Raw genomic sequence first — 144,179 nt, 5'->3', positions numbered from 1 at the left:
AGTTTGGTTTTAGTTAGTTATTTGATGCTATAAAGATGTTATGATTGACAGCTTGACAGCTTATCTGAGCAAAGTAGTCACTAAAGCACCAACTGAATTTTTTCTGGATTTTCGGCAGGAGATTGGAGCTTTAACTTTAATTTCTACATTTCCATAACTGTTTATTTCACACTGACATAATGAGTTGTTCTGCAGTAATCTGTACTAACTGATTCTGCAGGAGTGTGGGCGGGGCCTATCGCAGCTCCACTTCATGCTCACTACTGTGCAAACTCAGGTCCCGAATCAGCGCAAGATGTCAGTGCCATATTGGGACATTGGCGGCTTCACTTTTGTACAGTGCATCTTTTTTTACAATCTATGCGCGGAATGTGGAAAATGATATAGTATACCCAGGCCTAAAGGTCTATATTTCGGCCGTCCACATTCCACGACGGTCGTTCCGCGACATAATTTTGTCATCAGGTGTGTCCGCACACACCGTCCACGTCCAGCCCAATTTTTGTGTACATTTTTCGGCTGTGCACATTCATACAATTCTGCATGCGTAAGAATGTCGAGACAAAATTATTGATGTTGTAGTTTAGAATGTATTAAATTTTTTCAAGACCGTTACTCCCATTCTTCTAAATCAGTAGATCTGACTTAATTAAGTGGCATGATGATAATCTCTCTAGTCGAGTGTCATAAACACACGATACAGCAGCTCTTTAGGTTTCACACAGTCATTTAAGGCTGGAAAATTATCAGTGCATCCCAGTCTTTAATAACAGACCACATATTGTATGTTCTTATCAGTCCACACTGCATGCTCCCTAATTACACAGATAAAACATTAGGCTGTCAATCATTAAGGGTCATGTCAAACACCTTATCAACTAATAATTAATAAATTAGAAGAATCTGTCTTGGAATCCTTATCACTTTGATTAAAACACCCTATGTGCGTAAGCAGCGAGTAAGTGTAAACAGTGTAAATGCAACAGCAGGTCTGAACTGTGCTTTCACACCACCAGCGCTTCTGCTGTATAAAAGAGCTGCGGCTCTAGAAAATAGTGATTTTTGAGTTACTAGTACATTGAGTATTTCCTTTAAAAATTTGACAGAAATGATAGTTAATAGAAAGCAGCCTATGAGAATTACAAACATGATCAGCAATAAACTGAATTTACATGAGTGGCATGTATGATCCTATCACTGGAACTTGCATCAAGACTGACAGGTGTCATTTTTTATACAATGGGTGAGTAGCAGCTCTCTGCATTAATCTATTACTTCATAAAATCCTATATTGCAATAGATAATGCTATTAAAAAGGCTTACAGTTTGAGTATGAATGCTACAACCTGTTAACATGCAACCATTTAATGGTGCTAATGAGGACTATATCAAAAATTCAAAAGCATTTGCAGCCTGCATGGTCGCTTTGCAGTTGCAATAATTACAAAAATATCTATTTCAACATGGCTCTTTTGTTGTTTTCTGGATTGTGTGGCACTATGAGTTCACACTTCACAAACTTCAGCTTCTCTGTTACGCATCAGATGCACACAAACCCCAGCAACGATCACTTTATTAACCCTCCTGATAAATATTTCCTATAAATATGTTTGAAGATCAACAAGATCAAGAAAAAGTAGACAGAAATTCTGTATTTATCCATGTTTGTCCCAAAGTCTAATATCTGTCCAAAACAGTAGCATGTTGTAGGCTACCGTGAGAAAAAGAGAACTAAGTGAGCATGTACAGTGATAAGATAACAATGTTTATTTCATAGCAGATTATAAATACTAAGAGTGATAGAGGGAGTGGTCGACACAAGGAGGGAAAATAGAGGTGTGAAACTTTGGAATAAGAGCACAGAAGCACTGAAAGACACACAAACGCAAACAGACCGGCATTATCTCGCTGTTACAGTGATGTGAACACCAGCTCATGCAGGAACCTTCTTCCACTTTGTAACCGTGATACACCTGCAGAATGTGAGTTACATCCTTTCACTGCCTTTTTGAAAGAATGTTAAGCTTGGAGTGAAAATAGTTTCATCTATTCATTATATACTAAACTGCAGGACATGGAAATCAAATTCAACGTTTAATTTATTGAGAAGAGAAGATATCTTTTGGTTTACGTATTAAGAATTGTAGTTTTTTATTATTTTTTTCCTGTGATGGTAAATCTGAATTTTCAGCATCACTACTCCAGTCTTCAGTGTCACATGATCCTTCAGAAATCATTCTGATATGCTGATATGCTGCTCAAAAACATTTCATTTTATTAGCAATGTTGAAAACAGTTGCTGCTTAATATTTTAATGGAAACCCTGATACAATCTTTTTTTTTTTTTTTTTTTTTTTTTTTTTTTGATATAGAGCATTCTAAAGAACAACATTTATTATAGGCTATATATATATATATATATATATATATATATATATATATATATATATATATATATAGATATATATACCTCTTGGAATATACAAGTGTTTAATGTCACTTTTGTTGAATTTAATGCATCCTTGCTGAGTAAAAATTTCAAAACAAAATCTTACTGACCCAAAACTTAAAGCTTGATTAAGTTTAAAGATTTGCCTTTGTGAAAAGCATTCTAAATCACATAAGCAACCCGCTTAAGTAGTTATGTTTAACATAAGCAAGTGATAAAATATAGATGCTATTGTTTGTCCTACATTTTGGAAAACCTGCAGACTGCCGCCTGGTTATTTATTTTTGGATTCCAAGCAAAGAAACTAAACATTGACGAAGGTAGCCAGATGGTTTATTGAAAGAATTATTGCTTTTCATCATTGTTTAAAGATGGATGAGTTAGAATCATCTTCTGTTCAGGCAACACTTCTGCGAACTGTTTGTTTGACGTGAGACCACACACATAGAAACTGTCCATTGTTATCATGGCTATAATTCTTGATCACGCTTCAGCCAATAAGTTTTCTGTTTGTTTACATTTTTATTGATTTGTATAAGATATTTGTTTAGTAGGCCGTTTGTTCATTATTTCGGTCTAGATTGACAGCCCAAGGAGGCTCTCTACTATTACCACTCCAACTGTTTCATTCACTGTTAATTGAAGGAACAATATTGTCATCAACCTCATACTTGCACACTTAAACCATTCATTTATTTCAGCATGATTCACTGAGCATGATTCATCTAGTGCATGAACACACATAAAGGGCCAGAGCATTATATATATCCATCTGAGTTAAAGTTCATGCTGTTTTAAAAAAGGTCTGTTAATAGGTCTAATAGAACACCGGGCAAATGTTGTATAACTTGGTGAGCTAGGAATTTTGTCATGGAAACATATTTAAGCTCATGTTTCTACACTGCAGAGAATGCTGAATGAAAGTGCTTTAATTGAGTCGTTGCTATCGGCCATCTCTCACCTGCATTTATGTTTGAGCATTCCTTGCAATCTAACATTTATTTAACCTCTGCCATAAAAGTGCAAAATGAAAATGCTTGGTCTTGTGTAAATATGTTTCTGTGGTAACAAATGAATGGTTAAAAGGGGGAAAGATATGAAGATACCAAATCAAATATACACACAATAAATTGCACAATGCAAATCGACATAGTCTTTAGTCACACTTTTATTCAATTTGTTTACCGTTAAATTTGTCTACCGTTTGACTGAAAGAGACTAATCTTTTACAATTTTCCCTTCCCCTACAACCAAATTTTACATTTGCATGCTCATGCATGCATTTTTATGTATTTCTTACTTTCATTCCAGCCACGTTATGCTGTGACATTTCCCTTTAAAAGATAGACTTGATGGAAATGAAAATATCAAGTGTTTTTGATCAGATGCTTCTAACAGAGGTTTCTCATACAGTTTTTATCAGTATTTCATCATGTTTACACTCAAGGGCTTTTCACACAGCCCTTTCACACAACTCTGTGTTATCATCACTCTGAACACCGCTTTTAACCCCGGGTAAAGGAACATCTCACACTTGTAATTTAGAAAAGCGGGGTTATGAAACCGAGCAGCTAGCAAAGCTTTTGTGCTGCTTTCAACACAATTTCAACTCTTAAAAGACTAGTTAGGCTAAATAAAAAAAATATGTCATCATTTACTCACTAAGTTGTTTCAAACCTGTATGAATTTCGAACACAAAAGAAGATATTTTGAAGAATGTCGAGACAATAACCAGACAGTTGATGGACATTGACTTCCATAGGAAAAAAAATACTATGGAACTCAATGGGGTCCATCAACTGTTTGGTTATACCGACATTCTTTAAAATATCATCTTTTGTGTTCAGCAGAAGAAAGAAATTCATACAGGTTTGAACAACTTAAGAGTAAGCAAATGATGACAGAATTTTCATTTTGAAGTGAACTATTCCTTTATATAATGTAGTTGTCCACTCCATCACACTTTACACTAACTTTCAATAATCAAAGACTAATAAAGGCCATAATCCAATCTTTATTCCATGTAAGTTTTAACAAATCCAAAGTTTACAAATTTTCAAGTCAAAAATTTCCCTCAACACTGAAAAAAATTATTCGTTGAATTTAATAAAAAAATTGTATCGTAAGTGGTTGCACACAATTGATTTTACCTACCTTTAAACAAATGCATTAAGTTGAACCAAAATTGATTAAGTGCAACTTAATGCATTTGTTTAGGTAAAATCAATTGTGTGCAACCACTTACGATACATTTTTTTATTAAATTCAAAGCTCATTCATAATTAAAGAACATGCATGTTTATAAACCTTTATGACCTATAAATAATATTGAATGTGTTGTTTATCAAAATAGATAATCCATTTGTTTCAATGATCATTTTTGGGCATCATCCACGTACACAGTGACAAATGGTCAAAGAACAAATGATGATTTGGATGTTACAGGCAGTGATGTATTCAACAAATTATATTTACTAATAATAAAAGACACTGTTTTAAAGCCTCACAAGGTGCAAAGGAAGAGCATAACACTCTGAAAAAGTACTAATAAAAACATAAACTGCTAATAAAAGGTAAACACTGGTTTGATTCCAGGGTTGGAAACAGGGCTGGTTCAGAAATGGTCGTTGCGTAGACTTGTCAATGGAGGAACAAAAATGAATTTGTGTTCTTCTCCCACTGAAACTGAAAATCGTGTAACACTGTCTGCTTGTGATTAATAACTATTGCTACGTTGCAAGGCTGTAACCAGAATTTATTAGTAGTTTAAAGCTGCAAAGTGTAATTTTGCACTAGCAGCAAATCAGAACTGCAAAGGCTTGAGGGAAAATCAAGCTATGAATGTCTTATTTATAGACGTAGCTGCACATTAGGCTGGGTAAAAAAAAAGATTCTGAATTTTGGTGGAACAAATCTTCCTGCTAGCCCCTCAATGTCTAGTTGTTATGACCCTGTTAAATTTGGCTAAATTTGATTTCCAGTTACCTTTTTAAAATAAATTTTTCATGATCAGAAAATGACCTGATCTGAGCAGATCATTTTTAGTTTCAACAGTGTAGGGACAAACGACACTCTGTTGTCCTTTTTTGCAAGTGCAGGAAGTCTGGCCATCATATATTGTATGGTGGCAAACAATTTCATTTATTTTATGAGGGTGTATAAAATAATCCAAATTGACAAACATCCCAGAGTGTTTATATGGATGTCAAAGGAATAAATGAGATTGCCCAGCAATTATGGTGTCTCGATTGTATATTTCTCACTTGTGCAAACATGTCTGGTGCTGTAAAATCCACGGATACCGATGACATTGTGATTGTGTGCTTTCCTTTCCCTTTACAAGTATATGTTTAACCGGTTGTCATGTCCTACTGTGATTTTATCACAACAGTGTTCATCGTCGGCAACTAATGTTGAATGCAAAATAAAGGAAAAATAAATCAACATCCAAGCACCACTGTGATTTAAATCCAAAATTAATATTAAAAACAAACAAGAGAAAAAGAGATAAGCTACAATTGAGAGAGATATCTGATTCTCTAAGATCTTGTATAACTCAGGCCTTTTGTCCTTGCAGTAAACAGGGGCCGAAGTTTGGAATTAAATTTGCATTCAATTTAGATTCAGATTTGCATACATTTTATTTTTGGGTGACCTTCCAGAAGACATAATACCACACCATATCAGACAAGCGCATTCATTAACATTTCTTTGTGCCAACACATACGTTTCAAAATATGAATGGCAGAGAATAGGCCAACCCAGGCTCATTGGAAAAACATGCATTTGGTGACATTTCTGCAAAATGACAATATGTTGCTCCTTGCACTTTTAGTGACAATATAAAAGTGAAATGTCCAGTGACTGACAGTAAAATCATGTTCAGTTTTATTCCAAATAGATGAATCTTGCAACGCTTTATTTTGTCAGTTGTACGTAACACCCCAGATAGCATGTAACCATTGAAAAAATGTTGAGTCAGTGTTGATGCGTCAACGCTGATTACATTGAAATAACGTTAGAAAGTGATGTTGTTTTACCATCACTCTTGCACCCTCAGTTAATATTGAAATAATGTTCAGATTTCAACCACAAATCAATAGTGTTAATATTGCTTCAACATTAAAAAGTGATGTTGTTTCAACATAACTTTTGCACCCTCGGTTAATATTGAAATAATGTTCAGATTTCAATCACAAATCAATGGTGTTAATATTGCTTCAACATTACAAAGTGATGTTGTTTCAATGTCACTTTTGCACCCTCGGTTAATATTGAAATAATGTTCAGATTTCAATCACAATTCAATGGTGTTAATATTGCTTCAACATTACAAAGTGATGTTGTTTCAATGTCACTTTTGCACCCTCAGTTAATGCTGAAGCAATGTTGAGATTTCAACCAAAAATCAACGGTAATAGTATTGATTCAACATTACAAAGTGATGTTTTATCAACATCACTTTTGCACCCTCAGTTAATGTTGAATCAACATTACACTATGATTGATTCTACATCACCAATGCTGAATCAATACTGAAATTAACACAAATAATCAATGGTAATATTGAATCAACGTTACACTAAGATGTTGAATCTACATCACTGCTATTGAATCAACACTGAAATTAACTAAAATAAATCGATGGTAATATTGTTGAATCAACGTTACACTATGATGTTGAATCTACATCACTGCTGTTGAATCAACACTGAAATTAACTAAAATAAATCGATGGTAATATTGTTGAATCAACGTTACACTATGATGTTGAATCTACATCACTGCTGTTGAATCAACACTGAAATTAACTAAAATAAATCGATGGTAATATTGTTGAATCAACGTTACACTATGATGTTGAATCTACATCACTGCTGTTGAATCAACACTGAAATTAACAGAAATAAATCAATGGTAATATTGTTGAATCAACGTTACACTATGATGTTGAATCTACATCACTGCTGTTGAATCAACACTGAAATTAACTAAAATAAATCGATGGTAATATTGTTGAATCAACGTTACACTATGATGTTGAATCTACATCACTGCTGTTGAATCAACACTGAAATTAACAGAAATAATCTTGGATAATATGGTTTGATCAATGTTACAATGTGATGTTGATTCTAAATACATTTTGTTGAAACACTGAAAATACAACTGAAAAGGAATGTCAACCAATGTTGCCATCTGATGTACTAAGTTAATGTTGAAACAACATTAATATTTCAACTACACTTCAATGATGCGTCAACAAATTCCTGACCAAAAATTTGGCAAAAACCTTTTAAAATATAAATGACACATTTCCAGCAGTTGAGTTAATTTATTTTATTCAATCAATCAATGACAAAAATATATTAAACGATCATTCTTTAAAAAAGAAAGGGGGAGAAATAGGACAAAAGCATTTCAACCTTTAAAAATAAAATTGGCTTCAGAAGTCTGATGTCATAACTACAGGTGGTCCAACGGTTCAGGTTTTTAAAAATCTGTCATACATCAGACTACTGCCTCTTTTCCTCTGGGTTCTCTGAAATCTGAAAAAGAAAGCATGATGTTACTCGAGAACAAGTCAATTCAGTTGCCACATTCAAGAATGTTAATATACTAAACACAATACGATTCGCTTTTTAAAAAAAGTTGCTGAACACAAAATATTCTAACTATGATTAAAGTATCGTTAAATTCTGATTATTTCATTTATTTTTTTTAAATCTATTAATGCTTCAATTAAAAAAAAATGTCCGATTTTATCTCCAGCCCTAATTAAACACACCTGAAGCAGCTAATCAAGCTAATCAAGGTCATTGGGATCAATGGAAACTTCCAGGCAGGTGTTGGAGCTAAACTCATGACTTCATGAAGAGGAACAAACACCTATGGGCTATAGCCATTAACAACATCTCAGTTCAATTTCTGTGAAACTACATAGCATTCAAGTAACACGTTTATCTTGTAGAATAAAATAACTTTGGTTTTAACAATGAAAATTTCTTTAAAGGGATGGTTCAGCCCTAAAATGAAAATTCTGTCATCATTTACTCACCCTCAAGTTGTTCCAAACCTGTATGAGTTTCTTTCTTCTGTTGAACACAAAAGAAGATATTTTAAAGAATGTTGGTAACCAGAAAGTTGACGATGGCCATTGATTTCCATAGTAGAAAATAAATACCATGGAAGTCAATGGCTACCCTCAACTGTCTGGTTACCAACATTCTTCACTCTCTTCTTTTGTGTGCAGCAGAAGAAAGAAATTCATACAGGTTTGGAACAACTTGAGGATGAGTAAATAATGACAGAATTTTCATTTCGGGATGAACTATCCCTTTGAAGCTGCAGATTCACCTTATGTAGAACTTAATCTCTTCAAATATCACAAAATAAAATAGCCATGTCAGTCACTTTCTTAATAAACACAAGATGTTTTTTGTTATTGTGTTTCAGTGGAAATTTCTCAAATTTAATACAGATTCAGGAATATGAATGATTACCTGATTAAGCAGTGATAAGGCACAGGATATTATCAAGTCCCAGGTCAGGTGATTATGCTGTCGACAACAACTCAGTGTATAATCAATGTCAGCATTATCAGGAGGGGGGTGCTTTCTATTTATTTATTGTTCATCTTCGTCGGCCTTCATTCCTACTAAAGGAGCAATGTGCTCTGCATGCAAGCACTGATGGATGCAAGACATGGGCTATGTTTGCAGTGTAACTTTCTTGCTCATGTTCATGTCTTCTGCACTTCAAGAAATGTGTTAAATGATATTAGAACTTTATTCAGGAAATTCGTAATAAACTTTACTAAAGTAATGTGCATTTTTTAAGTATGTAGAGCACCATTGTTTGAAACTGTGCTAGAGAAGTCATGTAAGTATGTCAGGTGCTTCAACAAACCAGACTTCTGTATAGGATGCACCTGTGTTTTCTCTCTAATGAGGAAGCATTACACTACTGAGAAGTGCACATGAGAAGTGCACATGCAAAACCAAAATGGGCGTTTACCAATCAGTGGCCAATTTCAAACTGCAATAAATGTTTTTCAACCATTTTTCAACAGACTTGCTAAACCACCCCACCCCTAAACCAAGCCCCCACTGGATTAGAGCAAATCAGGTAAAGCGGTTGAAAATGCCCATTGTGGTTTGAAAACGCCCCACTGATAGACAAACACCCACTAGTGTTCTGCAGAGATACCTGCCTGTATGATCTTGTGCTCATCAACTACAAATCACTGTTAGTTCAATGTCACTGTCTCCACCCATGTGTGCTGTTGGCTTTCATCAAAATTTCAATGCTGATCCAACACACTTTAAACACTGAAATGTCAATCTCAACCAAAATTATGGTTTGGATCAAAACTCAACATTGTATTAATGTTCCCATGCTATCTGTGCGATTTATTTCAACACTTTACTTACTTGGAAAATTAATGTATGTTAGTAGATTTAGTAACAATAAATAAAATGCAAGTAAAAAGCATGCTAAAAACAGAAATACATTATATGCACCATTGTTTGAAACTCGGAGAGTTCATGCATGTCAAACACACAAGACTTCCGTATAGGATGCACCTTGTGTTCCCTTTCATCAACATTTCAATGCTGATCCAACACACTTTAAACATTGAAATGTTGATGTCAACCAAAATGATGGTTTGGATCAAAACTCAATATTGAATCAATGTTACCATGCTGTCTGGGACGGCAAGTCAGAAATTAAATATCTGTTGAGTGGTGTTAAAAGGTTAATGCTATATTGCATTTGAAACAAGTAATATAACACCTACACTAATCCATACCCTAAACCATACCTAACTAATGTTATCAAAAGAAAACATGAAATAAAAAAGCATTTTCTGAAGGAACCATGTCATTTTAGTCCTTTGTCTCTTTTACTGTGACTGAGCTTCCAAGCAAGTTTACAGAAAAGCCACATATTTGGAGCTGATTATGTGATGCAAATGTCAAAATGTATTACTTTTTAAATGCATACATTATGCATCATGCATTGTGCTAAAAGTGTTTGAGGTCATATTGGACAGGATACCGCATGAAAATAAGACTTAATTGATAATATGCCTCTGTAATCATAATATTTGTGAAAGGGAGTAAATGTTGTTAACACTGAAAGTTGTCACTAGCGGGTAATTTGAGCTGGAAACTGCAGTGAACTGAATATTTACAAGTTTTTCAAAACATGGACATTGGATTCAATGGAGAAAAGTGAAGTCAATTAGAAGCACTCACTTCCTGATGGCTGAGCGTACTGCGCAGACTCAAACTGAGCTTGACGACGTAGATGTGACGTGAGCAACCCGTCTGTCTTCTAGTAGCAGTGCCAAGAGAAATTTGAATCATTCCCTTCCGAAACTTGTAGAGACGGAGAGTGTGAGTAGGAGCTGTCCATGAGCTTGGAGCAGGAGAAACTTTTGCTAAGTATTCTGATTAATTACTTTGTCATTTTGCCTCCACGTCCCCCCGATTGCCCGCGAGCTTCTCCTCCTGTCCATACGGTAATCTCTTAACGTAAGATACAAGGTAATGGAGCCTTTTATACATTTCCGTGTTTGTTTAGAAATAAATAATGGACAAATGGAGTCTTTAAACGCCTCAGATGTAAAGTTATTCGCTGTCAAAGTGACGCCAAAATGAATGAGAGTCAATGGAATGCTAACAGCAGGTGGGGGTCCGCTAATCAATGGCGGCGCCCGGGGAAGCTTCAATGTTTTCCGAAACACTGCCCCCCTGGTTTTATGGAGAGCTTGGTAAATCAGGCCAAGATACTTTTAACAACCACTCTTCCTTTTTATTGTACTAATGTTTAATTAAAATGTCTAAATATTTATAAAACCAAGATTAGGTAAAAAATAAAAATCATGTTCATTGGATCACAGAAATCGTTCCCTATATTAGTGACCAATTGAAATTTCAAAATGTTTTGAAATAGTTATGAAACAAAGCTCATGAACTGAAATCACATGACTTTGGCAGTTTGATACACTTTTTATTTTTTCAAACCAGTTCAGCACAAACTCTGCCTCGACAGTGGGCTCTAAAGATTTCACCGGTCATGTCAATCACAGCTGATTGCTGATTCCATATACCTAAGATGTGTTCGAGTTGAACTATACTAGGCATCCACTAATAGGTGAGATCAGTTGCAGTCAGGGAGGATTTGAATATTGAAACTTGAAGTTGGACACTTTCTGCTTCCTGTAGTGATGCTTGTGAGATGTTTGCATCCTTTATTATTACAGTATATTACCATATTTTACTATATGATGTGGATTAGATGCAATATTTGTCAAATGCACAGACCTCTCAGACGATTTCATGAAGGAACAGGGACACTTTTCATTCAATACTTTATGTACTGCTTAATACAGAGGCAATTTGTACTAGAGTAAAGTTCAACATAAGCCACAAAAACATAATAGTGGGTCTATTTTTTATTCGTGTTCTTTTGATAAGCATGACACAACATTAAGGTTACATGAAAAGTGAATTTGTGAGCATCAGCTGAGCTGAATGTGTTAGAATAAACCACGAAACACATGTGATCATTGTCTTCGGTGAATCCAGCCAATCGTGAAACAGCTGTGTCCTGTGTTCAACCGATTTGGGACAAGTGCAGTCCCTGACCCAGGTGGCTGGAATCATTGCTCTTGCATTACTTTAATAGCACATGACCAAAGCTGGACAGACTTTCTAACCAAAATGCATTGCGTTTGTTTGGTGCCTGCACAACGCCACATTGTCAAACTCTCCTAAAGCTACAACAAATACTAAGTCCTACCCCATACCCTAACCTGGAATAACATGCTAATGACTGGTTCGAAACAAATGATTTTCAGAATTTTCAAAGCTTCACAAAGCATTTTTAAAATACCCATCTCTAGAGACATGTTTTTCCAATAAGCCTATAATAGTTAATAACATGATGAAGGTCTGGTTTCACATACAGGGCTTAGATTAAGCCATGATTAGGCCTTAGTTCAATTAGGACATTTAAGTAGCTTTTATAAACATGCATTTGAAAAAAAAAAAAAAAAAAAAAAAAAAACAGGTGTGCATCTTGAGACAAAACACCGGCACTGAAATGTTTTGAGATATGTCAGTGCAAGTTGCTTTCAATTAAAACAGCTCAAACGTGTAATTTAGTCTGGGACTATAGGCTTAAGCCTTGTCTGTGAAACCAGGGAGAAAATGTCTACCATCTATTTAGTCAAAAATAAATATTGGTTTCAAATAATGTTTCTAAACATGCTCCCACCTACTATTGGTTGATCAATCGGATGGATTCCTTGATTCACCCTTTCCCAAATTCACACCATTGGTAGAGTAAATGCAGCGAAGGTCGGGAATGTGAAGCAAATGTTTTGATAGCGCCACCGAGTTAAACTTTTCAAATTAACCTACAGCACTTTAAACTGGGATGGGATTAAGTACTGTAACATTTGAAGTATTACACATTACTAAAGGTTCTAAATGAATTACCAAAATGGCTGCTTTTTCTGTAACCATGTTCTTTTTTCCTTGTAGGAATGAGCCTGGGCTGATATCTGAGCCGTGGCCATAGATGGTAATGTTATGGCAGTTTTATAGCACCCAATGTAAATGTTTGAGAAAAACAGATGACACGTGGAGTCCTGACTAAACTAGTTTGGATATCACTTTGACATTTAAGGACAAAAATCTCCAAGCTTTCCTGCTTCAGCAGCTAACAATGACGTTCACTACCCTGCGCTGGGTGGTATTGGTGGGCTTCATTGCTCTGACCATTTGTGGAAACGTACTGGTTTGTCTGGCTGTGGCCACCAGTCGGCGTCTGCACCAGATTAGTAGCTGTTTTATACTATCACTGGCTGTGACAGACTTGCTGCTGGGTTTGCTGGTCCTTCCGCTCTCTGCCATGCTGGAATTACGCAATGGGAGATGGCCTCTCGGAGGTGTTTTTTGCAACATCTACATCTCTTTGGATGTGATGCTCTGCAGTGCTTCAATCCTCACTCTACTAGCCATTAGTGTTGATCGTTATCTTGCCATTTCCAGCCCGCTCTGCTATCCCAGGAGGGTCACACCTAGACGGGTGGCGATCACACTGACTGGAATCTGGATGTGCTCTCTGGCTGTGTCCTTTGTGTCTATTAACCTAGGCTGGAACACACCTAACTTCAGAGTGCAAAACCTGGACTGGGTCATGTGGGATGAAGGAGAGGAAGGCAGGACCTGCCGCTATGAATGGAATAATAAGTATGTGCTTCTCAAAGCATTTGGAATCTTCTACCTCCCTCTGCTGGTCATGTGTGGAATGTACCATCGGATATTTTGTGTTGCACGAGAGCAGGTACGTTTCTTCACTTGGGTAAATGACGTGACAATTATGTCCCGATCTATGTATATTATTCAATTCAAACATGCAATGATTTGAATACACATCTTCTATGATGGACATGTTTTTAATTTCTGAATTAAAATTCATTTTGTATTTGTGTGGGGGTATAAGAATAAAGTAAAAGAAAAATGTCAGCTATTGGTTGCCAAAACGACCATTGTTAATGCAGGGCATGTCGGGAATCTGAAGCAAATGTTTTGATAGCTCCACAGAGTTATTTTATACAAATTATTCTATAATAATTCAGGATAAAACAACTGCCCTGATATCATAATGAAGAAAGATGTAGAATGTAGAAAGTTAAAATATTGAAAAGAAAACCTTATTAAGCAGTCTGGCATAATCTTCATATAAATTAAATATTTCAACAACCAAAAAGTCGCACTGCTTAATATTTAGAATAAGTGAAGCAGACTACAAGCATGCATGAAACAGGAAATTACATCATAGAGAGATCAAAATCAAGATCATAATCTTTCTTAAAATATTATATAATTTGACATTTTTGTGTTGTAAAATAAGTATATTTAATTGAGTAAATAATGAAATTTGCATTAAAAAAAGTTTTTAGCTTTAGTTTTTACACTAAGTGACAGAATTCACTAATTTTAACATGTTGATGGTATTAAATGTTTTAACAATATGACACAAATATGACTAAAAAGAGTACATTCCAAAAAAAAAAAAAAAGGCACATTCCAACACTATTTTTTTTTTTTTTTTTTTTTTTTTTGTGGACACTTATTTGTCATTGACCCACCTCATAACTATTGCATTCCCCCAGAAAAGGCGAAACAAAACAAAAAAAAACACAATTTCTCTGTTCCCTGTCTCACTCTCTCTTCATGTCTCACTTTTAGGTGCGTCGTATACGGGCAACCACTCCATCCTTTGCTCAGGCTGCCAATGCAGTTGCCACTGCGCGGGAACACAAAGCCACAGTGACCCTGGCAGCTGTGCTTGGTGCTTTTGTCATCTGCTGGTTCCCCTATTTTACCTACTTCACATACATGGGAATGTGGGCAGAGACCCATCCGAACAAATTGACTCACTCTATCGTTCTTTGGTTGGGATACCTCAACTCTGCACTGAACCCCATTCTCTACCCAGCCTTGAACCGGGATTTCCGTCGGGCATGCGCACAGCTGCTCTGCTGTAGACGCAGCAATCAGGATTTGCCTTTTGTCTGAACAATGAATGCCCTTCTAAATGAAACATACTCATAGCTATTCAACGAAACATGCAGTGGATACTGTAACGCAAAGTTGAGATGTTGCCCAGAGAGAAAAAAACAATAGGTGTCGGAGGAAAAGATGCACGAGAGACGGCGTATTTTCCCTGTGTTTAATAAAATTACTCAAACGTCACACTCATCCGCATACATGGGGATTGAGTGAGAAAAAGTATACAAACAAACATCCAACTCTGGTCACAAATATAAAAGGTAATAAAAGAAAGAGTACAAAGGTCGGTAGAGCGGTTATCTCTTCTCCTCACCTGTCAAATGATTACTGACACTCAACGCACATGCACAGTTCTCATTTTACCTCAGATTAACATAAAAGCACAAAGTGGCCGTTACAATACCAGGACTCATTTCAGACTTTGAGAAAATAACTGCATGAATGCATAATACATTAAGTATGCTAGAATCCCAAAATGAAGATAATGGCCTGCAATGACTCTTGAATTATAAAACCAGATTCAACAATATACAAATGCTACCTAGACATTCCAAATGCACTAATATTTAATTATTAGATTGACATAGTTGGCAATAACATCAGAAGGAATAGGAAGTCTTCATCTACAGAAAATAGATACTTCCACATGGATAAAATGTGTGCATTGCATGGAAATATTTATGCTTGTTATCGCTCGTGACTGACAGCCTCTGCTTTTCTACAACACCGAGGCCATTTCATTAGTGACTTTCAACCACTGTGGCAAAATTCCTTAAACTTCTCAACACATAGCTTTTGCTTTTGACAATGCACAAAAAAAAATAAAAAATAAAAAGATTAATGCTTTCTTTGCCTAAGTTGTGACTGAGTGGCCAAGACAAGTGTTTAGGGGGGGCTCATCCCACCCCTGTCGACTTTAGCAGTTAACTGTAACGTTATACAGAGATGTATCCAGTGACGTACTGTAAAATGAGACTAATTTGAAATGTTTCAAATAATGTTTTATTTGCTAATGGTATTTCAGTCAAAACTTTTGTTACATTTACATAATTTAATTTGAAATCAATGTGGTCTTTCATCCACTGTAAAACAGAAATGCTCAGCACAAACCATTTTCCTTTTTGGCTTTTATTTATTATATGCTAAATTAGCAGGATAAAAACAAATCTTTTGCGGATTAGCCCGAAGATTAAAAGAGAACCATGAGATTAAACCAAAATCAAAGGTTTGGACAAAGCCTTTCTAAGGATAACATTACTGTCCTCTCATTTTTTCCCTCATTCTCATTTGCCACAGTAAAGATTATTGCAATCATTTATGTAATTCCTGCTAGTACATATTTTACACGTTATATACTGTACCACTCAGTTCAACCTAATAAAAATAGCAACAACAACAAATTACTACTGGAAGGTGATTAAGTATTCTGGGTAAGCCTGTACATCATTGAAGATCACAAACATGGTTGGGTTGCTTTTGTTGTCTGTCACACTGTTATAAAGATCAGCACTATTGGTGCTCTTCGCAGGGGGAACAGGAAGGCCTCGTTTTCCCTGAGTGAAATCACCAACAAGCACCCTGGCGAGGTACATGCGTTTATGTCCGTTGACATCAGGATTTGAGTAGCCTTGGGCTGAGTAACTCGGGTCCACAGCAAAATATGAACCATTCCCATACATGGCTCCTAAAAATAGAACAAGAGAAATATAATGTTGGTTTAAAAGAAAAATTGATACAAGTGCAAATAAAGTTTATGCTGGATTTAACAGTGTCGAGAGCAGGGCGGGGCCAAAAGCCACGGGAGCAGAGTGAGGACAGTGAAGGGTGAAAGAGGACAAGGCCTGGGACATTTTAAGTTGTTATTTGATTGTTTATATGAGCTGTATTCTTGCTAACTGCCACTCTTTTCACTTTGTTATTTATGTTTATTTTAGTATTAAAGTTTACATTTAATGTTTGCCGGTTCTGCTTCCCTAAACTGAACTTTGTAACAAACTAATACCATGTGCCCCAGCGTAGCTGCGATTGAAGCCATGGTGGTTGATCTGATCTGTCTTATCAGGGCCAGTGCCGTGGAAGAGACGCTGTTCATTGTTTTTGTGGTTGTTTTTGTCTTCCAGTTCCTCCTTTTTGATCATGTAGTTTCTCCAAAGTGTGCTGTTCTGAACTCTTTCAATCTAAAGACAAGAATAAACATTCAGCTTAATAAAACATTACTATTACACTATTACTATAGTGCTAAATTATAAAACCAAAACCTTTCCAAACTAATAAATACACATTCCTCCTTCTCCTTAGTTTAGTCTTACTTCAATGATGTTAGAACGTAGTCGGGTTCTTCTGAACTCTTTCTCCACTTCGTCATATTCAGTCGAGCCTGCTGTGAGTTTTACAAGAACAACCGAATTTCCTTTCATGTCCTCCCAGTGTGAAGGCAAAGAACTTCGAGCTGCAGCTGCATCTATGGACAAGAACAAAAACATGAATAACTAATCTTTGTACATGATGGCCTTTGGATCATTGTCTAAATGATAAAATATTCATACCTTGCAGATCTACTCTATTTAGTTCAATCCTCATTCTCCCTCTTCTGGCTTCTTTGCGTACTAAATCGGCATCATAATCATCATTATTAATCTTGATTCTCACTGAAGGTTGCTGGTTCTGAAAGGCCTTTTCCAGGTCATAATTAGTCAGCATATCAAAGTCTATGATGCTGCGTCCATTCTCCTGATATTGCCACTTGACTACACTGCTGATCATAAATGCCTCACGTCTTCGGGTTTCATTCCTTTCCACCTTGCGGATCATGTCCCGAATACGACTCTCTACACAGTGAACGTCTCTTGTCAGTCCCTCCAATGTGACGACAGAGTCTGGGCCTTTCTTCTCAAGTTGGACACTGACTGTGAACTCCCTCTGCATGCCGTTCAGTATTTCTACATCCTCCTTTGTGAAATGAGCAATGGCTGGATCACGGATTGGGGCGGTCAAATGCTCCCGTACTATCAAGCCGTTGATCATGTCTTTGGCTTCCTTCAGGTCCTCTGGTGTCTCTCCACACAGCTGGAACACAGCTGGCTCAATTTCCTCACCCACCATCACAAACTCTTCATTTGTGGGAGATTCTGAATTTCCCCCCAAAAAAAAGTCTGCAGGTTTGATAGAAAGAAATAAAGATCAATTATTTTTAATTTAATAACAAATTCAGATTAATAGAAAAATCATTATTTTTATTGTTTACTGACCTTTAATTTTGGTAAACAGACCTTTATCCTCCTCTACTTTCTCACCAGATCTTCTGACCATGCTTTGGTGGAAGTCTCCCAACATGTTCGTCTGGAATATTAGAAACTTCACAAACTTTACATGCACTGGTTTCTTTTTCTTCACAAAGTCAACAACTGCATCAACCATTGCATCTGCAACATCAGCTGGTTTTGCACCTCCCTGACCTAAAGGGTTACAGACAAATTTACCAAAAAAAAGAAAATAATCAGCAATGTACTGCAACTACTGTATAAACATAAGACCAGACAAAGAGTCTTACCAGTGCCAAGAGCTGGGAAGGCAACAGAAGTAATTTGGCTTGTCTCACACAACTTCAGAACAGACAAAACGACATCCTTAATGTCAGATGGACTATTGCGACCAATAATATGGATGATGTTTCCACATGGCAGGCGCCCGCCTGAGGTCACAATCTCTGTTTGCTGCGTGTTTGATGATCCCACTATTGGAAAAAAATGGGTTTACCAATAGTATATAAAGTCCATTAGATCACTGTTGACGTATAAATCTAAAAGATAAAATATCAAATTTGAATGACTACAAACCAATCTGTGAACATTCATCTTCCACTTGTAATCCAGCGGCGTCTAAAATGGCCTTTGATACTCCTGGATTACAAAGAGAAATTGGCAGTTACATTGTAATTCTCTTTGTTTGTGAAATTAATTCGAAATGAAACTGAAATGAAGTTTGATTAACCTGCTTTCAGAGAAAAAGTCTGATTTGAGGAGTTGACAATTGCATCCATTTTCTCTTTAGTTATATCTCCTGATGAAACCTCCAGAGTCACTCGACCCAGCTGCATAGTGTGCACCCCAAGAGAGGGAGTGGAAACTTTGCCAACAAACCCTAATTATAAGAAAATAATACAACGCAGAGATGTATGGAAAAAATCACAAAATGTTAACCTGATTACACAATTTAACTGCTCTATATAATTCAATATATTAATTAACTTTTGCTAACAAATTGAAAATATTCTTATAATAAACTTTATATCATACAAACGAAACTGTTTGTCATGTATGTTAAAACTTTTACTATTGACCACTAATCAACATCTGGTTTTATAATTTGGTTGAATAATAAATTAGCTATAATGTATCAGAATAAATATTTTAATTACAAATCTTTGCATTCAGTGAGAACAGCATAAAAATAAGTGGGATGGACATCAGATAAGAAAGTTACCAGAGGTCTGAGCTGACTTGCCAGAATTTTTTATTATAGGCACTGAATATTGATGTGCTCCTTTTGTGATGGGACCTTGGATCCTTTGTCTAAAGATGCTGGTAAAGCACTAATAGATAAAGAACAGAAATATACAAGACAACATTAACATGAGCAACTATGGTAGATTATCAAAATGTAAACAAAAAAAGTGGTTTAAAGGGGGGGTGAAATGCTCATTTTCAGTCAATCTCCTGTTAATCCTGAGTACCTATAGAGTAGTATCTCCAAAAAGTCTTTAGTTTTATTATATTTATAAAAGACAGATAGGCTGTACCGAGTTTTTCCGGAAAAAACCGAGCGTCTGGAGGCGGGCCGTGTGGGCGGAGCTAAAGCTGTGCTAACCAACCTAACAACAACACAGAGGGGCTGTTTACACTTGGCCACTTCATGCGTTTTCTCAGATCGGATAGCTATCTGATTTATCAAAACGATTCCATTTACACCTGGTCACATAAATGTGTTTTTGCGAAACGGATTTAAATCCGATCTTCAATTCCCGCGCTATATGCAGATTTAATGAAGTGCACGTCACGAAAGCAACAGATATGAGCTGCATTTTATTGTTCATCAGCTAAAATTTCAAAATCAAACACCACAATAAGAGAGAGCGGCAACAGCCCTGGTAAGATCACTTCGTTTCTTTACTTTTAATGATGATGATTGTGTGTTAAGCGTCTGCGACTTAGTTTCACTTTGATTTGCGATAGTTTGCACGTTGGATTAATGAATAGATGCTAAGCTGCTCATCTGCAGTGACGCGCGTGTTCCAGTAGCGTCGTCATACCTGGCTATAACATGACATATAGCCTATAACACGCTCTCACACGTTTATATTTTAGCATTTTTGGGAGGAGTACAATTTACATATGTGGTTTCAACAACCAGATGCATTTACACTTGTCCAGTTTCGTCTGGAATGCGGCCCAGACCACCTCCTGAAGTGGTTTGAGCGATCGGATTCAAATCTGTCTCGAATGCGTTTCGGAGGGCATTTACACCTGGTCTTTTCACGATTGGATAGCTATCCGATCTGAGAAAACGCATGAAGTGGCCAGGTGTAAACAGCCCCAGAGAGACATTTTAAGCAGTTTACTCACCGCCTGCAATCGCAAACCTTTATCATTGTGATTGCTCGATCCTTAAGCAAATCCGTCGATCTGGGCTTTGTTTATAAAACAATCAACGTCGAAATGCAGGGAACAAACAGTCTCGCACAACTCCGTTTTTGCCCCGGAAAAACAATCTGCATCCACTGTTCCTAACGCTGGGTTCTTTGGGAATCTGTGCAGGGGTGTCTTGCCCTGGCTGGCAACCAAAAACACACTTCTTTGGTGAGCTGAGCAGAGCGCTTTGATGAGGTAACGTACTGCTTTCGCTCTCTCTCTCTCTCTCTGGTGTACGGGCGCGCGCGCGTCTTTCCGGGGGAAGTGCCCTTAGGACCCATATAAGGAAATTCCGCCCCATCTTACGTAAGACAGAGCCATACTCGAAAAAAACTTTCCGAAACTTGTGACAAACCGGAAGGAGTATTTTTGGAACAAAAATACTCCTTCAAACGTACAACTTAACTTTTGAAACTTTGTCCATGTTTAGCATGGGAATCCAACTCTTTAACAGTGTAAAAAACTCAGTATGCATGAAACAGCAATTCACCCCCCCCCCTTTAACAACAACAACAACAACAATATATTTTGAGATTTTAAAAAATGTGTGCTTTATGGTCCTTGAATCTACTTTTCCTTCACTCACCTGAATGCTCTCTTTGTCAGAAGGGTGCACGATCACAGTTACCTCTTGAAGATTTGTACAGTTAAATTCCTGGAATTCTGTCAGCATGATTCTGGCCACCAGATCTTTAGGAAAGCCAAGATTCCCAGTGCCGATAGCTGGGAAGACGACTGAAGCCATTCTGCAGGAATCTGCTTTTTTCAGGCAATCTCTAATGATCTGAACGAGTACCTTTTAAAATTTGAATAAACACATCTGTTATGATCTTTAAAAAAGGTACAATTGAAGTAAATAAATAAAGCCTACATATGAGGCACATTTGCATTATTCATTTAACAATTTACAATATGCCAGCAATTACTGTTAATAAATAATGTTAATTTATATTCAACATAAAAATGATTAACTGAAAAACAAAAATAAATATAACTTGAGGTAAATTATGTCTCACCCTATCTGCCGAGTCTTGTCCACCGTTCCAAACTGGGCAAACTACATGGAAGACTTTGGAACAATTCAGCTTATAACCATCTGTGATGACCATTTCACCATAATTCAGATTGTCTGAGTGAGCAGCTCTGTTGATTTCTGACTGGAGCTGATGACCTGCAGTCTGAAGGAGTGCTCTGGAGACGGCACCTTTATTGAGGTCCAAGTCCTCCGATATAGTGTTTACAATGATATCAGCCTGCAGGAGAAACTAATAAGTCATTTCTGAAGAGGGAGAATATTAAAAAATAATATATTTGCAGTGTAATATCTTCTCAGGTCATTTTTTTAAATGATTTTTAGATATTTGGCATCCAGTCAAAAAAGACTAATCAGGGCCCAAGCACAGATCATGCGAGGACCTTCTTGGAATTGCTCTGTTTATTAAAAGCTATTTTTCTGGTTTTATAAGTAACAAATAATCTAGAATTCACTTACACGTGCATCCTGGATGTTCCCTGAGCTCAGATTGATTTTTAGTTCCTCTTTTGTAGTTTTGGTCGTAAGAACACTCAACCTTTCAGATTTATCAGATCTGCCACCCGAGCCTGAGTGCGCTTTTTCTTCAAAGTCTTTATTACCCCGGTCTTTGGGACCTTCAAACACTTGGTTTCTTTGGCCATAGTTTCCACGGCCACTTTCAGGATAGCCCTGTCCATAGTTACTATACCCATGAGGTTTGTTTTGCTGAGGGACAGTCATTTTGGGGTTATAAGCAGCAAACTCCTTTCTGACAGCTTCAGCCATGGCTTTTACATTGCTACCATTGTTGTCAACCAAGTGAATCTCAGTTAATGTGCTACTGGAGCCTCTACGGTTATTATCTTCAATGTACTCACACACTTCCTTGGTGATTGATTCAGTGCAAAGTTCAAGAGGACAACCAAATATCCCTGAACTAATAACTGGAATTGCAATGGAGGAGCAGTTTTTGCTCGACGCCTGGTTCAAGCTTTCCCTCACAGCACGTCTCAGGCGTTGCACTGTGGTATGTCGGTCTGAATCGCTGAAGCGAGGTCCAACAGCGTGTACCACATATTTACAGGGAAGACGACCAGCGTCAGTGATGATGGCATCTCCAGGCTTCAGACGCCCATTTACTTTTATGTAATGGTCAGAGTATTGCTGTAGACATGGTCCGGCAGCTTGTAGAAGTGCGGAAGCTACACCACCGCTGTGCATCAGATCTTCATTAGCAGCATTGACCACAGCATCAACACTGAGCTTGCAAATGTCTGCCATCCTGACAGTAACAGTTATTCCACCTGGTGTTCGAACTTCACAAGAGACCTGGCCAAAATCTTCAAAACTGCTTACAGAAAATTCACCCTCCTCTTCCAGCATGTTATCTTCCTGGAGCACCACCACAATTTTTTTTTCCTTCAACAGCATTGAGAGCATCATTTTACCCTGTTCCTTGAAGTACTTCTTTGCTCCTGCCTTTTTAATGATGTGTGTGTCTGTGTAGAGAGCATCTGCCAACCTTTTAAAGACAGTCATAGCTGGCTGGACAAATATACGCTGTCCAGACAGTTTGATCCAGGGTCTCTTTGAATCAAAATTCACTTTCACCTCCTCAGACTTCATTGAATGTTGCCAGTCTTGTGATTTTCTGTCTTTTATGAATTCAACTGCTGCATGTGATTTGACACGAACAGTTTCTTCAATTCTACTGTGTTCTACAATGAAACGTCCTAAGTTCTCACTGACCTCCATCACTGGTTCTCTGAATCCAGTCACTATTATTTTGTCTCTCTGTTTAGAAAAGTTTATAATCACAGATGTCTTTTTGGAAGTATTGAACAATTCTTGCAATTGTTTTTTGAGATCCTGCCACTCTGACATTTGAAGGACACCCTGATCTTCTATAATGAGGTCTTTGGATGTAAGAACCATATTCACCCTCTTCTCTGCCTCAACAAGTGCTTTTTCTGTGCTCCCAATCACAACAACATCTTCATTTTCGATTGTGTAGACAGCAGTTATTCCATGAGATATAAAGAGATCTGTGGACATTTCATCACAGTTCACTGTTCTCAGGAACTCCAAAACTGAACGGTCAATCTTTAAGAGCTTCTGTTTCATGTTTATTTTCTTCTCAAGGACCCAATTCTTGAAGGCAAGAATTTCTGTATGAAGACCTGCAAAAACTAAGCTGTTTATTTTTTTGTTGTAGTCAATGAGCAGGTGTGGAGGAACAGCACTTTTCAGGCCATCTTGTAAAAATAGAGAGTACATGGCAGGAGAAATCTCCATATGGTCTGTCACACTGTTCTTCTCTCTCTCTATTTGATTTGTTGCTCTCTCTATAATTTTCTCCATGATGGGCTTCAGTCCAGTTATCTCATGGGTCATTCCCGCCAGTGTCAGGACACCTTTAGTGTCATCCATATCTGTGAAAACCTTATCTTTCACCAATTCCTTTACATCACTCTCCACTTTAGACCACAAGGGGTGTGACACCGGCCACTCAGACGTTGTGTAGTTTGAGATTATTTTCTTGAAGGCATCACAGGCATTCTTACTCCAGCCATCAATGTGTCTTCTGGTAACTCCTTTCTGTTTCAGTAATGCTGGATCAGGACTGAGCAAAGCTTCAGGTTTGTCCATGTTTATTTGGCAGAAATGTGAGCTCATCTGGTCTTTAATAGAGGAAATCTCCCCTTTTTTGAAGAGGAACTCCCTGATGGCAGGATGTACACTGACTGTAATGGGTTCAGGCAGCTTCAAATGTGGTCTGTTGCCACCATACAAGACTGTATCCAGTGATTTAAAGTAGGGATATATCTTGACTGGAACTCCACAGATGTTATTCTCTTGCTTCAAAACTCTCTCTATGGCTATAAAGAATGAAAGTTGCAGGTACAATGAATAAATGCACTGATATTGTCTAAATTAGGTAAATAAATGAAACCAAATCCATAACTGTAACAGCAAAGACTACCAGCAATTTCACATGTATTTATACCTTCTTCCTCCTGAAAGGTAATAATGGCTGCTTGCTCTGATGGAATTGTGATAACTTCCTCTACTGGACCACCCCATTTCTCAAAATACAGCTCCAGCAGCATCTTGTTGTTGTTGGCCTCAGCTGGAAGATTCTCCACCCGCACACATGTGCTTCTCTCCAGTGCACGGGCCCTCAGATCATTCTTCTTGAACTTATTATGCGTTCTGCTGTCCTCAAGGAACTTTACTGCATCTGTCAGAAATGATAGATAACAGAATGCATTTGATCAGGGGCGCGGGAAGTACGGGTGCTGCAGCACTCCATTTTCACAGGATTGCAAATTTTTGCTAAATTACATTTATTCATTTTTAGCATTTGATAATTTATTTGTGATAAACACTTTATTTAAAAAAAAGTGTTATTTACACATCAAGGAAAACATCTTGGAGCGCTGCTTGCTGGAAGGACCCAGAAGCTGCTCTTTGGTTGGGTTTCAAACTTGCATTTATAGAAAAAAAGATTCAAGGCACTTCTGGTTCAAAAAAGTTAAAAAGCCTTCCTTTAAACCATGGCTCACTCAAGAAACGTTAAAAATAACTAAAACACTGCACATTTTATTTTTTATTTTTATGTCCCATATATCGGTCCGTTGCATTACGATTGCAAGCAGTGTCAATAATGTCAAAAAAGTGATGTGCAGTCAAATATGTGTATGCTGTTTAAACGATTGTTCTCACCGATACGCTTTTTGTGCTTTGTGGAGTTTTGCATGTTTTATAGACTCGATAATATTTCTTATTTAAATGTTGTGAACCAAAACAAACCCCACAGCAACCCCAACCTCAACCTTCTTCCCATGCCCCTGTCAAGTCATAATAGCATACAACAATATATACCAGCAAAATATCAAAGGTGTTAATTTTATAAAAATCTAATTTTTAGATCTACAATTTTCTTCAGTTTTCAAATTTCCTCCAGGCCAAAAAGACCATCACATAAAGCTTAAGCAATCAAGATTAAGTTTTTGGTGCAAAAGAGTTTGACTAACTGAAATATGCTTACATTATGATAAAAAAAAGTATGTATATGTTATATGATAACTCACCACTGGGATTTTTAAAGGTCACAACTGCTTTTCTTAATTCTGGTATTAATTCCATGGTAAAGTCATTTTCAGAAAGACTTGTAATGTTCTCCACCAAAAGAGTCAAAACATCTTGTTTAATCTCATCTGGAAGGTTCTCCAAGACCACAGCACTTGACTCTTGAGGCTTCTTCACATCCAAATCAGTTTGAGGGGCACTTTGATCTTCAGGCAAAATAAAAGTGAAATATATTTATAAAATATTATTGCAGGATGTAAAAAAGGATGATTAAAAGCATTAAAGGATGATTTTTTTGTAAAGTCAGTTAACAGTATCAACTACTGTTAACCAACAAAATAATGTTTTATATCATTTAGTAATAAATATCTTTGACATTGAAAACAAATGTGTTAAAAAGTACATCAGCAATAACAGCACGATAACCTAACTAATAAAAGATCACATGCATGTATGCAGTCAGAGACCAAAGTCCAGATGATTTACTCACTTGGTTCCTGATATCCACATGCCTGGTCCACCTGAAAGCACAGCATTTACAATCAGTGTTGGGAAAGTAACTTTTAAAAGTAATGTATAACAATATTGCATTACTCCCTGAAAAGTAACTAATAGTGTTACTTTTTATGTAAGTTTTCTCATCTAGGCTGAGCTTGTTTGTTTTTAATAAACATCAACAAAAATGTATATTTTTGCAGATGTAAAGGCCCTTTTAACAATGAATAAGCCTCAGGCTGAAGGAAAGGAAAATTCACATCTGACTGAACAGTAGAGGATGCAGCTCAAACAAACCTTTCAGCTGTGCTGCCATTCTGGATTGCAGAAGAACAGAACACAGGAGAAGAAATGTGATGTTTAACTAAAGTCATTTTTGCTTATTAATATGACTGAATTGGATAATTGAAGGTCAGCAGAAAAGACATTAAATTCAAAGCATATTTTTTTGTTTGTTTATCTGTTTATTTTTGTTTATTATAATTGTCTATGTATATAACTAATTTGTTTATGACCCATTTCTTTATTTTTTTGTGGATGAATTATTTTATTCATTCTAACTGTGTTTAATTGATGTTTGTTGTTCCCTATGTGTGTGTAATGGACTAGTCCTTGGTGTATATAAGTTTCCCCATGTGTGGCATTTGAAAGCCATGTTTTCTTTGTTTAGTTTGTTTGTTTGATTTCTGTTTTAGTTTGATTTTCTTTCGTTTACTATTGTTATGGGCCCAGACCTGACTTTATTTTCAGTCAGTTTTTCAAGTTATTTAATTTGTAACTTTGTTTTTTGCATTTAATAAATAATTTTTGGTTGGAAATCCTGTGTCCTTTGCCCTTGACTGCTTGGTCCCTCACACAAACCAAACTCCCGATTTCGATTTCTCTCAACATGGGGACAGGAGAACTGTCAGTCAATAAATGTGTAATCAAAGTAACTTACGTTATTTATTTTAAAAGGTCCCTCATATTTTGTTGTAAATTTAAGAGTAATGCGTTACTTTACAAGTGAAAAAGTAATCTGATCATGAAACTCATGTTACTTGTAATGCATTACTCCCAACACTGTTTACAATTATGTAAATGATGAACACTATTAAACAAGTTATTTGTTCTCTCTACTCTAGAATTTTTCAACAATATAGAGAAATGACAACCATCTTTATATAAACTCTAAAATGCATCTACATCTCAACCATAACTGAATTAATATTTTGTGATAGACCATTTTGCTAATTTTGTTTGACCTGCAAAGGATTTGATTTTTTTAAGCCACTAAGCTCAGGTTTTATTGTAAAAGCATTGTGGTCTTAAATCTGCATTCTGCAATGTCTACTCACCTTTTGTCCAGTGCTGTCTGCCTGTTCCTCTACATCGCTGGGTTTGTACACTTTCAGCTTGATTTTCTGACTGTCAATAGTAATAAAGTGTTCTTCCTGGGAGAGTACGGCATCTCGGACTTAAACACAAACAACCAGACTTAGTCAGATACATCATCACAACACTTTAAGACAAAGAACATACCACAATAAACAACAACAACACAGAGTTGTCGTTACGTGATAGGCTGTAAGCTCACAATTCTTACATGTGTCCCAAAATTCAGTCAGGATTTTGCTATTATTCTTATTCATTACTTGCAACAAGGTATGCAAATGTCAGGTTTAGCCTTGTAAGTATTCATAACTTTTTACTTTTCTTTAAAAGGATAACAACGGTGGCTATAAGAGTTATCAGAAGATTCACAGATTAGCCTATAGGCTAATTCGTGAAAGTTTATCGCACTTTGTGTTTGAACCTGAAATTACATTACATGTCTCGACAGCTTTATTACATTACTAAACAACACAAAACGTGTTATTTTGTTAACATATGTTATGCCTTTGTGTTTAGCACTTACTGTCAGATGATTTGAACAGAATCGTAGCAGAGTTGCTCTCGCCATTATATTGCACGACGCAGTCTCCTCCCTGAGATTTCTTCTTACTCTGAAAGTGAATATGAAGTTTATTTTTCACACTTTTAGCGTGTTCAGTTCCCCAGTCTCCCTCGACAGTGAGGGGATATTCGTCCATCGTGATCGTTCTGGTCAACGAGGAAATGACTTGCGTGTCAGTGTTTATAATCACGCCCGCCTGCTTATTTTCACTTTCGTTTCTCCGTCAGTTTGTCATGAAACCGAGAGTGTGGCCTGTTTACAACCATAGACTGTAAAAAATAGTTTACAACACATGAACGCTAGTGCGATTGTTTATATAAACTTTGATCCGAGAACAGTTAATAAACGCAGTGGTATGCGTATTATATTAACATTTAACTGTAGCATTGGGAGCCGTCTGGTGTTCCAGCAAACTTTTACTTATGTTTTATTATTAAAAGACAAACCAGCATAAACACATCGCTAGACAGAGTGAACATCTTACCATTTATAATTAATATTCTGCTTAAATGATACTTTGGGAGCACTGTCTACAGCAGCAGGATTTGAAAAACCTCTGCAACTCTGAAACAATTAATTATGTTAAACAAATAATTGATTATATTCGTTTACCTTATATATATATATATATATATATATATATATATATATATATATATATATATATATATATATTCTTTATTTTGTTTTATATATATATATATATATATATGTGTGTGTGTGTGTGTGTGTGTGTGTGTGTGTGTGTGTGTGTGTGTGTGTGTAATGTGGGACAGGATTAGTTAAGTGATTGACAGTTGTGGTGTCCTATCAGGGGGGAGTATGGTCTATTTTTTAATGCGGGTTGGCTGTATCCTGAGATGCGTCACGTCTTTGCTCCGCCCCCTCGTGCGTCCATTCACTGGAAATTCAGGTATGTGATTGTAGCGGCTGGTTTAAATCCTGTGTTTAGAACTCTACTGATGTTGTCATCTCTTCAAATTGTAACTTTCCCTTAGCACTTTTCCGACGGTGCGCTTGAGTGTGTGTCTCAGAGTGAGTGTCTGCTCACCCTTCAGGTATGTGCTGCTGTCTCTGTATGCAGTGATTGGGTGCGGTATAGCAATAGAGTCTTACCCCAGCTAATCGGCGGTTTTGATGAATGCTGTAAACAGTAGCGTTAGCCTGTGGGAATTATATGTGAGGGATATCCTCTTGTGGTAAGTGTTATGTAAGATGGCTGGAAAATTGTAGTAAAATGAGCATTAGTAACATCTCGCTTCCTTTAAGGCTTTCGTGAGGCGTGGGTCTTTTCTCTCGTCCTTCGGACCGTTCTTCTCTATCTCCCTCTCGTTTCTGCAGTGATTGCGCTTGGTATAACCTGAGTCCATTTTGGAGAACCACGGTGTTTGCGCTGTGATCGCGCCGTGGGCCAGCAAACACGTCAACAGGATTTGTATCGTCTACTTCCTCTTTTTAGAGTGACAAAGTTATAACGTTAATCTGACTATTAGTGTATGAGAATCAGTGTGTGTGCGTTGCACCAGCTCTATTTTTTTGTTGTTTTTTTTTTTAGTTCAGCCTTGTGTATTTTGTTTAGATTTTTATCTAAGTGTGTGTCATTGTGGACCTTGATTATTGTATGTGTAATTTGGCTGTGATATTTTCTTTGTTTATTATTTGGGGGTTTTATTAACTCAATTGTTTATTTATTTTGATTCCTCCAGGAACTGAGGTGACCAGGCGGAAGGACCTTCTCTTGCAGTGTTGTGGTGGTGTTGCCGTGGGTGACACTTTTGAAGTGCCTGCGTGTGTGATCCAAGTGCACGGTGACGTGTGTGTGTGTGTGTGTGTGTGTGTGTGAATAGGATTGCGCTTTTGGAAAAGCCATTAAGTGGTCCTTCCGCCGGTAGACTCAGCCTGGTGGTTTTGTACATATTCTTTCTTGGTCTGACCTGTGAGTTATATTTGCATACCTTTTTTTTAGACTCCTCCTACCCTTGTGGGTAGAGGACTGTGTTTGTGCTGCCATTTCATACTGCCCTCTGTGATTTCTCTTGCTAAATGTTATTTTTAGTAAATGTAGCGCTGGGCGCCTTTTTAAAGCAGAACATATTTTAACTTTTTGTACATTAATAAAGTGTTTATTCAATTATTTTGTACTTGTGTCTCTGACCTCCCTGGCACACACGAACCTGTGTGACCTAGTGTTCATTACTGGGTTATTTAGATATTCCCTGATTGATTTAGGGTGGCGTAGTCGACAATTATCACCATAAGATAGATTATGTATTAAAAAGCCTATACCGCTCTGTCACATATGTAACCAGAGCGGTATGTTTTAGTATAACCAAATCCAGATAGCATGGACTACGCCACCTTGGGAATTGCGCCCAAGGAAATATTAAAGGAACCCAGGTTCGGTGGTGCAGAGAAAAGGCAAGAGTCGTGTCATCCAATAAACAAAATAAATTTTATTTTGTGCGTAAAATATTCTACTGGCATTTATTCATAGGGTAAATCACTAACAAGTTTATTATAAGAATAGGATAGGTCAATTGTTAAAAGAACATTCCTCCCCACATGGCTGATTCAAACACTGAAAAACCTCACAAAAGAAATTAATATAGCATCCCCACAAAATAAAACAAGAAAATAATAAATACAAAGAATATACACTACAAGGCTATACACTACAAGGCTAAAGTTTACTTTAGGGGTGGCAAGCTAGCTGTAAACAATTGTGCTCTCAACCATTTATGTGTGCACGGCAAACCAAAGAGGAAGAGGTGCTTGAACCCTGGTGCTCCAACCTCACAGCAAATGTGTTCACCCAGGTGCCTAGCCTCCCCCTCGGTACACTCCGCCTTGACTCAAACCAAAAAAAGAAAAGATTAGTGGGTGCGATATAAATACAAAAATCACATCAGACACAAATATGATAGACCAGATCAGTTGGTGCACGGATAATGATCCGTCCTACCTCGTCGAGGACCCCGACATACTCAAGTGTTAGACACTACACGCTGATATACAATTACACCACACGGCCACTATATGGCCCAAATCACCCTGGTCAAACCAACGTCATTAAAGAAATAAAATAACCCAAACCATAAAAATGAAAGCAAACCAAAACACAGAAACTGATATCTAGTCACAAAAAACAAAGGAAATAACCTAATCATGAAAAACAGCAGCACGACCCGAGTTAATCACGTGGTATGCGGGAGACTGCAAAACAAAACGTAACACTCAGATCAAGGTCTAACATTACTTCAATCAAGGGATATAAAACATTTACTAAATCATACGTACCACACGAGAATCACACACACATCACGAACCACCCATATCACAATGTCAGGATGCACTCGCGAATGTTCAGCTAAAACATACAATAAACCCCATTAAACTTGACTAACCCCATATAGCCCTCATCACATTGCGATAGTCAACATACCTTAAAGCCTTCAATGAGCGCTTGACCTGTTATTAGGAACACCATACTATACTGTGTTTGACCCCCTTTCGCCTTCAGAACTGCCTTAATTCTACGTGGCATTGATTCAACAAGGTGCTGAAAGCATTCTTTAGAAATGTTGGCCCATATTGATAGGATAGCATCTTGCAGTTGATGGAGATTTGTGGGATGCACATCCAGGGCACGAAGCTCCCATTCAACCACATCCCAAAGATGCTCTATTGGGTTGAGATCTGGTGACTGTGGGGGCCATTTTAGTACAGTGAACTCATTGTCATGTTCAAGAAACCAATTTGAAATGATTCGAGCTTTGTGACATGGTGCATTATCCTGCTGGAAGTAGCCATCAGAGGATGGGTACATGGTAGTCATAAAGGGATGGACATGGTCAGAAACAATGCTCAGGTAGGCCGTGGCATTTAAACGATGCCCAATTGGCACTAAGGGGCCTAAAGTGTGCCAAGAAAACATCCCCCACACCATTACACCACCACCACCAGCCTGCACAGTGGTAACAAGACATGATGGATCCATGTTCTCATTCTGTTTACGCCAAATTCTGACTCTACCATCTTAATGTCTCAACAGAAATCAAGACTCATCAGACCAGGCAACATTTTTCCAGTCTTCAACTGTCCAATTTTGGTGAGCTCGTGCAAATTGTAGCCTCTTTTTACTATTTGTAGTGGAGATGAGTGGTACCCGGTGGGGTCTTCTGCTGTTGTAGCCCATCCGCCTCAAGGTTGTGCGTGTTGTGGCTTCACAAATGCTTTGCTGCATACCTCGGTTGTAACGAGTGGTTATTTCAGTCAAAGTTGCTCTTCTATCAGCTTGAATCAGTCGGCCCATTCTCCTCTGACCTCTAGCATCAACAAGGCATTTTCGCCCACAGGACTGCCGCATACTGGATGTTTTTCCCTTTTCACACCATTCTTTGTAAACCCTAGAAATGGTTTTGCGTGAAAATCCCAGTAACTGAGCAGATTGTGAAATACTCAGACCGGCCCGTCTGGCACCAACAACCATGCCACGCTCAAAATTGCTTAAATCACCTTTCTTTCCCATTCTGACATTCAGTTTGGAGTTCAGGAGATTGTCTTGACCAGGACCACACCCCTAAATGCATTGAAGCAACTGCCATGTGATTGGTTGATTAGATAATTGCATTAATGAGAAATTGAACAGGTGTTCCTAATAATCCTTTAGGTGAGTGTATATATTATATATATATATATATATATATATATATATATATATAGATATAGATATATAATCTTTATTTTGCTCTGCAAGACAGAGGGAAAATATGTATTTTTTGTTTATAAATATTTAGAGTTCATTCTTTGAGTGACGTCATTGGTAAATGTGCGTCAGGTTTCTCGACAAGAAAGATTTCCGCTTAGGATAGCCGACACCTGTGCATCCTTGCTCATAACTCTGGGTGCTTCTCAATTCTGATTTTTGCATCCTCGTTTCCTTTCCTCGCTTCCTTTCTTCGCGTCTCAGCTCCACCCCCTAGGATGCGAGGGAAGGACGCAAGGAAAGAAAATGAGGACGGGGAAATCGGATGAAAGCTTTTTTATACATTGGAATACTTGATCACTCGAGCGTCACTTCATAGCGTCATCAGCTGCGCTCAAAGGATCTGCCCTTATGTTGTATTAGTTTGGTTATTTAAGAAATTCATAATAAATAATAATAAAGCAAGATACCCTGTTGAAATATGTGAGATGTGTGGTTTATATAAACTGCAAAGGTAGAGTATAAATTAAAATTATTGTGACCGATGTAAAGAGGCAGGAGAATTTATATGGAGGACCAAACCTGCAGAAATTAAAAATGAATAAATATGTTGACCAATAATATACAAACTCTAAACTCTAAACTCAAAAGCTCATACACTTATAAACTCATCAATTTATACACTTATAAATTCTAAATTCATAAACTCTGAGTGTGTGTGTGTGTGTGTATCTATCTATCTAACTTATTCGTCTATCTATCTATCATAAACTTCAAACTACTTTAAACTACTTTAAACTTCAAACCACTTTAAACTTCTTAAGTTTAAAGCTTCCAGCTCCCAAGCAACTCCATAGCAACCAAACTTGAGTACCCTAGCAACCGTTTTGTAAGACCTATATCTCTGTGTCAGAACATCGTATAGAGATGAGGTTTGGCTCTTTTGTCTCATGCTAGCAAACAGCACTTCCAACATGCTACACATGCTAGCAGTGAATAGCTACATGGTAATAGCGATTAGTTAAGTGCTAAATCATGCCAATATCATGCTAAGAACTCTATAAAAACTTCATAGTAACCATCTGTGACAACTACCAACCACCTACTAACACCATAGCAACCGCCCTGAACACCCTAGCAACCCCCTATAAACGCACTAGCAACCACCCAAAATACCCTAGCAACCACCCAGAACACCCTAGCAACTGCCTAGCAACCACCTAGCAACACCCTAGCAACCACCTAGCAAACACCCAGAACACCCTAGCAACCACCCAAAATACCTTAGCAACCGCCTTACAACACCTTAGCAACCACCCAGAACATCCTAGCAACACCCTAGCAACCACCCATAATACCATAGCAACCATCTAGCAACACCCTAGCAACCACCCAGAACAGCCTAGCAACCGCCTAGCAACACCATAGCAACCACCAAGAACACCTTAGCAACTGCCTAGCAACCACCCAGAATACCCTAGCAACCACCCAGGACACTTTAGCAACCCACTAGAAACACCCTAGCAACTTTTTAACTTTAAACTACTTCAAACTTTAAACTACTTTAAACTACTTTAAACTTCACACTAATTTAAACTTCAAACTACTTTAAACTTTAAACTAATTTAAACTTCAAACTAATTGAAACTTTAAACTACTTTAAACTTCAAACTACTTTAAACTTCTTCAAACTTTCTGGTCCAAACTTTCTCAAGCCAACTTAAAGTTTGTCTCGACAAACTTTTTAATCTAGTTTTAACATGTTGTTGGTATTAAATGTTTTAACAATATGACACAAATATGACTAGAAAGAGTACATTCCCAAAAAAAAAAAAAAAAAAAAAAAAAAAAATTGCATGCCCCCAGAAAACAAAACAAAAAACACAATTTCTCTGTTCCCTGTCTCACTCTCTCTTCATGTCTCACTTTTAGGTGCGTCGTATACAGGCAACCACTCCATCCTTTGCTCAGGCTGTCAATGCAGTTGCCACTGCGCGGGAACACAAAGCCACAGTGACCCCTGGCAGCTGTAGTGTTAAGGGGTTTTATAGGACACATGATGTGACGTTGCCCCCGGGTGGTTAGGCAGGGGAGCGTGTAAACCAGGCACTGTAATAAAGTCATGCTTTGAGAGCACTCGTTGGAAATCTCTCTCCGCGTTTATTTGTTAAAGGAGTCATAACCTAGTATTACCTTGGATACCCACGCTCTATTATAGTCTTTCAGGCCCTTCTAAAAAAGAAAAGTGGAAAAAAAATAAACACAGAGCTCCTCTGACCCTCATTTCTGAAGGCATTATTGTCTCGCGAGATCTGATGCGATATTTTGGCTGTCGTGGACGCGTTGATTGGTGGCAGGAAGGAGGGGGGTTGACACCGCAGGTAACGCTTCAGCATATCATTCCAAAATGACATCATGGCGCAAGTTTTTTCTGATTTCTCATTACTATGACTGCCATGCTCAGTTAGCGTAACTTTAAATGTAACTGCAATCTCAGTCATTTGTTGTTTGCAAAGTAGCAGCCATTTCCCATGTTTACCTCGAAGCTAATATAATAGCATACAATAGCATACAATAGCCGCATTAGCAGTTAGCTGCTGTTTGTTACACACAGTAGAGCAATAAAAACACAGTCTTACCGTTTCAATTGCAGGCAAGTCTCTGATTGTTGGAATGGCCCCTTTTTCCAAACGGAGCTTCGATGCCAACTTCGCCTGATATTGCCCCAAATTTGTGAACGATTCCGGCGTAAAATGATTAGCACAGACACCTAACGTTAAGCCAGTGGGAAGGGTTGTAGGAACCGCGTCATTAAAAATGAATTTAATCCACTGGTCCCTGACAGCTTGGTCCGTTCTTGGGAGAGAAAACACATTTACATGTTGATTCTGGCAGTCAACAACAGAGCAACTCACGTGTGCACTACGTTTCTGCATCTTTCGCGACTGAATATGAGGGGGAGAGGGGCAGGGCTTCCTGCAGCATAGGTCTGCGGTGTCCATATATGGTATATCCTGCCCCGTCTTGACGTCAAGTCGGGGCAGAAATTAAAATCTCATATTTGAGTGCGCGTGCACGTGGGCTGTTTTACGAACCCAGGGGTAAACAAACGCTTCACTTTTAAATATCGGCTTCCCGGCCAGTGTATAATCGTTAGGCAATCATAACATACATTGATTCTCGTGGAAAAGTGAAAATTACAGGTTATGACTCCTTTAAGTTAGAACCACTTAACTCAACAGCAGCAGTGCTTTGTGCTTTTGTCATCTGCTGGTTCCCCTATTTTACCTACTTCACATACATGGGAATGTGGGCAGAGACCCATCCAAACAAATTGACTCACTCTATCGTTCTTTGGTTGGGATACCTCAACTCTGCACTGAACCCCATTCTCTACCCAGCCTTGAACCGGGATTTCCGTCGGGTTTTCGCACAGCTGCTCTGCTGTAGACAGGGCAATCAGGGGGTTTTGCCTTTTGTCTGAACAATGAGTGCCCTTCTAAAAGAAACAGACTCATAGCTATTCAACGAAACATTCAGTGAATACCAGGGCTCATTTCACAGTTTGAGAAAATAACTGCATGAATGCATAATACATTAAGAATGATCTGCAATGACTATTTAATTATAAAACCAGAAATCAACAATACAAATGGTATATATATATATATGCTACCTAGATGGTATACAGTATACAGGTGCTGGTCATAAAATTAGAATATCATCAAAAAGTTGATTTATATCAGTAATTCCGTTAAAAAAGTGAAACTTGTATATTATATAGACTCATTACATGCAAAGTGAGATATCTCAAACCTTTATTTGTTATAATTTTGATGACTATGGCTTACAACTTATGAAAACCACAAAATCAAAATCTCAGAAAATTAGAATATTACATGAAATCACATAGTAATTACACAGTAATCCCATGGTCATTGAACCAGGTTTTGGTTATTTTGGCAGTGTGGGCTGGTGCAAATCCTGCTGGAGAATGAAGTCAGCATCTCCATAAAGCTTGTCTGCTGAAGGAAGCATGAAGTGCTCTGGAAACGTCCTGGTAGACGGCTGCGTTGAGTGGACAGCACAGTGGACCAACACCAGCCGATGACATGGCTCCACAAACCAACACAGACTGTGGAAACTTCACACTGGACTTCAAGCATATTGGATTGTGTGCCTCTCCATTCTTCCTCCAGACTCTGGGACCTTGGTTTACAAATGAGATGCAAAATTTGCTCTCATCAGAAAAGAGGACTTTGGTCCACTGTGCTTTATTAAATCCAGAGTCAACGCAGACGTCTACCAGGACATTTTCAGAGCACTTCATGCTTCCTTCATTTTCCAGCAGGATTTGCACCTGCCCACACTGCCAAAAGAACCAAAACCTGGTTCAATGACCATGGTATCACTGTGTAATTACTGTGTGATTTCATGTAATATTCTAATTTTCTGAGATTTTGATTTTGTGGTTTTCATAAGCTGTAAGCCATAATCATCAAAATTATAACAAATAAAGGTTTGAGATACCTCACTTTGCATGTAATGAGTCTATATAATATACAAGTTTCACTTTTTTAACGGAATTACTGAAATAAATCAACTTTTTGATGATATTCTAATTTTATGACCAGCACCTGTATATGCTACCTAGACAATCCAAATGCACTAATATTTAATTATTATATTGACATAGTTGGCAATAACATCAGAAGGAATCGGAAGTCTTGCTCATCTACAGAAAATAGATACTTCCACATGGATAAAATGTGTGCATTGCATGGAAATATTTATGCTTGTTATCGCTCTTGTGACTGACAGCCTCTGCTTTTCGCAACACCAAAGCATTTCATTAGTGACTTTCAACCACTGTGGCAAAATTCCTTAAACTTCTCAACACACAGCTTTTGCTTTTGACAATGCACAAAAACAAAACAAAACAAAAAAACATTAATGATTAATGAGATAAGATGCTTTCTTTGCCTAAGTTGTGACTGAGTGGCCAAGACAGGTGTTTAGGGGGGGCTCATCCCACCCCTGCCCATGCCTAGATCCGGCCCTGGGTGAGTCGACTTTAGCAGTTAACTGTAACATTATACAGAGATTGTGACGTACTGTAAAATGAGACTTATTTGAAATGATTCAAATAAATGTTTTATTTAATGGTATTTCAGTCAACACTTGTTACATTTACAAAATATAATTTGAATCAATGTGCTCTTTCATCCACTGTAAAACAGAAATGCTCATCACAAATAATTTTCCTTATTGGTTTTTATTTATTATGTTAAATTAACAGGCTAAAAACAAATATGTTGCTGATTAATCCGAAGATTAAAAGAGAACCACAAGATTAAACCAAAATCAGAAATATCTGAATGTGCTTAGGTTTGGACAAAGCAAAGCCAAATCTAAGGATTATATTACTGTCCTCTGCAATAATTTCTGTAATTCCTGCTAGTAGATATTTTACAGGTAGGTTGCAGGTCTCAGTTCAACCTAATATAAATAGCAACAAAAACAACAAATCACTGGAAGGTGATTAGGTATTCTGGGTAAGCCTGTACATCATTGAAGATCACAAACATGGTTGGGTTGCTTATGTTGTCTGTCACACTGTTATAAAGATCAGCACTATTGGAGCTCTTCGCAGGGGGAACAGGAAGGCCTTGTTTTCCTTGAGTGAAATCACCAACAAGCACCCTGGCGAGGTACATGCGTTCATGTCCGTTGACATCAGGTTTAGAATAGCCTTGAGCTGAGTAACTCGGGTCCACAGCAAAATATGTACCATTCCCATACATGGCTCCTAAAAATAGAACAAGAGAAATATAATGTTGGTTTAAAAGACAAACTGATACAAGTGCAAACAAAGTTTATGCTGGATTTAACAGTGTCGAGAGCAGGGCGGGGCCAAAAGCCATGGGAAATAGAGTGACGACAGTGAAGGGTGAAAGAGGACCAGGCCTGGGACATTTTAAGTTGTTATTTGATTGTTTATATGAGCTGTATTCTTGCCAACTGCTACTCTTTTCATTTTGTTATTTATGTTTATCTTAGTATTAAAATTTATGTTTAATGTTTGCCGGTTCTGCTTCCCTAAACTGAACTTTGTAACAAACTAATACCATGTGCCCCAGCGTAGCTGCGATTGAAGCCGTGGTGATTGATCTGATCTGTCTTATCAGGGCCAGTGCCGTGGAAGAGACGCTGTTCATTGTTTTTGTGGTTGTTTTTGTCTTCCAGTTCCTCCTTTTTGATCATGTAGTTTCTCCAAAGTGTGCTGTTCTGAACTCTTTCAATCTAAAGACAAGAATAAACATTCAGCTTAATAAAACATTACTATTACACTATTACTATAGTGCTAAATTATAAAACCAAAACCTTTCAAAACTAATAAATATACATTCCTCCTTCTCCTTAGTCTAGTCTTACTTGAATGATGTTAGAACGTAGTCGGGTTCTTCTGAACTCTTTCTCCACTTCGTCATATTCAGTCGAGCCTGCTGTGAGTTTTACAAGAACAACCGAATTTCCTTTCATGTCCTCCCAGTGTGAAGGCAAAGAACTTCGAGCTGCAGCTGCATCTATGGACAAGAACAAAAACATGAATAACTAATCTTTGTACATGATGGCCTTTGGATCATTGTCTAAATGATAAAATATTCACACCTTGCAGATCTACTCTATTCAGTTCAATCCTCATTCTCCCTCTTCTGGCTTCTTTGCGAACTAAATCGGCATCATAATCATCATTATTAATCTTGATTCTCACTGAAGGTTGCTGGTTCTGAAAGGCCTTTTCCAGGTCATAATTAGTCAGCATATCAAAGTCTATGATGCTGCGTCCATTTTCCTGATATTGCCACTTGACTACACTGCTGATCATAAATGCCTCACGTCTTCGGGTTTCATTCCTTTCCACCTTGCGGATCATGTCCCGAATACGACTCTCTACACAGTGAACATCTCTTGTCAGTCCCTCCAATGTGACGACAGAGTCTTGGCCTTTCTTCTCAAGTTGGACACTGACTGTGAACTCCCTCTGCATGCTGTTCAGCATTTCTACATCCTCCTTTGTGAAATGAGCAATGGCTGGATCACAGATTGGGACGGTCAAATGCTCCCGTACTATGAAGCCGTTGATCATGTCCCTGGCTTCCTTCAGGTCCTCTGGTGTCTCTCCACACAGCTGGAACACAGCTGGCTCAATTTCCTCACCCACCATCACAAACTCTTCATTTGAGGGAGATTCAGAATTTCCCCCCCAAAAAAAGTCTGCAGGTTTGATAGAAAAAAATAGAGATCAATTATTTTTAATTTAAAAACAAATTCAGATTAATAGAAAAAGCATTATTTTTATTGTTTACTGACCTTTAATTTTGGTAAGCAGACTTTTATCCTCCTCTACTTTCTCACCAGATCTCCTGACCATGCTTTGGTGGAAGTCTCCCAACATGTTCGTCTGGAATATGAGAAACTTCACAAACTTTACATGCTCTGGTTTCTTTTTCTTCACAAAGTCAACAACTGCATCAACCATTGCATCTGCAACATCAGCTGGTTTTGCACCACCCAGACCTAAAGGTTAGAGACAAAAATCGAAAAGAATAATAAATAATTCACACAAAATTTCAGTATAAAAAGTTTTAAATAAATTTACAAAAAGTAATATATACAGGTGCTGGTCATAAAATTAGAATATCATCAAAAAGTTGATTTATTTCGGTAATTCCGTTAAAAAAGTGAAACTTGTATATTATATAGACTCATTACATGCAAAGTGAGATATTTCAAGCCTTTATTTGTTATAATTTGGATGATTATGGCTTACAGCTTATGAAACCCACAAAATCAAAATCCCAGAAAATTAGAATATTACATGAAATCACACAGTAATTACACAGTGATACCATGGTCATTGAACCAGGTTTTAGTTCTTTTGGCAGTGTGGGCTGGTGCAAATCCTGCTGGAGAATGAAGGAAGCATCTCCATAAAGCTTGTCTGCTGAAGGAAGCATGAAGTGCTCTGGAAATGTCCTGGTTGAGTGGACAGCACAGTGGACCAACACCAGCCGATGACATGGCTCCCCAAACCAACACAGACTGTGGAAACTTCACACTGGACTTCAAGCATATTGGATTGTGTGCCTCTCCATTCTTCCTCCAGACTCTGGGACCTTGGTTTCCAAATGAGATGCAAGATTTGCTCTCATCAGAAAAGAGGACTTTGGTCCACTGTGCTTTATTAAATCCAGAGTCAACGCAGACGTCTACCAGGACATTTTCAGAGCACTTCATGCTTCCTTCATTTTCCAGCAGGATTTGCACCTGCCCACACTGCCAAAAGAACCAAAACCTGGTTCAATGACCATGGTATCACTGTGTAATTACTGTGTGATTTCATGTAATATTCTAATTTTCTGGGATTTTGATTTTGTGGGTTTCATAAGCTGTAAGCTATAATCATCAAAATTATAACAAATAAAGGCTTGAAATATCTCACTTTGCATGTAATGAGTCTATATAATATACTAGTTTCACCTGTTAAGATGAATTCTTGAAATAAATCAACTTTTTGATGATATTCTAATTTTATGACCAGCACCTGTATATATATATATATATATATAAAAGACAAACACAAAGCATCTTACCAGTGGCAAGGACTGGGAAGGCAACAGAAGTAATTTGTTGTGATTCGCACAACTTCAGAACGGACAAAACAATGTCCTTAATTTCAGATGGACCACTGCGTCCAATAATATGGATGATGTTTCCACATGGCAGGCGCCCGGCTGAGGTCACAATCTCTGTTTGCTGCGTGTTTGATGATCTCACTATTGGAAAAAAAAAAACAGGTTTACCAATTGTCTCTTAAAGTTCATTAGATCACTTTTGAAGTATTCAAAAAGGTAATGTCCATCAACAAGAAATGATAATAGATAAAAAAGAACACAAACCAATCTGTAAACATTCTTGTTCCACTTGTGATCCAGCAGCGTCTAAAATGGCCTTGGATACTCCTGGATAACAAAAAATAAATAAAAATAAATGACAGTTACATTATAATTCTCTTCAAATGTGAAATAAATTATAAATGAAACAGATTCATTCAAATAAGCAAGACAGTGTGTGAAGTTGGATTAACCTGTTTTCAGAGAAAATGTCGGATTTGAGGAGTTGACAATTGCATGAGTTTTTTCTTTAGTTATATCTCCTGATGAAACCTCCAGAGTCACTCGACCCAGCTGCATAGTGTGCACCCCAAGAGAGGGAGAGGAGACTTTGCCAACAAGCTCTAAAAAAAAACAAAGATGTACAGTGTATATGGAAAATCTCTTTTGCCACTATCCTAAATATATTCTGTGGCATTTGGATATATTTTTTATCAGAATAAATCTTTTAATAAAATGTACTCAAAAAATAAGTGGGATGGACATCAGATAAGAAAGTTACCAGAGGTCTGAGCTGACTTTCCAGAAGTATTTATTTTAGGCACTGAATCTTGATGTGCTCCTTTTGTGATGGGACCCTGGATCCAATTTCTAAAGATGCTGGTAAAGCACTAATAGATAAAACACAGAAATATACAAGACAACATTAACATGAGCAACTATGGAAAATTATTTAAATAATTTATAGTTTAAAATAAATAAAAAGCACATATTGATCATACTTTATGTGATGCGAAAAACCTTGACTTTGTGTTTTTACGGTTCTTGAATCTATTTTTCCTTCACTCACCTGAATGCTCTCTTTGTCAGAAGGGTGCACGATCACAGTTACCTCTCGGAGATTTGTACAGTTAAATTCCTGGAATTCTGTCAGCATGATTCTGGCCACCAGATCTTTAGGAAAGCCAAGATTCCCAGTGCCGATAGCTGGGAAGACGACTGAAGCCATTCTCCTGGAATCTGCTTTTTTCAGGCAATCTCTAATGATCTGAACGAGTACCTTTTAAAATGTAAATAAATATATCTATTATTATATTTAAATAAGAACCATCATCATTGAGAAGAGATCCCCTGACATGACTTTAAAGCACTTTGGGTGTACAATAGTTCATTAGGAAGTGTGCTATATAAATACCTCATTCATTCATTCATTCATCTAAATAAAGAAATGGAACCTGCATATTGTCACAGTTCTGTTCTGTTTGAGTGTTTTTGTCACTGATCACATGTCTGTCTTTGTTCTATTTCCCGCCATTTCTTGATTTCCATGGTAACTGTCATTTAGTTCATTTGTCACACCTGTTTCCTCGTTAGTCTTGTCAGCTGTGTCTTGTTTCCCTGATCTGTTCTCCCCTGTATTTAAGCCCTGAGTGTTTCAGTCTTCACTTGGCGGTCAATGTTTAATGTTAGGTTTATCCTTGTTCTGAGCGCACGCTCCCTTTTTGTTTGTATTTGTTTATATTTAGAATTAAAATCTTGGAATTCATCATCTTCGTGTTCGTCTCCTACTTCATCCACCCAGAAGCCTGACACATATGAGGCACATCATTTAATCATCCAGCAGTAACACAGTTAATGACAATTTTGATTAGAAAATTGTTATTCTCACCATATCTGTTGAGCCTTGTTTCCAAAATGGACAAACTACATGGAAGACTTTTTGACATTTTAGTTTATAACCATCTGTGACGACCATATCACCATAACTGATTTTGCTTGAGCGAGCAGCTCTGTTGATTTCTGACTGGATCTGATGGCCAGCAGTCTGAAGGAGTGCATTGGAGACGGCACCTTTACTGAGGTCCGAGTCCTCCGACATAGTGTTTACAATGATATCAGCCTGCAGGAGAAAAAAAAAGGAGATGCTACTTTTGGAGGAAATGGTCACCATTATCATAAAACAATATAAAATACCTAACTCTGATCTCACCTGTATGCTGGTAAAAAACTAAAAAACACTGCATAACATGTTCAGGCTTTTTTTTCTTTCAGAGAATGTATCATTAAAGGGATAGTTCAGTCTAAAATGTAAATTCTGTTATGGAGCAGAAGGTTTGGAATGACATTTGGGTGAGTAAAATGATGACAGACTTTTGATTTTGGGTGAACTATCCTTTTAATTATATTTTATTTTACTGCATTTCACAAGTATAATTCTAAAAGTATATCCTTATGCAGTGGGGTTTTTTTTTTTACTTTCTTTGTTTTAAGGATTTTTAGATATTTTTGCTGGAAAACAAGTGAAAAAAACCCCTCAACCTTTACACTTACATGTGCATCCTGGATGTTTCCTTTGCTCAGAAAGATTTTTAGGCCCTCTTTTGTAGTTTTGGTCTCAAGAACACTCAACCTTTCAAAATGATCAGATCTGCCACCAGAGCCTGAGTGTGCCTGTCCTTCAAAGTATCTATTCCCCCGGCCTTTGGGACCTTCAAACACTTGGTTTCTTTGGCCATAATTTCTGTGGCCACTTTCAGGATAGCCCTGTTCATAGTTACTATACCCATGAGGTTTGTTTTGCTGAGGGAAAGTCATTTGGGGGTTATAAGCAGCAAACTCCTTTCTGACAGCTTCAGCCATGGCTTTTACATTGCTGCCATTGTTGTCAACCAAGTGAATCTCAGTTAATGTGCTACTGGAGCCTCTGCGGTTATGATCTTCAATGTACTCACACACTTCCTTGGCGATTGATTCAGTGCAAAGTTCAAGAGGACAACCAAATATCCCTGAACTAATAACTGGAGTTGCAATGGAGGAGCAGTTTTTGCTCGACGCCTGGTTCAAGCTTTCCCTCACAGCACGTCTCAGGCGTTGCACTGCGGTACGTCGGTCTGAATCGCTGAAGCGAGGTCCAACAGCGTGTACCACATATTTACAGGGAAGACGACCAGCGTCAGTGATGATGGCATCTCCAGGCTTCAGACGCCCATTTACTTTTATGTAATGGTCAGAGTATTGCTGTAGACATGGTCCGGCAGCTTGTAGAAGTGCGAAAGCTACACCATCACTGTGCATCAGATCTTCATTAGCAGCATTGACCACAGCATCAACACTGAGCTTGCAAATGTCTGCCATCCTGACAGTAACAGTTATTCCACCTGGTGTTCGAACTTCACAAGAGACCTGGCCAAAATCTTCAAAACTGCTTACAGAAAATTCCTCCTTCTCTTCCAGCATGTTATCTTCCTGGAGCACCACCACAAACCTTTTATCCTTCAACAGCATTGAGAGCATCATTTTACCCTTTTCCTTGAAGTACTTCTTTGCTCCTGCCTTTTTAATGATGAGTGTGTCTGTGTAGAGAGCATCTGCCAACCGTTTAAAGAAAGTCAAAGCTGGCTGGACAAATATACGCTGTCCAGACAGTTTGATCCAGGGTCTCTTTGAATCAAAATTCACTTTCACCTCCTCAGACTTCATTAAATGTTGCCAGTCTTGTGATTTTCTGTCTTTGATGAATTCAACTGCTGCATGTGATTTGACACGAACAGTTTCTTCAATTCTACTGTGTTCTACAATGAAACGTCCTAAGTTCTCACTGACCTCCATCACCGGCTCTCTGAATCCAGTCACTATTATTTTGTCTCTCTGTTTAGAAAAGTTTATAATCACAGATGTCTTTTTGGAAATATTGAACAATTCTTGCCATTGTTTTTTGAGATTCTGCCACTCTGACATTCCAAGGACACCCTGATCTTCTATAATGAGGTCTTTGGATGTAAGAACCATATTCACCCTCTTCTCTGCCTCAATAAGTGCTTTTTCTGTGCTCCCAATCACAACAACATCTTCATTTTCGATTGTGTATACAGCAGTTATTCCATGAGATATAAAGAGATCTGTGGACATTTCCTCACAGTTCACTGATCTCAGGAACTCCAGGACTGAACGGTCAATCTTTAAGGGCTTCTGTTTCATGTTTATTTTCTTCTCAAGGACCCAATTCTTGAAGGCAAGAATTTCTGTATGAAGACCTGCAAAAACTAAGCTGTTTATTTTTTTGTTGTAGTCAATGAGCAGGTGTGGAGGAACAGCACTTTTCAGGCCATCTTGTAAAAGCAGAGAGTACATGGCAGGAGAAATCTCCATATGGTCTGTCACACTGTTCTTCTCTCTCTCTATTTGATTTGTTGCTCTCTCTATAATTTTATCCATGATGGGCTTCAGTCCAGTTATCTCATGGGTCATTCCCGCCAGTGTCAGGACACCTTTAGTGCCATCCATATCTGTGAAAACCTTATCTTTCACCAATTCCTTTACATCACTCTCCACTTTAGACCACAAGGGGTGTGACACCGGCCACTCAGATGTTGTGTAGTTTGAGATTATTTTCTTGAAGGCATCACAGGCATTCTTACTCCAGCCATCAATGTGTCTGGTAACTCCTTTCTGTTTCAGTAATGCTGGATCAGGACTGAGCAAAGCTTCAGGTTTGTCCATGTTCATTTTGCAGAAATGTGAGCTCATCTGGTCTTTAATAGAGGAAATCTCCCCTTTCTTGATGAGGAACTCCCTGATGGCAGAATGTACACTGACAGTAATGGGTTCAGGCAGCTTCAATTGTGGTCTGTTGCCACCATACAAGACTGTATCCAGTGATTTAAAGTAGGGATATATCTTGACTGGAACTCCACAGATGTTATTCTCTTGCTTCAAAACTCTCTCTATGGCTATAAAGAATGAAAGTTGCAGGTACAATGAATAAATGTAACGATATTGTTAAAATTAGGTAAATAAATGTAATCAATTCTAGAATTATAACAGCAAAGACTACCACCAATTGCACATGTATTCATACCTTCTTCCTCCTGAAAGGTAATAATGGCTGCTTGCTCTGATGGAATTGTGATAACTTCCTCTACTGGACCACCCCATTTCTCAAAATACAGCTCCAGCAGCATCTTGTTGTTGGCCTCAGCTGGAAGATTCTCCACCCGCACACATGTGCTTCTCTCCAGTGCACGGGCCCTCAGATCATTCTTCTTGAACTTATTATGCGTTCTGCTGTCCTCAAGGAACTTTACTGCATCTGTCAGAAATGATAGTTTACAGAATGTGCCGGATGCATTTGATCAGGGGCGCGGGAAGTACGGGTGCTGCAGCACCCCGTTTTCACAGGATTGTAAATTCAATGCAAATTTTTGTTAATTTACATTTATTCGTTTTTAGCATTTGATAATTTATTTGTGATAAACACTTTTTAAGTAGGCTATTTTTTAAAAAAGTGTTATTTACACATCAAGGAAAACATCTTGGAGCGCTGCTTGCTGGAAGGACCCAGAAGCTGCTCTTTGGTTGGGTTTCAAACTTGTATTTAGAGAAAAAAAGATTCAAGATACTTCTGGTTCAAAAAAGTTAAAAAGCCTTCATTTAAACCATGGCTCACTCAAGAAACGTTAAAAATAACTAAAACACTGCACATTTTATTTTATTTTATTTTTATGTCCCATATACCAGTCTGTTGCATTACGATTGCAAGCCGTATCAATAATGTCAAAAAAGTGATGTGCAGTCAAATATGTGTATGCTGTTTAAACGATTGTTCTCAGCGATACGCTTGTTGTGCTTCGTGGAGTTTTGCATGTTTATAGACTCGATAATATTTCTTATTTAAATGTTGTGAAAAAAAAAAAAAAAAAACAGCAACCCCAACCTAAACCTTCTTCCCAGGCCCCTGTCAAGTCATAATAGCATACAACAATATATACCAGCAAAATATCAAAGGTGTTCATTTTTATAAAAATCAAATTTTTAGATCTACAATTTTCTTCAGTTTTCTAATTTCCTCCAGGCCAAAATACCATCATGTAAAGCTCAATCATTATGTTGTCAAGTTTAAGCTTTTGGTGCAAAAGAGTTTGACTAAGTGAATTATGCTTACATTATGATTAAAAAAAAATATGTATATGTTATATGATAACTTACCACTGGGATTTTTAAAGGTCACAACTGCTTTTCTTAATTCTGGTATTAATTCTATTGTAAAGTCATTTTCAGAAAGACTTGTAATGTTCTCCACCAAAAGAGTCAAAACATCTTGTTTAATCTCATCTGGAAGGTTCTCCAGGACCACAGCACTTGACTCTCTCTCTATTTGATTTGTTGCTCTCTCTATAATTTTATCCATGATGGGCTTCAGTCCAGTTATCTCATGGGTCATTCCCGCCAGTGTCAGGACACCTTTAGTGCCATCCATATCTGTGAAAACCTTATCTTTCACCAATTCCTTTACATCACTCTCCACTTTAGACCACAAGGGGTGTGACACCGGCCACTCAGATGTTGTGTAGTTTGAGATTATTTTCTTGAAGGCATCACAGGCATTCTTATTCCAGCCATCAATGCGTCTTCTGGTAACTCCTTTCTGTTTCAGTAATGCTGGATCAGGACTGAGCAAAGCTTCAGGTTTGTCCATGTTCATTTTGCAGAAATGTGAGCTCATCTGGTCTTTAATAGAGGAAATCTCCCCTTTCTTGAGTAGGAACTTCTTGATGGCAGGATGTACACTGACTGTAATGGGTTCAGGCAGCTTCAAATGTGGTCTGTTGCCACCATACAAGACTGTATCCAGTGATTTAAAGTAGGGATATATCTTGACTGGAACTCCACAGATGTTATTCTCTTGCTTCAAAACTCTCTCTATGGCTATAAAGAATGAAAATTGCAGGTACAATGAATAAATATAACGATATCGTTAAAATGAGGTAAATAAATGTAACCAATTCTAGAATTATAACAGCAAAGACTACCAGCAATTGCATATGTATTTATACCTTCTTCCTCCTGAAAGGTAATAATGGCTGCTTGCTCTGATGGAATTGTGATAACTTCCTCTACTGGACCACCCCATTTCTCAAAATACAGCTCCAGCAGCATCTTGTTGTTGGCCTCAGCTGGAAGATTCTCCACCCGCACACATGTGCTTCTCTCCAGTGCACAGGCCCTCAGATCATTCTTCTTGAACTTATTATGCGTTCTGCTGTCCTCAAGGAACTTTACTGCATCTGTCAGAAATTATAGTTTACAGAATGTGCCGGATGCATTTGATCAGGGGCGCGGGAAGTACGGGTGCTGCAGCACCCTGTTTTCACAGGATTGTAAATTCAATGCAAATTTTTTTTAATTTATATTTATTCGGTTTTAGCATTTGATAATTTATTTGTGATAAACACTTTTTAAGTGGGCTATTTTTTTAAAAAAAGTGTTATTTACACATCAAGGAAAACATCTTTGAGCGCTGCTTGCTGGAAGGACCCAGAAGCTGCTCTTTGGTTGGGTTTCAAACTTGTATTTATAGAAAAAAGATTCAAGGGACTTCTGGTTCAAAAAAAGTTAAAAAGCCTTCATTTAAACCATGGCTCACTCAAGAAACGTTAAAAATAACTAAAACACTGCACATTTTATTTTATTTTTATTTTTATGTCCCATATACCAGTCTGTTGCATTACGATTGCAAGCCGTATCAATAATGTCACAAAAGTGATGTGCAGCCAAATATGTGTATGCTGTTTAAAGGGGGGGTGAAATGCTCATTTTCACTCAATCTCCTGTTAATCTTGAGTACCTATAGAGTAGTATTGCATCCTTCATATCTCCAAAAAGTCTTTAGTTTTATTATATTTATAAAAGAAAGATAGGCTGTACCGAGTCTTTCCGGAAAAAAACGAGCGGCTGGAGGGGTGCCGTGTGGGCGAAGCTAAAGCTGTGCTAACGCGCTGAGCTAACAACACACAGAGACATTTGTTCAACAGTTTTGCTCACCGTCCGGTTCCAACGCACGACCGCGAACCTTTATCATTGTGACTGCTCGATCCTTAAGCATGAGACGATCTGCAAATCCGTCGATCTGGGCTTTGTTTATAAAACAATCATCGTCGAAATGCAGGGAACAAACAGTCTTACACAACTCCGTTTATGCTCAGGAAAACAAACTCCATCCACGGGTCCCTTAACGCCGGGTTCTTTGGGAATCTGTGCAGGGTTGTCTTGCCCTGGCAACCAAAAACACACTTCTTTGGTGACATTGACTTCCCAAAAGCCGGGCAGGGCGCTTTGATGGCGAACTGCTTTCACTCTCTTGCTCTGGTCTACGAGTGCGCGCGCGCCCGCGATCTTACCGGAGAAGTGCCCTTAGAACCCATATAAGGAAATTCCGCACCATCTTACGTAACATAGACCCACACTCGAAAAAAACTTTCCGAAACTTGTGACAAACCGGAAAGAGTATTTTTGTTCCAAAAATACTCCTTCAAACGTACAACTTAGTTTTTGAAACTTTGTCCATGTTTAGCATGGGAATCCAACTCTTTAACAGTGTAAAAAACTCAGTATGCATGAAATAGCATTTCACCCCCCCTTTAAACGATTGTTCTCACCAATACGCTTGTTGTGCTTTGTGGAGTTTTGCATGTTTATAGACTTGATAATATTTCTTATTTAAATGTTGAGACCAAAAAAAACAACAAAAAAAAAAAAACACAGCAACCCCAAAATAAACCTTCTTCCCACGCCCCTGTCAAGTCATAATAGCATAAAACTATATATACCAGCAAAATATCAAAGGTGTTCATTTTATAAAAATCTAATTTTTAGATCTACAATTTTCTTCAGTTTTCTAATTTCCTCCAGGCCAAAAAGACCATCATGTAAAGCTCAAGCATTATGTAGTCAAGTTTAAGCTTTTGGTACAAAAGAGTTTGACTAAGTGAAATGTCCTTACATTATGATTTAAAAAAATTATGTATATGTTATATGATAACTTACCACTAGGATTTTTAAAGGTCACAACTGCTTTTCTTAATTCTGGTATTAATTCCATGGTAAAGTCATTTTCAGAAAGACTTGTAATGTTCTCCACCAAAAGAGTCAAAACATCTTGTTTAATCTCATCTGGAAGGTTCTCCAGGACCACAGCACTTGACTCTCTCTCTATTTGATTTGTTGCTCTCTCTATAATTTTATCCATGATGGGCTTCAGTCCAGTTATCTCATGGGTCATTCCCACCAGTGTAAGAACACCTTTAGAGGCATCCATATCTGTGAAAACCTTATCTTTCACCAATTCCTTTACATCACTCTCCACTTTAGACCACAAGGGGTGTGACACCGGCCACTCAGATGTTGTGTAGTTTGAGATTATTTTCTTGAAGGCATCACAGGCATTCTTACTCCAGCCATCAATGCGTCTTCTGGTAACTCCTTTCTGTTTCAGTAATGCTGGATCAGGACTGAGCAAAGCTTCAGGTTTGTCCATGTTCATTTTGCAGAAATGTGAGCTCATCTGGTCTTTAATAGAGGAAATCTCCCCTTTCTTGAGTAGGAACTCCCTGATGGCAGGATGTACACTGACAGTAATGGGTTCAGGCAGCTTCAATTGTGGTCTGTTGCCACCATACAAGACTGTATCCAGTGATTTAAAGTAGGGATATATCTTGACTGGAACTCCACAGATGTTATTCTCTTGCTTCAAAACTCTCTCTATGGCTATAAAGAATGAAAGTTGCAGGTACAATGAATAAATGTAACGATATTGTTAAAATGAGGTAAATAAATGTAACCAATTATAGAATTATAACAGCAAAGACTACCAGCAATTGCACATGTATTTATACCTTCTTCCTCCTGAAAGGTAATAATGGCTGTGTGTTCTGATGGAATTGTGATAACTTCCTCTACTGGACCACCCCATTTCTCAAAATACAGCTCCAGCAGCATCTTGTTGTTGGCCTCAGCTGGAAGATTCTCCACCCGCACACATGTGCTTCTCTCCAGTGCACAGGCCCTCAGATCATTCTTCTTGAACTTATTATGCGTTCTGCTGTCCTCAAGGAACTTTACTGCATCTGTCAGAAATGATAGTTTACAGAATGTGCCGGATGCATTTGATCAGGGGCGCGGGAAGTACGGGTGCTGCAGCACCCCGTTTTCACAGGATTGTAAATTCAATGCAAATTTTTGTTAATTTACATTTATTCGTTTTTAGCATTTGATAATTTATTTGAGATAAACACTTTTTAAGTGGGCTATTTTTTTTAAAAAAAAGTGTTATTTACACATCAAGGAAAACATCTTTGAGCGCTGCTTGCTGGAAGGACCCAGAAGCTGCTCTTTGGTTGGGTTTCAAACTTGTATTTATAGAAAAAAAGATTCAAGGCACTTCTGGTTCAAAAAAGTTAAAAAGCCTTCCTTTAAACCATGGCTCACTCAAGAAACTTTAAAAATAACTAAAACACTGCACATTTTATTTTATTTTTATTTTTATGTCCCATATACCGGTCTGTTGCATTACGATTGCAAGCCGTATCAATAATGTCAAAAAAGTGATGTGCAGTCAAATATGTGTATGCTGTTTAAACGATTGTTCTCACCGATATGCTTGTTGTGCTTCGTGGAGTTTTGCATGTTTATAGACTCAAAAAAAAAAACAGCAACCCCAAAATAAACCTTCTTCCCACGCCCCTGTCAAGTCATAATAGCATACAACAATATATACCAGCAAAATATCAAAGGTGTTCATTTTTATAAAAATAAAATTTTTAGATCTACAATTTTCTTCAGTTTTCTAATTTCCTCCAGGCCAAAAGACCATCATGTAAAGCTCAAGCATTATGTAGTCAAGTTTAAGCTTTTGGTGCAAAAGAGTTTGACTAAGTGAAATATCCTTACATTATGATTGAAAAAAATTATGTATATGTTATATGATAACTTACCACTGGGATTTTTAAAGGTCACAACTGCTTTTCTTAATTCTGGTATTAATTCTATGGTAAAGTCATTTTCAGAAAGACTTGTAATGTTCTCCACCAAAAGAGTCAAAACATCTTGTTTAATCTCATCTGGAAGGTTCTCCAAGACCACAGCACTTGACTCTTGAGGCTTCTTCACATCCAAATCAGTTTGAGGGGCACTTTGATCTTCAGGCAAAATAAAAGTGACACATATTTATAAAATATTATTGCAGGATGTAAAAAAGGATGATTAAAAGCATTAAAGGATGATTTTTTTGTAAAGTCAGTTAACAGTATCAACTACTGTTAACCAACAAAATAATGTTTTGTATAATTTATTAAAAAATATATTTTACATTGAAGACAAATGTGTTAAAAAGTACATAAGCAATAATAGTATGATAACCTAACTAATAAAAGATCACATGCATGTATGCAGTCAGAGACCAAAGTCCAGATGATTTACTCACTTGGTTCCTGATATCCACATGCCTGGTCCACCTGAAAGCACAGCATTTACAGTCAGTGTTGGGAAAGTAACTTTTAAAAGTAATGCATAACAATATTGCATTACTCCCTGAAAAGTAACTAATAGTGTTACTTTTTATGTTTTAGTTTTCTCATCTAGGCTGGGCTTGTTTTTTTGTTTTTTGTTTTTTTTTAATAAACATTAATAAACATCAACAAAAATTTATATTTTTGCAGATGTAAATGCCCTTTTAAGAATGAATAAGCCTCAGGCTGAAGGAAAGGAAAATTCACATCTGACTGCACAGTAGAGGATGCAGCTCAAACAAAACTTTCAGCTGTGCTGCCATTCTGGATTGCAGAAGAACAGGACACAGGAGAAGAAATGTGATGTTTAACTAAAGTCATTTTTGCTTATTAATATGATTGAATTGGATCATCGAAGGTCAGCAGAAAAGACATTGATTAATAAAATGAGATTAAATACAAAATATATTTGTGTAATTTAATTATTGCAGGTTTGCGTAATATTCTGAGTTTGTATTCATTTACTGAATCTGTTTTTGTGCAAGTGAGATGAGTAAGTTCATGCTCACATTTAGTCTAAAACTACAATAACCGTCATGTTCACAGCGCACACAACGCCTCTGCGTTATTATTATTCCAGTAGGTCCCAAAATAGCCTACATGTTCTAAAATGCATGGCAATGAGTGACAACAGGGATTTTACTTTTATTCTTATTCATTACTTGCAAAGTATGCAATTGTCAGGTTTTTGTCACATTTAGTCTAAAATACAATAATCGTCATGTTCACAGCGCACACAACGCCTCTGCACCTCGGTCCCGATTTCTCTCAACATGGAGAGGTGTCAGTTAATAAATGTGAAATCAAAGTAACTTACGTTATTTATTTTAAAAGGTACCTCATATTTTGTTGTAAATTTAAGAGTAATGCGTTACTTTACTAGTAAAAAAGTAATCTGATTATGAAACTCATGTTACTTGTAATGCATTACTCCCAACACTGTTTACAATTATGTAAATGACGAGCACTACTTAACAAGTTATTTGTTTTCAATTTGTTTCAAACAATATAGAGAAATGACAACCATCTTTATATAAACTCCAAAAGGCATGTACGTCTCAACCATAACTGAATTAATATTTTATGATAGACCATTTTGTTAATTTTGTTTGACCTGCAATCTAAATTATTTGATTTTAAAAGCCACTAAGCTAAGGTTTTATTGTAAAAACATTGTGGTCTTAAATCTGCATTTTGTAATATGTCTACTCACTCTTTGTCCAGTGCTGTCTGCCTGTTCCTCTACATCGCTGGGTTTGTACACTTTCAGCTTGATTTTCTGACTGTCAATAGTAATAAAGTGTTCTTCCTGGGAGAGTACGGCATCTCGGACTTAAACACAAACAACCAGACTTAGTCAGATACATCACAACACTTTAAAGCTGTAGTCTACGATGTTGAAAATCGGTCGAGAAAGCATGAGACGGTTGGGAAGTTTTAAAAAACTCATCCCGCCCCTCCACACACACCCCCCTCCCCTCTGTGCTACCTGATCCCTCCCACCGGGAAACGACCTGAACAACGTCACTCAGTCAAGCTGTGATCACCGGTAGTAAACATCGGCGCATCTTGTTCAAATTCCGATCGGCTCGAACAGAAACCCGCTAGGCCTACTGAAATATATTCAAGCACTTCAAGAAATATAATTACTTTGACCCGTGATAGGCGACGCTGAACGGCTAACATTCCAATGCCGACCGGCAGCATAAGCATGTTGTCAGACTGATAAAAAGCTATTTATGTAACATCTCACACCATAAAAGTATAAATAAATGCTTACCTGCTCAACAAAAAGTCAGCCGTGTCAGCGTCGGTTTTTTCGGTTTGTTTTTTCTCCATTGCTGAGCTGATGCTACTTTGCTAGCTACCATAGACTGTCAGCTGCTTGCCCGCGAAATTTCATGTCGCAGGAGGGGGGCGGGGTGGGGTGCGTTGGGGCGGAGACGCGAGCGTCAAGTGGAGCGGGGGATTGGATGAGAGCAGTTGACCAATGTAAGCTGTCCGGCCGGACAGCTTACATTTGTCAACTTCTCTGCAGCTGTACACCCAATAGAGTGAATGGATTTTTTTCATTCTTTTTTCTCTTCATATTGTTAGGATTGTACTGTAGAACCATAACCAGCATCTAAACGAGGTTATTAATAATGAACAATCTTTGAAATCGTAGACCATAGCTTTAAGACAAAGAACATACCACAATAAACAACAACAACACAGAGTTTTATGTTGTTACGTGATATAGGCTATAAGCTCACAATTCTTCCAGTAGGTCCCAAAATAGCCTACATGTTCTAAAATGCATGGCAATGAGTGACAACAGGGATTTTACTTTTATTCTTATTCATTACTTGCAAAGTATGCAATTGTCAGGTTTAGCCTGCTAAGTATTCATAACTTTTTACTTTTCTTTAAAAGGATGACAACAGTGGCTATAAGAGTAGTAATCGGAAGATTCACAGATTAGCCTAGGCTAATTCGTTAGAGTTTAATCGCACTTAATTTGTATTTGAACCTGAAATTACCTTACGTGTCTCGACAGCTTTATTACATTCCCAGATAGCAACAATGTTTCTGCCCAGATCTGGTCCACATCTGGCCCACGTGGAAAGATGATCTGGCCCACATGCAGCGTGGAATGATGGCACTTGGGCGGACTGCTCCTGTTTGCCAGATCTGGGCCACAAGCAGGCCATAGCAATGCCACATGTCAGCCAAGAGCAAAGAAATAAACCAGAACTGGACCTTATCGGAGCCACAAAGTCTGTGTATGTTAAATATGGAGTCATTTCAGCCTTAATAAGCCTGTTAACAAGCAGAATCACTGAAGGAAAGAAGAGAGCAGAAAAAAAGATGAGCAGAAACACAAGAACTACAACTGACTTCCAGACACAGTCTTAGATGAAATCAACTGAAGATAAAAGAAGACATTAAATCTCTCAAGATCTCAGCAGAGGAGGATTAAACAACTGCACAAACAGCATTACCAGCTTCACTTATTACTAACCAGACTGAATTAATTCTGTCAGACGTCTACAGAAGTTCTTATTGAGAATTAACAGAGGTTTAACTCTAATGTGTTACATGTGAAGTCACCATAATGGCGATTAGTGTTTCCATTAGTTGGGCTCTTAACTCTTATTTATTCTTTTGTCTTTTTTGGCTGCTGTGACAGTGTGTTTGTAAAACACATTTGCAGCAGCAAAGCTAAAGGGAAATGAGATGAGATGAGATGAGATGAGATGAGATGAGGTGATGGTTACCTGTTAATGGATTTATAATCATCATGAAATAACCTGATTTACTCATGTCATTGGAATCTAACCAAACCTAACCATTTTATTTAACCATTAATACATTTATGATACAATCCCTGTATTCCAGCAGTACTGCAGCAATCAGATTCTTCTAACAACCATGAACACAACAAATTAGTCTAGAGTGAAACACACAGACATCAACAATCAGCGTATGAATCTCAACAATGGTGACAATCAAAAGTGCCATGCTGCAATGCATGCTGGGTACCAGCATAGTACAAAACTCCCAGCATGCACTGCAGGCATGAATAAATTATGCAGCTGAATTGTCCTATTGTTTTGTTTAACCCTAAATATTTGGTTTTATTTTTTGCTGTTGTTTTTGTAGTGACATTTAGTAGCTTTTTTGTGATGTTCAGAGTTGATCCGATTATCTGAATATTTTGTTGACTGTCACCATTGTTGAGATTCATACGCTGATTTCTGATCTCTCTGTGTGTCAGATAAGATTACATTTTTATGCTTGTGTTCGTTAAAATCTAAATGATTGCTGCAGTACTGGTGGATCTAATGCAGCAAGACATAATTTGTAATGTAGACTAAATGTGACAATGGCACAACAGAATTGTTAAATTCAATTGACATTGATTCAGGCTACTTCATGATCATTATAAAACCATCAACAGGTAACCATCATCACCTGATATCATTTCACTTTAGCTTCCTTTGCTACTGCAAATTTGTTTGACACACACTAACTTCTAAAGAACTTCTAAAAGAGTTTCCAACTAATGGAAACACTAATCACTGTTATGGTGACTTCAAATGAAACATATTAGAGTTAAACCTCTGTTAATTCTCAATAAGAACTTTTTTGATGTCTGACAGAAATAAAGTAAATCTGGTTAAAGTCAGCCTGGTTAGTAATAAGTGAAGCTGGTAATGCTGTTTGTCTGATAGTTCTCACCCCCTGCATGCAGAATTTACGATGCTGTCTTCTGGTTCCCGCTTTAGTCAGCAATCCGCCAAAACAAATAGATATAAATTCTCCTTTGTACCCTCTGCTATCTCTCTGCTTAACTCTGTAAAAAAGAGGTAACATCTGTACATAAGGTATACTGAACTTAAATTTTAAATGTTTGTGGTATTCATTTATCCACTTGTCTGATCTTGTATTTTATTTTCAATTATGTTGTTGCCTTGTTGTCATGTACTGTATGTTAACTTCTTTGCTACTGCAGCAAAACTAATCGCCCCTCTGGGACAAATAAAGGTCTTGAACTTAAACTTGAAAATGCTGTTTGTGCAGTTCTTTAATCCTCCTCTGCTGAGATATTGAGAGATGTAATGTCTTCTTACATCTTCAGTTGATTTCATCTTAGACTGAAGTCAGGTGTAGTTTTTGTGTTTCTGCTCATCTCTTTTTCTGCTCTCTTCTTTCCTTCAGTGATTCTGCTTGTGAACAGGCTTAAAGGATTAGTTCACTTTTAAAAAAAACTTTTACTGATAATTTACTCACCCCCATGTCATCCAAGATGTCCATGTCTTTCTTTCTTCAGTCGAAAAGAAATTAAGGTTTTTGATGAAAACATTCCAGGATTTTTTTCCATATAATGGACTGCAATGGGCCCCAAACGGTTCACGGTCCAAATGACAGTTTCAGTGCAGCTTCAAAGGGCTTTAAACGATACCAGACGATGAATAAGGGTCTTATCTAGCGAAACGATCGGTCATTTAAAAAATAAATCAAAAAGTTTAAGTTTTATAAGCACAAATGCTCGCCTTGCTCTGTTCTGTGATGCGCGTTCGTTTTTTTACTTTTATAAAAAATAAACTTTTTGATTTATTTTTTAAATGACCGATCGTTTCGCTAGATAAGACCCTTATTCATCGTCTGGTATCGTTTAAAGCCCTTTGAAGCTGCACTGAAACTGTCATTTGGACCTTGAACCGTTTGGAGCCCATTGCAGTCCATTATATGGAGAAATGTTTTCATCAAAAACCTTAATTTCTTTTCGACTGAAGAAAGAAAGACTTGGACATCTTGGATGACATGGGGGTGAGTAAATTATCAGCAAAAGTTTTTTTAAAAGTGAACTAATCCTTTAAGGCTGAAATGACTCCATATTTAATATACACAGACTTTGTGGCTCCGATAAGGTCCAGTTCTGGTTTATTTCTTTGCTCTTGGCTGACATGTGGCATTGCTATGGCCTGCTTGTGGCCCAGATCTGGCAAACAGGAGCGAGATGCAAATTACGGGGCAAATAAAGAACCTGCTCCTTCTTACCTGACTGAAACCGTTAATATGCGGCTGCGTCTCACATATGCCCCAGGAGCCTCTGAAGTTTATTCAGTGGGACCCTTTCTCACCTCTAAGCACCGACCGGACACATTCCAGTTGAGAAACGTGTAAACCAAGTCCACCTCCGTACTGGAAAAAAGCTCCTCAGTCCGTAGACGAGTTACTCTTCTCCAGTTGACCCGAAAAACCCAACTGGCTATGTAGCACTCGAAGGGAGGGAATTGTACTGAGACTTCGACCCCTCAATGCAAGACACAGGATGGCCCATGTTTGCGGAGGAGTGGATATCTGAAGTACGCGTCCTTCAGATCCCATGCTGCAGACCATTCATAGGGATGGGCATTAGTAATGCGTACTATGTAGTAACTTGAACGGAGGCTTAAAAAAGGGTCCGAATCAAACACACAGATCCCTGATGGTCTAACTCACTATAGTCTGAGTACAATGAAGAACAGGCCTCACTTAGAAGCCTATTTTCATATCAGCTGGAGGAACGGCTCGATCGCAACCTTCGCCAGTAAGAAGTGAGGACCACACACACAGCAGCACCATTCGGAACACAGAAGTGTAACAAACAGCGCTGCACATGGGCGGGTGCCGGACGAACTGAATCGTCTAGTCTAGTCTGATGATACAAGAACCGGCTGAGTCAGTCGGGAGCACCTTTCAGTGCTGCAACGGACCAACACAGGGGGCTCAAGTATCAGAGACGTACTCAAGTGAGGCAGCAGGTTAGAGACAGGGACCCAGCTCGGAAGGCCCGAAGGCGGCCCGAAGCAAGGTCTGAGTTGTAAAACACCTGTCTCTAGGTAGCGGCAGAATACGTGAGAAGGCGTGACTGGGTCCTCGAACGCACTCAATGCCAGCTAGTGGTGCAACGGATCATCATTGATCCGTGATCCGTCCGGATCAATATCTTCGGTTCGGCACACACGTGATCCGCGGATTGATTTATGAAAAAAAAAGAAAGTTGTGCGCATGTTCAGTCCACACACAGCGTGGTCATGGAGAGCGGAGGAACAGAGGAGCTTGAATGCCCCGCGTCATTTAAATCCCCTGTATGGGAGCATTTTGGCTTCCCTGTCAAATATGATGATGAAGGAAAGAGGTTAGTGGATAAAACCGTGACGGTGTGTAGGTACTGTGGCACAAGAAAGCCATATGACAGTAGGGCTGTCAATGAATATTCTAAATTCGAATATATATTCGAATAGTTTTAAAAAACAGAATATCGAAGGTGAAAATTAATATTCGAATGTGGAAAACACGCCCGCGGTAACAGAGACGCGGCTGTCTGCTTTGCGAGTGGGCGCGCTGCCTGAGGGGTCAGGGACAGGTAATTTTATTTAACGTTAAACAGAAACATTACTAAAGTGTACGCTACTGTACTGACTGAATAGATATTGCATGAATAAGGTAGGTTAGATACAGCATTTTTATGCACTGTCTGCAGGCTTCCACTGGTTTGATTATTTGCCGTTTCATGTCAAGGAAAAGTTCCATGTTTACCACAGCACAGCTCGCTCGGAGCGTTCAATGTCAGTTCTATATACTGTAAAACTTCAATTAATGTTAATAATATTTGTTTCAATCACTGAATGAAGCCTGCTATATTTGGGACAAGAGTCGTGACCTTAAATTGCTTGCACAAAACTCTTGATCAGCACTCAACATTTGCTTATATTTGTTGTTCATTTAAACCGTTATGAACCGCAGAGAGCGTGACGCCTCATTCGCGCCGCAAAACCTCCAGACGCGTGTAAACGCGTCTTTACATTGACTTAACATTGAAATCACTCGCGCCAGACGCTCTATTCACGTTTGGTGTGAACGCAGCATGGGTGAGGACGAGAGAGAGAAAGAGTGCCTGCGAGTGCGAGCAAGCGAGCGAGAGTGAGGTCTGCGGTCTTGGCCATTAGTTGATTTACTTGTTTTTGTGTAGGTAATACGTTGTCAAATATGTTTAAACTTAAATAAACTACCTATACAAGTAGTTATGTCTCTTTGTATTAATTTGTCCTGTTATTGAAGTAATGCATTGACAAAATGCGCAACCAGATGTTTGAATAGTTTGAATGTGTTTTTTTAGAGGGAATATTCGAACGTTATTTTTGAGCAATTTTGACAGCCCTATATGACAGTGGAAACACATCAAGCATTGGTCCATGTTTAAAGGAAGGAGATATGCCTTTTTATGTTGCACTTTAAGTTGCTTTTCATTAATTATGTTAAAAAGAAGATATTATGCCTTGTGCACTTTAAGTTGATTTTATACATTTTAATTTAATCATTTAAAAGTATTAATAAACAAAAAAAATTTTTAGTGTGTACAGTAGTGCTACAACTAAGAGAGGCAGCGGAACCACAGATACCACAGACTTCAGGCAACAAACAGGGACCCAGCTCGAAAGGCCCGAAGGCAGCCTGAGACAGGGTCTGAGTGTGTAGTGTAATTAGGGTTGGGTACCGAAACCCGGTTCCAATAGGGAACCGGTTCCGACGTAAACGGAAGTAACCAGACCGAATAAGAACGAAACTTTCGGTGCCTGATTTCGGTGCCTGACGTTTTTTACCGCCCCCTATAAAACATCTCGCGGCACGAATGATCCAATAATAAAACATCTCCAGTTAACCAGCAGAGCATTCATTTAGTTCGTTTGTTAAATAAGAGACGATCAAGCGCTGAAATGTGTTTTTTTAAATCAAGTGATCAAAGTGCTCGTTGCCGCTGCGATCAGTGGCGCGGATACAGTGTTTTCTCTTGGCTCGCGCACACCGCACTGTCTTCACTCGGACGCGCGCTTCAATACGTTGCGGAGATCGATCTATTTATGAGGCGCCGTCTATATGATTATGTGCGCGGAGAGTTTGTGTGTGCGTGCTCGCGTCTCAGATGAGTATGTGCGCGGAAAGTTTGTGTGTGTGTGTTTGTGTGTGTGTGCTCGCGTCTCAGATGAGTATGTGCGCGGAGAGTTCCGCGCGTCTCGTGTGTGTAGAGTTTGCGTGTGTGTGCGTGAGAATTGTGCATTTCATTAGTTTGAGCATTCAGCAGTATACATGTATGTGTGACTACCTAGTAGCCTATAGGTGTATGCAAGGTTTTCATATGTGCGTGAATGAAGTTTGATTTAAGCCCTAGACGGCGCCTCATATCTATTCGTTCTGGTGAAATCTCAAAATATAATGGACACAAAGTGTCCCTGCTTGATATACAACTGTCACAGGTCGGGGTGGGCCAAGCCAGACTGCACCCACCCCTGGAAACCGGGTACCACCTCGAGGAACGTGTCAAGGACCAGACAGACAAGGGAATAAAGGAATAACAGTTTTCTTTATTAAGTTAAAAGCAGTAATTTGAAGAATCCTAATTAAAATCTTCTTTCTTGTCACCAGAGGGAATTCGATGGCCCCCTGGACCGTAGAGGGGAGAACGATTGTGGCGGCCCTGCAGCTCGTTGGAGGGCGATCAGGAGGAAACTCACACCGTCTAGGTAGGTCACTGGGTAAGTACTCTTTACAGGACTCAAGAGGAAGTCGTGGTTATACGGACCCCATTCGGACTGGAACCAGGTAAGTACTCATGGGCGGGAGTGGAACAAGTCCCGGATGCTGCCCCAGAGGTAAGTACCCAGGGAGCGGTTGCCTCAGACTCGGACAAAGCACAGGGACACAGGTGGCGAGCGGACCGGGCCAGGAGGGGAACCAGGTAAGTATATCCCGGTAAGTGTCCTTTGCCAAACCAGTTAGAACGGGGGCCTTTAGCCGAGACGTGAGGGAACCTTGGACAACAGGAAGACACTTCGATCGAGGCACGTGCCGCAGCTATTCCTTTTCCTTCTCAACAGGGGCAGCGGCTTGCAACATAGGCATGGAGGGCCACCAGGCAGAAGAACACTTTGAGCGAGACGCTCCCCTTCAGCTGTGTACTGCAACAATACACCAGAATTCAACGGTTCAGCGGTACACAAGCGCTCAACAGTGATACCTTCTCTCTTTCTGAACAGGGCGGAGGCCTTCAATGGGGCATGTGGAGACCACCAGGCGGGGAGGACACTTTGAGCGAGACACTCCACTTCGGCTGTGCGCTGTAACCAGGTAGCAGGGTTTAACTATTCAACAGCACAATAAACATTCAGTTGAAATACCTTCTCTCTTTCTGAACAGGGCAGAAGCTTTCGATGGGGCGTATGAAGACCACCAGGCGGGGCGGACACTTTGAGCGAGACACTCCACCTCGGCTGTGCGCTATAACCAGGTAGCAGGGTTTAACTATTAAACAGCATATGAAACATTCAGCTGCAATACCTTCTCTCGTTCTGAACAGGGCAGTGGCTTTCGTTAGGAGCGTGTGGAGACCACCAGGCGGGGAGGATGCTTTAAGCGAGACGCTCCGCTTCAGCTGTACACTGTAACAATGCAACAGGATTTAACCATTCAACAGTAGATGAAACATTCAGCTGCAATACCTTCTCTCATTCTGAACAGGGCAGCGACTTTCGATAGGAGCGTGTGGAGACCACCAGGCGGGGAGGATGCTTTAAGCGAGACGCTCCGCTTCAGCTGTACACTGTAACAGTGTAGCAGGGTTTAACAGTTCAACCGTAGATGAAACATTCAGCTGCAATACCTTCTCTCGTTCTGAACAGGGCAGCGGCTTTCGTCAGGAGCGTGTGGAGACCACCAGGCGGGGAGGATGCTTTAAGCGAGACACTCCACTTCAGCTGTACACTGTAACAATGTAGCAGGGTTTAACAGTTCAACAGCATATAAAACATCCAGCATTAACAGAGCCGGGCTATCTCAAAATGGTAAGTTGGGCGCTTGATATATCAAAACCTTCCTTGGAGATGGCGAGTGAAAGACTGTAAGGAGAGAGTGCACAGCAGACTACTATTACTTCTCCACACGATGAACTTCACTCCATAACACAAACCGTGTGAATCGTCACTTCAGGCACTGCATTCCACTCGCACACCGTGCATTCGGGCCAGCACTCACCCACCGGTCTTTCTCCCACCAGATCGACTCTAGTCTCTCGCAAGGGCTCAACTTCTCTCCAGAGACAGCAGAAAACGGGTGCAGCGATCGTCACATTCAGCGAGGAGCAGACAAAAGTTGGAGACAGATCAACAATTCACTCGGTGTACTAGTTCACTTGTGCCACACACTTTCCAAACTCTCAACACCACTTCAGTGTTAGTGCATATAAACAACGAATCCGATACTCATCACTTTACGTCTTCCCCACTGCTGACGATATTCCTTGGGTTTTCGTTGATAAATACTTCACTCTCTTCTTTCCACTTCTCAGCTTCAATCTTCAAAAATAAAAAAACATAAAAAACTACGAATGCGGATTAGAACCCAAAACCTCTGACACGCTTGACTAAAGTTCAAGTTCAGCTGCCAGTGTTCCTCTTCGGGTAAGTCTAGTATTTTAATGCCAACTGCAAATCTTGCATATCAAGTATGAAGTATATCAATATCAAGTATATTTATATGAGGCTATACTGTGTGTGTTAAATATTTCTGCTCAGTGTCAGATATTTCTCTGTTTTGTAAAAGTCATAATATGAGAAGACAAAATTTTGATCTTAACTCAAGTGTTTTGTGCTACATCAGTAGCATTTTAAAGGGCACAATTTTTCATTTAATCAGAAATCAGAAAATCTTTTTTCAGAAAATCACACACACACACACACACACACACACACACAGAGGTATTATTTTTTTGATAAAGTGTGTGCGGTTTAGTTTTCTTAAGTACCGTTTCAAGAACCGTTTAAGCACCGGAACCGTTTGAAAAATACCGAGTAGGTACTGGTATCGGATAAAACCCAACCCTAAGTGTAATCCTCACCGTAATCCTCAGATCACCCAAACCATGCGGCACTCCAGACTTCCCCTGGGAAGTTGACCCAGAGGGAGCTCTAGAGTGGGGCATAGGAGTGGGGACTCCACCTTCGCGTTTAACGAAGGCGAGTGTCGATCTTAACACCGAGATGTTCCCGCAGTGAGAACATGAATCATCCTCGAGAGCTGCTTCAGCGTGCTGTAAGCCCAAACACGTGATGCATCTATCATGACCATCTGAGGGGGACAGAGCACCCAGAAATGCATGGATGGAATGGCATCTTGAAAAAGACGCAAACACACCTCTTTTAGGAATGGGACCCGTCACCAGTGCCGGAGCACACAGGGGAACAACCGCGGCAACACTTTACAGTGAAGCACTCACTATTTCTGCCCTCAACCTGCCGTCAACAAACACTCTTTTATAAAAATGCTGTTAAAACAGCAGTTGAGAGCTTCCGTAGTTCGCGATCACCGTTTCACGCACACCAATGTCCATTGGCTCGTTTTTACAATACTCGAAGATGACAGGCTCCCTAGCATGATCCCAATCAGTCGACACGTCGACTATGTCGAACGTGCCCGACTGAAAGGGAACCCGTTGATAAAACCAGTCTGACTGAATCATTCATGAATAGAGCTGATTTAGTTCTCGAGTTCAAATCACTGATTCAAAAATCCTGTCGCTGTTTTAGCTAATTTCCATGTTTATTTCTGGAGCTGCTGGTGTGTTAAACTTATTATTCACTCAGTGAATAATTAATAATAATAATAATAATAAATTATGAGCTTTTGAATCAAATCTACAAGATGCAGCTCCAGATTTTTGGTGAAGTGTGCATTACCTTGCACATAAGTGGAGAGAGAGCCTGCAATAAAGCCTTCATCAAGTAAAGATCTATCTCAGATCAACAGTGTCTTAGGAAAGACTAAATGGTCTGCCAATGCTGTCTATTGAACACGATTTAGAAAGACAGCTTGATTTCAAAGATCTGATCAATAATTTTGCTATGAGAAAAATATGGCACTTGGCACTTGGGGAATAAGAAACTGCAAGTTGACAGCTTATTTTATATGACAGCTTATAAGACATACAGAAGTCTGTGTATGAGACGGTACAGTTGTGTTGTGTTGTACTTATGCAGTATGCAATTATTTGTTTATAGTTATAAATGCATAATTTCAAACTTTCAAATTTAGTTATTTATTGTCTCTTATTGAATATGCAACAATTGCTATGCTTATAGATAATGATTGTTGTTACATGTGTACATGGGTTTGGGAATTGGGGTAAATTAGCCAGGGGGCCCAGAAACCCTAGAAGCGCCCCTGTACTCATGCATCATTTACTCAATCAAACAGTTGACAGTATGGCTACTGTCAACTGTTTCATTACCAACATTCTTAAAATGTCTTATTTTGTGTTATCATACAGGTTTGGAACATTTAATTAATTTTCAATTAAATGCTCAAATTCTTATTTTACAGTGTTACAATATTACGATATATTTCTTATTTTATGTAATGTTAAAAATTACAATTAAAAAAACGTATTATTTTATACCCTGGGGAATGTGCCCTATGCATAGTGTGATGAATGCTGGGGATTTATCTTTTTGTTTGGCTTTGGTTCCGCCCATCTAAACCTTTCTGCAGCACGTTTTCGTTGTATGGACTGAAGGCAGGGATAATTGATCTCACCTGGAGTGGAAGACATTTAAGAGAGGAGAGGTGAGAGAATGGGGGCTCGACAGTGGTAACGTGACTGGCTTTCTGCGCTCGGGAAAGAAATGGGGACGCTTGGTGTTGCTCGAGACCGCTAGGGTTTGTCCGGCAACGAAGATAGCTAGCTAGCTAGATAGATTGTATCTGTGTAGTTAGATAATAATGGGACTGGGTGTGTAGGAGCGCAGGCCACATGTTCCAGGACTGGTTTTAAGAGCTGTGTTGCCCAAAGAGACATTGTGATTCAAAAAGAGAAGCGTGCTGCGCAAAGACGATTAATTAATGCCAGTGCCATTGTGATTAATTGCTGTGACTGCGGGGACGGGAATAACGCATAGACAGTATAAGAAATGGACACAGCGACCCCATTGGATTCAAAGGAGAAAAGTGAAGTCAATTAGAAGCACTCACTTCCTGATGGCTGACCGTACTGCACAGACTCAAACTGAGCTTGACGACATAGATGTGACGTGAGCAACCCATCTGTCTTCTAGTAGCTGTGCCAAGAGAAATCTAAATCATTCCCTTCCGAAATTTGCAGAGACGGAGAGCGTGAGTAGGAGGTGTCCATGAGCTAGGAGCAGGAGCAACTTTTGCTAAGTATTCTGATTAATTACTTTGTCATTTTGCCTCCACGTCCCCCCGATTGCCCGCGAGCTTCTCCTCCTGTCCATATGGTCATTTCTCTACTGTGCGACAGAGAGTCACGTGGTTATGACGCAATCGTTAGCCTATTTTTACAAAAACTGCTTCTACGGGGCCATAACGTAAGATACAAGGTAATGGAGCCTTTTATACATTTTCGTGTTTCTTTAGAAATAAATAATGGACAAATGGAGTCTTTAAACGCCTCAGATGTAAAGTTATTCGCTGTCAAAGTGACGCCAAAATGAATGGGAGTCAATGGAATGCTAACAGCAGGTGGGCGTCTGCTAATCAATGGCGGCGCCCGGAAAAGCTTCAATGTTTTATGAAACATTGGCCCCCTGGAATAACGCAAAGAAGAGTGCATGCTTTCTCTGTGGACAATTCGGCACGGCTGATTCCTTTCCCTAGACCCCGGGATGGGGTCTTGTTTCCTGGAAATGGGGAAGTGTTTTATATTTTAATTCTTTCATGTGTGGTGTGAGTGTGTATGTTGTAGTTTTGAGTTTTAGAAGTTGTATGGACTTACTTCGTGTACACTGGACAGGGGACGTGCTGATTTTTCCACTAGATAAACTGATTGCTGTTTGATCACGATTTCTATTGTGGTGTGTGGGGCAGAGGATAACTGGAGTGCAGTGTAGTGACATTTTGGAGTTTCACTTGTGTATCGCCATTTGTCCTAGTGGAAGCGTACTGAGTAAATGTTTGTTGAACTTGTTTAAATGCTGCTTTACATAATGGGTATATTAATTTGTCAATAAAGTGATATTTTTCCATAAAGTCCTGTGTGATGTACCCTCTGTCCTCCATAAAATCTGGTTAAACCTCTTTAAAGAAATTGAAAGGTTTACTACAATATTAGGCTATTTTAAATATAGATATTTTTTTAAACTCTAACTTTGTGCTTACTCAAAGAGTAACAAAATCATCCCACTTATTCTAGAACGGTTAATTCGTTTAATGTGAACATTTCTGTATTTCTTCTTATCGCAATATTTATCGCAGAAAAGAAAATATCGCAATGCTATTGGTGTCAAATCATTCACTTACAGTTGGGGCGTTCAAACGGTGGGCTGCGTCTGCCTTCTGCAAAACAAAACACAAACAAGGACTGTTAGTAAATCTGAAGTACACAAATGCTAGTCTGGTCTACGCTGGTCTAGATACAAATGCTAGATCTAGTCTGAATTTCAGACTAGATCTAGCATTTGCATCTGATTACACAGTAATATTTCATTAGCACGTCAACTTGCTTGACTTATAACCGTATCAACAAAGAAAACAAAAACATGCCTAGAATCAAAACAAAAAATATATAAACAAGTTAACTTTTTTTCTAATTTAGCCTAGGCTACTCTCTTTTTCTCTCGCTTTCGAACAGATAGATTTGTGTAACGCCAAATAACACACACACAACTGCGCAGTTACACAAGTCAGAAAAGCAACACTGAAACGCACATTAAGTATATCTAATGAATGAAAAACGGCCTACAGTTAGTCTAAATGATCGAGACAGATGATCATTTGACTCAATATTTAATTCTGATGAAAAAATAAAGATACAAGAAGGCTGACACATCTGGTTTGCAAAGTAAATTCTTACCAGAACTACGCGCCATCGACCAACGACTTGGAAGTAAAAACGAAAGTATTTGACTGAAGGTGAAATGAGCACGAATAACTTAACTGCGTCCTCCTGTGGACACTTTAAGGAACGAAAAATAATTTCATGTTCAATAACTGTGATTGTCATCATCCATCTTATTTTGCTGACTTCAGCGTTTCTTTCTGTCAGCAAAATATAACACGCATATAATACTATGATATAATCAATGAAAACACCAAGCCGGTTAAAACTGTACAACAAAACGATCAAATCCTACAAAATTGATTACTACTTTATTTGCTGGGGGGAAAATGCACCCAAAATGTTCATAGGCATAAAGATTTTATAATAATTATTCAGCAAATAAACATCATAGCTTAAAACAGAGATTTTAAACACAATCACAGTGAAATACATCTGCAAAACTAGTTGTTATATTTATTTCTTAAATGACTAAGTGTTTGTTCTACAAGAGGTGAATCTTGTCTCATTTACAAGGTTTTGAATTAGAAATTAATGTAGCCTACTTGAGATGATGGTAAATGCATCAACTTTAATTGAAATTCTTCCTTCTTCATGACTGATCGCTACTCCCTGTCCTGAATTACAACAAACAAGACTTAACACACACTCATCATACTTTGATTAATAGTTTTCACAAAAAAAAAAAATTCAGCTGGATTTTTTAGTTGTGATTAATAATCATCCTTGCAGAAAATTGGACTGGAAAGGAAATATTTTAAATGAATTAAAGAGAAAAATGAATGAAAATGAAAAAATGAAAAATGAGACACATGAATTAAAGAGAAAAATTATTAGAGAAAGACCAAACTATAAATTAATATCACAAAGCACACAAATAAATAAAAGCACACAAATATCTCTGAGGTTTAATCTGTATCTCAATCATATTTACGTCAATTTGTGGAAAAGTTTTAGTCTCATTTAGTCAGAGAAAGAAAAAAATATATATATATATTTAGGGGTTAACAGTTTAGGACCCAAGGACCAGATGTTTGAAAGAAGACCCGGAGTCAGAATTATAAAAAATTGAAGAAAAGTTTTACTGAAGATAGTTTGCAGTTTCATCAGCAGAAGTCAGCTTCAAGACTCACACAGGAGTTTGTAGGCCGTCCTGCTTACAGTTACAAAGATCACAGCAGTTATACCATTTCCAAGGTCTAAGCTACGTCATTGCTTACAGGTTGAATGATTCTCATTGGCTAAGAAATAGATAAACATTACAAACATTGGAGTCAGTCATTTTCCACACATATACAGATAGACTGAAGCATATCTCCATAGATTATGCGGCTGAAGTTCGGCACGTCGTGACCTTCCAGGTCGCAGATTTGGGTTGCTGGGTGCCAGCATATCCCGAACAACAACTCAGTCAATCTCCAATAATGCCAGTGGTTCCTTAACCTGTAACCAAGAAGACTAACACACACACCGACACACAGCTTTTCCAAGGTTGGATTTGGCCAGGCTCTAACTATAAACAGGAGTCTCGTCTCAAAACATCAAGATAATACGTTCTTTCTCAAGGAGAGCTACACTTTAGTCTAAGTAAGGCTTTAACAAAGAAATGGTCCCTTAAACTATAGACTTCAATGACCCCTATTTGTTTTAACACCTTGAAGACCTTCTCAAACACAAAACCAGTCCCCATTTCATTTCTGGAAGCCGGGATAAATAGGCAAGCACTGTTACTGCATTCAGATATCAGATACTGACATTAAAGAATACATGAAAAGAACATTTCAGTAATCACACTGGCAACTTCTATAACAAAGTAAAATCTCCAGAGAAGTCATTCAACTCATTTGATATTTAGAAGGAAAAATATTGATTAATACCTTGATTATAATCACTTATTACATATCCATTGAAGCAGCAGTGGATTCCAATCCACACCCTTCAGTAAGTAAGTATGTATATATATATATACTGTATATCACGTAAAGTGGTTCCCTATGATTACAAGCCAATTAACCACTTTTAGTGCTATTTACCACCATTTTTGTTTGAGGTCCGTTGTGCTGAAGCTTCGGTCTAGGATGAGCAGAGAAACACTGATGATATGCTGGATGTTGCTTTAATTAACAGACAGTAACTGTGTAGTTGCAGATGCAGTGATAGTTAGAGTTTAACAGAGAGAGTTTCACAAAATTAATCCAGGAAATTCTTGTAAAGTAACGTTTTTTTTAAAGTTTTTTGTAAAACATTGTTAAAAAATGATGATATAAATGATTATATGTTACCTTAATTTTTAGTTTTTGTTTGGCAGACGCTTCTGCCAGTCATTGACTGGTTTTTTTTTTAACCCTTTAACTGTCACCCCCCCCCCCCCTTTTTTTCCGCATAGACAAAAAAATCACTATACAAACTTAAATGGTTGTAATTCAAGAATACTTTGGAATATAGACATATGGTTGGTCTTGTTTTTAAGAAGACATTTGCCAGATTATTGTAGAAGTGAAATAAATTATGAAAGTGAAACAGAAAAAACGTTATATAAGTTTGAGTTTATGAAAATCTAGAATGTAAAAATTATTTATATTTTATATAAAATATATATATTACAAAATATATTTTACTCTAAAACTGCTAGAAAATTAAAGCCAAAAATCTAAACAAGTTGTGTTCCAAATTTTAGGTTGATATCTCAAAAAATGAGCTTTCAGTAAGATTTTATTTGGGCGCAGTACCAAACTTTTTCACTAGATAGACAGCCAGCTTCCTTACTGACCATAAAGGCGCCTCCATTTTCATATATGTTTTGAGTGATCTGAACCATGTATTTCCATAATTTCATACAATTTATGAAGTATACATCCTATTCAGAAAAAGTAGTAGTAGTAGTAGTAGTAGCCTTTATTGTCACTTAGTCACAAGTACCAGCGAAATTTGCCATCAACCTGTCCATACAAACATACATACAATATGACAAGGGGGTAGACAGAACAGGAAGACAGAGCATTGAGGAAAAAAATACAGCATAACATGAGGAAAGGTGAGGAGAAAAAAAGGCAACCCCCAGACTATGCTCCTGTAAGGAGGACAGTTTGGGAACAGTAAAAAACATTAGCACATAATCAGTACACAACATGAACACACAAGACTTGGGGAGGGTAGTCAGGGGTGGAGGTAACCCAGCCAAGGCATGCAGCCATCCGGTCCTGCAGCCATTTTTGGCGCTGGTCACAGACCCGCCTGTCAGACTGGTGGTACAAAGCGTCGAAGGCGAGGGATTGGGGGTGGGAAGGGTGATTGCATATCTGTATATATGTAAGAGTTTGTGTATGTGTAGGCCTGGAGAGTCGCTACGCCTGGCATCCTAATCTAGGTGCCTCAGTCCGCAGGATGTCATAGCGATACACAGCAGTTGCCATGGAGTCAACCTTGATCAGGTCCCAGACAGAGTCAACAATCAGCAGGTGTCTGTGGGGAGTGGGGGAAGGAACGCAAGAGCGTCTCGCTGCAGTGCTCTTCCGGGGGAGTTGCTGTTGTTCCAGCAGCAGCCTCGGGCCAAGGCCAGTGCTGGTTAAGGGGGGCCGAAAGCAGATAAGATTGGGGTTGTTTGGTCTTGGGACGAGTAGCCACATTCCAATTTACACAGCTTCTGGTCCATTTTGGTCTCCGAAACGATCCATTTGCCTTTGCAAAGCTTTGAGCTTCTCCATGATGTTATCCATATTGTGGTTCATAGTCACAGTCTGAGTGCTGACAGCTCTGCCCACTGCTTCAATCATGACGGGCAGCCTTGTGGGGTTTTGGACAGCTGTCACCGTCTTCTTAATTCATCGATAAACCAGGGCAATGCCTAATCCAAACAGCAGAAAACCTGTTATCATGGTTCCGAATAGGTAGATATCTTCAATGTCCTCCACGGAAAGAGCCGCCAGACACAAGACCCGCCACCTCTCCCATCGTGTAGCCAGCTGCGAACGTTCCGGCAGGGCAGTCAGGTTCCCCCGAACCCAAGCTTCTCGTCGAGAAGATGGTGTCAATTGCGTTGAGAGACCAGTTGATCAAATCCATAATTTCTTAGTTTGGAGAGCAGTGCGGAGAGAGTCTGTTGTGTTTGCAAAGGACTCAATAATCACACCGTGTAGCTTTGTTTATGTTGCCGTTTATCAACTGACGTGAAACTTACAGTATACGACCATTGCCGTAAATCAATGCCATAAGCTTTAAAGGCACAGTAACCTGTCACTCGCAGTGCATAACAAAACATAGTCCAACGGGACTCAATGCTGAACTTTTTCAGACATAACATTTTCCCCCCACCCCCCTGGAAACTGTAACATAACTTTTAGCCCACATTCCCCAGTGTCACTATCACCCTGTCACATAGTCCCCATGCCAGACAGGCGGGACCCTCATTCTCTGAGGGCGTGCTGGCCGTGAAACGGCGTCAGGCAATGCTGGTGGATTACCCCCCAACCGGTTGGCTCTTGGCCTAGGCTGCCAACCCAGAGCCGCTGCTGTCGACAGAGGTGATGCAGGTGCTGAGGGAGCTGCGACTCTGTGCAGGCGGTTTGAGTGCCAACGAGTCCCATTCTCCAGTCTGTAAGTGGCCGGCCCCAACTGCTTAGTCACCCGCAGGGGCTCTGACCAGTATGACTGCAGCTTATTTTGGCGGTGGAGGTGTTTGATCCTGACCCAAACCCCTGGAGAAAGTGAGGGGATCTGCACTCTGTGCGTGGCATCAAACCTCTCTTTCATCCGAGCCTGCAAACCTTTTACCTGAGCTCTGGCTCCCTGGAGCCCTGGGCTCCCACGTGCAGGAGCTGGCTCAGCTCTCAAGCAGTCCAGTGGTCGCTTTAGTTCACGCCCAATCATGAGCAATGCAGGTGACACTCCCGTGGTGGAATGCTTGGATGCCCGGATGGTCAGGAGAGTTTGGTTGAGTGCGTCGCTGAAGGTCTTTCCTTCCTCCAGACAGGCTCGGATTCCATTTTTGAGAGTTTTATTCAGTCTTTCCACCCCCCCATTACTCTCTGGGTGATACACTGCCGTCCTGATGTGCTTGATGGACCGTACCGTGAGGAACTCCGTAAACTCTCCAGACACAAATTGGGGCCCGTTATCCGTTGTGATGACACTGGGGAGGCCCCAGCGCCCAAACAGGTTGTCCAGGCGGTCGATGATGGAGTGAGCAGTGATGGAGCTCAGCTGAAAAACCTCTGGCCACTTCGAATGAAGGTCGTGCACAACCAGCAGGTAGCGAGCGTGAGCCGGTGCCCCGTGGAGTTCTCCACAGAGGTCGACCTGAATATGTTCCCAGGGTGAGGACGGCCAAGAGGTTGGGGTGAGAGGGGCTGTGGCAGGCTGACCAATTTTCCCACTCAGGAGGCAGCAAGCGCAGTTACGTACCAGCTCCTCAACATCAGAGTCTATGTGGGGCCACCACACTGTGTCACGGCAGCGCTGCTTCACCTTGACCACCCCCAGGTGCCCCTCATGCGCCATGTGTAGCACTCTTGACCTGAGAATTTCCGGAACAACCGCACGGTGGCCACGGGCCAGGCACACCGCTCCCCAGCAGGAGAGCTCGTTGCGGAAGCGGTAATAGGGGAGCAGCCTGTCATCCACTTTGGCAGGCCAGCCGTCCTGGACGTAGGTACGGAGAGTTGTGAGGGCCTCGTCAGCAGCTGAGGCCTGCTGCAGCTCCGCCAGAGTGACTACTGAACTGAGAGGCCCATGCAGGATGTGGACCCAGTCTTCGTCGCTCTCTGTGTCTGATGTCACCCCGCCTGTATCTTTCGTCACCGACACAGCTCTAGACAGGAGGTCGGCCACCGTGTTGGCCCGCCCAGGCATAAACTCCAGACTGAAGTTATACTGGTTCAGCCTGTCAGCCCACCTTAGCAGTCTCATGGGCCTGTGCCCCGAGCCTTGAGTCGCCAGCAGTGCCGTCAGTGCTTGGTGGTCTGTGCGGATGGTAAAAGGCCTCCCATATAGGTAAACATGCCAGCGTTCGCATGCCCACAGGCAGGCCAGGGCCTCCCTCTCCCCCACCGAATACTTCTGCTCAGCTGTAGTAAGTGCCCGGGAGGCGAAAGCCACCGGGCGTTCCACCCCCTCTTGAGTCTGGGAGAGCACAGCGCCTAGCGCCACCCCGGAGGCGTCGCAGGTGACCATGGTGGGCGCGGTCAAGCTGAAATGGGTCAGTGTGGGTGGGGACGTGAGCTGCCGTTTGATGATGCGCACAGCTTCGTGGCAGGCCGGGGTCCAGTCCCACGTAACATCCTTCCTGAGCAGCCGGCGCAGGGGGGCCGTTGAGTCAGAGTAGTGTGGCATGAATCTGAGGTAGTAGGCGGCCATCCCCAGGAAGGAAGACAGCTGGGATGGCGACTGCGGGTCTGGTAGGGACAGAATGGCCTCAGTGTGTGACATAATTGGGGCGATGCCCTCCTTTGAGAGCCTGAAGCCCAGGAACTCGACCTCCTCAACACCGAACATGCATTTCTCAGAGTTCAGTGTGACCCCATGCTGTTCGAAACGCTGAAAGACCTGCTCCAGGCGATCATCATGCAGTGTGGTCGAGGGAGCATGCAACACCACGTCATCTAGGTAGATGGAGACACCCTGGATACCAGCCAATATGAGTGACATTATCTTCTGAAAACAGCTCGGGGCTGATGACAGTCCAAATGCCATGCGTTTAAATCTGAAAACCCCCACGTGCGTGACAAACGCTGTAAGGTCCATGCTGGCCGGTGCTAGGGGAACCTGCAGGTAGCCGTTACGTAAGTCCATCTTACTGAAAACAATGGAGCCGTGGAAATGGCTAGTGAGCTCCTCAGCCGTAGGTAGGGGGTACTTATCAGGAATGATGGCTTTGTTAACGTCTGTGAGGTCGACACAGAGTCGCAGTCCGCCCCCTCTTCTCTTGGCTATCACCAGGTTAGACACCCACGGCGAGGCATCGACGGGCTCTATGACGTCCGCCTCCACCAGGCGATGCAGCTCGGCCTCCACCGCGTCACGGAGAGCCAGGGGAATGCGCCGTAGGGGCTGGATAACAGGGCAGACTGCCAGGTCAACAGTGGGCTGGTGTACAAATCCAGTCATGTGGCCCAGCCCATTGAATAGTTGTGGGTAGCGGTCAGACCAGGAGGCGGCGACCTGCAGGACATGCAGGCCCCTAGCATCACTCACAGTAAAACCCAGGGCAAGGAACAAGTCTAGGCCCATAATGTTAGCTCCCTTCCGGGTAATACAGAACTTGGTGGCAGGCGCACATTGTTGATCATATCTGACGGGAAGGCAGGCCACACCCAGAGTGGAGATGGGAAAATGGCCGTAGCCTAACAGGGGTTTAGCCGCTGCTTCCAGAGGCACGTGACTGAAGAAGCGGTCATATGTGCATTTGTTCAGGATTGACACTTTAGCCCCTGTGTCCACGAGGAGTGGAATGAGAGCTGTGCCTACATGGCATGTGCAGAGCTTGAACGAAGGCTGTGAGGTCTGTACAGTGTTTATGGGAACAGCAGCAGTATCATGGCAAGCTGGAGAGGAGCGACAGCAGCGTGCAAAATGGTTCAACTTGTTGCAGTTACGACAACGTTTTCCCTGGGCAGGGCATGACTGATCTCTGGTTGCATGTTTAGGGGAGCCACAGTTGCTACAGCTTTTGTGCCCACTCTCCCTGGGCCCCCTGTCCACTCTCTGTACGTCCAAACTGTCACTCACCCTGTCAGCCGCTGCTGCAGTCCCTGTGTGCTGAACTGACGGTGGTGATGACGTCACAGGCTCGTGCACAGCGCGGCCGAACTTGCGCGCCTCCATTAGAGCCGTTTCCAACTGCTTCCCAATTACTAATGCGTCCGCTAGTGTCGTGGAGTCTGGCTCTAGTAAAAGTCTCTCCCTCAGTTGGTTACATGACGTTTTCTCTATTAACTGGTCAACTATAAGTCCATCCTCCAAAGCCCCAAACTCACAAAGTCTAGCCAGCTCACGTAATGCTGATACATAGTGGGCAACGGTCTCACCCGGCTTTTGTGTCCTCTGACGAAACTCAAAACGGTGCATCCGCCGGCTTCTTCCGGAGCTGAAGTGAGCCTTCAAGGCGGCCGTGGCTGTGACGTACTTATCATCCGATAAGGTGAGCGTGGCGAAGATTCGCTGTCCTTCCTGCCCGAGGCAATGGCGCAGAAGCGCGCACTTCCTCGCCTCCGCTAGATCCGAGTGTCCCAAAGCCAGCAAATAATCCTCAAACGACGTCAGCCAGCGATCCCAGGGAACAGCTGGATCACCGGGAACAGGTAGGAAAGGTGGCGGAGGTGGTAAGACAAGTTCAGACATCCTCGTTCGCCAATTGTTGTGTTTGTGAAGGACTCAATAATCACACCGTGTAGCTTTGTTTATGTTGCCGTTTATCAACTGACGTGAAACTTACAGTATACGACCATTGCCGTAAATCAATGCCATAAGCTTTAAAGGTACAGTAACCTGTCACTCGCAGTGCATAACAAAACATAGTCCAACGGGACTCAATGCTGAACTTTTTCAGACATAACAGAGTCTCTCAAAGTACAAGACAGTAGACTAGACGAGACGAGAGGAGCAAAGCAGGGGAGATAAGGGAGAAGAAATGCGACCGCCTTCGTTGAGAGCCAAAGAGAAGAGAATTTTCTATGGAAATAGTATGGGTGTTTTGGCAGTATTAGATTCGATTTCAACCTCTAATAATCATAAAAAGAGCACATATGTGCGTTATAGCTCGCTGCCGCTGCATGCCGCATCACAAATCGAGAATCCATAATATTTTTCTTTATATTCAAAACATTTTCAGACCACTTTTTCTCATAAAATTTAATTGGTGTTATCTTTTGAACTCTTGGCATGAAAACAATCTGAGGTTTCTACCAATTTTTCATGATTTTTCATGTTTATTTCTATTTCAAAATAAAGACCTAAACACGCCTAATGAATATGAAATATTCTTGTTGCAAATTGATAAATTACTGCTCCTCTGTAATTTATTTTAAAAAACACCAAATATGAAAACTAGAGATTGTAAGCTTTCAAATGATATATAGTTTGTCAATATTACTTTAGGTTTTTACTAAGATATTATTGTTCTAAATATATAGACCTTATGTAGCCCCGCCCCTTTTCAGCGCTGCGCTCATTGTCTTTTGACTTCCGTTTTTTTTATTTCACAGCGATCTTGCGTATTTATGAATGAACGGCTAGTTTTAAAATCTTCCCGGTCTACTGACATTTGTTAAGACATCTGGTTTAAACATTACAATCCTCATGATAACTTTCGTTAACTTTCGTTAACTTAATATTAAGTAAATCCACTTCAAAAGCTAATTACTCCTGGACAGCAATGCCATAGGAATATACAGAGCGACTGCAAAAACAGAAGTTCAAAGACAATATTCTAAAGATGGAGGCGCCCTTGTTTCTCTGGCGCATAAGGTCTATATGGGCAGGTGGGACGGTGACACTTAAGGGGTTAAACTATCTTTAACTGTTATTTCATTAATGGTAATTGATGGGCACTATGTGCTGCCATGTAATTCACAGCTTTTTTTTTTTTTTTTTTTTTGTGTATTTTAATGTAATTTTTTTAATCATTTCCCCAACTACACTAAGAGACTAATAAAGAGTTAGAGAAACTTTAAAGAATTATACAGGGGCTTAATGGGTTCATATAGCACCTCAACCCCCCCAAAGAACCGCTGAAGAACCGCTGAAGAACCATACTGGGCTTAAAGGAAAACGCTGACTTTTTGGGACTTTCACTTATTCACCGTATCCCCAGAGTTAGATAAGTCCATACATACCCTTTTCATCTCTATGCGTGCCGCCCACCGCTAGCCTAGCTTAGCACAAAGACTGGAGGTAAACGGCTCCATCTAGCCTACTTCTCCCAATAATTGACAAAATAACGGCAACATCACAGCGTGTACAGATAACAAGGTCACACAGCCATCTTCTAATCGTATACATACTGGGAACTATATTCTCAGAAGGCGAAGCACTGCTACTTGGGCGGAGTGACGTCTGGACGGATAATAATCCGTTAACATACATCTTGACTAAGCCTAGGTTAGATGCATGTGAACAGAGATGGGTTTCCCCCCCCCCCCCCCCCCCCCCCCCCCCCCCCATCAGGGGTCCCCGTCTAGAGGCGCACGACTCTGGAGGTGTTAGCCGAGTGAAAGGCATGGGACCAGCTATTCCCCAGCTTGTCAGTGTTGACCAGAATGCCTCCCTACCAAGGAGTGAACTGGTTCATCTTCAAGAACAGGATGACGTCTTGGGCAGGGTTCTCTTTTACATCCAACGTCACAGGAGGCCCACTAGACGTGAATGTGCCAGTGAGTCTCGTGGAGTGATGAAAATGTTGAGACACTGGGCCAAGCTCTCCATCAAAAACGGTTTGTTGTACAAGGTAAAGAAAGACAGGCAAATGAACATGGCAATCCACCAGTTTGTTGTTCCAGACTCCCTCAGGCTCGCACACTCTCTCTCTCGCCAGGCAGAGGTTCTTTTGGATAGGGATGGAACATGACATCATCAGTCATGTGAGGAACTGCTTTCGCTGTGTGGTTGGGAAGACCCCAGAGCCCAATGACCGTGCTCCTCTTGGAAGCATTTGTACCTCTGAATCGATGGAACTTGTGTGTATCGACTTTTGGACAGTTGGACAAGAAGTGTGTGGATGTTTTGGTTGTTACGGATCACTTTTCGAAGCTGTCACATGCATTCCCCTGAAAGAATCAGTCAGCAAAGCAGGTTGCCCATCGTCTGTGGAATGACTTCTTTTGCATATATGGTTTCCCAAAACGCATCCATTCGGACCAGGGAGCCAATTTTGAGAGTCGACTCATTAAAGACCATCCTATGGGAAATGGAGTTGTCGAGCGATACAACAGGACTCTTGGGAACATGATAAGGGCCCTGCCTCCCCATTCCAAAGCCAGGTGGCCAGGATTCCACGTCTGCCTGTTGATGTTTTGTTCCAGCACACCCTCCCCAGCGTTAGCCACTGTGAGTTTGTCTCTAACTTGAAACGTGACCTGTCTGAAGATGCACGCATTGCCTGTGAAAACAGTCGGACAGAGCAGGCTCGACAGGCAAAGAATTACAACCGCAAAGCAAAAGGGTCTCCCCTCACTGTTGGTGACAGAGTCTTGCTTGCAAATCGTGGTGAGAGAGGGAAGAGGAAAATTCCAGACAAGTGGGAATCCACAGTTTATAAAGTTAAGTCTGTGAAACCTGGAATCAATGTGTACTGTATCAATGACCCAGTGACATCCAGAGAAAAAGTTGTTCACAGAAACCTCTTACTCCCGGTGAATTTCCTCCCAGCAGGAGGTCACGACATTTTGGAGTCAAGCTGCTCATCAGATAATGAAAGTGGACGAAGTGACCCCGTGGTTCCTGTTGATGTGCAGGACAGTGAGACAAAGACACTTGAGTGGTTACTGCAAATGGATGAGGCTAATGATGAGGATGCTACAGCCAGCCATCCCAATTGCTCACCTGTTGTAGCTGTGAGTGCCTCTCTCTCAGAGACTGAAGTGAATGTGGTCCCACATGCTGTGAGTGAGATTTTGCAAACCCCTGTTTCATCAATGTAAGCTCGTGCTAAATCGGCCCAAAGTCCGGCGTCCAACCAGCGCGGAAGGTCTTAACGTGTTACTGTCCTTTTCTCGAGGCAAAGTATTTTTGATTAAATGCAATACATTTGAATATGTATTCTCTCGTTATTTCATCTGACTCCATAAATGAAAAGGTTTTAATGATATCTGTGGATCATTAATTATGAGCGAATGTTTGACTATTCCTTTTAACTCTTTAATGAAATAATGTCAAAGTCAGTTAGAATAATCAAATGTAACAGTTTATTATTTCAGATATCAGAGATCAATTCCACAATCAATTCAAATATCTAGAACATGGTTATACATTGGTTACACCAAATAATCTTACCCAGCTTGTCTCTGAGAGAGAGAGAGAGAGAGAGAGAGAGAGAGAGAGAGAGAGAGAGAGAGAGAGAGAGAGAGAGAGAGACCACCTATTCAATTCGTGTCCAGCAAAGAAGAGACCAGAGAGAGGGCGCACACCTTCCTTTATCCTCTTTGACCAGGTGACATTGGGGATGGGGGAGACCACCCTCAAATGGCTTCTATCCAACAAAAGGGGGGTGGCCTTATCTGGCCTTATCTCTGAACCAGTTTTCTCTAAACTTCTATAAACCTTATTACCTTTTATTTGATCTATCTGGATATGAGATATCTGTACCACTCACTTTGAGACATTTCAAATGACACCAAAAACATAACAGTAAATGATAAACATTCACATTAAACCATGTTCTTGTGTGAGTTCTTAGTTGTTTCTGAGAGGAAGTGAGGTTGTATGGGGGAGGTCGAATGTTAATTAGCCAGCAGGGCCCTTTTGTCTCAGACCAGGCCTCAACCAGTATTTTCAGTCTTACAATCAATATCTGCTGAGCAATCACTTTCCCCTGGACCTTCTGCAGAATGTGTGGTGTCTGAGGTAGGACCCTCCCCGCCCTCAGTGGAAAGAGCTCATTGTGTCTCCTCCCCTGAACATGCTAGTGACGCACAGCCAGGTGCATTCGCACAGGACCACGTAGTTTGCAAACAGCCACCTCCACTCTGCACTAAGGCAGGTAGACCTGTTAAGCCCCCAGCTCGACTCATTTGTGAAATGAATGAACAGGTTGTAGATTAGTGATGCGCGGGTCGTCTCATAACCCGCGGGCCCCGCGGGTAGCCCGCGGGTCGGGTTGGGGCGGGTAAAGAAATTGTCACTTTATTTGCGGGGCGGGTCATTAAAAATAAAATAAAATAAAAATTCATATATGTTGCATGCAATGTCCAGCCTATATTAAATATTTGGGAATATCAATCTAATCATATTTTAGTAGGTTCTTTGAAAAGGCCGTAGCAATGCAACTTGCGTGATTTCCCCAAACCTTTGGCGTCACGTGACACAGCTCGCGCCAAGCAGCTCCCGCCGCCAGCCACAACAACAAAGACGGAGAAATAAAAGTGAAGATGGAAGATGAGGTGCGGGAGAAATTGAGGTCGGGATTTTACATAATTAAAAGAAAAAAATGTGAATGATGAATTAGATGAATAGCCTACAAACGCTGCTTTGTAAATATTGAAAATGTTTAAATCATTATCTTATATGACCTGATTCATGGTTCATATTCAGAATCGTCTGTTATTGCCAGTTTACAATACATGGCGATGTTTCCAAGCACTTTCAGGCTGAAATAAAGACTGTTTTCATTTACATTACAATGCCTAGTATGTCTATTTAATGGTCGCGGGTGCGGGGCGGGGCGGGGCGGGTTGTAAACATAGATACAGTGGTGCGGGGCGGGCTGGTGCGGGGCGGGCTGGGGCGGGCCAAATAATTTCATAAAAGCGGGACCCGCGGGTTGGAAAAAAAGCCGACCCGCGCATCACTATTGTAGATGACTCAGCTTCAACAGTTGATTCTTTGTTTTCTTTTGTGAGGAACATGGTGTGTTTTAATTATTTAGTTTATATGAGTTTAAATCCACTATACAATCAATGTGTCAAACTTTACTTTACTTTTGTGTAGAGCTTTAAGAGTAGCCTAGTACATACAGTAATCCAAAAAGCAACGGAGAATTTTCCATGAGACAGAGCATGCGCTGTTTGTCCACATTGTCATGAATGCAGATGTGGAATAAACCTGCTGTTACCACAAACCTGACGGGATCTGAGAGATTATTTCAGGCAGAAGACATTACACAGAGGTTACATGTGTACAAAGAGAATCGCAATGCTGACAAAACTTTTTTTTAAATAAAAGTTGCTGATAACTTCTGGATTTGAAATTAAAATGTGTTTGTGGTACTGCCGCGGATCAGTTACGCACTGCAAACGCAGCATATGTGAAAGCACCATAGCGCATGCTGCTCCTGCACAGCATACGCACCGCAACACGCACCGCACACGCACTGCAAATGGAGTATGTGTGAAACAGGTGCTATTGACCTTCAATCAGTTAATCATATTCATATCAGGTTCATATGGAAATCATATCGAAAACAAACTCAGCCACTGCGTCTTCAGCGGTTCGGATTTAGGAACATCAAAATGATGCTGTGTTCCTTATTGCACCCAAGAACAGAACACCACAATCACTTAGACGCCATTCTGCTCATAGACAGTGCTCCAGCGTATCAACAATGACGCGCGGACTATGATTGACAGCTCACTCACGAGCGAGGGCGGGTCTGTGTTGAAACGCTGCTGTCAATCAACAATCGTGGGAGGGGCGTCTGGCCGTGTGACGTCACACAGTCGAACGGCTTGATTTGAGAGAGGGGAAAACATAAGATTAAAAAATTTTATCATTTTATGATGGTTGTGTACAGGCACTGCCAACACAGATTTCAGTACAATCAACTTGTAAAAGTGCATGTACCATTATATGACCCCTTTAAACCTTTTCTTACAAAACCCATAGCCCAATCAGTACATACCATAGCCCAATTAAGTTGTCAAATTTGTACGATACTTGTACATATTTGTATACTCGTACATAATCCTGCAGAATATCCTGCGATATTTGTAAATCAGTTGCACCCCTTCTTGGAAAGTAGTCGGATGTCCCACACACTGTCAGAAAGTTTATATTAATTGCATTGTATTCTTCAAAATTATCACAAATTGGACCCTGTCTGTTCATGTTCCAATGATAGATTATGTCTCTCCACACCTCATAATCTACCTCTGTTTGCAAGAGTGGAAAAGCAAAACTTGTTACATGACATCGGATATTTGATTATTTTATCATAATCAGATCAGTTACACTACTGATAACTGTCCCGTTTGCATGTAAATCATGTTTATTTGTTCATTTTTTTACGAATTCATATGAATATTGCTTGCTATTAAAGACATACTTTTATCATGGAAATATCCGCATATCAGTGAACTTGTAACGGTGGCAGCCCCAAATCAAATTTGACTCAATAAATTTAAATTGTTCGGGCGCCAGACAAGTAAAACTTGTCAAGAAAAAAAAAAATAATGAAGTTCAATTTCCCCGAAGATAACTCAAACCACTGTTACACAAAAAACGAAAATAAATTCCTTCAAATACCCACAATAATGTAGAATAGGGCTTAAATGACACACAGTCAGAAATTGAAGGGTTTGGTCAAAAATATGTATATTTTAAGAAAACATTTTTGCAAAAAAATAAAATAAACTACACAAAGTTAAATTTTCACAGAGTTTGTATTTTTTTTCTTTACCTCACATGACAAATAACAAAAGATTGTAAGGCAAACAGACAGTAAGTAGGTTGCTGTTCAAGTTCAGTTCAAGATTTCACAAACAACAACAAAATCACGAGTCTCCTTGATTCACCATAATATCTTAAAGTTCGTTCTTTTTTTTCAAACTCAGTTTTTCGTGTTCAGTTTTCCAACAAAAAGAAAAAATATGAAAAAAAACAAAGAAAAATAAATAATCCAAACGAGTGTTTGGGTATGGGTGTGTGCGTGTGCAATGAGCGTGTATGTGTGTGTGGTGGTGGCTGCGTGAAGCAGTCTGTGTAGCGGCCGCAAATCCCGGGCCGGAGAAAGAGTTTGGAGACTTGGCGTGAGTTTGGAAACTTGGCGTGAGGTTAAAAGATGATGGACATCATCACTAGTACCTGAGGCAGGCGAGCGAACCAGGCTGGATTTGTGTTGCACCAGGCAGGCGAACGAACCATGCAGACGCAGTAGAGCAATTTCTCCGTCACTTTGGCGATCGCACCCAGTCAGCGCATGCACAGAGATTCCAGCAAAGAATATCGACGACCTTCAGGTAGCGTGTGTCCCACTCCGATAACAACCTACACGTTTGTTTTGTTTTTACTCGCTCCTCCTCTTCCGTTTCTAGCTCTCTTTTATATTAAATTTCCTCATTGGTTTCCGCCCATTAGAAAAAATGAAAAGCTGATATGGATTTCTTCCATATCGCCACACTCTCCCTCCCTGGAGAAGACAACCCATGGTTGTGGAAATGTGAATCATATTTAAAATCCAATGAATTCCTCTTCATCAGAAGATTCATTGAATATCTGGCGGAGCCTTTTCTTCTCTTGGCATTCCAGCTCTTCAGCCGTGGGAAAGCATGGTTTTAGGTTGCACACATGCACTATGCGAACATCTTCGCCAGTGGACTCTAGCGCTATTCGATAGTTCAATGGACCCACCTGCTTTACGACACGGTAAGGGCCTTTCCATTTTTGAGCCAATTTTGCAGTGAAGTGGTGTTGTGCACTAGACTGGGGAAAGGTTCTCATCCACACACGATCCTTTTCCTTGTATGTGACATCTCGTCTTCTTTTATTATAATTCCGAAGCTGTCTCTTTTGTGCTTTTTTACAGCATTCCATGGCCTTGGTCTGAAGCTCAGCTAGGTGGTGGACTGTATCGTAGGATGTGCAGTCTGGAGTTAGATTCTTGCCATGTAACACCTTGTCCATGGGACTTTGCAGTTTCCTCCCCAAATGAAGCTCTGCAGGGGTCATCCCAATCGTTTCCTGGACAGCTGAATTAATAGCGAAACGGAGTTCCGGTAAGTATTGGTCCCATTTTCTGTGATTGTTGTCCACATAGGCAGAAATCATGCATTTGAGCGTACGATTAACCCTCTCTGTCATATTTGTTTGTGGATGGTATGATGTTGTCAATTTAGGTTTGACACTCCACTTTTGACAGAGTTCTCTGAACAGTGATGACACAAATTGTGTACCTCTATCCGACAGAATGAAGTCTGGCACCCCCCAACGGGTTAGAATTTCCTTCCGAAGAAGTAATGCAACAGTCTCAGCTTTAGCGTTGCGCATGGGGAAAAATTCCACCCACCGGGAGTAGTAATCTACGAAGACTAAGAGGTACTCATTTTGCTGTGTGCTGCGTGGCATTGGCCCCATAATGTCCACTCCAAGCATCTCGTTGGGACGGGTGGTGGTGACTTGTTGTAGTTTGCCCACAGGTTTCTGATTTTCTCCCTTAAGAGTCTGGCATTTGACACATTTTTTAACATGGTGTTTTATGTCAGTCCACATTCCAGGCCAGAATGCAACATCATGGATACGCTTGTAGGTCTTATAAATACCTACATGACCGCTCCAGGGATTAGAGTGGTAGTGGTGTAGAATGGACGACACAAGGCTGGTAGGAATGTAGACTCTGTAATGAACTTGATTGTTCGGCAGGTGAGTTTTGTGATAGAGTTTATCTTCCACTATCTCATACTGATCTTTAAAAGAGGAATCATTTTCTGCAAGTGCTTGAAGTGTGTTGGTGATGAGAGGGTCTTTGTGCTGTTCCTCCCAGATCATGGCTGGAGATATCGGAAACTCAGCATTCTCCTGTTGGTGTTGGCGTTGGCTGGTGTACAGAGGTTACAACTGGTGTGAATCCGAGACAGAGCATCAGGTGCCATGTTTAGTTTTCCTTTGCGATATTCAATAATAAAATCAAATCTCTGAAGTCGCAAGGCCCACCGGATGAGGCGACTCGTGGTTTTTGTGGAAGACATTACCCATTGTAACGCTGAGTGGTCTGTGATGACAGTGAACAGTTTGTGCTCTAGGTAGTGCTGCCATTTTTCCAGGGCCCAAATTACAGCCAAACACTCTTTTTCGGTGGCTGTGTAATTGGTCTCTGCTTTGTTCAGGGTTCTGCTGGCATAAGCAATAACTTGCTCCAATCCCTGTTCCTTGCGCTGGGTCAGCACAGCACCCAAACCAGTGTTACTGGCATCCGTGTAGACAGTAAAAGGTAGTTGAAGGTCAGGATGGCCAAGAATGGGTGGAGAGGTAAGACAGCATTTTAAATGTTCAAAGGCTTGCTGACATTGTTGTGACCAGAGGAATGAACGCCCCTTTTTTTTTCAGTGCATTGATGGGTTCAGCGATCCTGGAGAAGTTTGGTACAAACCGGTGGTACCACCCGGCTAACCCCAGGAAGCGCTGGACCTCCTTGATGTTGGTGGGCACAGGGTATTCCCGTATAGCCTCCACTTTACTTGGGTCTGCAGCTATGCCTTGGACGCTGACAACATGTCCCAGAAAAGTTATTTTCTGAAGACAGAACTTGCTTTTTTTTTAAGTTAATGGTGAGGCCAGCCATTTGCAGCTTGTGAAGAACAGCCTGGAGGTCAGAGAAGTGCTGGGCTACAGATGGTGAGTAAATAATTATGTCGTCAATGTAGACAAAGCAGATGTTTCCACGCAATTCTCCTAGAACATTCTCCATTAGTCTTTGGAAGGTTGCTGGGGCATTTAACCCAAACGGCATAACGTTAAACTGAAACAGTCCTGATGAAGTTGTGAAAGCAGTCTTTGGTTTACTTTCTTTGTCCATGTTCACTTGCCAGTAGCCACTGTTAAGGTCAATGGTGGAAAAGATGGCCGCTCCAGATAGTGACTCCAAGATCTCAGTGATGTTGGGTAATGGGTAAGCATCATTCTCTGTAATGGCATTAACTTTTCTGTAGTCCACACAAAACCTAAGGCTTCCGTCTTTTTTAGGGACCAAGACGACAGGTGAGGCCCATCCAGAGTGTGATGGTTCTACGATGCCGGCAGTCAACATCTCTTCCAGTTGCTCTGTAATGACAGCTTGTTTGGCAGGTGTTGTGCGGTACGGTCTTTGTTTTATAGGTACTTGGTGGGTAGTATATATGTGATGCTGTGTAACTTCAGTACGTCCCGGACGAAGGGTACAAACTTGAGGGTTTGACTCGAGGATCTGCCGTAGCTGTTGCTTGCCTTCCGGAGGTAAGTGGGCATCCTGTACAGCAGTGTCAATTAGTGTCTTTTCATCCAGGTAGGCTGGTTGAAACACGTTAAGTTGAGGAGGAGGAACAGAAGATAGTAAGGAGAGGCTGTTGGGATTTTTATTTCCCATCTTTCCCCTTGGATGTTGGGAGCTGATAACTGGTACACTGGCATTTGTTGGCTGGAAAGGATAATACTCTTTAGGATTGGACTGAAATGAATACTTTTGATCTGCCACATTGATCTGCAGCCCACTGGAGAAGATGAAGTCCAGTCCTAATACGACTGCATAGGCCAGGGCTTTGGCTGATAGGACAACAGCAGGTATGGTGAATACTTTTTGATGTAGGGTGATTGGCATGTTCATCCAACCTAAAGGAATTTCTGCTTCCCCATTGGCTAGGTAGAGCGGACCCTGGGTCCATGGATGGAGTTTTTGTGAAGTGAGCTCCTTCCAGAGATTCTCATGTAGAAGGGTGTAGCTAGCCCCAGTATCAACAATGGCTTTTCCCTTCCAGGTACCAATGCAAAGTGGTATCACTAATTGTTGTGGAACAATTGCAGTAGGTGGTGGTTTCTTACCAGTTGTTGGTGACTTGTGGGGAAAGGTGGCAGACACAGAGCGATTGCCAGATGGACCAGTACCTTTAGAAGCTGGAAATGTTGTCCGCTTGCTATTGGAGGAAGGGTGTTGGCTGGTGGACTGAGGTGACTGGGACTGAGAAGAGACAAAGTGAGGACAGCTGCCAGGTGAGTGATGGCCTTTACATCGCCAGCATTGCACTAAAGGCTTCTCCGCCGGGCGGTTGGAAATAGGTCTTTGAGGCATGGATAGGGGTTGCTTAGAACTCACACGTTTTTCATATTGCAGTTGTTGTTCGTAGTCTTTTTCCAGCTGTTGGCCCAATTTCACAAGTTCGTCAACTGTGTTCACCCGACTGCGAATCTGGCTTGCAAGGTAGGGGTTCATATTTTTCAAAATCATTTTCACCAATTCACTGTCCATCAAGGTGGGCTTCCACCTTTTGCAGAGAGCTCTGTATGTAAATGCAAAGTCTCTAATGCTCTCTCTTTTTCCCTGTGTTCTTGTCCTTACCCTTTCAGCCAGCTCGTCTTCATAATCCTCTGAGAGGAAAACAGAGAGGAAAGCAGCTTCAAACTCTTCCCATGTGGTTATTGAGGATCGTGCAACTTCCCACCAGTCCCTGGCAGTACCGTAAAGGACAGTGCGGAAAGTGGCCAGGATGTCAACATTAGTAAGAGGATGTAACGCCAAGAAATCCTGACATCGAGTTAGATAGAGCAAGGGGTCGACATCATCTGACTGTCTCCCAAAAGTAGGAAATGTAATCTTAAGATGATCACTCTTTACAACAGGAGCAGGAAGCATTGGAGGGGTCACTGGTGATGTAGGTGAAACTGCAGTGGTCAGAGGCAATGGAGCAGTAACTGGTGATGCTGCAGATGAAACTGGACTGGTCAGAGGTAAAGGCGAGTAATCTCTTGTCTGCAGGTCAGTCAGTTGTTTCTCTTGCTTTTCGAATCTTTTCTCAAGTTCAGTTTGTAAGCTTTTTACAGCTGCACACAGTGTGTTGGTGGTTTGGGTGCACTGGGTGAGCTCTGTAGACAACTGGTCATAATTTCTTTGATGGGTTACCAGGTAGGATTTGATGTCTTGCTGAAGCTCCACTTGAAGTTGGTCAATCATGAACCGCACTTCAGACACATATGTAGTCTTAGCTTGGTGAAGTTCATCAGAAATCATAACTTTAAGTGATTTAGTGAGTTGATCAGTCTCTTCCTTCACATGCTTCTTACTTTCAGAAATGTGGGTGAGTACTTGTTGGTTTTGCTTGAATTTATCAGCAAGGTTAGAAATCAGGCTGTCGTGATGTGCAGACATGGTTTTAAGTTCTTTGGCAAGTTCACCAATGGTTTTCTCATGGGTTTGCATATGTTGTGTCAACGTGTCCCAGTTTCCTTTAACTTGAGTGAGTTGATGCATTCCTGTTCCAGGAGTTGATAGGATGCCAGGCAAGTCCTGCTGTGCCACTGAAGATAAAGATGAAGGCTCAGGTGATGTACATATCTGCATGGAGTCGCCATTCGGTTGCTGCTCCCAGGTGAAGGGTTGAACAGGAGTACTGCCAGCTAGTGGTGAAGTTGCAAACCTCACATGGGTTCCTGGGAAGTCAGTGGTGCTGGCTTGAGTAGGAGTGAAGTGGAGAGGAGCACGAAAGAGTCCAGGTGAAGAAAGTAGAGGACAGGGTGCTGGAAGCCAGACTGGGGTAGCAACATCTGGTGCCGGTGGTTCCATCTCCACAAAAGTGGATGGAGAGAGAGGAGTGGCAGCCATGTTGATTGTCAGTGTATGTGTAGTTAATGTAAAAATGTAGTGAAATGCAAGTTGAGTGGGAAAAAAAAACAATGTTGTTTGAAAAATAAATTGCAACAGAACTCTAACAGTTCAGTGTGGAATGTCTGTCCAATTGTCCAATTCACTCTACAATTCACTTAATTTCACAAATCAATAATTAGATTTCAAATAACAATTGTTTCCACAGCTTTCACATTATCGGATCAATCATTTTGACAGCATTTCAACTAAGGAGTAACACGAGTTATATTTAACAATGTGCAAGTTCACAAACAAGTAGTATTTCCCCCACAAAACCTTTCAGAGGAAAAAAAACAGTTTCAGTTCAGTATATATATACACACCACAATTTCACAAACACAAAAATAGGCAGTTTCAAGTGACAATAACCACCCTTTAATAAGTAATCCTTTAGGGAAACTCAAATTCAAAGCTCAAGTGTCCAGTTTAAGTGGTCACGGTTAACGTGTTTAAATGCTTAAGTTTCAATTCGTCAAGTGTTTAAGTTTCAAGTCCCTGTTCGGGCGCCACTTATGTAACGGTGGCAGCCCCAAATCAAATTTGACTCAATAAATTTAAATTGTTCGGGCGCCAGACAAGTAAAACTTGTCAAGTAAAAAAAAAAAAGTTCAATTTCCCCGAAGATAACTCAAACCACTGTTACACAAAAAAACGAAAATAAATTCCTTCAAATACCCACAATAATGTAGAATAGGGCTTAAATGACACACAGTCAGAAATTGAAGGGTTTGGTCAAAAATATGTATATTTTAAGAAAACATTTTTGCAAAAAAATAAAATAAAATAAACTACACAAAGTTAAATTTTCACAGAGTTTGTATTTTTTTTCTTTACCTCACATGACAAATAACAAAAGATTGTAAGGCAAACAGACAGTAAGTAGGTTGCTGTTCAAGTTCAGTTCAAGATTTCACAAACAACAACAAAATCACGAGTCTCCTTGATTCACCATAATATCTTAAAGTTCGTTCTTTTTTTTCAAACTCAGTTTTTCGTGTTCAGTTTTCCAACAAAAAGAAAAAATATGAAAAAAAACAAAGAAAAATAAATAATCCAAACGAGTGTTTGGGTATGGGTGTGTGCGTGTGCAATGAGCGTGTATGTGTGTGTGGTGGTGGCTGCGTGAAGCAGTCTGTGTAGCGGCCGCAAATCCCGGGCCGGAGAAAGAGTTTGGAGACTTGGCGTGAGTTTGGAAACTTGGCGTGAGGTTAAAAGATGATGGACATCATCACTAGTACCTGAGGCAGGCGAGCGAACCAGGCTGGATTGTGTTGCACCAGGCAGGCGAACGAACCATGCAGACGCAGTAGAGCAATTTCTCCGTCACTTTGGCGATCGCACCCAGTCAGCGCATGCACAGAGATTCCAGCAAAGAATATCGACGACCTTCAGGTAGCGTGTGTCCCACTCCGATAACAACCTACACGTTTGTTTTGTTTTTACTCGCTCCTCCTCTTCCGTTTCTAGCTCTCTTTTATATTAAATTTCCTCATTGGTTTCCGCCCATTAGAAAAAATGAAAAGCTGATATGGATTTCTTCCATATCGCCACAAACTTATTACAAAAATGCATTTAACATTTAATTATGCAACACTCTTTACAGAAATAAATCCAACAGTTATACATATAAACTGACTACTTGCATGCAATGTAATAAAATGACTTTCCTTTCTGTTTTGCAGTATTACTTGCAGATAACTTAGTCCTTTTTTCAAGATCTCTACAATATCAAACTCAACAGCTCTTTTAAGAGCCAACTCTCACAAGAGCTACTAGTGAGTTGCAGCGAATCTTGCCGTGATCAGCCCTTCCCAGGTAAAGTTTCTAGAATATTTTAATAATTTTTTCTAATCATTTACTCATCAAATGCTCTCTCCTGAATCGTATGGTAAATTAACTTATTTATAACTGTTTTAATTTATATGTTTCAAAAACAACAGTAATTGCACATAGAGTAAGTAGAGACTTTCTTGTTTTACAGCAGAGAAGGAAGACCAGTCCTTATATCAAAGCAAGCTAATCGAAGTCCTTTGTTTAGGGTGAGGAAGGAACATCTTGTGCCCAAAGAAGACAGAAAGGTGTGCGAGTCCATTGGTATGTCTTGAAACAATGCTGTAATATGTAGTACATAATTTGATGTTGATCTCTCCAAGGACTATTAAGTTATTAAAAAGTTCTTAAAAATGGCACCTTCTGTTTTTTTTAACTAAAAAGCATTTAGTTAATATAATTGTTTTGTAAATGCTGGTGTTCTGCTTTGGAAGATAGTGAGTTGTGGCATATATTAGGAATTAAATACTACACTCTAAAAAATGCTGGGTTGTTTTTTAACCCAGAATGCTGGGTCAAGTCTGTTGGGTAATTTTGTTGGGTTATTTTATCACATTTAAAACACCTTTGGGTAGTTTTAATTTTCCAGTTTTTGGGTTAAACCTGCTGGGTCGCAACGCTGGGTTGTTTCACGAGCTTCCCGCCTTGGAGATGTTTAAATTCGCTCCCAAGCATTAATTTAGTTCTGCTTAACGGTTCCTGAACGCTGTAACTAACAGCTGCCCAGCCATCAACACAGCCGCGTGTGATTTGTTTAGGTCTATCTGTATTCTAAGAGTTATTATTACTTGTATGGATCTCGTTAATAACTTGACAGCACTTAAATGTGTATTCTTACAAGTTAAAGAACAAATGTTTGTGCAATTCCTCTTTTTTTCACCTTTTATGAGGCCCCCAAAAAAAAAAAAACTGGCTGGTGAAAAGTCACTGTGGCGGGTGGATTTTTAAATCCACCTGCCACAGTGGCTGGTAGTCAAAAAAGTTAACTTCAGGCCCTGGCTGTTTGCATAAAAAAGATCTGTAAGGTTACAAAAATCAGTCACTCCAAAGTGAGATAGCCTATTTTATGTAACAAAATTTTAAGGATTGCAATTAATTTAGAAAAATTGAACCAGTCTTTGGAAAATATTCCACAAGGTGATGTTTGTTGTTTTAAATCTTCAATACAACATAAAAGGCAAGGTATTTAGTATCATTATTGCATATTTATTTTTTATGTCTGTAGCTTTTTGCACAAACTTTAGTATATTTGTTGTAGCTGGTCCTGTTTCTGAGATGTTATGTCTCTTTTCTGCAGAGAATAGAGGTGATTTTGCTCTTTTGGTCCTTCCCCTTCTTCTTCCTGCCACAGTGTATTGGTCAGAAGGTAAACCGGCCATCTATTGACGAAGCTAGCTAGAAAGGCTTTCATTGATCTTCAACTAGTGAGTATAAAACCGCATAACTGCTATTTAAATTGCATTGTAACCTGACTGGAACTGCCTGTTCATTACGCAAGGGATACTGTACATCCAGCCAGTTGATATTGCAGAATAAACTTCAACAGGGTAATCAACACAAAGTGGAGGGATCTCGTATCACCCTGAAGGAGTTTATTTTGTGATGAAAACTGACTGGATGTACATTACCTCAAAACAATTCCTGTTAAGCAACTTTGATCCTAGACAAAAAAACAAGATCAAACAAGACATAATGTAAAGCATACCACTTATTATATGGCTTTTCGCCAAATAAAAATATTGATTGTTGAAATCATGATAAACTCCATTTCATGATAAACTTCACACAGTTATTGAACTGAATTGAATCAACACTGAACTGACTTCAACTGAATAATGAAACCGTTGCCATTTAAACAATCTGTATTTTTGTGTTTATTTTCTTTTATAGGTCGGAACGAACATGGTGGAGTTTCTAAACCGGGCAGAGTCTACATAACCCGTGTCTAAGAGTCGTCTTCTTCTTCGGAGTCAAAAAAAAAAGTAAATTTCACTGTGTACATACTGTAAAATAGGCCTACAATTTTGCACATCTGTGAATTTCACTTTAATTTCCTAAGAATTAAATGGTATAAATTACATTGTTCAAAACTAATTTTCTTTCTTTCTTAACTGTATTTGACTTTATTTAACTATACTTGTGTACATTTTTGCATATTTTAAAAATGATTTTGCATTTGCTGACTTTAAAATGAATTGTCTGTTGATTTCACTGCGTATTTAGACCGTTACACATGTAATAGTTAAACGTATAAATGTCATTGTTCAGAACTAATCTTCTTTCTTTCTTTAATTGTATTTGACTATTTAATACTTGATGTATTTTTAAATGATTTTGCATTTGCTGAATTTAAAATATAATTGTCAATGTCACTGTATTTAAACCGTTAAACATGTAATAGTTTTAGAACTAATCTTTATTTATTTATTAAAACTGACAATATTGAACTACTTTGATGTCAGCACTAAATGATTTTTGCATTTAAATTTAATGTGCAGTTTGTTGTCATTGTTGCCAATTTTAACACATTTGTGGATGTCAGTTGACAAGCATTAAAAATTATTTTAAGTCTAAACATGTTCTTCATTGTTTCTTAATTCAAAGTTTTACAGTAAAGCACAGGTGAAATTATAAGAAAAAGAAAAATAACCCAGCAAAAATAACCCAGAATAGCAAATCCATTAATGGTAAAAAAATTACTACATCTTGGGTTTCTAGACAACCCAGCCTGCTGGGTTAAAATGTCACTGGGTTAATTTAACCCAGCATGTGTTCTGTCCAATATTTACCCAGCACTGGGTTGCCAATTGGGTTGTTTTTAACCCAGCCAATTTTAGAGTGTAAATGTTCTTTGAATTGTGTGTAATATCTGGTTAGTTCTTTGGCTTAAACAAGGCCTTATACTGCACAGACCAAAAACATTGCATTTGTGCTTTAAGATGGATAGCAAGAGAAGGCATAAACTTCAGAAGATTCTAGAGGGAAAAGACTAATGTGCAGCTACGGAGGAATACAAGAGGGAAACAGTCTCTAGTCTCTGAGAAGTATCCATGGCCATGGGTGCTTTGAGCATGGTACGTCCTGTGCTTCTGTACCCATTTCTTAATTCTTGCCATGAGATTTGTATTGCAGTATTTTAACAATTTTACATTGTACAGGTTATCACTTGGTTTTTGACCAAGTGAAGCTCTTAAAACAAGTAACAGAAGTGTATATTGTCTTGAAAGAAATCAAACATCACTGGTGAAGGCTCAAAAGAGACCATGCCTTTCTAAAAGATCTTTTAAAACAGGTTGCTGTTGATATGGGTAAAACAATTTTTGTTCAGTACTATTATATATATATATATAATACTGTAATGTGTATATTATATAATGTACTGACTGCTGCTTTGTAAATTTAAATCAGGAACGGGCAACTCTGGCTCTTTTGCATTCTCCATTTTGAGGTGGAGAGTTAACCTCCAACCCTAATCGAGCACATCTGAAAATTTTAACCAAAGTCTTCAGGTTTACTTAAATTATAGACAATAGGCAAGTGGGTTTGAGGCTGGAGCTAGATCTGCAGGACAGTGGATGCTGAGGGCCAGAGTAGCCCATCACTGCTTTAAATAACGCAGAACATAAGCTGACCTGACTGTCCATTAAACAACTTAATTTGGATTGTTTGTGTTTTTTGTTTTACTTTCAGACCAGGACTGGAGAATGTCTGACAATGGGATGTTAAGACTTCCTCTGGTTGAGAAAAATCTACACCACATCAGTGATCACATCCACAACTGAACAAACTGTTTAGATGAGGAAGAAGAACATGAACATGATAGAGACTTACATATTTTCCAACACAATATCAAATCTGTTTTCTGTATCATAGGTGACTGAATAGGATTCTGTGGCACTCATTTGTGTGGCTTCAGCAGCTGTGAATGGATTAATATGAGGTTAATGTATTTTTTTGAAGATCCATTTTTATTTATCTTGAATCTCATTTGTCTTTATGCCAATTAATCAACTTTATGCTGTGCTCTGCAATAAAGTGTTGTGTAATAAAGTACGGTGAATATTGTGTATTGAAAGTGGTGTTTGGTACAGTAAATAGAAAATTTTCTTTGAGAAATGTAAATTTCTTATGAGTTTATTTCATAATTGAAAAATAACTACATAATTAATTACCATGATTCTTTTACTTAAAACATAAACATTTTTGGTCTGGTTGATGATATTTGGGACAACAATGCACCTAAAGTTGCACATACTTGCATGTTGTGACAAATATGCCAGTTTTCAGTGAAATAAAGAGAAGGTAAATGAATTACAAGAGGCTGCAGAGGGCTATATTGCTACAAACACTTCAAGCATAATTGAAGATGATCCATGTAGATTATTCTAGTACATCTACTCTACGGCAGCATGATTTGAAAAACCTCAGCGATCCTGAAACAATTAATTTGTTAAACAATTAATTAATTATATTCGTTTACTATATATATCTTTATATTTGCTTTGCAAGACAGAGGGAAAATATGTATTTTTTGTTTAAAAATAATATATAGAGTTTATTTTTTGTGTGACGTCATTGGTAATGTGCGTCAGGTTTCTCGACAAGAAAGACTTCCGCATAGGATACACACCTGTATCCTTGCTCATAAGTCTGTAAACTTCCTCGTTCCTCGCCTCCTCGTGGTGCAATTGAGAGAATTGTGATGTCCCTTAAGGATGCTGAATTCGAGCGGTTTCCAGGTCACGGGCTGGAGGAGCGAGGAAACAAGGAAGCATTAAAGTATTGAGAAACACCCATTTATTTTGAGAAGCAATTGGTTCAATTGATATCACTGAATCGAACTGTAGGCTATGTAAGAACCTGTTCGCAGAAATTAAGCATAGGCCTATGCCTACTTTTTATACAAATATAGTAGGCAAAGAGCATGTGAAACAAGTAGCTACGTTGTGTATTGTTTACACGACAGATGCACATTCTCATAATTTTTTCTTTTAATTATTACCATGTTGGGCTGCGTGTCTATTTTTCTTAAATGCATCAACTCAGATTGCCTAATGTTGGTTTGATTGCTTGTGTTACATGAGAAAATAAGTAATTGTTGTCTACCTGATGTAGTAGATTTAATGCGGGTGCGGTTCAGGTCACGGTCTTTATGTCAAACGGGTTGGGTACAGAATTAAATTAGTGCTGTTGTCCAATAACGGGTCGGGTGTCCTGGTAAACTACTGAAGGTGCGGGTTTACCAAACAGGACTCTGCCAGCATGTGACCCAGAAACCGATCAATCTCAGCCATCTTAAAGGACATCTTAATTCTCTAATTGCACCGTTAGGAGCAAGGAAGCTTTCCTGAGGAGTCATGAGCGAGGATACACAGGTATATCCTTCCTTCACATCCAAAGGTGGTGGAGCTAAGACACGAGGAAAGGAAGCAAGGAAAGGAAACGAGGATGCACAAATAAGAATTAAGAAGCACCCCATAAATCTGCAGTGGTAAGGTGATACAGCAGCCATGTGGTACAAGTCGTAGCTCTCAAAAAATCAATAGTTTACACATTGTGATTACAAGTTTTACAAGCATGTCAAGGCTTTTTACATTTCAGAATCATTATGGTAATTACGACATGGCGTGAACGCCCCTATAGTGAGCAACGATGTTCCATGGTTTTTGTGGTGCATTGTGGGATTTTCCAGGGAGCAAACGTTCCAGTACACTTGACGGATTTTGCGATTGAGACACCCCTTAAAGGGGTAATGACCTTTTTCAAAAGATGTAAAATAAGTCTCTGATGTCCCCAGAGTGTGTATGTGAAGTTTTAGCTCAAAATACCCCACATATTTCACGAGTTCACACTTACAAATAAGTCGGATAGATTAAATTGGTAAACGTATTTGGCGTGCTGTCCGGGGAGAGGGCTCTGATCTTGATAATTGGTCCGAACGCAGATTAGCCTATCCCCCATCCCCCATCCCCATGATATGACTGTGATGTTATATTGTAGTTAATTATATAACTACTATTCTGTCGTTAAAATAGTAAGGCCTGTAGTTAGGGAGTACATGCTATTTAAGGAGAATAAAATAATATTTTCAGAATGAGACAATATAATAATTATAATAATTTTCAAACTTAGTCTGGGGAAAACAGCCCCCTGGGGGGCATCGCTTCTCACTATCATAATTACTGTAGTTACCATGTTCTGAACAACACATCCTTTGTTTTTCCATCAAATTTAATCTAACTAGGTGGTTGGATAAAAATATTTGGACTTATATTTAAAAATTACCTGGAGTTAGCATTAGCTAACATTATTTTCAAATAGGCTGATTTTTAGCATGGTTCATAAATGTTCATATTTATCCATTGTCATTTTGGCTTGTCTTTTTAATTTTAAGATGGTTTTGCTTTAAATGGATGAAGCAAATTGCTTTGTCAGAGTGGGTGCATTTTACCCCCCTTGGGACAAAATGTCCCTTGGTACAAAAATGTATTTTTTGTTAAAAATCTAACTTTAAAACTCTGGACATTTTTCATACTTGGTTTATAATTTATTTCATTGCCACTGAAAACTAGGATAACCAGACAGATTTTACTTTTATTTCACAGAAAAAAACTGACAGTGCTTAAGGGGGAACATTTATCTACCCTTTGATAATATGAAAAAGATATAGGTCTTGCCTGTTGTTGATTAATAAGATGAATTCCAACAACTGAAACTAACCCTAGTATGCCATGTCGAATGCAGCAACTTGGACAAGTTAATACGGAGACCCTAAAAGGGACATGGTGATGGAAAAAATATATTTATATTGCTTTTTAGATAAATAAAATGTGTGCCAGCTGCAAAAATGTGTGCACATCCACTGTTAATACATTTGACTTATTTTATTATAAAGTAGCCTACTTTCCTCCAAGATAATAAGTCAAGATGTTCTCATTGCGGTATATGAACCAGCCATGTGACGTTACCTTTTGTTCTTACTTTGATTTAATTTTTTGATTGATCTTTTTTGAAGGTCATAATTTATTTTATAGTAAATAAATTTGTGCAAGATTACACAGAAAAATATTAAAACATCCACAGAAAATCTGATTTATTTTACAGGATGTAGTAAAAAAAAAAAATACACCAATCATAATTTAAGTCCTTTGTTATATTTATTGTTACATAATGATATCTAATTTTAATCAATGTGCCCATTTAATCCACATAAACATAATCCCCATGTTCAGCACAAACTGTTTTCTTTGTTAGGTAATACTTCAATATATGACAACAAATAACTACTGATTAGGGTAAGTAAAGATTAGAAGGAAACCATAACATTAAACAGCTATGTTTCATAATTTAAAAAAAAAAAAAAAACAGTTCAAGCTAAAATGGACAGTCTAAATGTCTTTCTCAGGATAAATTACTGTTGTCTCAGTTTTTGTCATTTATGAGCATGATGCTAGTCTACAGTGCCAGTAAAAATTACACATACCAGTGTATTCAGATACACCAAATCAAATGTAAAACAGCAGCAAAAACAGACACTGAGATCTAATAATCATTACTGGAAGGTGATTAAGTATTCTGGGTAAGCCTGAACATCATTGAAGATCACAAACATGGTTGGGTTGCTTTTGTTGTCTGTCACACTGTTATAAAGATCAGCACTATTGGAGCTCTTCGCAGGGGGAACAGGAAGGCCTGGTTTTCCTTGAGTGAAATCACCGACAAGCACCCTGGCGAGGTACATGCGTTTATGTCCGTTGACATCAGGATTTGAGTAGGTTTGGGCTGAGTAACTCGGGTCCACAGCAAAATATGTACCAATCCCATACAAGGCTCCTAAAAACAGAACAAGAGCAATAGACTGTTGACACATATGGATACAAGTGCAAATAAAGTTTATGCTGAATTTGACTGATACCATGTGTCCCAGCGTAGCTGCGATTGAAGCCTTGATTGTTGATCTGATCTGTGTTATCAGGGCCAGTGCCGTGGAAGAGACGCTGTTCATTGTTTTTGTGGTTGTTTTTTTCTTCCAGCTCCTCCTTTTTGATCATGTAGTTTCTCCAAAGTGCGCTGTTCTGGATTTGTTCAATCTAAAGACAAAAATAAATATTAGTATTACACTATAGTACTAAAATCAAAACTAATCAAAACTTTCAAAACTAATAAACAGGAGACGTCTCTTTCCCCTTCATCTAGTCTTACTTCAATGATGCTAGAGGTTAGACCGGTTCTTCTGAACTCTTTCTCCACTTCTGCATATTCATTTGAGTCTGCTTTGAGTTTTACAAGAACAACTGACTTTCCTTTCATGTCCTCCCAGTGTGAAGGCAAAGAACTTTGAGCTGCATCTGCATCTATGGACAAGAACAAAAACATGAATAACTAATCTTTGTACATGATGGCCTTATGATCATTCTCTAAGTTATAAAATATTCTCACCTTGTATATCTACTCTATTCAGTTCAATCCTTATTCTCCCTCTTGTGGCTTCTTTGCGAACTAAATCGGCATCATATTCATCATTATTAATCTTGATTCTCACTGAAGGTTGCTGGTTCTGAAAGGCCTTTTCCAGGTCATAATTAGTCAGCATATCAAAGTTTATGATGCTGCGTCCATTCTCCTGATATTGCCACTTGACTACACTGCTGATCATAAATGCCTCACGTCTTTGGTTTTCATTCCTTTCCACCTTGCGGATCATGTCCCGAATACGACTCTCTGCACTGTGAACGTCTCTTGTCAGTCCCTCCAATGTGACGACAGAGTCTTGGCCTTTCTTCTCAAGTTGGACACTGACTGTGAACTCCCTCTGCATGCCGTTCAGTATTTCTACATCCTCCTTTGTGAAATGAGCAATGGCTGGATCACGGATTGGGACGGTCAAATGCTCCCGTACTAGGAAGCTGTTGATCATGTCTCTGGCTTCCTTCAGGTCCTCTGGTGTCTCTCCACACAGCTGGAACACAGCTGGCTCAATTTCCTCACCCACCATCACAAACTCTTCATTTGAGGGAGATTCTGAACTTTCCCCCCCAAAAAAGGCTTTTTTTTCAAGGTCCATATTTATTGGAAAGAAACAGAGGAATTAATTACTGTGTTTAAGAAAAACAAGAATGGATAGGATTAGCATTATTTTTATTATTGTTTACTGACCTTTAATTTTGGTAAAAAGACCTTTATCCTCCTCTACTTTCTCACCAGATCTCCTGACCATGCTTTGGTGGAAGTCTCCCAACATGTTCGTCTGGAATATGAGAAACTTCACAAACTTTACATGCTCTGGTTTCTTTTTCTTCACAAAGTCAACAACTGCATCAACCATTGCATCTGCAACATCAGCTGGTTTTGCACCACCCAGACCTAAAGGTTACAGACAAAAATCGAAAAGAATAGTAAATAATTCACACATAATTTCAGTATAAAAAGTTTGAAATAAATGTACAAAAAGTAATATATATATATATTACTTTTTATATTACTGGTAAAGCATCTTACCAGTGCCAAGAGCTGGGAAGGCAACAGAAGTAATTTGGCGTGATTCGCACAACTTCAGAACAGACAAAACAATGTCCTTAATTTCAGATGGACCATTGCGTCCAATAATATGGATGATGTTTCCACATGGCAGGCGCCCGGCTGAGGTCACAATCTCTGTTTGCTGCATGTTTGATGATCTCACTATTGGAAAAAAAAAACAGGTTTATCAATTGTATCTAAAGTTCATTAGATCACTTTTGAAGTATTCAAAAAGGTAATGTCCATCAACAAGAAATGATAATAGATAAAAAAGAACACAAACCAATCTGTAAACATTCTTGTTCCACTTGTGATCCAGCAGCGTCTAAAATGGCCTTGGATACTCCTGGATAACAAAAAACAAAAAAACAAAAAAACAATTACCGTTAAATTATAATTCTCTTCAAATTTCTCTAAATTCTCTAAATTATAAATGAAACAGAGATTCATTCAAATAAGCAAGACAGTGTGTGAAGTTGGATTAACCTGCTTTCAGTGAAAATGTCGGATTTGAGGAGTTGACAATTGCATCCGTTTTTTCTTTAGTTATATCTCCTGATGAAATCTCCAGAGTCACTCGACCCAGCTGCATAGTGTGCACCCCAAGAGAGGGAGAGGAGATTTTGCCAACAAGCTCTAAAGAAAAACATAAAGATGTACAGTGTATATGGAAAATCTCTTTTGTCACTATCCTAAATCTATCCTGTAGCATTTGGATATATTTTTTATCAGAATAAATCTTTTAATAAAATGTACTAAAAAAATAAGTGGGATGGACATCAGATAAGAAAGTTACCAGAGGTCTGAGCTGACTTGCCATAAGTATTTATTTTAGGCATTGAATGTTGATGTGCTCCTTTTGTGAGGGGGCCCTGGATCCCATTTCTAAAGATGCTGGTAAAGCACTAATAGATAAAACACAGAAATATATAAGACAACATTAACATGAGCAACTATGGTAAATTATTTAAATAATTTATAGTAAAAAAAAAAAAACACATATTGATTATACTTTATGTGATGCGAAAAACCTTGCCTTTGTGTTTTTATGGTTCTTGAATCTATTTTTCCTTCACTCACCTGAATGCTCTCTTTGTCAGAAGGGTGCACGATCACAGTTACCTCTCGGAGATTTGTACAGTTAAATTCCTGGAATTCTGTCAGCATGATTCTGGCCACCAGATCTTTAGGAAAGCCAAGATTCCCAGTGCCAATAGCTGGGAAGACGACTGAAGCCATTCTCCAGGAATCTGCTTTTTTCAGGCAATCTCTAATGATCTGAACGAGTACCTTTTAAAATGTAAATAAATATATCTATTATTATATTTAAATAAGTACCATCATCATTGAGGAGAGATCCCCTGACATGACTGTAAAGCACTTTGGGTGTACAGTAGTACATTAGGAATTGCGCTATATAAATACCTCATTCATTCATTCATTCATTCATCTAAATAAAGAAATGGAACCTACATATGAGGCACATCATTTAATCAGCCAGCAGTAACACAGTTAATGACAATTTTGATCAATTTTGATTAGAAAATTTTTATTCTCACCATATCTGTTGAGCCTTGTTTCCAAAATGGACAAACTACATGGTAGACTTTTTGACATTTTAGTTTATAACCATCTGTGATGACCATATCACCATAACTGATTTTGCTTGAGCGAGCAATTCTGTTGATTTCTGACTGGATCTGATGGCCAGCAGTCTGAAAGAGTGCTTTGGAAACGGCACCTTTACTGAGGTCCAAGTCCTCCGACATAGTGTTTACAATGATATCAGCCTGCAGGAGAGAGAGAAAAAAAAAGGAGATACTACTTTTGGAGGAAATGGTCACCATTACCATAAAACAATATAAAATACCTCACTTTGATCTGACCTGTATGCTGGTAAAAAACAAAACACTGCATAACATGTTGAGCCTTTTTTTCCCTTTTTAGCGCAATTTTCCACCGGACAAATTGCGATTGTTAACTCATGATTTCTGTTCTGTGCGTCTGTGCGCACCAATCTTGCACTTCTATCTACTCCTCAACCAGACCACCTAGAGACTTCGGGTTTTCGGCATTATGTTAAGGAAGGTCTAATCTCGAGAACGCACAAAAAAAATCCAGGAAAAGATTTACTATCTCTTAGTGTTGTGATCCCATGAGGTGAGAAAATTGCGCTAAAACACTCACTAAGTTTTTATTACTTGTTTCAGAGAATGTATCATTGAAAGGTTTTGATTGATTTTTAGGTGAACTATCCTTTTAATTAGATTTTATTTTACTGCACTTCACAAGTATAATTCTAAAAGTATATCCTTATGCAGTGTTGTGTTTTTTTCTTTCTTTCTTTCTTTATTGTTTTAAGGATTTTTTGATATTTTTGCTGGAAAACAAGTGAAAAAAAAAAACTCAATATTTACACTTACATGTGCATCCTGGATGTTTCCTTTGCTCAGAAAGATTTTTAGGCCCTCTTTTGTAGTTTTGGTCTCAAGAACACTCAACCTTTCAAAATGATCAGATCTGCCACCAGAGCCTGAGTGTGCCTGTCCTTCAAAGTATCTATTACCCCGGCCTTTGGGACCTTCAAACTCACGGTTTCTTTGGTCATAGTTTCCACGGCCACGGCCACGACCACGGTAGCCCTGTTCATAGTTACTATACCCATGAGGTTTGTTTTGCTGAGGGAAAGTCATTTTGGGGTTATAAGCAGCAAACTCCTTTCTGACAGCTTCAGCCATGGCTTTTACATTTCTGCCATTATTGTCAACCAAGTGAATCTCAATTAACGTGCTACTGGAGCCTCTGCGGTTATTATCTTCAATGTACTCACACACTTCCTTGGCGATTGATTCAGTGCAAAGATCAAGAGGACAACCAAATATCCCTGAACTAATAACTGGAATTGCAATGGAGGAGCAGTTTTTGCTCGACGCCTGGTTCAAGCTTTCCCTCACAGCACGTCTCAGGCGTTGCACTGCGGTACGTTGGTCTGAATCGCTGAAGGGAAGTCCAACAGCGTGTACCACATATTTACATGGAAGACGACCAGCGTCAGTGATGATGGCATCTCCAGGCTTCAGACGCCCATTTACTTTTATGTAATGGTCAGAGTATTGCTGTAGACATGGTCCGGCAGCTTGTAGAAGTGCGAAAGCTACACCACCACTGTGCATCAGATCTTCATTAGCAGCATTGACCACAGCATCAACACTGAGCTTGCAAATGTCTGCCATCCTGACAGTAACAGTTATTCCACCTGGTGTTCGAACTTCACAAGAGACCTGGCCAAAATCTTCAAAACTGCTTTCAGAAAATTCCTCCTCCTCTTCCAGCATGTTATCTTCCTGGAGCACCACCACAAAGCTTTTATCCTTCAACAGCATTGAGAGCATCATTTTACCCTGTTCCTTGAAGTACTTCTTTGCTCCTGCCTTTTTAATGATGAGTGTGTCTGTGTAGAGAGCATCTGCCAACCGTTTAAAGAAAGTCATAACTGGCTGGACAAATATACGCTCTCCAGACAGTTTGATCCAGGGTCTCTTTGACTCAAAATTTACTTTCACCTCCTTAGAGTTCATAAAATGTTGCCAGTCTTGTGATTTTCTGTCTTTTATGAATTCAACTGCTGCATGTGATTTGACACGAACAGTTTCTTCAATTCTAGTGTGCACATGTTGGGAGACTTCCACCAAAGCATGCTCTTGTTGGGAGACTTCCACCAAAGCATGCTCTACAATGAAACGTCCCAAGTTCTCACTGACCTTTATCACTGGTTCTCTGAATCCAGTCACTATTATTTTGTCTCTCTGTTTAGAAAAGTTTATAATCACAGATGTCTTTTTGGAAGTATTGAACAATTCTTGCCATTGTTTTTTTAGATCCTGCCACTCTGGCATTTGAAGGACACCCTGATCTTCTATAATGAGGTCTTTGGATGTAAGAACCATATTCACCCTCTTCTCTGCCTCAATAAGTGCTTTTTCTGTGCTCCCAATCACGACAACATCTTCACTTTTGATTGTGTATACAGCAGTTATTCCATGAGATATAAAGAGATCTGTGGACATTTCCTCACAGTTCACTGTTCTCAGGAACTCCAGGACTGAACGGTCAATCTTTAAGGGCTTCTGTTTCATGTTTATTTTCTTCTCAAGGACCCAATTCTTGAACATGATGATATCTGTATGAAGACCTGCTAAAACTAAGCTGTTTGTTTTTTTGTCGTAGTCAATGTGCAGGTGTGGAGGAACAGCACTTTTCAGGCCATCTTGTAAAAGCAGAGAGTACATGGCAGGACAAATCTCCATATGGTCTGTCACACTGTTCTTCTCTCTCTCTATTTGATATGTTGCTCTCTCTATAATTTTATCCATGATGGGCTTCAGTCCAGTTATCTCATGGGTCATTCCGGTCAGTGTCAGGACACATTTAGAGGCATCCATATCTGTGAAAACCTTATCTTTCACCAATTCCTTTACATCACTCTCCACTTTAGACCACAAGGGGTGTGACACCGGCCACTCAGATGTTGTGTAGTTTGAGATTATTTTCTTGAAGGCATCACAGGCATTCTTACTCCAGCCATCAATGCGTCTTCTGGTAACTCCTTTCTGTTTCAGTAATGCTGGATCAGGACTGAGCAAAGCTTCAGGTTTGTCCATGTTCATTTTGCAGAAATGTGAGCTCATCTGGTCTTTAATAGAGGAAATCTCCCCTTTCTTGAGTAGGAACTTCTTGATGGCAGGATGTACACTGACTGTAATGGGTTCAGGCAGCTTCAATTGTGGTCTGTTGCCACCATACAAGACTGTATCCAGTGATTTAAAGTAGGGATATATCTTGACTGGAACTTCACAGATGTTATTCTCTTGCTTCAAAACTCTCTCTATGGCTATAAAGAATGAAAGTTGCAGGTACAATGAATAAATGTAACGATATTGTTAAAATGAGGTAAATAAATGTAACCAATTCTAGAATTATAACAGCAAAGACTACCAGCAATTGCACATGTATTCATACCTTCTTCCTCCTGAAAGGTAATAATGGCTGCGTGTTCTGATGGAATTGTGATAACTTCCTCTACTGGACCACCCCATTTCTCAAAATACAGCTCCAGCAGCATCTTGTTGTTGTTGGCCTCAGCTGGAAGATTCTCCACCCGCACACATGTGCTTCTCTCCAGTGCACAGGCCCTCAGATCATTCTTCTTGAACTTATTATGCGTTCTGCTGTCCTCAAGGAACTTTACTGCATCTGTCAGAAATGATAGTTTACAGAATGTGCCGGATGCATTTGATCAGGGGCGCGGGAAGTACAGGTGCTGCAGCACCCCGTTTTCACAGGATTGTAAATTCAATGCAAATTTTTGTTAATTTACATTTATTTGTTTTTAGCATTTGATAATTTATTTGTGATAAAAAACTTTTTAAGTGGGCTATTTTTAAAAAAAGTGTTATTTACACATCAAGGAAAACATCTTTGAGCGCTGCTTGCTGGAAGGACCCAGAAGCTGCTCTTTTGCAACTTCTGCACTCTAAGTTATTAGCTCCGCCCAACAGGAAGTCGGCTATTATGGGTTGTTTGAAAAACGCATGCTGTGGAATTTGATGTACTCCTCCTAGAGAATTCATCCAATCGCCTCCAAACTCTGTCAGCATGAAGTCAAGACATTGAGGATGCTAAATTGCGGACGGATTTTTGATATCTAGAACGGTTTGGCCGTGGCGAGGACACGAATTTATGGCGAGAAAAGAGAAACACGAAGTGGTATAACTTCTGCACACATTAACTGATCTTGATGAAACTTCAGCAGTGTGTTTGTGGTAAGAGGCCGATCAGATGGATGTAACTATTGTGAGTCAAAGTTATAGCGCCACCAACTGGCAGCAGGAAGTCTGTCACTTTCAAAATGGTTTTGACAAAAGTGGGGGGGGGGGTTACTTTTACCCACAGTTACAAAAATCAGTACGTATATTGGTCTCATCGAGCCAGACAACTTTCTAATTTCCAGTCATTAGCTCCGACCAACAGGAAGTCAGATATTTAGGTCTGAATGTGGATTTTTTGGATATTTCATACTCTGAGTTTTTAGCTACTCCTCGTGTATCATAAAATCAGAATAAGGTAAGTCAAGTAATATTTTCTGTCTTTTATATATATATATATATATATATATATATATATATATATATATATATATATATACACTCACCTAAAGGATTATTAGGAACACCTGTTCAATTTCTCATTAATGCAATTATCTAATCAACCAATCACATGGCAGTTGCTTCAATGCATTTAGGGGTGTGGTCCTGGTCAAGACAATCTCCTGAACTCCAAACTGAATGTCAGAATGGGAAAGAAAGGTGATTTAAGCAATTTTGAGCGTGGCATGGCTGTTGGTGCCAGACGGGCCGGTCTGAGTATTTCACAATCTGCTCAGTTACTGGGATTTTCACGCACAACCATTTCTAGGGTTTACAAAGAATGGTGTGAAAAGGGAAAAACATCCAGTATGCGGCAGTCCTGTGGGCGAAAATGCCTTGTTGATGCTAGAGGTCAGAGGAGAATGGGCCGACTGATTCAAGCTGATAGAAGAGCAACTTTGACTGAAATAACCACTCGTTACAACCGAGGTATGCAGCAAAGCATTTGTGAAGCCACAACATGCACAACCTTGAGGCAGATGGACTACAACAGCAGAAGACCCCACCGGGTACCACTCATCTCCACTACAAATAGGAAAAAGAGGCTACAATTTGCACGAGCTCACCAAAATTGGACAGTTGAAGACTGGAAAAATGTTGCCTGGTCTGATGAGTCTCGATTTCTGTTGAGACATTCAGATGGTAGAGTCAGAATTTGGCGTAAACAGAATGAGAACATGGATCCATCATGTCTTGTTACCACTGTGCAGGCTGGTGGTGGTGGTGTAATGGTGTGGGGGATGTTTTCTTGGCACACTTTAGGCCCCTTAGTGCCAATTGGGCATCGTTTAAATGCCACGGCCTACCTGAGCATTGTTTCTGATCATGTCCATCCCTTTATGCCCACCATGTACCCATCCTCTGATGGCTACTTCCAGCAGGATAATGCACCATGTCACAAAGCTCGAATCATTTCAAATTGGTTTCTTGAACATGACAATGAGTTCACTGTACTAAAATGGCCCCCACAGTCACCAGATCTCAACCCAATAGAGCATCTTTGGGATGTGGTGGAACGGGAGATTCGTGCCCTGGATGTGGATCCCACAAATCTCCATCAACTGCAAGATGCTATCCTATCAATATGGGCCAACATTTCTAAAGAATGCTTTCAGCACCTTGTTGAATCAATGCCACGTAGAATTAAGGCAGTTCTGAAGGCGAAAGGGGGTCAAACACAGTATTAGTATGGTGTTCCTAATAATCCTTTAGGTGAGTGTATATATATATACATACACAGTATATATATATATATATTTGCGGTTGCGGTGCCACCGGCTTGGGCCTGTAAATCGCTGTTTGCATCTATATTTTTATTTTTATGTCCCATATACCGGTCTGTTGCATTACGATTGCAAGCCGTATCAATAATGTCAAAAAAGTGATGTGCAGTCAAATATGTGTATGCTGTTTAAACGATTGTTCTCACCGATACGCTTGTTGTGCTTCGTGGAGTTTTGCATGTTTATAGACTCGATAATATTTCTTATTTAAATGTTGTGACAAAAAAAAAACATTTTTTTTGACAACAAAAAAAACATTTTTTTTGACAACAAAAAAAACAGCAACCCCAAAATAAACCTTCTTCCCACGCCCCTGTCAAGTCATAATAGCATACAACAATATCAGCAAAATATCAAAGGTGTTAATTTTATAAAAATCTCATTTTTAGATCTACAGTTTTCTTCAGTTTTCTAATTTCCTCCAGGCCAAAAAGACCATCATGTAAAGCTCAAGCATTTCAAGTCAAGGTTAAGCTTTTGGTGCAAAATAGTTTGACTAAGTGAATTATGCTTACATTATGATAAAAAAAAATATGTATATGTTATATGATAACTTACCACTGGGATTTTTAAAGGTCACAACTGCTTTTCTTAATTCTGGTATTAATTCCATGGTAAAGTCATTTTCAGAAAGACTTGTAATGTTCTCCACCAAAAGAGTCAAAACATCTTGTTTAATCTCATCTGGAAGGTTCTCCAGGACCACAGCACTTGACTCTCTCTCTATTTGATTAGTTGCTCTCTCTATAATTTTCTCCATGATGGGCTTCAGTCCAGTTATCTCATGGGTCATTCCCGCCAGTGTCAGGACACCTTTAGTGCCATCCATATCTGTGAAAACCTTATCTTTCACCAATTCCTTTACATCACTCTCCACTTTAGACCACAAGGGGGGTGACACCGGCCACTCAGATGTTGTGTAGTTTGAGATTATTTTCTTGAAGGCATCACAGGCATTCTTATTCCAGCCATCAATGCGTCTTCTGGTAACTCCTTTCTGTTTCAGTAATGCTGGATCAGGACTGAGCAAAGCTTCAGGTTTGTCCATGTTCATTTTGCAGAAATGTGAGCTCATCTGGTCTTTAATAGAGGAAATCTCCCCTTTCTTGACGAGGAACTCCCTGATGGCAGGATGTACACTGACTGTAATGGGTTCAGGCAGTTTCAAATGTGGTCTGTTGCCACCATACAAGACTGTATCCAATGATTTAAAGTAGGGATATATCTTGACTGGAACTCCACAGATGTTATTCTCTTGCTTCAAAACTCTCTCTATGGCTATAAAGAATGAAAGTTGCAGGTACAATGAATAAATGCACTGATATTGTTAAAACTGGGTAAAAAAAATGTAACCAATTCTAGAATTATAACAGCAAAGACTACCAGCAATTGCACATGTATTTATACCTTCTTCCTCCTGAAAGGTAATAATGGCTGCTTGCTCTGATGGAATTGTGATAACTTCCTCTACTGGACCACCCCATTTCTCAAAATACAGCTCCAGCAGCATCTTGTTGTTGTTGGCCTCAGCTGGAAGATTCTCCACCCGCACACATGTGCTTCTCTCCAGTGCACGGGCCCTCAGATCATTCTTCTTGAACTTATTATGCGTTCTGCTGTCCTCAAGGAACTTTACTGCATCTGTCAGAAATGATAGTTTACAGAATGTGCCGGATGCATTTGATCAGGGGTGCGGGAAGTACAGGTGCTGCAGCACCCCGTTTTCACAGGATTGTAAATTCAATGCAAATTTTTGTTCATTTACATTTATTCGTTTTTAGCATTTGATAATTTATTTGTGATAAAAACTTTTTAAGTGGGCTATTTAAAAAAAAAAAAGTGTTATTTACACATCAAGGAAAACATCTTGGAGCGCTGCTTGCTGGAAGGACCCAGAAGCTGCTCTTTGGTTGGGTTTCAAACTTGTACTTATAGAAAAAAATATTCAAGGCACTTCTGGTTCAAAAAAGTTAAAAAGCCTTCATTTAAACCATGGCTCACTTAAGAAATGTTAAAAAGAACTAAAACTCTGCACATTTTATTTTTTATTTTTATGTCCCATATACCGGTCTGTTGCATTACGATTGCAAGTAGTATCAATAATGTCAAAAAAGTGATGTGCAGTCAAATATCCCGGTGTGTATGCTGTTTAAATGACTGCTCTCACCGATACGCTTGTTGTGCTTCGTGGAGTTTTGCATGTTTTATAGACTTGATAATATTTCTTATTTAAATGTTGTGACCAAAAAAAAAACCCCACAGCAACCCCAACCTAAACCTTCTTCCCACGCCCCTGTCAAGTCATAATAGCATACAACTATATATACCAGCAAAATATCAAAGGTGTTCATTTTATAAAAATCAAATTTTTAGATCTAAAATTTTCTTCAGTTTTATAATTTCCTCCAGGCCAAAAAGACCATCACATAAAGCTTAAGCAATCAAGATTAAGTTTTTGGTGCAAAAGAGTTTGACTGAAATATGCTTACATTATGATAAAAAAGTTTGTATATGTTATATGATAACTTACCACTGGGATTTTTAAAGGTCACAACTGCTTTTCTTAATTCTGGTATTAATTCCATGGTAAAGTCATTTTCAGAAAGACTTGTAATGTTCTCCACCAAAAGAGTCAAAACATCTTGTTTAATCTCATCTGGAAGGTTCTCCAGGACCACAGCACTTGACTCTTGAGGCTTCTTCACATCCAAATCAGTTTGAGGGGCACTTTGATCTTCAGGCAAAATAAAAGTGACACATATTTATAAAATGTCATTGCAGGATGTAAAAAAGAATGATTAAAAGCATTAAAGGATAATGTTTTGTAAAGTCAGTTCAAACAGTATCAACTACTGTTAACCAACAAAATATTGTTTTGTATCATTTAGTAATAAATATCTTTAACATTGAAAACAAATGTGTTAAAAAGTAAATCAGCAATAAAAGTTTGATAACCTAACTAATAAAAGATCACATGCATGTATGCAGTCAGAGACCAAAGTCCAGATGATTTACTCACTTGGTTCCTGATATCCACATGCCTGGTCCACCTGAAAGCACAGCATTTACAATCAGTGTTGGGAAAGTCACTTTTAAAAGTAATGTTTAACAATATTGCATTACTCCCTGAAAAGTAACTAATGGTGTTACTTTTTATGTAAGTTTTTTCATCTAGGCTGGGCTTGTTTGTTTTTAATAAACATCACCAAAAATGTATATTTTTGCAGATGTAAATGCCCTTTTAACAATGAATAAGCCTCAGGCTGAAGGAAAGGAAAATTCACATCTGACTGCACAGTAGAGGATGCAGCTCAAACAATCCTTTCAGCTGTGCTGCCATTCTGGATTGCAGAAGAACAGGACACAGGAGAAGAAATGTAAAGTCATGTTTGCTTATTATTATGATTGAACTGGATCATCGAAGCAGCAAAGATATTGGTTAATAAAATGAGATTAAATACAAAGTATATCTGTGTAATTTAAAGGAACACGCTGACTTTTTGGGACTTTAGTTCATTCACCGTATCCCCCAGAGTTAGATAAGTCCATACATACCCTTCTCATCTCCGTGCGTGCGGTATATGTTTATGTTGTTAATATGTTAGGCCAAATTTCCTCTCGAGGACAAATAAAAATCTATCTATCTATTTACATGTGATTTGTATAGTCACAGCGTGTACAAATAACAAGGTCACATGAAGCACAGCCATCTTCTAACCATATACATACTGGGAACGATAATCTCAGAAGGCGAAGCACTGCTACTTCTGCAGAGTGATTTGCTCGCAGCACCTGAGAAGTTCGTGGTGAGGAGCAGAGAGTTCGCTCAGAGTTGGAGTAATAGAGTTAGCAAATACTAGATAGTAAATGCATAGTTTACAATCATGGGCGTTCGCTATATTGTAAAGAGCTGCGACAATAAACAGGAGAGACCTGGTAATACCATGATGTTTCATAGAATTCCAACCAAAAAACGCGGACCTGATGAATCAATGGCTACTTGCTCTGGATATAGATCCAAACACACCTTTAGCCATCATCAAGTACAATCGTGTTTTCTCAGAACATTTCACTGAGGATGACTATTTTGAAAAAATGGAATTTGCCACACGGACCATGAAACGTGCGCTGAAGGATACGGCCATCCCATCAATAGTACAGACAGGACAAAGTGGATCACCTGCGGCTGTGGTAAGTGTTCCGTTATGTTTTTAGATGACTAGCCTACAGTAACAGAGCAATTAGCTAGCTCTAATGTAACGTTAGTGACACTATTACACGAATAGGGTGGTCACCTTGTTATTTGTACGCTGTGACTATACAAATCACAACATGTAAATAGGAAAATGCTGGTGTTATTTTGTCACTTATTGGGAGCAGTATGCTAGCTGGAGCCATTTACCTCCAGTCTGTGTGCTAAGCTAGGCTAGCGGTGGGTGCGTCAGACAGAGTTACGGCACGCATGGAGATGAGAAGGGTATGTATGGACTTATCTAACTCTGGGGGATACGGTGAATAAGCTATCACCGAATAAGCTAAGTTCCAAAAAGTCAGTGTGTTCCTTTAATTATCGCAGGTTTGCATAATATTCAGAGTTTGTATTCAATTTGAGGGATACTGAATCTGTTTTTGTGCAAGTGAGATGAGTAAATTCATGCTCACATTTAGTCTAAAACTACAATTACCGTCATGTTCACAGCGCACACAACGCCTCTGAACCTCACTCCCGATTTCGATTTCTCTCAACATAGGGACAGGAGAGGTGTCAGTCAATAAATGGGAAACACATTTAGTTTAAAACTAATCATGTTCACACAGCGCACACAATTCCTCTGCACCTCGTTCCCAAATTCTCTCAACATGGAGTCAGGAGAGGTGTCAGTTATTAAATGTGAAATCAAAGTAACTTACGTTATTTATTTTAAAAGGTAACGTAAATTTAAAAGTAATGCGTTAGTTTACTATTAAAAAAGTAATCTGATTATGAAACTCATGATGCATTACTCCCAACATTGTTTACAATTTTGTAAATGATGAACACTATTAAACAAGTTATTTGTTCTCTCTACTCTAGCATTTTTCAACAAGATAGAGAAATGACAACCATCTTAATATAAACTCTAAAATGCATCTACGTCTCAACCATAACTGAATTAATATTTTATGATAGACCATTTTGTTAATTTTGTTTGACCTGCAATCTAAAGGATTAGATTTTTATTGTTTAGGTTTTATTGTAAAAGCATTGTGGTCTTAAATCTGCATTCTGCAATGTCTACTCACCTTTTGTCCAGTGCTGTCTGCCTGTTCCTCTACATCGCTGGGTTTGTACACGTTCAGCTTGATGTTCTGACTGTCAATAGTAATAAAGTGTTCTTCCTGGGAGAGTACTGCGTCTCGGACTTAAACACAAACAATCAAACTTAGTCAGATACATCACAACACTTTAAGACAAAGAACATACCACAAGAAAACAACAACACTGAGTTTTATGTCGTTACGTGATAGGCTGTAAACTCACAATTATTCCAGTAGGTCCCAAAATAGCCTATGTTCTAAAATGGCAATGAGTGACAACAGGGATTTTGCTATTATTCTTATTCATTACTTACAAAGTATGCAAATTTCAGGTTTAGCCTGCTAAGTATTCATAACTTTTGACTTTTCTTTAAAAGGACGATAACGGTGGCAATAGTAGTAGAAATTGGAAGATTCACAGATTAGCCTATAGGCTACGTGAGAGTTTAATCGCACTAAATTTGTATTTAAACCTGAAATTACCTTACATGTCTCGACAGCTTTTTTACGTGTTATTTTGTTAACATATGTTATGCTTTTGTGTTTAGCACTTACTGTCAGATGATTTGAACAGAATCGTAGCAGAGTTGCTCTCGCCATTATATTGCACGACGCAGTCTCCTCCCTGAGATTTCTTCTTACTCTGAAAGTGAATCTGAAGTTTATTTTTCACACTTTTAGCGTGTTCAGTTCCCCAGTCTCCCTCGACAGTGAGGGGATATTCGTCCATCGTGATCGTTCTGGTCAACGAGGAAATGACTTGCGTGTCAGTGTTTATAATCACGCCCGCCTGCTTATTTTCACTTTCGTTTCTCCGTCAGTTTGCCATGAAACCGAGAGTGTGGCCTGTTTACAACACAGGAACGATAGTAGTGCGATAAAATTTGACCGCATTGGTATAGTTAATGAACGAGGTGTAGGCGTATTATATTAACATTTATATGTAGTTTTGGGAGTTTTTTTTTTTTTTCACTCATCTCCTGCTCCCAGTACCACATAATTGTTAATATTTGTCTGCTAAATTACTAATGTAACTTTACACTAAATAATATTAATCTCCTTTAGCATACAGTATTTTGAGTGACGATAGTAATAGGGGCGCTATACCGCTTACATTTGCAAGCATTTCAGTAGTTAACGAAGAAAAAAGTACAGTATTTATAAATGAAACTGACCTGCACTTGAAGCCCTGAACAGGTAATTCATTTTGCAACATTTTGATGCTTGTTCTTTGAGTGCTTTCTTTTTCATTGTCCTTTCCCTCTCTGCTCCACCTGGCCGTTTTCTCTCCATCATCAGGTGATGCTCGCATTTTCTGTTTAACCGTTTGGCTGAGGCTTTAAGTGGAATCGTAGCCTTGCCAGTCAAGACTAACAGATTCATAATTTTATTTTATAATAATAATTTTATTGAATGACGAATTCCAAAATGATCACTGGTAAAGGTAGTAGTATAGAAAAATAATAATAATAATAAAAAATAAAACAATATGCCTGGCTGGCAGCAGGCCAAATTAGTTGCCAGGCCACCGGGAATTCTCCCGATGGCCAGTCCGGGCCTGGAGACAGCCCTTAAAGGGGTGGTATAATGCCCTTTTTCACAAGATGTAAAATAAGTCTCTGATGTCCCCAGAGTGTGTATGTGAAGTTTTAGCTCAAAATACCCTACATATTTCACGAGTTCACACTTACAAATAAGTCGGATAGATTAAATTGGTACCGATTAAATTGGTAAATAAAACATCATTCATTTTTACAGCATGTTAAAAATGTTGTTTTGTGTGTGTCCCTTTAAATGCAAATAAGCTGCTGCTCCCAGCACAGAGGGCGGAGCTTCAAGAGCTCCTGTGTGTTAGCAAACTTCATGCAGACAAGCACTAAAATGTCAGAAACTGTTCTGCCTTTTATGTTTAAAGGGTACATAGCATGCACAGTTTCACCTAATCTCATGTTAATCTTGAGTACCTATAGTGCATCCTTAATATCTCAAAAAAGTGTTTAGTTTTATTATATTTATAAAAGAAAAATACAGCTTTCCGATTTTCTCCGGAAAAAGCCGAGCTCCTGGAGGCGGAGCTATAGAGTCAAGCGGTAGTGCTTGATTTCCAGCAAAAGACAGAAATCTGATCCAGTTGTACTTACATGAATGGGGTCTTTTATCACTGGGACCACTCCACGTTTTAATAGCAAACGATTTGCAAATCCAGCGTCGACCTGGGCCTTGTTAATAAAACATTCGTCACTGAAATGGCCAGAACACACAACCGCACTTCCTACACTGTTGCTGCCCCGGAAAAACAAACGGCATCCACTGTTCCTGTAACACTGGGTTCTTTGGAAAGCTGAACACGGTAAGCTTTCCCTCACATCCAAAAACACACTTTTTTGGAGACATTCTTGAACAAATCCTATGCAGCGCTGGCTGCCGATGATTTCCTGTTGAAGCGCGTTGATGTGCGCGGTCTCGCTCTCCTCTGGTCGACGTGCGCGCGGGCGCGCTTTTCCGAGAGAAATGCTCATATAAGGAGTTCCACTCTTATCTACGTCATTAGATCCACGATAAAAAAAAACCCAGCCGAAACTTGTACCAACCCGGAAGTAAGATTTTCAGCACAGAAATTCTCCGTTATTCGTCCAAAATATATTTTTAAAACTTTGCCCATGTTTAACATGAGAATCCATCTCTTTAACACTGTAAACAACTCTGAATACATGAAACACCATGGTACCCCCCCTTTAAACTGGAGTCAGACAATGATGGAGAGACTCAAAAAGTGACAACATGTGCAACAGGACGTTTCCGAATGGTTAGTTGATGAATTTGTGTTGTTGATTTGGAGTTATAGATAACGAAGTTATAATAACGGAGTTATATATAATGAAATAGATCTATCTTTGAGTCTTTGATTAGCATATTCTGTCATGATAATCTATAAAATTTCTCGTGTGGGAACCGTTGTAAGATGCCTACAGAGTGACATACTACTGCATTTGTGTTACGTACTGTATTGCATGTGAAAAGACGGATGCGACAGCTTGAGCAGACTCTAAAATGTGCTCTACTACAACAACTCTTCCTCTTCTCATCATGGACTGCGTGTTCCCGGGGGTGGGGTTTATGTAAATTTTAGGGTTAATGATGTCACTAATCCGGGAGGAATCTCGTCCTACCAGCCGTTTGTTGTAGTCCTTAAAAAACGATTTCTTTAAAAGCAAATATCTTCCTGTGCTTTGAACTTTGAGCTTTGTAACTTTGTAGATGTTGTTTATGCTCAAACAGCAACATTACACACTAACTAAAGTTAGAAAAGTGAAATCATAATCAACCACCCCTTTAAAATGGCCAGCTCCCTGATCAGTGCCCTGACTACTGAACTAGGGAGCTCACTGAGACGCAGCCTATGAATGTGTGTACTATAAATGAAATTTGGACAGCTACTACTACATCCACCATGTTGTCATTTTCATGAGACCATACGGTGTCAGTTGTGTCACTTCACCTCCATTCACAAATCCTCTCCCATGGCCTCATGGGATAGTAAGGTGTCCTTCAGAAGTGGCAAGTCACCTGGGTACTGTTTTATGAATACTATGAATTCAGACATAGGCTATTACTCCACCCGATAAATCAAATATTAGCGGTTCACCAATCAGGTACTCACCAGAGTGCAGGACTCTGCGGGCTGGAGGACTGAGGAAAAGAGGAAGCATCAATTTGAGTATTGAGAAGCACTCAAGGTGTGTTCGACTTGGAAATGGCGCTGTGCAGACCGATCTGTGTATAACATCTAAGTACCACGAGAGCGATTTGAAAGCATTCAGAGCTTTATTTACCATAAGTACGACATTGCATGAACACAGCATTCGTATGCTCCCTTACTGAAAATTATGTCACATTTCTGAAGTAACATAAAACGCACAAGCCCACTCACTAAATATGACACGCGATAGAAGATTTGAAAAGACAAACCTTTTTTTATTATATATCAGCATTAACACATTGCTAGACAGGTAGTGAAGTGAAGTATATACGTTTATATTTATTTAAATATATAATTAATATTCTGCTTGAAAGTTGTGGTAATACGCCCTACATGGACTACGTTGACAAGAGTGATGTAGAAGTATTCCCTGTGAAGCTTACACTGGCGACGTACCTGAGAAAAAAACAGATTTCACGTTAAGTGATCTAATTTTCAGCAGTAAGAAAAAATGTGTTTTAAAGTTTTTTTTTTTTTTTTGCAGAACATCACAGTTATATATGACTGCGATGTTATATTGTAGTTATGTTATATAACTACTATTCTGTAGTTAGAATAGTAAGGCCTGTAGTTAGGGAGTACATGCTATTTAAGGAAAATAAAATAATATTTTCAGAATGACACAATATTTTTTTCAAACTTAGTCTGTGGGGAAAAAAGCCCCCAGGGGGGCATCGCTTCTCACTATCATAATTACTGTAGTTACCATGTTCTGAACAACACATCCTTTGTTTTTCCATCAAATTTAATCTTGGATAAAAATATTTGGACTTATATTTAAAAATTACCTGGAGTTAGCATTAGCTAACATTATTTTTCAAATAGGCTGAATTTTAGCATGGTTTATAAATAAATGTTCATATTTATCCACTGTCATTTTGGCTCGTCTTTTTAATTTTAAGATGGTTTTGCTTTAAATGGATGAAGCAAATTGCTTTGTCAGAGTGGGTGCATTTTACCCCCCTTGGGACAAAATGTCCCTTGGTACAAAAATGTATTTTTTGTTAAAAATCTAACATTAAAACTCTGGACATTTTTCATACTTGGTTTATAATTTATTTCATTGTCACTGAAAACTAGGATAACCAGACAGATTTTACTTTTGTTTCACAGAAAAAAAATTACACAGTGCTTAAGGGGGAACATTTACCTACCCTTTGATAATATGAAAAAGATATAGGTCTTGCCTGTTGTTGATTAATAAGGTGAATTCCTACAACTGAAACTAACCCTAGTATGCCATGTCGAACACAGCAACTTGGACAAGTTAATACGGAGACCCTAAAAGAGTCATGGTGATGGAAAAAATATATTTATATTGCTTTTTTGATATATAAAATGTGTGCCAGCTGCAAAAATGTTGGCACATCCACTGTTAATACATATGACTTATTTTATTATAAAGTAGCCTACTTTCCTCCAAGATATCAAGTCAAGATGTTCTCATTGCGGTATATGAACCAGACATGTGACATTACCTTTTGTTCTTACTTTGATTGAATTTTATCTTATTTGAAGGTCATCATTTATTTTATAGTAAATAAATTTGTGCAAGATTACACAGAAAAATATTAAAACATCCACAGAAAATCTGATTTATTTTACAGGATGTAGTAAAAAAAAAAAAATCCACCAATCATAATTTAAGTCCTTTGTTATATTTATTGTTACATAATGATATTTTAATCAATGTGCCCCTTTAATCCACATAAACATAATCCCCATATATATGTTCAGCACAAACTGTTTTCTTTGTTAGGTAATACTTCAATATATGACAACAAATAACTACTGATTAGGGTAAGTAAATATTAGAAGGAAACCATAACATTAAACAGCTAAGTTTAATTAAAAACAGTTTAAGCTAAAATGGACAGTCTTGGGATTTGGACAAAAACTTTCTCAGGATAAATTACTGTTGTCTCAGTTTTTGTCATTTATGAGCATGATACTAGTCTACATTGCCAGTAAAACTTACCCGTACCAGTGTATTCAGATACACCAAATCAAATGTAAAACAGCAGCAAAAGAGATCTAATAATCATTACTGGAAGGTGATTAGGTATTCTGGGTAAGCCTGTACATCATTGAAGATCACAAACATGGTTGGGTTGTTTATGCTGTCTGTCACACTGTTATAAAGATCAGCACTATTGGAGCTCTTCGCAGGGGGAACAGGAAGGCCTTGTTTTCCTAGAGTGAAATCACCGACAAGCACCCTGGCGAGGTACATGCGTTTATGTCCATTGACATCAGGTTTAGAATAGCCTTGGGCTGAGTAACTCGGGTCCACAGCAAAATATGTACCATTCCCATACAAGGCTCCTAAAAACAGAACAAGAGCAATAGACTGTTGACACATATGGATACAAGTGCAAATAAAGTCTATGCAGAATTTGACTGATACCATGTGCCCCAGCAAAGCTGCGATTGAAGCCGTGATTGTTGATCTGATCTGTTTTATCAGGGCCAGTGCCGTGGAAGAGACGCTGTTCATTGTTTTTGTGGTTGTTTTTTTCTTCCAGTTCCTCCTTTTTGATCATATAGTTTCTCCAAAGTGTGCTGTTCTGGATTCTTTCAATCTGAAGACAAAAAAAAATATTAGTATTACACTATAGTACTAAAATCAAAACTAATCAAAGCTTTCAAAACTAATAAACAGGAGACGTCTCTTTCCCCTTCTTCTAGTCTTACTTCAATGATGTTAGAGGTTAGACCGGTTCTTCTGAACTCTTTCTCCACTTCTGCATATTCATTTGAGTCTGCTTTGAGTTTTACAAGAACAACTGACTTTCCTTTCATGTCCTTCCAGTGTGATGGCAAAGGGCTTTGAGCTGCAGCTGCATCTAAGGGGCAAGAACAAAAACATGAATAACTAATCTGTGTACATGATGACCTTATAATCATTGTCTAAATTATAAAAATAATCTTACTGTACCTTGCAGATCTACTCTGTTCAGTTCAATCCTCATTTTCCCTCTTGTGGCTTCATTGCGAACTAAATCAGCCTCATATTCATCATTATTAATCTTGATTCTCACTGAAGGCTGTCTCTTCTGATAGGCCTGTTCCAGCTCATAATTAGTCAGCATATCAAATTTTGTGACGCCACGGCCATTCTCCTGATATTGCCACTTGACTACACTGCTGATCATAAATGCCTCACGTCTTCGGTTTTCATTCCTTTCCACCTTGCGGATCATGTCCCGAATACGTCTCTCTACACAGTGAACGTCTCTTGTCAGTCCCTCCAATGTGATGACAGAGTCTTGGCCTTTCTTCTCAAGTTGGACACTGACTGTGAACTCCCTCTGCATGCCGTTCAGTATTTCTACATCCTCCTTTGTGAAATGAGCAATGGCTGGATCACGGATTGGGATGGTCAAATGCTCCCGTACTAGGAAGCTGTTGATCATGTCCTTGGCTTCCCGCAGGTCCTCTGGTGTCTCTCCACACAGCTGGAACACAGCTGGCTCAATTTCCTCACCCACCATCACAAACTCTTCATTTGAGGGAGATTCTGAACTTTCCCCCCCAAAAAAGAGTGAAAAACCCTCTTTTTTTTTTTCCAAGGTCCACATTTATTGGAAAGAAACAGAGGAATTAATTACTACGTTTAAGAAAAACAAGAATGGATAAGATTAACATTATTTTTATTATTGTTTACTGACCTTTAATTTTGGTAAACAGACCTTTATCCTCCTCTACTTTTTCACCAGATCTTCTGACCATGCTTTGGTGGAAGTCTCCCAACATGTTCGTCTGGAATATGAGAAACTTCACAAACTTTACATGCACTGGTTTCTTTTTCTTCACAAAGTCAACAACTGCATCAACCATTGCATCTGCAACATCAGCTGGTTTTGCACCACCCACACCTAAAGTGTTAGACAAAAATCGAAAAGAATAGTAAATAATTCACACATAATTTCAGTATAAAAAGTTTGAAATAAATTTACAAAAAGTAATATATATATACATAATACTATATATATATATATTACTGATAAAGCATCTTACCAGTGCCAAGAGCTGGGAAGGCAACAGAAGTAATTTGGCGTGATTCGCACAACTTCAGAACGGACAAAACAATGTCCTTAATTTCAGATGGACCATTGCGTCCAATAATATGGATGATGTTTCCACATGGCAGGCGCCCGGCTGAGGTCACAATCTCTGTTTGCTGCATGTTTGATGATCCCACTATTGGAAAAAAAACAGGTTAACCAATTGTCTCTGAAGTTCATTAGATCACTTTTGAAGTATTCAAAAAGGTAATGTCCATCAACAAGAAATGATAATGGATTAAAAAGAATACAAACCAATCTGTAAACATTCTTGTTCCACTTGAAATCCAGCAGCATCTAAAATGGCCTTGGATACTCCTGGATAACAAAAAAAAAAAAAAGACAGTTACATTATAATTCTCTTTAATGTGAAATAAATTATAAATGAAATTCATTCAAATAAGCAAGACAGTGTGTGAAGTTGGATTAACCTGTTTTCAGAGAAAATGTCGGATTTGAGGAGTTGACAATTGCATCAGTTTTTTCTTTAGTTATATCTCCTGATGAAACCTCCAGAGTCACTCGACCCAGCTGCATAGTGTGCACCCCAAGAGAGGGAGAGGAGACTTTGCCAACAAGCTCTAAAGAAAAACATAAAGATGTACAGTGTATATGGAAAATCTCTTTTGTCACTATCCTAAATATATCCTGTGGCATTTGGATATATTTTTATCAGAATAAATCTTTAATAAAATGTACTCAAAAAATAAGTGGGATGGACATCAGATAAGAAAGTTACCAGAGGTCTGAGCTGACTTGCCAGAAGTATTTATTTTAGGCACTGAATCTTGATGTGCTCCTTTTGTGATGGGACCCTGGATCCCATTTCTAAAGATGTTGGTAAAGCACTAATAGATAAAACACACAAATATACAAGACAACATTAACATGAGCAACTATGGTAAATTATTTAAATAATTTATAGTTTAAAAAAATAAAAAGCACATATTGATCATACTTTATGTGATGGAAAAAACCTTGACTTTGTGTTTTTATGGTTCTTGAATCTATTTTTCCTTCACTCACCTGAATGCTCTCTTTGTCAGAAGGGTGCACGATCACAGTTACCTCTCGGAGATTTGTACAGTTAAATTCCTGGAATTCTGTTAGCATGATTCTGGCCACCAGATCTTTAGGAAAGCCAAGATTCCCAGTGCCAATAGCTGGGAAGACGACTGAAGCCATTCTCCAGGAATCTGCTTTTTTCAGGCAATCTCTAATGATCTGAACGAGTACCTTTTAAAATGTAAATAAATATATCTATTATTATATTTAAATAAGTACCATCATCATTGAGGAGAGATCCCCTGACATGACTTTAAAGCACTTTGGGTGTACAGTAGTACATTAGGAATTGCGCTATATAAATACCTCATTCATTCATTCATCTAAATAAAGAAATGGAACCTGCATATGAGGCACATCATTTAATCAGCCAGCAGTAACACAGTTAATGACAATTTTGATCAATTTTGATTAGAAAATTGTTATTCTCACCATATCTGCTGAGCCTTGTTTCCAAAATGGACAAACTACATGGTAGACTTTTTGACATTTTAGTTTATAACCATCTGTGATGACCATATCACCATAACTGATTTTGCTTGAGCGAGCAGCTCTGTTGATTTCTGACTGTATCTGATGACCAGCAGTCTGAAGGAGTGCTTTGGAAACGGCCCCTTTACTGAGGTCCGAGTCCTCCGACATAGTGTTTACAATGATATCAGCCTGCAGGAGAAAAAAAAAAGGAGATGCTACTTTTGGAGGAAATGGTCACCATTACCATAAAAACAATATAAAATACCTAACTCTGATCTCACCTGTATGCTGGTAAAAAACTAAAAAACACTGCATAACATGTTGAGGCTTTTTTTTTTTTTTTTTCAGAGAATGTATCATTAAAGGGATAGTTCAGTCTAAAATGTAAATTCTGTTATGGAGCGCAAGGTTTGGATTGACATTCGGGTGAGTGAAATGATGACAGACTTTTGATTTTTGGGTGAACTATCCTTTTAATTATATTTTATTTTACTACATTTCACAAGTATAATTATAAAAGTATATCCTTATGCAGTGTTGTGTTTTAAGGATTTTTAGATATTTTTGCTGGAAAACAAGTGAAAAAAACCCTCAACATTAACACTTACATGTGCATCCTGGATGTTTCCTTTGCTCAGAAAGATTTTTAGGCCCTCTTTTGTAGTTTTGGTCTCAAGAACACTCAACCTTTCAAAATGATCAGATCTGCCACCAGAGGCTGAGTGTGCCTGTCCTTCAAAGTATCTATTACCCCGGCCTTTGGGACCTTCAAACTCACGGTTTCCTTGGTCATAGCTTCCATGGCCACGGCCACGGCCACGACCACGACCACGACCACGCCAGCCTTGTTCATAGTTACTATTCCCATGAGGTTTGTTTTGCTGAGGGAGAGTCATTTGGGGGTGATACGCAGCAAACTCCTTTCTGACAGCTTCAGCCATGGCTTTTACATTGCTACCATTGTTGTCAACTAAGTGAATCTCAGTTAATGTGCTACTGGAGCCTCTACGGTTATTATCTTCAATGTACTCACACACTTCCTTGGCAATTGATTCAGTGCAAAGTTCAAGAGGACAACCAAATATCCCTGAACTAATAACTGGAATTGCAATGGAGGAGCAGTATTTGCTCGACGCCTGGTTCAAGCTTTCCCTCACAGCACGTCTCAGGCGTTGCACTGCGGTACGTCGGTCTGAATCGCTGAAGCGAGGTCCAACAGCGTGTACCACATATTTACAGGGAAGACGACCAGCGTCAGTGATGATGGCATCTCCAGGCTTCAGAGGCCCATTTACTTTTATGTAATCGTCAGAGTATTGCTGTAGACATGGTCCGGCAGCTTGTAGAAGTGCGAAAGCTACACCACCACTGTGCATCAGATCTTCATTAGCAGCATTGACCACAGCATCAACACTGAGCTTGCAAATGTCTGCCATCCTGACAGTAACAGTTATTCCACCTGGTGTTCGAACTTCACAAGAGACCTGGCCAAAATCTTCAAAACTGCTTTCAGAAAATTCCTCCTCTTCTTGTTGCAGCATGTTATTTTCCTGGAACACCACCACAAAGCTTTTATCCTTCAACAGCATTGAGAGCATCATTTTACCCTGTTCCTTGAAGTACTTCTTTGCTCCTGCCTTTTTAATGATGAGTGTGTCTGTGTAGAGAGCATCTGCCAAACTTTTAAAGAAAGTCAAAGCTGGCTGGACAAATATACGCTCTCCAGACAGTTTGATCCAGGGTCTCTTTGAATCAAAATTCACTTTCACCTCCTTAGACTTCATAAAACGCTGCCAGTCTTGTGATTTTCTGTCTTTTATGAATTCAACTGCTGCATGTGATTTGACACGAACAGTTTCTTCAATTCTACTGTGTTCTACAATGAAACGTCCCAAGTTCTCACTGACCTCCATCACTGGTTCTCTGAAACCAGACACTATTATTTTGCCTCTCTGTGAAAGATTAATAAACACAGATCTCTTTTTGGAAGTATTGAACATTTCTAGCAATTGTTTTTTGAGATTCTGCCACTCTGGCATTTGAAGGACACCCTGATCTTCTATAATGAGGTCTTTGGATGTTAGAACCATATTCACCCTCTTCTCTGCCTCAACAAGTGCTTTTTCTGTGCTCCCAGTCACAACAACATCTTCATTTTCGATTGTGTATACAGCAGTTATTCCATGAGATATAAAGAGATCTGTGGACATTTCATCACAGTTCACTGATCTCAGGAACTCCAGGACTGAACGGTCAATCTTTAAGCACTTCTGTTTCATATTTATTTTCTTCTCAAGGACCCAATTCTTGAAGGCAAGAATTTCTGAATGAATACCTGATAAATTTAGTCTGTTTATTTTTTTGTTGTAGTCAATGTGCAGGTGTGGAGAAACAGCACTTTTCAGGCCATCCTGTAAAAACAGAGAGTAAATGGCAGGAGACATCTCCATATGGTCTGTCACACTGTTCTTCTCTCTCTCCATTTGATTTGTTGCTCTCTCTATAATTTTCTCCATGATGGGCTTCAATCCATTTACCTCATGGGTCATTCCCACCAGTGTAAGGACACCTTTAGAGGCATCCATATCTGTGAAAACCTTATCTTTCACCAATTCCTTTACATCACTCTCCACTTTAGACCACAAGGGGTGTGACACCGGCCACTCAGATGTTGTGTAGTTTGAGATTATTTTCTTGAAGGCATCACAGACATTCTTACTCCAGATATCAATGTGTCTTCTGGTAACTCCTTTCTGTTTTAGTAATGCTTGATCAGGTCTGAGCAAAGCTTCGGGTTTGTCCATGTTTATTTTGCAGAAATGTGAGCTCATCTGGTCTTTAATAGAGGAAATCTCCCCTTTCTTGAGGAGGAACTCCCTGATGGCAGGATGTACACTGACTGTAATGGGTTCAGGCAGCTTCAATTGTGGTCTGTTGCCACCATACAAGACTGTATCCAGTGATTTAAAGTAGGGATATATCTTGACTGGAACTTCGCCGATGTTAATCTCTTGCTTCAAGACTTTCTCTTTGGCTGTAAAGAATAAAAGTTGCAGGTACAATGAATAAATGCAATGATATTGTCAAAATGAGGTAAATAAATGTTACCAAATCTAGAACCATAACAGCAAAGTCTACAAGCAATTGCACATGTATTCACAAATATACATTTATATTTCTAACTTAATTGAATCCAATCACTCTAAACCAAAGGTTCTGTTTTCAGTTATTCAGTCTGTTGTTAATACTTCTGTTAACACATTGTCTGTTGCCTCTGATGCTCTATGTGACGGCTTTGTGATATTTTTTATTTTCAAAATTACTAACTTAAAACTTAGCATCTGCCCTAACTTAAAGGGGTGGTATAATGCCCTTTTCACAAGATGTACAATTCTTTGATGTCCCCAGAGTGTGTATGTGAAGTTTTAGCTCAAAATACCCCACAGATATTTTTATATAGCATGTTAAAATTGTCAATTTTTGAGGGTGAGCAAAAACACACCGTTTTGTGTCTGGTCCTTTAAATGCAAATGAGCTGCTGCTCGTGGCACAGAGGGCAGAGCTTCAAGAGCTTGCACTCTCACAGACATGCACTGTAAATTTCAAAAACTTTTAGCCTTTTATGTTCAAACCGGATTCAGACAGTGATGGAGAGACTCAAGAAAAGGTGACAACATTTAGAATGCAACAGGCCATTTATGAATGGTTAGTCGATGAATTTATGTAGCTTATGTGTAGTTATCTTTTAGTCATTAGCCGCGTTTCCACTGTCGGGCCAGGGCCGGGCTGTGCTAGTGCGTGCCAGGGCCAGTCGCGTTTCCACTGTCACTTCCGGGGCTTGATTGGGGCTTACTCGGGGCCAACGGCCAGGATTTCTGGCCCGTCGAATACCTTGGGCCAAAGCGGGCCAGCTCGGGCTAGAGGAGTGGTTACGAACAGAGGCGGAGTTCACCTGAGTCGGGAGACGGCAGCGCCGGATGATTCTGTCAGCATTAAAGACTTTTAAAATAATTTAACTCGCGTTCATGTTTGAATGCCTTCTGTTTGTGATGCAAAAGACTGCGCGCTAACCATTACCATTAGTAAACATAGTAAACGCTTGAAGATATGCATAGTAAAAAAACACAGTGAATGCTTGAAGAAATCAGACCAATCATAAAGGCTATCACAGTCATGTTTTTATTTTATCTGTCAGTAGCCTACATCTCGTCTCTTTATACTGGACTATCATAAAATAAAGCAACTTTTTTTTTCGGGAGCTTCCTCTGTTTCTCTGACTGAAAATATCTGTATGGGAGTCGAGAGAGTGCTAAAGCTCCTCAGGTCGTATTTTTGGTGGCACATATTTGTAGAAATGATCATTCTTTCTAAATGTGATGTAAATATGTCCTGTAACTACCAGATAAACAGAAACAGACGCGACTGAAGAAGTAAGTGTGCCCTCTTTCTTTTGTGAAATAGACCTAACGGTAATTTATTTCTGAGTGACTAATGTGCAGTTTTGACATAAATTAATTAATTATGATCAATGTATCACTTTTTATTGTAAACCTGTGGTAAAACATCGATGCTTGGTTTTTTAAATATTCAAGTAAACAACAAAAATGCCAGCAAACGGCCGCTTTTATCATGTTTGTTTTCAACGCTGTTTCCAGTGATTTCTGATTAGTTTTCTGATAAAACTTCCATTTTATTGGTGAAATGATGGGTTAGTGTGACGTTGTTCCAGAGAGGCGTGTTACGGGCGTGTTTTAGTGAAGCGCTGTGGAGCTTCTGGCCCAACAGTGGAAATGCAGGCCCGGTGCTATTAGCCCGAGGCTATTAGCCCGGCACGGCCCGTTTAAAGCCCTGGCTCGCACTGGCCCGACAGTGGAAACGCGGATATTGATTAGCATATTCTGTCTTGACAATCTATAAATCGTGTTACGAGGGCGGGGTTTATGTACATTTTAGGGTTGGTGATGTCACTATCCCGGGAGGAATGTCGTGTAGTCCCAACCAGCCGTTTGTTGTAGTCCTTAAAAAGCGATTTCTTTTACCCTGGAGAACCCACCGGGTCAAATTTGGCCGCTGTTAATTGCTGCTACCCAAAATGAACAAAAAAAAAAAAAAGTCAAATTTAACTTCAAAAACCCAGAGTGCCACTTCTGACCCCTGCATAGAGACACCTAGTGGATGAATATTGAACTCACAAGTGCCAGAGTGGTAGTAACATGATGGCTGACCACATGCTGTTTTGTTGAGCTGGAAACCTACCCAAACAAAATCGTCTTCTCAGCAAACCAGCGGTTGGTAAAATTGTGTATTTTTTGTTAATCTATTTAGTATTAGCTTGCTTGCAGAATGCCTAGAAGAACGTTTTATATTAATTTTGGATAAATTAGTGACTCTGAGCTATGGGTTAAAAAATGTATGGGTGTATGGGTTAAAAAAATGTCGGGTCAAAAATGACCCTTTGGTTCTTTGAGTGACTTTGATGGAGAATGGTGACAGTCCAGTATTTGGCTAAAGCATTGAAATAATTTCATTTGTATAATATATTTTAATAAGTTAACTCAGTAGTACAGGGCCAGAGACTAATAAAGTAGTATATCTTTTCAGGGAGTATGGCGTATGAGCAAGGACCTCAAAACTGAAATGCACTGTGAAAAATGTGCAGTTCCTCTCTGCATCAACAAAAAAAGAAATTGTTTCAAAGACTACCACAATGTCTAGTGCGAGTTCCTCTCTCTAGCAGAACAGATTTTTGGATGAGCAAAGACCCATGGTGTTAGTTTTTTTCAGTCGTGATTTTGGCCTTGTGTTCTTGTTTCCATTGGCCACATTTGGAATCCAGTTCTAACATGCAACAAATAAAGCAAAAAAAAAAAAAAAAAAACATTGTTAAATGTAGCTGTGTGGTTGACTGATTATTTTCCTAAATTTAAAATAGTTTGCATTGACAATGTTTGTTGTTGTGATTCTTTGAAATGATACGCCTAAAGCCCAATGGGTCAAATTTGGCCCTAATCCTAAATTAGGGAATAAAGGGTTAAAATTGAAAAAGTGGATATTTTGGTGTTCAGTGAACTTATAGCAGTAATTTAATGCATAGTTCATAATTTTCCAAAGAAGAAAAGGGTTCTTGGGTTCTCCAGGGTTAAAAGCAAATATCTCCCTTTGCTTTGAACTTTGAGCATTGTAACTTTGCAGATGTTGTTTATGCTCAAACAACAATATCATACACTAACTTAAGTGAAAGTTAAAAAAGTGAAATCATAATCAAACTTTAATCGTTTTCCCAATCTTGTCACCTGTTTCTGCTTTTTGGGAGATTTTTGAACCTATCAACCTCCAGACACTGAAGGAAGTGATTGTCAAGCTCTAACCTTCATTTTGTCCTAACGATATCATTCACCCAAGATTTTTAAATTGAATTATTGATTCGATTGGGCCAGGTATGGTTATCTCTTATCAACAAGTGCCTCCAAACGGGGTCTGTTCCTGCCAATCTTAAAGTGGCTACGGTCACTCCTCTGCTCAAGAAGCCTTAACTAGATCCATCTGTTTTCTTAAAGAAAATTGGCCTATTTCTGTTTTATCTTTCATTTCGGAGCTATTGGAGAAAATTGTGGAGGAGGAGAAATAACCCACCTTTACTAAAAACTTTCTGTCAGACAGGTATGACTGAAACCATTTCAGAACAGTAGCTTTTAGACCCACCCTAGACTCTAGTCTAGATCTAAAAGCTACTGTTTTGAAATGGTTTCAGTCATACCTGTCTGATAGAAAGTTTTTAGTAAAGATGGGTAATTTCTCCTCCTCCATGGCACATCTGACTTGTGGCCTTCCACAGGGCTCTATTTTGGCTCCCTCTCTATTTTCTCTCTACATGCTACCTCTGCGCTCTATTCTAAGGAAACATGGTGTGTCCTTTCATATTAATGCAGATGACACTCAAATTTATATATCAATCAAAATAAACAACCTTGTAGCGATTACATCTCTTCTGCGATGCTTAGAGGAGGTTAAATCATGGCTAGCCCAAAATTTTCTCTTCCTAAATGAAGACAAGGCTGAGGTTATTGTTTTCGGCCCAAATGAAAAGTCCTGATTTAGTTATTCTGTCCGTTTTTAAATCCTCAAGGATGCGGAACTTAGGTGTTCTTGTTGACCAGCCTTTAAAATTTGACAAACCTATTTCCTTAGTAATCGGTTCCAGCTTCTATCAACTTCGTCTATTGTCTTAAATCAAAGGCTTGCTCACTTTGAAAACTCTGAAATGGTCGTTCATGCGTTTGTTACATCTCGGCTAGATTACTGCAATTCTTTATATTGTGGTGTATCCAAGTCTCAAATTGCTCGTCTTTCGCTTGTACAAAACGCTGCGGCCAGACTTCTTCAAGTGTCGTAAATATGATCACATCTCTCCTATTCTTATATCTCTACACTGGCTGCCAGTTCACCAGAGAATAGATTTTAAAATTCTACTCTTTGTTTTTAAATCTCTACATAACTTAGCTCCTGCCTATCTCTCTGAACTTCATCCCTACACTTCATCTAGAAGTCTAAGAACCTGTGACCGGGCTCTGCTGGTAGTCCTTGCTCTAGACTCAAGCCAAGCGTAGAGGGGAGGCTTTCCTGTAGCTCAAAAAGTAGAGTGTTGGCGCTAGCAACGCCAAGGTCATGGGTTCGATTCCCAGGGAAAGCAAGAACTGACAAAATGTAAAATGTGTACCTTGAATGCAATGTAAGTCGCTTTGGATAAAAGCGTCTGCCAAATGCATAAATGTAAAATGTAAATGTAATGTATTTGCGGTGGCAGGCCACGACTCTGGAACACCGTGCCTCTAGAGATTAGAACGGCCCCTTCTCTGTCTGCTTTCAAGTCTTTTATAAAAAACTACCTGTTTTCTTTAGTATATTGATTATTTTCTTCTGTTGTGTTTACTAATTTATATTTGAGTCTGATGCTGTTTTGCTACTCCTGTTTTATGGTTACTCTTAGCTATGTTGCTCTTATTTTTTGTTTTATTTGTTATGCATGTTATATCTTCTTTTAATCTGGTTGTTCTGTAAAGCACTTTGGTCAGCCTAGTGGCTGTTGTAAATGTGCTATATAAATAAAAATAAAATTGAACTTGAACTATACCTTCTTCCTCCTGAAAGGTAATAATGGCTGCGTGTTCTGATGGAATTGTGATAACTTCCTTTATTGGACCACCCCATTTCTCAAAATACAGCTCCAGCAGCATCTTGTTGTTGTTGGCCTCAGCTGGAAGATTCTCCACCCACACACATGTGCTTCTCTCCAGTGCACGGGCCCTCAGATTACTCTTCTTGAACTTTTCATGTGTCCTGCTGTCCTCAAGGAACTGTCCTGCATCTGTCAGAAATGAAATTTTACAGAAAGTCCCAGACACATTTAATCAAGTGCAATCTGTCTTACCTATAAATGTATTTCTATAATAAAAAGCATTTATATCTTACCTTTCATGTTATGTGGAAGCAAAATGAATAAACAAAGTTATCTTTGCAAGCACATACCATTTAGTTTAAACAGTCTTTCTTTTTATTATATAATTCACATCAAACAGACAATATAGTTCTTATTTAGAGTGATTTATTCAGATTGAAGAATGATTGCACAACCACCAAATAGGTGACGATATTAACTAAGTATGTAAATCGGCATTAATGGATAAGCCTTTAGCAAATCGCGCCTTGACCTTACAGAGATTTGAGAAACAATTGTCCAAAGGTTATATTGCTGTTGTATCGCATTATGCAAATTTGTTACATCGTTACATATGAATGTTACAGAAGTAAGACTGGAATGAAGACTCGTTTTGGCAGTTCAGGATCGATTCTTTCTTTTGGGAGACAATAACTTAATTTATCATGCACTTTAATCTTTAAAATTTTGCAGACCTTTTACATTCACAAAAAGCAATATTACGCACAACATAAAAGGTGATATCTGAAACATAATAGGGGCACTTTAACCAATGAAAAAAAATTGGTGGATCTCAAATTTAGTGTTACAACATAGCAACCTGACACAAAATCTTGTGCTTTCTGTTTTTTAAAAGATGATTGCATTTTAAGTAATTAACTCCAAAAGCATCGGGTATATCAGCGACTAGTTACAACGCTCATGGAATGAATATGTCTTTTTGCTTGGTTGGCAATGTATTTGCAGTCTGTGTGTTTCTCGTAACTTGTTTCTCGGAGAGACTAATAACTTTTGTGTAATGAATTCATCAAGCACATCGCACAGAGAAAAGGTTGTACTTTAAAATAAGTATAATTACATATATTAATGAGCATGTTAAAATGTTTTAAGTATGCATATACAAAAGTATGTGCATTTCTCATCGCATGTCGGGGGAGGGGTGTGGTAATGGAGGGTGGACACCCAGTGGCAGAAACATAAATCTCTGCCTATGGCTGGAGTAACTGCAAAGTAACACCATTTCACACTGCATCGACAGATGGCAACAAACACTTTGTCGGCTGGCACTTGTTTTTGACAATTAAACATGCGCAGAGCAAGAGCGCAGCTTTTGACATGATTGATCATGATATCCTTATCCTTATCTGGTTTAAAAGGTACAGTTTTGAAATGGTTTCAATCCTTTGTAAGTGATAGATATTTTTCAGTCAATTATGGAAACTCAACCTCCACTACAAGACGCCTTCCGTGGGGTGTACCACAAGGGTCTATTCTCACTTTTTTCTTTGTACTTGCTCCCGTTGGGTAGCATTTTTAGAAAGCATGGAGTATCATTCCACTGTTTCGTCGATGACACTCGTATTTACCACTAAGGCACCTGACGAAATCTTTGGATTGTCTTTTAGCTTGCCAAAATGATGTTAAAAACTGGATGGCAAAAAAATTCTTAATGTTAGACGAGGACAAAACAGAGGTCATTGTGTTTGGCCAGCCAAATGACCCTACCAAGGTCCTTTTAGATTCAAGCCCGTTGGCGCTAAATCTGCAGTAGCAATCTGCTAAATCTATATCAGTATTCAGGAACTTGCTCAAGGCGCATTTATCATTGACCGCTTATAACAGGTAATCTCAATGTGGTATATGTGGTGTCTATGGTGTGAGATTTGTTAATATGTACATTTTATATTTTATCTTTTATTCTTTTTATTTTCATACATAGCACTTTGGGCAACCTCGGTTGTACTTAGCATTGCTATATCAATAAACAAAAGAAAGAAAGAATTAAACATGTTGAATCGCTGTATTTCGGGTCATGGAATGTCTGAGAAGTAACATACTGTAATCTGGTGATTATCCATGTTTGTCAACGTCTGTTAGTGCAGTGTAAATTGCCTTTAAGAAAGGTTGGCAAAAATCAACATTATTAGGCATCATAGGATGTATTTGCTCATTTCGATATGCTGTGGCTGTCAGGCATGTAAGAAAGTAAGTTTTGATTAAGTCAGTAAATCAATGTTGACAAATGGCTGCAACTCTTTCAATGATTCAGTCTGATTTGGTGAACTGGTTCATTGTGTGCACTAAAAAGAACCAGTTCAAAAGAATGATTTGTTCAATAACCGGACATAACTAATTAATATTAAAATGTTCTTTTTCCTAACTTCCAGATCTAAGAACTCATTCTCTAGTTCAAAAAGAGTCTGATGTATACATCTATAGAGATAAATCAAGATTAAGCTAAATTAAGTTTTTAACGACCAAGTAGTTTTTAAGGGGATGTACTGGGGATACAAGGGGATGTATCTTTTATGCATGTACTGTACATACATTCGAAAAAAGTTATAACAAAATGATAATTATTATTAATATTATTATTATTATTATTATTATTATGTGAAAATTTAAATGTTATTATATAAATAATAAATGTAAATATATTTTTATATGAGTAGAACAACTTACCACTGGGATTTTTAAAGGTCACAACTGCTTTTCCTAATTCCGGTATTAATTCCATGCCAAAGTCATTTTCAGAAAGACTTGTAATGTTCTCCACCAAAAGAGTCACAACATCTGAATTAAAATCATCTGGAAGGTTCTCCAAGACCACAGCACTTGACTCTTGAGGCTTCTTCACATCCAACTTGAATGGCAGGACACCTCGATCTTCAGGAAAATTTAAATTAAAAATGGGTTTTAAACCAGGTTGGATTTTTATAGAAGCACTTGATTCAAATGTGCATAGATGACACATAGATGTGTACCATACTTCTTTTGTTGGGGTGGTAGGAGTGTTAAAAAAAAAAAAAAAAAAAAGATGATTATGGCTGTCTTTTTTTGTCAATTCAGTTTAATTTCTATAGGTTTTATCACATTCTAAAAGCTCTTAAATTCCACAGATACTACTAACTGATAGGTGTATTCTCTAGGTTGCTTCAGAGGAATAAGATACTGTAAGTATTACATACAACAATGCAACAATAATAAAACATTGCATTGACATTTACTTTTGATACTAAAGTACTTAAAAACGAGTTCTGTACCTTTACTTAAGTAAAAACCGGTCTTTACAACTTTAACGGAGTAACATTTGACAAGTAGTATCTGTACTTTCACTCAAGTTAGGAAGTTGTGTACTTTGTCCACCTCTGACATTAGCTATAAAAATAAGATAACCTAACCAATAAAAACAGATCACATTTACATATTTCCAGATGACTACCTACTTGGTTCCTGATATCCAGAGGCCTGCTCCATCTGAAACCACACGAATGTAAAACATTAAAAATATGTAAATAGAGAACATGCTAAACAAGTAGGGCAAGTTATTTGTTCTTTTTTAATCTCCGTCCTTTTGAGACATTACAGAAAAATGACAACCATCTTCCTATAGAGAAACTCTAAAATGTGTCTACATCTCAACCATAAAACATTAATATTTTAATGACTAATGTTCTAATAGGCCATAGCAGTGACTTGAAATAATCTAAAGGGTTTGGTTTGCACTTGCCAATTGTCCATGGTTTGTTTGGAAAAGCACTGTTGTTCCTAATTTGGCATTTTAAAATATGTCAACTCACTCTTTGTCCATTGCTGTCTGCCTGTTTCTCTGCATCACTGGATTTGAACTCTTTCAACTTGGTTTGATGACTGTCAGTGGTATTAATATGTTTTGCCCGGGAGAGCACGTCATCTTGGCCTTAAATGCAAACAATCATGCTTAGTCAGAAACTCCCTATATAAGCAACTATACAGCAAAATAAGATGTTGTACAAATTAGGTAACTACATGACTGATGTATTTACAACTGAAAAGAAGTAAATTCATGGGCAATAACAGTAAGATAACCTAAACCAATAAAAGATCACATGCAAGCAGCTGGAGACAAAGTTCAGATGATTGACTTACTTGGTTTCTGATTTCCACATGCCTGCTCCGTCTGTACACAAACATATAAACCATTTATGACTACATAAATGGAGAACACTACTAAACGTGTAGAGTACAGTATGTTAATTGTTCGCTCCGTCCCTCTTTCAACAATATAGAGAGAAATGACAACCATCTTTCTAAATAAACTGTATAACATGTCTGTACCATAACATTTTAGACCATATTGATCATAAATAGTATTTACTTGATGCAGTCTAGGGATTTGTAGAACTATAACTGATAATTTTGTAACGTCTAATTACACTCACCTTTTGTCCGGTGCTGTCTGCTTGTTTCTCTACATCGCTGGGTTTGTACACTTTCAACTTGATTTTCTGACTACCAATAGTAATAATGTGTTCTTCCTGAAGGAGTACGGCATCTCGGACTTAAACACAAACAATCACACTTAGTCAGATCACATCACAATACAACATTTTTCTCTCACAAATGGAAGATATTTTTGTTGTTGTTGTGCCTAATGGTTCTCACATTTCCTTCTTTTTAAGTGACAGTGAAAGTGATGGTTAATTAGAGTAGTTGTATTAGCCTATATTGAAAATCATGATAACATCTTAACAGCTTGATTACATTTATTACATTAAAATATTATAAATATGTGTAAAAACGTGTTATTTTGTTAACATGCTTTTGTGTTAGCACTTACTGTCAGATGATTTGAACAGAATCGTAGCAGAGTTGCTCTCGCCATTATATTGCACGACGCAGTCTCCTCCCTGAGATTTCTTCTTACTCTGAAAGTGAATATGAAGTTTATTTTTCACACTTTTAGCGTGTTCAGTTCCCCAGTCTCCCTCGACAGTGAGGGGATATTCGTCCATCGGCATCGTGATCGTTCTTGTTTATGAAGAAATGACTCAGTCAATGTTAATAGTTGAAACACGCCCTCCTGCTTATTTTCACTTTTGTTTCTGAGATATTGTGAAACTGATGGGGCGTTTATACTACACCGTGTGGATTTGTGTGAAATGGGATCGTTTTGGCAACGTTGTCGTACGTGCTACGCAGTGAAAAACGCAGAGGAAAAACCTCCGTTTTTAGTAACTACATCTTTGACGTGTAAAAGTACTCTGGGTGCACGTGGCCTTTTTAACGAAGGCAACTAGGCTATTTATGCGATTGTTTAAGTATAACCGACGACGGGCTAGAAGATTTAGCCCGTCGTCGGTTACACTATGGTGCGAGCTGTTTTACATGAGATTGATTATTAATTCTGAAGTTGAACAGAGCCACACCACAAGAGGGAGTGCACGCTAATGCCGTTCCGAATCGGTAGCCTATAATGGGATATTGAATATGATTTTAATATTTATTTTCTCAAATGTGTCACTTTGGTTTTCAGTGGCATTGCATAGGTTGGAATTTTTTACATTAAATGTGAATATTAAACAGAATTTCTGATATAATTTATCTTTGTTAAATTTTGCATAACAAAAAACAGCTGTTTTAATAGACTTTTTATATCCACTGTGGGTGTGTGCGTTTGTATGGGAGAGGGAGCGGGAAAAAGAGGGCGTGATTTCCATAATACAACGTAATTTCGTGAGGGGAAAGCGTAGTTTGCCATTTTTTTAAATCATATAGCTAGGCTACTGTCTTTGTGGGTTTTGATTATTTTGCTGTTGTAAGAACATTTGAAATGACAAATAACTTGGAGAAGTGATATGGAACTAAAATGAAAGACGTAGGGGCAGATGCCTTAATATGTAAATATTTTTAGATTGTAAAAATGATTTTATGAAGTGTTAGATTTAGTTTTCTGTGTTATTTGTCTGTACCTATGTGTATTTTTTTATATGCTGCTGCCTGTCTTGGCCAGGTCACCCTTGCAAAAGAGGTTCTTAATCTCAGTGGGATTCTCCTGGTTAAATAAAGGTTTTAAAAAAAAAAAAAAAAAAAAAAAAAAAGCCCTGTCAGACCTGCCCGCTATGCATTTTCTGGAAAATAATTGCACACCTCATAATGTTCATCAACCAATTAAAATCAAGCATTTAACTGCTCAATAGTATGCAATGCCTATAAAAAATACTGTGCATTTGTATAGTGTTTGTGCAATGGCTCAAAATAATGCTTATTTATCAGTTTGTGTTAAACTGTATAAATGAACTGCACGTGGTTATTTTATTTTATTTTTGCCTGCGAGGTCACACAAAGTTCGGTACAAATTAGTTTCCAGCAGTGAAATTTAATCAGAATACCTTAGTTGGTTCATTTAGTGGCATGAGGCCTTTGGGCAATAAGAGTACCATACAACCAACAGATGGCAGTATAACCTTTTCCTGACTGTCTGATAACACTGAAGTCACTGATTCATACAGATGACAAAAATCAACAACAACCACAAAAAAACAAACAAAAAAAAATTCTGTATGGCCATCCCAGTCCCCTGACCTGAACCATATTGAAAACTTAAGAGGAAAGCATATCACCATGCATGGACTTCGACAGAGGATCTGGATCTGGACAGATGGAGTAGTGCTCTAACTTTTCTGGGCCGGTGTGGTATAGTATTCAGTAACCGTATAGTATACGGTAACCCTGAGGACCCAAGCAATCCGACTGGTTATAAATCATACAAAATAATTTTATTATAGAAGACGTTTGTACTACGTTTTAGCGAGTCATTAATGTATTTAATGTATTTTAAATGATACGTTTCATATACTAGTATTTAACCGAAGCTATAGATTGTGAAATTAAAACATTTCTCGTTGTTCGTGTGTTTTTTAGTTAGCTTAGATAATAGCATAGCATACAGCTAACGTTATCCGATGATCGTGCTATGAGCTTAAACTGCACTGATACTGCCTTACCGTATTCACAGCCATTCGTAATGCAATTATAATTATGTAATTATTTTTTATCCTCAATAATCAGCGCAATATGTTACAAGTACACTTTTATTTATTAAAAGAGCCATAAAATAATATTTATTTGTGTATATTACTATTTTTACTATTACATTTAAATAAATTACAGAATGCTATGTTTTGTGGGCATAAATATTAATTGGTTGTCTAGCCTTGACTAAAGAACACTATAATATAATTATGGAATCACAATCTTAATGTAATTAATCAAACCCCTTAATTCATACTGTATAATAATCTTTATTTTAAAGAAATAACATGTTAAAGTATGTTTTGTGACAAAGTTATTTGTTATTAAGCAATAGGGCATAATATGCTTTTTTTATTACAAGCATGTAATTTGTGTACTAATGCATATGATTTATGTCATAATAATTCTTAATACAGAACATCATACAACACAATAACATTTAATGTAATAAAATTAGAGAATCAAAACTTATATAAAAATTTTATTAAATTACACAATACAATACACAATGAATTCTGAAACTGAATTATGAGATGTAATATATTACATTTTTATTAACACAAAACTACAAGCAAAATGCACATCGTTTTAGGACATTTATAGAGCTTTTTAAAATACACAACAATACAAAGCAGCTTTAAACAAACATACTTTAGTATGTCTTTACTTTCCTAAACACTTTTGTGATACATTGTGAAGATTTAAAAACAATTAATGTTGAGTTAGCTGTGTTAAAATATTTAATGAACTGTAAGGTTAAAGTTTTTTGAGAGCTAATGAGACAAATAGATGCAGTGTATTTTGCTGTATGAAAAGTCAAATCTTTAGTTTGAAGTAAATTCATGTTGTCAAGGCAAGTCACCTTTATTTATATAGCGCTTTTTACAATACAGATTGTATCAAAGCAGCTTCACATTGATAAAATGAAAATAATACAACAAAGTTTGTTTCTAGAATAAAATTGCATCATTGTCCACCCTAATTAGGCAGATCAATAATATTGTTGAATATTAAATGTCCCCAACTAAGCAAGCCAAAGCCAAGGCAACAGTGGCAAGGAACCAAAACTCCATCAGTGACAGAATGGAGAAAAACACCTTGGGAGAACCCAGGCTCAGTCGGGGGCCAGTTCTCCTCTGGCCAACGAGCGAACAGTGTATGATTATGATCCAGGCAGCATTACAGGTCAGAAGTCAGATTGGTCGTGTCGACGAGGCCGGCACTTCAGGGATGCGTCATGGTTGGGTCCAGGTGCAGATCCACCATCTAGTCTGGATACGGCCGGAGTCCACATCACTTCAGAAACGGAGAGACTGGTTGACACTTCAGGACTGCGTTGTCGTCGCGTCCAGGCGTAGGTCCTTCATCTGATCTGGATACGGCCTGGATCTGGCGGACTGCGGTAAACCTCGGTATAAGCAGAGAGACTAATATTAACCTAGACGCCATTCTTCTTATGATGGAACGAGAACATCAGGATTTATGGGAAGTGTTCCCGGTTCCGGCTGGCCTAATCTATGCAGCCTAATATGGAATTATATAAGTCTATAATGTGTTATGTGAATGCTAGGTCAAAGAGATGTGTTTTTAGTCTAGCTTTGAACTGACAGAGTGTGTCTGCTTCCCGGACAATGTTAGGAAGACTGTTCCAGAGTTTTGGTGCTAAATATGAGAAGGATCTACCGCCAGCAGTCGATTTTAATATTCTAGGTATTATCAACTGGCCGGAAATTTTGAGATCGCAATAGACGTGAAGGACTATAATGCGTTAAGAGCTCGCTCAAGTACTGGGGAGCTAAACCATTTAGTGCTTTGTAAGTAATCAGCAATATTTTAAAATTTGTGCAGTGCAGTGTTGACAGAACCGGGCTAATATGGTCATACTTCCTGGTTCTGGTAAGAACTCGAGCTGCTGCGTTTTGGACCAGCTGTAGTTTGAAGGAACTCTGCAAAAACACACAAACAACACGTCACATGCAACTGAACACTTGCAGTCTTTACAGCTGTGGAACATCACTCACTGTTTTTGCTTTGATTTGCAAACTCAAAGGTGCAACGCAGCAGCAGACGCAGCTAGCCCGTTGAACCTGAGGTGTCATGGATGGACTGACTTGAAGGAACTCTGCAAAAACACACAAACAACACGTCACGTGCAACTGAACACTTGCAGTCTTTAGTGCTGTGGAACATCACTCACTGTTTTTGCTTTGATATGCAAGCCCAAAGGTGCAACGCAGCAGCAGACGCAGCTAGCCCGTTGAACCTGAGGTGTCATGGATGGACTGACTTTTGAGGGAACTCTGCAAAAACACACAAACAACACGTCACGTGCAACTGAACACTTGCACAGTCTTTACAGCTGTGGAATTATATAATATATAACAGACTTCCATTTATTTGACATCTTACCTCTTCTAGCTCCAAGATGCGAAAGCGATCCACTGAAAAGGTTTTAAATAAATAAATACATTTTTCCATTTTAAATAAATCCAAAGGCATTTGCAAATGAGAAATGTTCCAGAGATATCGCTGCCACCAAAAGTCAGTCCACTTTCGCATCCCCAAAAATAGCGGCTGAAATTTTTCACCTTTGCTCTAGAGCCCTGTGCTTTTGGTATGTCACTCGGGGCGGGCCCTGGGGTCACCGTGCCGAATTCGGGGCCCCTGGGACCTTTCTATAAAACTCCAACTCACCAATTAATGTTAGAGGCTGAAAATGCTAGTTTTAGGGTTAGGGTTAGGGAATATTTTTGCCTTTGCTCTGTAGACCTGCGCTTTTGGTATGTCGATCGGGGCAGGCCCAGGGGTCACCGTGCCAAATTTGGGGCCCCTGGGACTTTTGTATAAAACTCCCACCTACCCATTAAATGAATGCGTTTGCCACAGTGGTTTCATGGCCGATCGACTAGGGGGCGCCATTTTCCATCTCGCCACGGCCCCCTGGAGCGGGCGGAAAAGTTTGGTGTTTAAAAGTTTCATTCTCGTTAATTAAACCACCCCTACTGTACTAAGCACACTCGACTGAACACATCACACTCATTTTCAAGTCATTTTAGTGCTTGATTTTCATTAAAATGCAGTGTCCATGAAACCATTATTTTGCATCCTCTGATTGGATCTGGGACATTTATGTGTTTTTGCTCTCCCGTCATGTGTGATATCAATTCTCGTTAATTAAACCACCCCCACTGTACTAAGCACACTGTCCACTGTCCGCGAAACCACTATTTTGCAGTGTAACAAATGCTTAGTGGAATCTCCATATCTCAGCTCTGGAAGGCTCTAGAGCCTCCAATCTTGCACTCCTGTCTGTGCATCAGCACCCTCTATCCGAATCCAGAGGTTCAAGAAGATCAGATAAACTTTATTTTTCGACCCAAAAAAAACGACAGGGGGGGTTATTAGCCTTATAGTTTTTTTGGTTCGAAAAATAAAGTTTCTCGGATCTTCTTGAAACTTTGGATTCGGATAGAGGGTGCTGAGGCGCAGACAGGAGTGCAAGATTGGAGACTCTAGAGCCTTCCAGAGCTGAGATATGGAGATCCCTTTTTAAATATGTACAAATAACTTTTTAACATATGCTTTTCTGGTAACAGGGCTGACACAATGAGCGTGTCTTTGTCTTTCAGATATTACATAAACTCAAAGAAAAGAAGAGAACACTTGTCTTCTACCATCAACTTCATGAAAGGCAGATGATGCAAGCAGAAGTAGAAAAATCATACCTAGGGACATGCCATTTGCAACATTTCTGCAAGATGCTTTGCACAAAAAATGTGATTAAAATCCTATAAAAACAAAAGAAACAGAAAATAATTTATTCTTATATTATTAGACATATTACGGAAACTAAATTATAAAATATTTTATTTGTTTTATGGTTTATTAAGATTTACAGAGCTTTTTTTTCACTAAGGGACACAAAATGGCACGTTTACGTATTGACCCAACTGTGATAGGACTCATTAGATATTGCTTGATGCTGCAATATTTTTTTTACCTACAAGAGTCTCCTAGGATAGAAGGAATGGGTGGATATTCCGGAGCAACTTGCAATTTCTGACTGACCATTTGCCATCTTGGTTTGGAGGGGGAAAAAAAATCAAAACACAACGGCTTGCCACTTGGTTGAAATATATAGGATGATGTACCAGGATGGGTCCACTGAAGAGGATGATGTGCAACTATGTCAGCTGCTATCATTACGCTAGTAATTCATTAAGTTAATTATAAAGTGTTGCTATGTTGTGAGAAGGTATTCCTTTGCAGAGATCCCAACCCTAACTAAGCATTTAACAAACAGAAAAAAGTGACATCTCATTACCAGATGTTCTCCAGTCCTAAAAGTAAAACAAAAACACAAACCATCTATATTTAAAAGATCTTTTAGAAAGTCATGGTCTCTTTTGAGCCTTTGTCAGTGATGCTTGATTTCTTTCAAGACAACATACTCTGAAATACTTCCCATGATCCCATACATAAACAAAAAAATACATGCTGTGTTGGTGATATCATATTATATATATTAAAATATTCGTACATAGGCTATATAAAATAAAATGACACAACCCTGTCTCTTTTTGTTAAATTTCAGTTTTATTGATCAATAATAGCAATTATGAAAGTATAAGTAGCCATACAAGTCAAGAAATAAAGTAATTAAACGATTCAGTCAAACATAAGTCAGTAGGCACAACGTTAAAGATAAATAGCCTAAACAATTCAACGTTATATAAAGTTATAAAACTAAACTTTGCCCCCAGCCAAAACGAAAATGATAGATTAATGAGATCAAAGATCGTCCGTTAGACATAGCCTACACAAGACGAATTATACCACTCCACTAGACTCAGCGAGTAACGTCTGCTGCACTTGCCGAGATAAGGCTTTTTCAGGCGGGATACGTGAGCGCTGAGCGCCCGGTGATCCCTTGGATCTCCCGTCTCCGAAAACGTCAGATCAAAATTTGAAATAGGCGCTGTCTGTATAAACAAACAACATATTTGAGATTAAAACAACTACTTTCTCGACTGAAAAACTCTTAAAAATACATTTCGTGACACAATAACAGTAGTATTTTTAAATTTTGCGGTCTTTCTCCTGCTATTGACGCAACTTGAGATTGTAAATATTAGCTATAGAATATACACAATTTACATATACAATATATAATTTAATAATTATAATTTATATAATTTAATTTTACCTTGCATATAGCAGCGGGATTTAGCATTCTACATAAAGCTACCACATAATAACACTTAAACAGCTCACGTTAGCTACAAGTTATCGCGAGAACAGATTTAGATCAGGCATACTACTGGCATACTAATTGGGTCCTCAGGGTTACCGTATACTATACGGTTACTGAATACTATACCACACCGGCAGATGAAATTACCTAGGAGCCTATGAAGGAGTGAGCCAGCTTACTTACTTACAGCTTACTATTAAAAATATCTTGTAATAATTGTAAAAAATAATTGTATTTAAAACATATAAATGTACATGTATAATTATATAATTATAAAATATATATTTGTTTATACACACTATAAATGCATATATTTGAAAATAATAAATTTTCCGCTTAAAAAAAAAACACGTTCCGTAC

At 39.0% G+C, this 144,179-nt stretch overlaps 5 protein-coding genes across 7 annotated transcripts; 2 read left to right on the top strand and 3 right to left on the bottom strand.

Annotated features, from left to right (window-relative positions):
• Positions 1 to 13,189: 13,189 nt before the first annotated feature.
• Positions 13,190 to 15,049, top strand: hrh2b (histamine receptor H2b; the record flags this gene model as incomplete). Its single annotated transcript, XM_079860999.1, has 2 exons — positions 13,190 to 13,810; positions 14,719 to 15,049. 2 exons carry the CDS (start codon positions 13,190 to 13,192, stop codon positions 15,046 to 15,048), a joined length of 951 nt encoding a protein of 316 aa, XP_079717125.1. The 3' UTR covers position 15,049.
• Positions 15,050 to 16,154: 1,105 nt separating this feature from the next.
• Positions 16,155 to 28,483, bottom strand: LOC307152395 (protein mono-ADP-ribosyltransferase PARP14-like). 2 transcript variants are annotated; one of them, XM_079860978.1, is made up of 17 exons: positions 28,229 to 28,483; positions 27,669 to 27,787; positions 26,327 to 26,357; positions 25,839 to 26,042; positions 24,752 to 24,985; positions 22,222 to 24,623; positions 21,746 to 21,982; positions 21,316 to 21,525; positions 19,525 to 19,633; positions 19,033 to 19,182; positions 18,879 to 18,941; positions 18,593 to 18,775; positions 18,291 to 18,497; positions 17,589 to 18,194; positions 17,352 to 17,503; positions 17,045 to 17,219; positions 16,155 to 16,726 (listed from the first exon to the last, which is right to left on the bottom strand). In XM_079860978.1, exons 1-17 carry the CDS (start codon positions 28,401 to 28,403, stop codon positions 16,446 to 16,448), a joined length of 5,538 nt encoding a protein of 1,845 aa, XP_079717104.1. In that variant the 5' UTR covers positions 28,404 to 28,483; the 3' UTR covers positions 16,155 to 16,445. The 2 variants fall into 2 exon arrangements, with proteins under 2 accessions (XP_079717104.1, XP_079717105.1); XM_079860979.1 differs by having other exon boundaries at positions 19,546 to 19,633.
• Positions 28,484 to 38,106: 9,623 nt separating this feature from the next.
• On the bottom strand, positions 38,107 to 114,780 carry LOC307152393 (protein mono-ADP-ribosyltransferase PARP14-like). 2 transcript variants are annotated; one of them, XM_079860975.1, is made up of 21 exons: positions 114,526 to 114,780; positions 54,425 to 54,543; positions 53,127 to 53,157; positions 52,639 to 52,842; positions 51,541 to 51,771; positions 50,693 to 51,412; positions 48,703 to 48,933; positions 47,855 to 48,574; positions 46,728 to 46,958; positions 44,201 to 46,599; positions 43,539 to 43,769; positions 42,720 to 42,929; positions 42,432 to 42,540; positions 42,124 to 42,273; positions 41,936 to 41,998; positions 41,630 to 41,812; positions 40,347 to 40,553; positions 39,645 to 40,250; positions 39,408 to 39,559; positions 39,101 to 39,275; positions 38,107 to 38,781 (listed from the first exon to the last, which is right to left on the bottom strand). In XM_079860975.1, exons 1-21 carry the CDS (start codon positions 114,698 to 114,700, stop codon positions 38,501 to 38,503), a joined length of 7,428 nt encoding a protein of 2,475 aa, XP_079717101.1. In that variant the 5' UTR covers positions 114,701 to 114,780; the 3' UTR covers positions 38,107 to 38,500. The 2 variants fall into 2 exon arrangements, with proteins under 2 accessions (XP_079717101.1, XP_079717102.1); XM_079860976.1 differs by having other exon boundaries at positions 39,408 to 39,553.
• LOC307152061 (uncharacterized protein) lies at positions 86,908 to 88,693 on the top strand (the record flags this gene model as incomplete). Its single annotated transcript, XM_079860455.1, has 5 exons — positions 86,908 to 87,760; positions 87,844 to 87,954; positions 88,045 to 88,186; positions 88,308 to 88,394; positions 88,541 to 88,693. Exons 3-5 carry the CDS (start codon positions 88,097 to 88,099, stop codon positions 88,691 to 88,693), a joined length of 330 nt encoding a protein of 109 aa, XP_079716581.1. The 5' UTR covers positions 86,908 to 87,760; positions 87,844 to 87,954; positions 88,045 to 88,096.
• Positions 114,781 to 118,768: 3,988 nt separating the features above from the next.
• On the bottom strand, positions 118,769 to 136,857 carry LOC307152394 (protein mono-ADP-ribosyltransferase PARP14-like). Its single transcript, XM_079860977.1, has 19 exons — positions 136,371 to 136,857; positions 135,973 to 136,091; positions 135,680 to 135,710; positions 135,352 to 135,470; positions 134,998 to 135,028; positions 134,234 to 134,437; positions 131,468 to 131,701; positions 123,945 to 126,370; positions 123,295 to 123,525; positions 122,824 to 123,033; positions 122,537 to 122,645; positions 122,229 to 122,378; positions 122,053 to 122,115; positions 121,751 to 121,933; positions 121,402 to 121,608; positions 120,669 to 121,286; positions 120,425 to 120,576; positions 120,138 to 120,312; positions 118,769 to 120,055 (listed from the first exon to the last, which is right to left on the bottom strand). Exons 1-19 carry the CDS (start codon positions 136,549 to 136,551, stop codon positions 119,775 to 119,777), a joined length of 5,724 nt encoding a protein of 1,907 aa, XP_079717103.1. The 5' UTR covers positions 136,552 to 136,857; the 3' UTR covers positions 118,769 to 119,774.
• Between the last annotated feature and the right edge of the window lie 7,322 nt (positions 136,858 to 144,179).

This window comes from Squalius cephalus, assembly GCF_949319135.1.
Source record: "Squalius cephalus genome assembly, chromosome: 24".
Taxonomy (NCBI): Eukaryota; Metazoa; Chordata; class Actinopteri; order Cypriniformes; family Leuciscidae; genus Squalius; species Squalius cephalus.
This window is presented reverse-complemented; position numbering and strand designations above follow the sequence as displayed.

Excerpts from the sequence above, each read along its gene's own strand:
- LOC307152395 (XM_079860978.1), bottom strand. The coding sequence starts at position 28,403 with ATGGACGAATATCCCCTCACTGTCGAGGGAGACTGGGGAACTGAACAC. Across the intron at positions 26,358-27,668 it reads CAGACAGCACTGGACAAAAG|GTGGACCAGGCATGTGGATA; the intron begins GTGAGTAGACAT and ends CTGTGCTTTCAG. Across the intron at positions 17,504-17,588 it reads AAATAGAGTAGATCTGCAAG|ATGCAGCTGCAGCTCGAAGT; the intron begins GTATGAATATTT and ends TCTTGTCCATAG.
- LOC307152393 (XM_079860975.1), bottom strand. The coding sequence starts at position 114,700 with ATGGACGAATATCCCCTCACTGTCGAGGGAGACTGGGGAACTGAACAC. Across the intron at positions 42,930-43,538 it reads AACAAGGCTCAACAGATATG|GTACTCGTTCAGATCATTAG; the intron begins GTGAGAATAACA and ends ACATTTTAAAAG. Across the intron at positions 40,554-41,629 it reads CTTCCCAGTCCTTGCCACTG|GTCTGGGTGGTGCAAAACCA; the intron begins GTAAGATGCTTT and ends TCTAACCTTTAG.
- LOC307152394 (XM_079860977.1), bottom strand. The coding sequence starts at position 136,551 with ATGCCGATGGACGAATATCCCCTCACTGTCGAGGGAGACTGGGGAACT. Across the intron at positions 131,702-134,233 it reads GACCTTTAAAAATCCCAGTG|ATGCAGGACAGTTCCTTGAG; the intron begins GTAAGTTGTTCT and ends CATTTCTGACAG. Across the intron at positions 122,379-122,536 it reads CAAGTCAGCTCAGACCTCTG|AGCTTGTTGGCAAAGTCTCC; the intron begins GTAACTTTCTTA and ends GTTTTTCTTTAG.